The sequence below is a fragment of the Nannobrachium achirus genome, assembly GCF_963921795.1.
Source record: "Nannobrachium achirus genome assembly, chromosome: 2".
NCBI classification, from domain to species: Eukaryota; Metazoa; Chordata; class Actinopteri; order Myctophiformes; family Myctophidae; genus Nannobrachium; species Nannobrachium achirus.
The window spans coordinates 34,264,547-34,408,361 of NC_137811.1; the positions used below are offsets into that span (position 1 = coordinate 34,264,547).

The window sequence follows — 143,815 nt, forward strand, 5'->3', positions numbered from 1 at the left end:
GGGGAGAGGGCAAACAACATGAAAGAAAATCCTCTCTCGCTCCAAAGTCAAACCCGTGCAACACATTAGCATGGTCTATCAAATAGTTACGGCCAGACGCCCCAAACTATAACACTAGCAGATCAGGAATGGAGACCAAACAAGCGAAAGTGAAAGAGGTCCTGCGAGAAGGAGGCAGGGGATGGAAGGAGATATGCAGGAGAGATGGAAGGCTCGGGGAGAAGACTGGAGGAAGCCAGGCCTACAGAATAGCAGGAGACTTGAGACTCTGCCTCCCTCATACTCTCTATGAATTATTAATGCCAACGCAGAACAAATGAATTCAGTGCACAAGGAGGGGTAGATGAATTGCACAGTGTGAATCCCCCCAGATAACAGGACGAGACTCTGAGTTGCCAGATTTAGAACGAGCTACACAACAGTGAGCAACATGCACACATGAATCTGAGGATAAAAGCACAGGTTGTGCTTCATCAAGGTGCATTGTGGTGTTTTTTGTGTGTTTTTGTTTGAATACGATACGATACAAACCCAGCTAAAGACTTATGAACTCACAAAAACATCCAAGGTGTTCTAAATATGAATTATCTATTGTAAATGTACAGTGTTGGAGCTAGACAGAACTAGGCACTGCTCTCACTAAATCACTGGTATTCCGTTATTTTTCTTTTTAAAGAGACAAGACGCTGTCATCGGTCTCCATTTAATCCCACATTTTTAAAGTTGAAGCAAGCAGTCAACCGCGAGCAGTCAACCGCTGGGTAACTTGTTCTATCACAGGCTGTGTTAGTTTCATAATTCATATTGCAGCGATAATGTTCTGCAGCCCAGCATCATGTGCCACGTCTCGAGCACTTCTTGCTCACAGCAAGCGCTCGAGCTTCAGTCAGTAACTTTAAACATCACTTTATTCTGCGTCTGCGAATAGCTGCCAGAAATTGCACACATATCCTGGCAGAGGGGCTGACGCGACGTGAATGATGAGTTAGGGAGCGTTTCTGCGGTCGGCGATCGATGCCACCCCTTGATGACACTCATTTTGCATGAAAACGTATGGTGCCATCTTTCACCATGCCAACGAGCACCGTCAGGGCTCCTGTCAGCCCTGGCCTGCCTGTGGCAGACTCTACATCAGGGGTCTTCAACAGGGGGTCCGGGACCCCTAGGGGGGTCCTCAGAGTTACTACAGGGGGTCCTCTAAATCTTTTGTGTGACAAGAACTTTATTTTTTCTACACTAACCAACTTTATTTTTTCTTTACTAACCACTTGAACCCTAGTATCCCTATTCTGTGTGGAACATTAGCCAAGAATGATCGGGGACGGGATCTGGCCAGTGTGTACGGGCCTTTAGGGTACGTTCACATCAACATTCCTGATTCTGCTAATGCATTTCAATAGGAATGCACTCTCATAGGTAGTTTGGTGTGACTTTAACCTTACAAGTAAAAGTCTGGAATTCAAAATTTACTTTAGTAAAAGTATGGGTCGCATCGCAATGCATTGTGAGCTTGTAGAACGGCGAGCTTGTAGATGAGCTTGTAGATCGGCAAATGGCCAAAATGTATAGGGCTGAAGTGGGTAATGTAAGTTTTGTAATAATAATCAAAATCTACAAAGTAACTAGTAACTAAAGTTTAAAAATAATTGTATTGGAGTAAAAGTATAATATTTGCCTATGAGATGTAGTGGAGTAGAGGTAAAAGTACTGAAAACTGGAAATACTCCAGTAAAGTAAAAAAGAAAAATCTAAATTGTACTAAAGTAAATGTATTTAAAGAGGTGGTGCCATAGTTTTGTACTTTTCCTGTTTTTCATGTGTGTAGGAGGTTGAAAGTACATCATTGGACCCCTGGTGTGGTTTTTATGAGCAATTATGTATTCTCTTGGTATTTGTTTGTTTTCTCTTGGAGGCTGCCACCTTGTGGTCAAAAGTGTCAGTTAAAAAACACAGATACATTTACATCACAGAATCAACTCCTCCCCTAATTACCATTCACCCAACACTGTGGGGTGTGGCTAACTTCAGCTGGGTCACCACCCACCATGACATCCATGCATACTTAATGAACTTGGGGTGTGGCCACATAAAAACCCAATTTTAACTCTTTCTGTATACTTTTTTGGAAAGAATCTTCCTCCTAGTATAATCATAATACCTGATAATCATGTTTTAAAGGGGGGGAAAATCATGGCACCACCTCTTTAAGTTACTTCACACCACCGCATGGCTAGTTCATCCTGGTCTCCCCCCCCCTTCCACCCACACCCACACACACCGCCCTCTTAAGATTTATGCCTAACTTATCTTCCTTCGTAAGACAGTGTCCCGCTCCGAAGGTAGCAGATCTACAAAGCTCGCAATCCGTCACCATGCACATAAATAAGGCTAAATCCCTCCGCTACTGCTTGCTTTCCCGCTGCTGGTGGCTGAACTCCCTTTGGAAACACACAAGTCTAAACAAACGATGCATTACCATAAATGGGACACGGTGGCAATATTAATCGTATTGTTAAAAACAGTTCCACAGAACCCCTCTCCAACCAGCTACTGTATGCTGTGAACACGACTAACGCTGACAAAAATGTAATGAATTATGGTCTCCAGTGCTATCTCAATTATGCTTAGCAAGCTATCCACTTCACAGCACTTTGTAACTTTGTAAGGAAACAACTATTAATTAGCCTATATAATTATCACTATTAAAATATTGATATAATGAGCTCGCTATTTACCATTTCACCATTTACAAACCTACTGACACAGTTTAAGATCTATTTGTTTTTATCTTTCCCATGATAATAACGTGGGATTTGGCCATGAAACAGCTAAAGGATGAGATTTGACCACCCACCCACCTCATATAACAAGCAAGAGAAAGGAGACAGTGCCAGAGAGGGAGAGAAAGAGAGAGAGAGAGCAAGAGAGACAGAGAGAGAGAGAGAGAGAGAGAGAAGCAAGTCATTAAAAAGCCCCTGTTATTATTCTTCAGCCCCCTTCCCACTGATAGTCGTTTGCAGGCACACACACGCAATTGCACTTGCACGCACGCATGCACACACGTACTGTAGACACACACACGCACACACTCACGCACGCACGCACGCGCACGCACGCACGCACGCACGCACGCACGCACGCACGCACGCACGCACGCACGCACACACAATCCCTGAATAAAGTAATAAAGAGATGGAGTAATGCAATGAGTGATACAGTTGTGTCACCCCCCCTGTGAAGTCTGACAATATGATGGTGTTGGCCTTTGTATGTCTGCACTGCTATTACGACCGAAACATGCTTTCAGGGAGTGCCTCATATCATCTGCCACTGATTCATTTAACATTTCATCTTTTCATTCCTGTTCTTTTTACTCGCTCTGCAAATGTCTTGCCATCTGATTCAATTACGACAAGCGGATGAGGGCGCTCCGACTGCAGGAATCATGGGGTCAAATGGAAATAACTTTTTTTTTCTTTCTTTGTGAAATTACCACCCTATCGGATCTCGTATGCTGTTAGGACTCCATTTGGTCCAATGTACAAAATAGATTGGCATGTAAAAGAAATGTTCGTGGTGCATGCAAGGAAGGGTATAATTGCATTTAACCTTCTTACTCGTGATGGACAATGATGCTGACAGAGTTAAAAGACCGCAACAGTGCAGTGGACCTGTGAAAGAGGTTGTTCAATAGTTTTTCTTTCAAATGCAGATGTGCACAGATTGAAATTGGTTTAATGTTAAGCACTTAAGGTTAGGATCGAGCACCCTGACGGCTAGCCTGGTAAAAGCACATACCACATAAGGCTTTAAGGGTGATTAGACCTCGACATATAACTAGAAATGTGTACCAAAACCATTGTTTTCTTATGGTACAATATAAATATAATACAGGAAATAAAATTAAAAGAATTATATTGGAAATATTAGAATCTTCTCCTTATGCACAAGATCAGTATCGGCCAGTCATGAGGAAAAACATCAGTGATCTGGATTGGACACAAACAACCTGATCAGAGCACCCATGAGTGTGCCGTGTGTTTGTTTTGTTTTTTTGAATATATTTTTGGGGCTTTTTCTGCCTTTATTGATAGCTGTACAGTAGGCTGACAGGAAACGGGGAGAGAGATGGGGCAAAGGTCGCAGCAAAGGTGGTCAGGATCGGGACTCGAACCTGCAACGCTGCAAGAGCTGGATTACCAGCCCAGGTGTCTGGACCACTACCCTGTGGCCCAGGCCGTAGCATTTTTTAAACGCACATAAAAGTTGAAATATTCTCAGAGCAAGGCACGGAGTCTCACTGACACTATATTTGAAAGTAAAAAGGATGTACTGTAAACACAGCTCATTGAGAAAAGGATTTAAAGCATTAAGCTCTCCCTGCGTAGTATGAGTTGCTTTTGTATTAACGTATGCAGTGAAGAAATTACAACACATGTCTACACTCCATAGGTCCAAGTCACCTTTATAGAGTCTTTTCACTGTTCTACAGTAAAGGTTGTGTCTAAAGATGTGCACACCAATACCAGTCAGTCACTGTACATACTGTAGCTACATAGAGGATGTAAAGTACTCCTAGTCAGCATATAGTGGAGTCACCTCCTGTGAAGCCAATGTGCCTCTGAGGCCCCCAAGCAAGCTGTGTTTAAAGATCCCGCACGCACGCACGCACGCACGCACGCACGCACGCACGCACGCACGCACGCACGCACGCACACACACACACACACACACACACACACACACACACACACACACACACACACACACACTGGTCTCATTTATTCCTCCCTCCTGCTGTTTGATTGTGCTGTGCTTGGCTCTTCAACTAATGGTCACTGCAGAATTAATTGCGATCATCCATCTCATTTACCTGCCGAAAATAGCAGGGGATGTTACTACCAGTGACTGCACCTTCCCAAAAACACACACAAAAGCAGACACACACAAAAGCAGACACATACCTTTTGTCTCCGCCAGGCCAAATACACAAGTAAGCTTCTATAGAATTACTGTCTGTTTTTCACACACACGCACGCACGCACGCACGCACGCACGCACGCACGCACGCACGCACGCTCGCACGCACGCACGCACGCACGCACGCACGCACGCACGCACGCACACACGCACACACACACACACACACACACACACACACACACACACACACACACACACACACATACACAGGTTTGCAATTGCTACTTTGTGGGGACATTACACATAGTCTACTATCTTTGTGGGGACATTCCATTCATTTTAACCCTAACCCTAAACCCTAACCCTAACCCTAACCCTTAACCTAACCCCTAAAGACCTTGTGGGGACGTATTAATTTGTCCCCACACGTTTTTTTCCTTGCATTGTACTATCTTTGTGGGGACATGAGGTCCCCACAAAGATAGCTTTGCAAGCCCACACACACACACACACACACACACACACACACACACACACACACACACACTTTTTGTCTCCACCAGGCCAAATACACAAGTAAGCTTCTATAGAATTACTATGTCTGTTTTTCATTTGCCAGCATAAGTTGTTCCTTACAGCAAAGCAGCTTTTGGGACCACAAGAGCCTGAATTGCTGGATGTAATAATCTGCAGATGCTTTCCATACGATACATACACACAAACGGTGTTCTGTCTTCTTACACACTTTGAACATTCACTCATAGAACTGAAGCAAAACAGACTTCATATTTCCTTAAACTATCTACATCAAAGCAGTTTGAATCAATAGAAATGTCTGCATATAGATTTCTCGTCCTCAGACGAGCTTCCATCGGAGTCTCTTTAGGCAGGTTTATATAACATAATTCATACACAGAGGAAAGGTCCTTTACATAAAATAGATACAAAGAAAAGAGAATAGCAAAAAAAAAAGAAGCATAAAACATATTGCAAAGCCAAAAGCATAGACTTAGGCAGGTTTATATAACACAATTCATACACGGAGGAAAGGTGTTTTACATAAAATAGATACAAAGAAAAGAGAATAGCTAAAAAAAAGTGTAAAACATATTGCAAAGCCAAAAGCATAATAAAAACAAAATGAAAACAATGAAATCCAAAAAAGGATGAAAGAATTTCGGCAGATCTCATCAGAACAAAAAAGCATCAAGTTTCATAATGGTTTAGATAGGGCTGTCACGATATGACATTTTACATGACGATTAATTGTCACTCAAATAATTGGCGATTAACGATTTAATTGTGTTTTTGTCATTGACAATTACATTTCTGTTTGGCTTTTAGGCTTTGAAGTTGCACATGGCAGATATGACACAAAACCTAAATACACGAAAAAATTACTGACATATTTGACAACTTACTACTTAAAAAATAACATTGATAGTGGAAATAGCCCATCTCCAAGCTCACAACGAGTCGCGATGCGACACGTTGTGAGCTTGTAGATCTGCTATTTCCACTATTTCTGAAATTTTTCAACATTCACGATTATGACGATTATGACAAAATAATTGCGATAATGTCAAATAATCACGATTAGACGATTATGTAATAATTGTGACAGCCCTAGGTTTAGATTTGCTATACCACACCCTTGCAGTCTCATGGCAGTGCAACTTCTCAGCACTCTTCTCAGCAGAAAACTGACCAGGCTAAAGCTGTTGTGACTTGCTAGCAACCAAACAAAATAACTTCAAACTGTTGCTAAGCCACAAGCCTCTGTTGAGCCTGATACTCTTGAGAACTTGGACAGCATCCATTGTCAAGTCAAGGGTGAATGCTTGGAAAATATGTAAGCCATAATAGGCCATGGTACTGTATATTGTCATTGTATCACACCTTAGGTGTGATATAAATAAAATATATACCATATACCAAAAATTACAATAATTATTTCTGCAAGAAAGTAGTCATCATATGCACAAACAAACAATTATGTTTAGAATGTATTCAGCCTGTTGTCCGTTGTGGTTTCTGATACTGACATAAAAATATTGCAAAATCATTCATTCATCATCATTAAAGTATTTTAGTATTTCCACTAGTTTGATGCTGACTGAAACAACACTTTTTCCTGATACCAGTCATCAAAGCTTTTGCCGGCCCAGGGGATACATTTCTCTATCCACTCACCATAGTTAACTGGAAGTTCATCTTAAATTAGCAGTTACTGCACTGCGTTTACACATGCACTGAGTGGCGCATTTCTTTCGCAAGTACTGTGAACATGTGGAGTCCAAAACACATTGAGTCCAAACCAGGGTTGCGGCCAACTTATTTTCTCTTCAATTGTTTCAGCATCGCTTAACTTTGAGGTGGAAAGGCTTTTTTCCACATTCAGTCCATAAAATAATTACGGTATGTAGAGCAAAAAGCTCTATCATTATTGCATAAGCTGAAGTTTCAATTTCCATGTTTTTTATTTCACAAAATTCTTTGAGTGAACTGAAAATGAATTGATGCGGCCGCTATAAACGGTACCAAACGGCAACAGCATCATCCCTTGGGATTGACATTCAGAATCAGAGCTCCGGGTCAGAAGAGGAGACACCATTAAAACAGAATTGTCTGTGTCATTTCCATTTCTATAAGTGAGCACAGAAGAGGCCGGAAAAACGTCATTATGAGAGAGCTGATTGATGTCCACCCTCAGTTCTAGTGGGGTTCAGCTTCAGTCTGGGTCAGCAGCCACTGAGAACCACTCTAATGGCAGAAATAATTAGCTCAGACTGATGGTGCTTTCAAGGTGGGTAACACACAAAAACTTAAAGAAAAAGAAAGCTGATCAAACATTTGAGAGGTATTTCACCCAGTGGCTCAAGCACAGCTGCATGAGTACAGGGGAGAGGAATGCAGACACCAGATACACCTACATTATAACTCTGTTTAAGGAGAACTCAAGGAGACTGAAAATGCCAATGCTTGTATTGCTGACTGTTATAATTTGGTTGACTGTTTTGATTGATTGATTGATTGATTGATTGATTGATTGATTGGTTGGTTGATTGATTGTTTGATCGAGTGATTGCAGCAGTTGCGTGATCTTCCTGATGATGGCTGATCATTCTGCCAAGGCTGCGAGAATCTTTCGCCCTTGAGGACTATAAACTCAGATGCTATTCTCTGTTCTATATTGTTCTACTGTAAATGGCTATTATGTTTGTATTGTATTCTACAGCACACAACGCCTCGCACCGTGAGGCTTTGTGTGATCAGCTATTTTCACTAGTTTTGTGCGACAGTCTTGTATGATGAAGCATAGCTTTACTTTATGACGTACACATTTGAAACTTGGAGATACAAGGTTTCTGCCCGAAAGTGACAATAAGTTCATGAAAACCATGAGTGCTTTACTGAACACTGACATTCCCATTACCCTGGCCTGTACATTGCAGTACAGTAGCATCGGTGTGACTGTCTGTGACAGCATGTAACCACCAGCTCTCAAAACTTGAGAAGTGAAACATCACATCTGATGATTTGAGACATGGGTTTGGCCAGAAACTGAATGCTTGTCACCTCTGAAACCGAATGCTAAGTTTCAGCGTGAATGTGGTCGAATGATGAGTTTCAGCGTGAATGTGGTCTCCATGCTCGACGTGGGGATTTTTGAGCAGTCATTCTCAAAAGTGACAGCTTAAGACTTTTAAGATGTGCCAGTGCACATACCCTTCAGTCATTTTGACTAAAAAAGAAAAGTCCATTCTGTGTCCATTGTCTCCAAGTATGGGTGAGCGGGCAAGAGAAGTTCAGTTGCTTGTCACTTACACTTATCATCCAATTAATGATCTGGCATAGAGTCTGGTCTCATGCACACACAAACAGTCATTAGTAGGCCATCACGTTAGCTTATTTGTTTTCTTTTTCTTTGTCTTTGTCTGTGTGGGTGGATAGGAGAAATTTGCAATTAACAAGCTGGCCAATCATACGAACTTGATGGAAACTTGGAGAAATCTATATAGGCTTCTAATGAACATTGAGCGCCACCGCTGCCATTTGATTAGAGACTTAATTGTGATCATAATGAACAAATACACCCTGCTCTGGCTAAAATGCCCTTGTAAGCATTCAGCTAATGAATGGCTATTTGCCCACTGATGCTGACGATGGAGAAAATCACTATGGAGTCACTCAGGTGAACTACGATTATCCACGTTCCTGTTAAGACCCGTGGAGCTTCCACATGAACGGTGTGACCAAGATTATGATACGGTAATAAAAAAAACATACAAAGCTAAGTCTACACGGTGAGAATCCAGCCGCCCGTGACTCATATATAGGCGGCTACATTAACGATTATGTCGCTTTGCAGTCGGCCTCAATTGTAGGTCAACGGCTGGAGAGAGTGTTATTCAACCATGGTGAAAAGTGGGCTGGAACTGTGTCACAACACGATGACAACAATGGTGGCTGGCCAATCTGCGACAACGTTAGCCGCCTGCCAGCTCAGACTGGCTGGCCAGCAATGCGAGGGAGCAAGAGAGGAGAGCTGGCAGAGTTGTGGCGATAAACATGCCCGAGGCTGCACACCGCCAAGCACCAGAGAGGCATAGAGAGAGAGAGAGAGAGAGAGAGAGAGAGAGAGAGAGAGAGAGAGTAACAGAAGTAAAGAGAAAGAGGGAAAACGGAGAGATGATGAAGAGATAAACTGGCCAAGTTGTCCCCCCCCCATGCCCCCGGCCCACTCTAATGTCTTTCCATTGCCCTGTTCACAGAGGCAGCAGAATACATGCGTGTTGTTTCTGACCAATTAGCCACGCATAAAAGCAAGGCGCTGGAGACTGGCTTGGGGCTTCCAAAGGGTTGCAGGCTGCAGACCCTCTCTCTCTTTCTCTCAGTCTGTTTCTTTATTTCTCTCTCTCTCTCTCTCTCTCTCTCTCTCTCTCTCTCTCTCTCTCTCTCTCTCTCTGTATCTTTCTTTCTTCCTCTCTCGCTCTGTCTCTTCATTTCTTACTGGCATCTGCCACTACACAAAGCTGAGGGAAAAGGGAGGATGAATAGGGAGGGAGGAGGTTCTTTTCTTCTGCTTCTTTTTGGAGCTGTGTGGAGCTCCCTATACGTGGCCGTGTGTGTGGGTCTGTCTGTCTGTCTGTCTGTTTGTCTGTTTGTCTGTTTGTCTGTCTGTCTGTCTCCGGGTATGTAGCCTGCAGTAACCTTTTCTGGCCACACATGTTAAGGGAGGGGCGCTGTTGCACACACACACACACACACACACACACACACACACACACACACACACACACACACACACACACACACACACAGCTCCACTTCGAACAGAGGTTCGATTTTTTTTCTTCCCTTGGCACCTAACATTGATTGTCAACACATTCTCCAGCAAACAAGGCCATCGCCATCCTGGCTTCTTTTGTCTTCTCTATTGCTCTATTTCTCCCTCTGTGGCACATACACACACACGAACACACACACACACACACACACACACACACACACACACACACACACACACACACACACACACACACACACACACACACACACTCAACCGTACACACAAACGCTCTGAATTGGGAAACGGACTGGGCACAGAGAGCGGACGCAGTGTGGCATGACAGTGGAATGGGCACTAGAAGTCCAAGCAAATCCAGTGAGGCAAAATCATTCCCATTCACACAATCATTCACATCTCTCACTCTTTTTTAGTGTGGCTCTCGCAGGAGTCTAGCCGTCTATAATGGAATTCATTACCTATTTTTTTGATTTATGAAAGTAATACTGTGAGTTTCAAGAAAAAACTGAAATTGTATTTGTTCACACAAGAAGTGATGTAATAAAAAAAAGAAGAAGAAAAAAAAAGCTATATATCCCTTTTTACATCAAATGTATTAGACGGGTTATGTGTTTTATGTCACAGTTTTTTTTTTGTTTCAGTGAAATTGAGAACAGGAGCTCTCGTCGTGCGGCGCGGGGCGGAACAAGCGGTCGCTTTGATCCACAACAACGACAATGTAGCGTCGGCAGGAATGATAGCGCCTCACCCCACGGAGGTTAGGTAGGTTTATTGTTAGGGTTAGGCATAGTTTTACTGAGGTTAAGGTTAGGGTTAGGGTTAGAGTTAGGCATAGTAAGCTAATGGCTAAACACAGCTGAGCTAGGCTAGTAGATAAACAACGAAAGAGGTGTGGCAAACGAGTGACGTCAGCGACTACACAAGTGAATGGCTGTTGTCGCCATCTCATGGTGAATACGCAGAATTACAGGTGCGCTGATAAGAGACTATCAAGGTGAATTGATCCAGGTGGTGTTAAGCCCGTATCATAGTCGGGTCCGCGGTGGAAGGCTTTACACCGCGGTGTAGTCTTTTCGAGTCTTTTTGAGTCATGAAACTACAACGTTACATCATTCCTCGCGGTGGAGAGCTTTCCACCGTGAGTCCCAACACAACTCTCTGTTTTTACTATCAGACAGCCAGGCTCTACACCCCGTTCACTGATTGGTCGACCTGAACCGGTCTTCTTCTTCTTTTTTTACATAATGTTTAATAGTACTTTTTGAAATATTCAGCTTTATAATGGAAGTCAAGGGGCTTTGATCAGGCTGAAACATTGTCCAAATTAGGAGTAATAATTAATAGATATGTCATCGTTCCTGAGATCCACATGATTACATTCTCCATCTCATTCTCACTCTGCCTTTACATTGCTGTATAGCAATAATAATGTCAGTGAAGCCAGTGAAAGTGTAAAGATAATATATTGGTGTGGATGTGCGCTCATTAGCCTTTCATGCATATGTACCTGACAGTGATGGGCATGCCTGAGGACAATTGGAGCGAGCTAAGCTACATACATGCATGCAGATGCAGCGGAGGAAAAATCGAGTATGTACGCGAGGGAAGAGGTGTGATGGTGGTGGACAAATTGTAGGTAATAAGTAGTGATGGGACGATATGAAAATTTCCTATCACGATTATTGTGACAAAAGAAATCACAATTTACGATATTATCGCAATAATCAAAATCCATTATCCTGGGGCGGAACATTTGCCAAAAAATAGCAGATCTGCAAGCTCACAACGCGTCGCAACGCGACGCCAGTGAGCTTGTAGATTGGCTTTTTTTTGTGATAGAGAGTGAAAAAGAGACTGTATCAAGTATGTATATTATAAGTATGTTTTACCAATAAGTGGTACCGGATATAGCTCGGCAAATAAAAGGTGAATTGATCGCAGTGCATGACGGAGGACAATATCACGATAAATTAAAACTCCACAATACGATTATTGTGAGTGTTTTTTATCACGATAAACGATAATATCGCGTATCGTCCCATCCCTAGTAATAAGGGACCGTGGGGATCTTTGGCACTCCTCACACAACCAAAGGACTGACCAAAACGGGAGGGAAATAGTGCAACGTCAGTTAGTCAACCAGATTCAGAAGCCAGGATTAAGAGGTAGACATGTCCTCATTAAGTCAACTCAACACCGCCCTTTTAGACCAGCGCTATTCAACCTGCGGCCCCTGCGGCATGTCTATGCGGTAGGGATGGGACGATAAGCAATACTATCGTTTATCGGGATAAAAAACACTCACGATAATCGTATTGTGGAGATTTCATTTATCGTGATATCGTCCTCCGTCATGCACTGGGATCAATTCACCTTTTATTTGCCATGTTGCATATCACTTAAACGCTCTAGAATAGGTAAAAGGTACTTAAAATATACGTACAGTACTTACTACAGTCTTTTTTTCACTCTCAATCAAATGCCTTTGCCAAAAAATAGCCGATCTACAAGCTCACAACACGCCGCGTTGTGAGCTTGTAGATCGGCTATTCTTTGGCAAATGTTCTGCCCCAAGATAATGGATTTTGATTATCGCAATAATATCGTAAATCACGATTTCTTTTGTCACAATAACCGTGATATGACATTTTTATATCGTCCCATCCCTACTATGCGGCCCATCATAGTCATAACAATAAAAATGTATTTTGTCTGCTTTCAGTGTGGACAGTTGATGATTTGAGGCATTTTGTTCAAAAACTGAGCAATCCTGCAAACTTTGGAAGCCAATATTAGCCAATCAGGATGGAATATGAAATATCAGATGGATCAGACTTGATCACATGACTATAGAGATACTGTGTACTGATTTGTGTTATTTTTGGAGAAAATCTGAAGGAGTAATATCCAAAAATGTGTTTTACATAAGTCGGCCCAAAGGTGGCGCTATAAAAGGCTGATGTGAAAAATGCAGGGCAAAGGTTTATCCTTAGCCTCTAGGGAGTGCGCTTACAAAGTTTGAATCTAATCGGTGGAGTTACAGGTAAAACCACAAATCGGCTTGTTATAGCGCCACCATGAGGCTGATTTCAAAAATTTGAAGTGGCATTTCTTCCTCGACCTAGTGGGAACGTGTGTGCGCAATTTCATGATAATTGGACTTTGCGTTTGGGATTTGAGGCATTTTGTTCAAAACGGCTCAATCCTACAAACTTTGGAAGCCAATCTTAGCGAATCAGGATGGAATATGCAAAATCGGACAGATCCGTGTCGATCACATGACTGTCGAGATACTGCCTACTGATTTGTAGGATTTTTGGACAAAATCTGTAAGCGTAGTGCACAGAAATGTGTTTTGCGAACATCGGCCACTAGGTGGCGCTAGAAAAGGCCCATTTGAAAAATTTAGGGCAGAGGTTCTAGATTGGCATCCAGGGAATGTGTGTGCTCACTTTGGCAGCGACCGGGCCAATGGCGACTGAGATTAGGTGAACACAAACTGCGAGGACGCACGGACGGACGCACGGACGGACGGACGCACGGACACACGGACGGACGAAGGGGAAAACATACTCTCCCCCATGCCTTCGGCTGGTGGAGACAATAAACATCAGACCTTGGGAAAGGCCACAGACTCCCACCAGAGGTGCAGCACCCCTCTGCATTCTAAAGATACATGCTTTAGAGTGAATAGTGTCTGTTGTGGTGCATTCTGGTTCTCGACAGCAGCATCTGGGTTTACAAGCGAGTCTTGCAACACCTGGCACATACGGTTCACACAAAGAAACCAAGGCATGTATACAAAACAAATGAACTGGCATTGCCTCATGAAAGGAGTCCTCAAATTAGCAAAATTGGGAGCAGAGTAGACCAATTATGACCTTTTCTTCATATAATTGGTCCCCACTAATGCTTAATGTATGATGGTAGCATTTCTGCCTACTCACTCCTCCACCGACATCATCGGTTTCAACGGTGTCCTCCAATGACATCATCAGTGGTAATTTCAATCACGATTTCAAACTTAATTCTTTGACACAAGTACAATGGCTTCTGTTGGTCAGTGTGTTTACTTTCCAGGAACCAAAAAAAAAGTAGTTTCCAATCTTGGAATCCCCACGATGGATAGTTTCTGAACTGTCCACAGGCCCACAGCACACCTCTGAGACATCAAGTGTCAGAAATGGTAGCATCTTATAATGAGTTTTAGGGAGGACAAGTTACTGGAAGATAAAGTGCTTCTTTAAAACTCAGGTCGCACTTGACCTTTGGCATAACAAAGAATAATACATTACACCAAAATAAATTCGATTTTTATTCATTCTAGTTTGACAAATGTGGGCTTCAAAAATCATAAATATTGATGTAATTTGCATGTAGCCTAGGCCTCTGTTGTCAGTAAAAGGAACCTACCAAATAAGACTCATAAGGGTTATGAAACTGTTTTATATCACAGCCCCATTATGATGGGGTCAAGTCAGCAAGATAAAACGTAACACCTATCTTACACAATAACTGTGTACAGTTAGTTTTCATAATACTCTAGGAGAACAAAATTAACCTCTCCAGTCAAATGCTGGTAAACTGGATGAGCCTGGAAAGTTTCTTTATCCTCGAAGACATTTTGGCAAATAACCAGCTCACTGTCATGGTGCTTTTCACAATCAAAAACAAAACAAGGAAGTAAAGTAAAGAAGAAACGCACACATTTGGATTGTCAAATTGTGAAAATGGCTACATTTGTATTCAAACCCATCAGACAGCTGCCGGTGGATGGACTTTTTTTGATATCATTTCCTGCCCTACATAATTCTTCCTGGTACATCCATCACTCTAAACACACACAAACACAGCTGCCTTCACCCAAAACATTGTTCTTTAAAAAAAAGAGAAATCTGGTTGTTGTGAACTAGAGAAAGCACTGAAACTGTCTCCCTTCCTCCCCCTCTCTGTTCCTCTTTCTCTCTTTCTGCCTGGATTCAGTTTCACTAGTGAAGGGTTGATGACACCTCAGTAGCTTCTCTAGGAAGAAAGCTGATACTCCGGGCTTTTCAGCCCTCCGTTCATTCAAGATGTAATATAATCCTCCACTTTCAGGAAGGAAGCGACGCTCTCGGCCCCCGCCCCTGACACACATGCACGCCGACACAACAGTGCACGCAAAGTACACGCCCTGGTGAATATGTATGCAAGAACCTTAAGGCGAAAATGTCCTACATAATCTTTGCAAATCTCTCCATGGCATGTACGCCGACACGCACAACCCCTGACACCCGTACACACACAAACGCGTGCACATACCTCTTGAAAAGCATGCCTCAACAGAGACCTGCCCTGGAGCTACTGCCTGCCCCTTGCAGAGAGGTAACTCTCTGAGGAAGAAAAGTGCCATGGATGCAAAAAGATATGTAAGCTAACATCTCCCAATATGTATTTATTTTTTAATCCTTCCTTCCTTCCTTTTCACCCGATCATCCACTTCCTCCGCAGCTTTCCTGTGAGAACCAACTTCTGACAATGTATGCTGCAACTTAATCATCTTCTACTAACAAATGGGGGTGGGGTGGATACCTTTCCTTTATGTCATTCCTTTATACAGGGTGTAGGGCTGTCACAATTATTACATAATCGTCTAATCGCAATTATTTTACATAATCGCGATTATTTTTCATAATCGTCATAATCGTTTCCATGTTGAAAAATAAATAAATAGAGGAAATAGCAGATCTACAAGCATCGCGACGCGTTGTGAGCTTGTAGATCGGCTATTTCCACTATGAATGTTCTTTTTTAAGTATAAAGTTGTCAAATATGTCAGTAATTTCTTTGTATATTTAGGTCATGTGTCATATCTACCATGTGCAACTTCAAAGACTAAAAGCCAAACAGAAAATAACTTATTAATTAACTAAAACACAATTAAATCATTAATCACAATTATTTGAGTGACAAATAATCGTTGTAAAATGTAATGTAAAAGTTGTGACAGCCCTAGGATGTACCTTACATAAACATTCAAGGGGAAGGTGTAATATTTGTAACAATATTTGTATTGTAACAAATATTGAAATTCTAGTTATTGCAATTTAAGAATAACACTTTCAAATATTTTGGGCATGTCATTACTGGCAGAATTATGTGTATGTTTTGAATTGTCAAACATTTTCAAAGATCTTTTAATTATTCTTTTTTTATTAACTCATACCTCGCGATCCCCGTAGAGACCGTAGATTTCCCGCTGTACCGCGCTGCCATGCCCGTAGAGCCCGCAAAGTTTAATTAGCTTTAATCATTATGAAAGGATTAAAAGTATTAGCGCAGATTTTCGCTGATTCTGGCTCTTTAGGCCCGCCCCCCTAACTGTATCCGGTCATTTCCGGTCTGGACCGGATCCAGCTTTCCGTATCCAGTCTGAGCCTGGGCCATAGTCCCGCCTCCATTGGTTTACTGTGTAACAGAAGTGGAAGCTACTGGGCGATGGAACGCTCGTTTTTCAATCGGATTGTTGCGTTTGGAAACTTTGATCCAGTCTCTACACGCCTGGATTATGATCCCTGCACATATCGTGCGTTTTGTGCGCGAACGTGTCCACGTGTTACCATAGCGCACAGTTGGCTTTTTTCAATGCTTTTTCATGTAAACACTGGCTGATAAGCAGAGATACAGCGTGGCAACGGATATGTCTTTTTCAATGGGGTTTTTTGTATTCGAAAGCTTGTCACAGAGTCTACACGTCTACTAGATGAGTCGCGCACAGATTGTGCACGATGCGTGTGCGTGCCCACGTTAAAAGGTAAGGACAATTTGGCAGCTGCTTACTACAGCTATGTTTAAAATGGCAGAGAAAAAGTTAATAGAGTTAGCATTATTAGGTTGTAGCACAACAAGTTATAAGATAAACAAGTCTTAAAGTGGTTCAACTTATTCGGCTTTTTGCAATGTAAACACTGCTCACATAACACCAGTGAAGCTAGGCCGGAGATGTCAAATTAGACCAAAGATAATGTGTCAGAAAAATGCTGCTCATTATTAGACATCCAGTTCCTGTGGTCCTGCAGCTGAGCCGGGCCTGCATACAGTCAGAAGAGGAGCTGTACTGACATGTTTATGATATCAACCTCGTCTGCCAATGACTTGTGCAATAAATCAATATCCAGCCCGCTCTCCCCGATGCACACGCAGGCCAGGCCAAAGACAACGATGGGCTCACATTCCAAACACCAGACACTGACATTTACACTGCATCCATCCACGGAGGAATAGGAGAGATAGAGAGCATGGGGGGGGGGGGGGGGGGGGGGGGGGGGGGGGGCGGTCAAATGATCCACCGCTGTGAGAGAACAGTTTATATAAAGTTAAGTCCTTTTTTTGGATTTCTGTCTTGTTTTTATTGCTTTTTTCCCTCATTCAGCAGCCCAGGCAGCCATTTTCTGGCTTTGTCTGGGTAAGGTTCTCTTTGGCACAACTGGCTGGTAGCAGAAGGCAGCTGGGGTGAATGAGGTGTGCGGAGAGGTCACGCTGCTCACAGTTGGCAGGAGCCTCACATCGGCTTAGCAAGTACATTTTATTCATCCAGGCACCCAGCTCCCTTGTCATCACTAGGGGATTTCAGTGGTTAGATATCAGTGAATGCGTGTGTATGCACACGTAATGCGTATGTGTAATCGTGGTTTTATGTGTGTGTGTGTGTGTGTGTGTGTGTGTGTGTGTGTGTGTGAGTCTAAAATGCTGAAACGAAGGTTACGAAACTTTAGTTGACAATTTCCCCTTCTTTTCTCCTTGCATTACCAAATCATGTAATTAATTTTGACCTCAATGTTTTCTGTGGCATCCGCCAACAGATACACTGTGTCAGCGGAAAATTTCACATGGTACTCTCAGTTTCAGTGTTTTTTTTTGGTTAACACTTTAGGGAGTGGGGCATTACACCAAAACTGATGTTTTGACCATTTTCTGCAGCCTAGTTTTATTAAACTTTGAGAATTAACAGGTTCGTAGTCATTTGATATACAGTAACATCATAGGTACAGACAGTACAGGTATGTTGACTGTCCACAATGTTCTCTTCTTTCTTTTTTGCTGTAATTAAAATTTCACAAAGCCGTTAAGTTATTCAGAAATGTAACAAAACAAGTGTAACTTTTTGTCTTCCTGGAGAGCTTTGTAGACCCTGTTAGTTGTGTGGCAAGTGGAGAACACATTCTATTTGGTTCCATTTGTACTAGCTTCTGAGTTAATTTAACAGGGACTTTACTGTGTATATTAAGTAGGAATATACTGATGCTTTTTAGTCTGCACAAAGCTGTGGCCGTTGTTTGGAATGGGGCTGATAACGGCACTGGCGACACTTCTAACTGAAATTGCCAAACTCGGCATTCAAGTCCCAACACATGCTCATCTAGATAAATCTATACTCATGCGCACATGCACACACACAGACACACGTCTGTGTGTGTGTTTGTTTGTTTGTGTGTGTGCATGCCTCTGTGTGCGCGCGCGCGCGCGTGTGTGCACACGCACACGCCCGCCCGGCGCCCGCATACACTCACACAGTATGCACACTCACACAAGGGAGCCCTGAGGACATTGGCCTTATCGCAGTGTTGGAGAGGAGACAGTGGCTCGGAGAGGCTGGAGTGTTCGTCCTCTGCAGTCAGCTCTATCTTCTTCCTGTGTTACAGTCAACTCATGCAAACATTGCTGTGTCCTGCTGCGGAGCACACAATGTGCATTCCTATTGCTAGGAGAAGGCCATCATTTTTTCCTGCGTCGACACACTTCTAAAAAGCCGCACAAAGAACGAGCCGAAAGCAAATCTTAAAGCTTTTAAGGAGTCTTTTTATGTGCAGCCCTCTTTTGATGTGTGTGATGCGATTCAGGCAGACAGAGAAGGCAGATAAAGGAGCCTCACTTCTACCGATCTGTCTCAAGCCCTTGCATCGGTGCAGAGAGAGCACCCTTCAATCTCTGCCGCTCTGTTTGCTCTGACAATTATGTTTGTTCAGACGAGGGTGCTTCCATACTCAGCAGCAACGGTAGTTGACTATTTCCTTCAGGCTGCTAACCTTACCCGAATTCAAGGAACATCAACAACATTTTAAGAAAATTAAGCAGACATATGAAATGTACTGGTGACTGTAGTGTGGACAGTTGTGTTCATTACGATGAATGTCCTCTCTACTCTCTTAGTGACTTCTTATCTTGGATGGGGTTTATTAATACTTTTTGTTTAAAAGGCACTCAGACCAGGATGCCAGCCTGTTTGTTGCATGAGGCCAGTGGTTAAATGGGCAAGCCACAAAAGAGGCCCTGTTTGTCCCCAATTCCAGGTCTCCTATGCTGCACAGCAGAATCTGTAGGTGCAGAAATGTATGTGTGTGTCGATTTTTACACTTCCAGAGCTAAATTAACACTCTGGATTTTTTGGTGGGGCACCAAGGAGGCAGCAATACATAACCATACAGGCGACTCAATGAGCCATGACATCATAGGGGTACAGAGGGGGGAGCGGCAGTGGGCACTTGAAAATCACCCTCAGCTCCATCCTGCTGAGGACTTTTGAAGGAGAACAAAACACCTGCTAGTGGGGAGCAAGTGGAACACGCAGTGCTTTGGTGGCTTTGGCTGTTTGCTGTTTGGAGCAAGGTAAATAGCTGTATTCAAACATTTACCTAAAACCCTCCCCCCTTCCCGCTAGTTGGTGCACACACATATGAGAGTGCCAGGCATCTGATTTCTGGTTAAAATTCAAGAAACGGAATGTGCGTTGCATTACCTGTCCCGTGTATGGACGTGTGGCTCAGTGTGCTGTGTGCTGTGTGGACATGTTTGTTTTGTGGGGAAGAGTCTCAATTATCACCCGCTCCATCTTCTTACGATGGAAGAAGCTGTCTTTAGTTTCAAGGTTCAAGGTTGTACTTTAATGTTAGGTCTTTTGTACAGGTACATAAGAGTAAAACTTATGTTTGTTCGGCTTCCTTCAGAAAATGCAGTGGTATACAAAACATTATTTTTGCCCTGGACTGTTCTTGTCTTTGACAGTTTGTTCATGTGCCTGATTTTTGGTGGAAATAAGCTTTTTTGCAGTCTGTTGCTAGTAGCTTTGAGACTGCGTAGTCGTTTTCCATGCGGCAACATCTTGAACAGACTGTGGTTGGGATGGTGTAGATCTTTGATGATTCCCTGGGCTTTTTTGACACAGTGTTCGTAGTTTGTAACCTGGATTGTTTCTCTGTCCACTACGACACCAGGCAAGATCTGGCACCGCCAATTATATATTATTATTAAGTAACATTCAAATTCTGTTTCAACCTCATACAGACATACACTATTATACAATTTGAGTTCTGACAACAGCCTATGATGACTATGACGGACTAACAGTTTAGGGCATAATGTTGTTCTATCTGTATTTCTTTGTTGATGCTGCTATATGTTTTAAGTGACCGCACTAAAAAAATGTAATTGTATGGTCATACAGTGACAATCTTATCTTCTCATATACATATAATTATATATACTGTATGTTTGTGTGCGTGTGTGCGTGATGACAATCACAGGCTTTGTGTTGGCAGGATGAATGTGAACCTCCAGGAATAGAGCTTCTGGAACATGGCCAGCAAGCAGCGAAACAGTGGAAAGTAGTCCAACAATAGGAAACGTTGAGAACACACGCTGAGCTACAGACACGTGGACACTGGAGCATGCAGTGTAACTAAGTACAATGTGCCTTTTACTGGAGTGCTTTTAGTGACGGCCCTCAATGAGGGGGGGGCACAATTAAGATGTGAGGAGAAATAAAGCGGGAAAGAGCGGAAAATAACTATTTCCTCTCATGCGTAGACAACTGTGACCCCCAGAGGCATCTAAACTCTGCCGAGCTCAGCTAAAGAGAAAAGGGAAAGCAATGTCATGTTGACATTCACTTGAAAGAGCATCAAAGAAGAAGAAGCTATGAGTCAGAGAACCGGCTCATAGAGAGAGCCCAGTAGCCTCCGTATAGGGGTGGATAACACACTGCTCTGTCCTTTACCAGGGTTATGGCGTTGCACAGTGACCTCCAGATATGAGAGGTGCGCGCAAACGAGAATTGAGAGGGTGCTGGCAGGGTGGAAGTGACAATGACAACAAGCATTATGCATGTCACATGAAAAGGGCTCAAACATACCATCCGCATACTGCTGGTCAGCTCCCCTACCCCACCAGCCTCCGTTGCCTTGAGTGGGTACAGATGTGTAATACACGCACACTCATGCGCACACGCACACGCACAGACACTCTAGCACTGTGGAGCTGTTGCTGAACCCCACAGGGTTCAACACAGGCTGGCACAAGCGACTCATGGCTTTGGTGTCACTGACTGCACATATTCAAAATCACTTGCAGGCGACCGTGTGTGGTAGTTCTATAGTGCATACTGCAAACACTGTATTATCATATGGCGTTTCAGTGTTTTATTGCAGATTAAGATGCAATAAAACTTGATTTGAAAAGGCAATCGGCATGCTATAAACTGGGAAACCCAAATGATGACAGAGATGCCATTATCTACAAATGGCAGCCTTAGGGAAAACAACAATAATTTGTATCACTGGTCCAGATTAGAGTAACTGCAGCGTGCTACTCATGAGACTGCATAAGTTATACTTACTATGTGTTGACACAGTGGAATGCATAACCTTTACTGTATGTGTTTGCAATGTTGACAGTGGAAACAAGGACACCCCATTTCAACAAAGCACCCTTCGACCCCAGATGTTTTGTAATAATAATAGGCTATAAGGTTCTCAAAGCCCCCTCTAACGGGTCCATTTGGTTCCATTTGTACACTCAGTCTCAGAGTTAAATTAACATGGATTTTGCAATATAAATTGTGGTCCCATAGAAAGAAATGCCATTAAATGGCGGTCCGTAGCCTATGTCAAACTGGGGGTCCCTGAAATTAAAATGTTTGGTAATATCACTACTAGAACCGTATAAATCTTCTCTTATGGGGGTCCCTGGCGTATATCTTTTCAAATGGGGGTCCGCGGGCTGTTAAGTGTCAATTTAGGGGTCCTTGGCTTGACATGAAAAAGTTTGAGAAGCAGTGTAATAAGTGATGTATATTTCTCCAGTCACACAGGTCAGCCTTCTTACCTCCTTGACTTTTTCCCGGCGCTCCAGGGTCTTGGGGTCGCTGGGCTTGTCGCTCTCCCTCCCCAGCGGCGGCTTGGTCAGACACTTTCTGAACTGCTTGTAATTTAAGGTATCCGCGGTGTCGCCGCGGTCCGAGGAGGAGGATGTCTCTCTCTGGAAGGCGGCAGCCTCCGTCTTGGACCTCGCCAGGTCCTCCGGCGCTGCTTTCCCTCCGCCAGCGGCGGCGGCGGCGGCGGCTGCGAGCCTCGCCTCCGTCGCCTCGTGAGTGACGGCCGGTCTGCGGCTCAGCGTTTTGAGCCTGGTGCTGGTCTCTCCCTTCGCCGAGGAGGAGGAGGTCATGCCCCTCATGTGGTCCTGCTGGTCCTTGGGCTTTTTCAGATGCTCCTTGCTGGCGTTGTTCTCGGACCCGGAGCGAGCCGTGACCGACGGCTGGGTGTCCGTCTTGGACAGGAACATTCGCTTTAACCGGACGGAGTCGGGCAAGAAGAACAGGGCCCCGAAACACAGCGTCACCAAGCCCGAGAGAAACAGGAGGAACACGAACTTCTGGGAGAGGCGCAGACCCATGGCCGATGCCGACACACCGGGCAACTTTCGGAAAACCATTGGAACTTTATTTTTCCTTGGGACGTCACCTTGAAAACGGTCGTAACGCGCGACTATGCTGTGCTGTGACAGTCTCCACTGTACTGAGTAGCTTCCCCTATGTGTCTGGTTGCATGTGTAAAAAGTTGATCTGCGGGGTTTTAAAACACACCCCTATGACACTTTAGGCAGAGGAACCTAAACAGGAACCCAGAGAACTCTCTTTTTTTTTTTTTTTTTTATCTCGCTATCGATTGGATCTGCATAAGCAAAGGTTAGGTCAGCCTGCATCTAGAATTTAACAAGCTTTTTTGTGTGTGTATGTAGACTATCTATCTACCCCCTCCGGAATGTTTAAGTAGGCTACATGTCGCAATTATTGGCATCATCAGCTGATTAATTGATGATATCCTATATCTGAGCCTGAATTGTGAAACAGCCTCACACGGAATTTAGTAACAGATGCCACACTGAGCTGGCGCTTTGCTGGAGCAGCTATAAATAAAGACAACCCAGGATGACTGACAGGATTAATACCAGGAATGCAGTCTGAATTACAAGTGCACTTTCAGTAAAAGATAACCGAACAACAGGCAATTGGGCCTAAAATAACAAAGTTATCTCCATATGCATGATGCCACGGCGTGCAAACCGCCAGTAACACACAGCCGTGCGGTGTCATTCATCATGTGTGGAAGAGATCATCTTTTCGTTTTGCTCATCCGTCCGTTCATACAGACACACGTTGCTAGAATCGCATGGAAGACCCAAGGAAACCGCGTCGATCGCACGCCTTCGCACACGGGGTTGTATCCTGTACAGTTTGTGGACGAAAGCGTGCGTGTATCATGTCGCCAGCATCCGTTATTATAGGGCTATATTATGCTCTTCAACGCCTTCCTCCGTTGGCGTCAATGAATGCACACAACAACGCCGAACAGCGAATAATACTGTCGATAGGGGGTTCTGTCCCACGCGAAGTTATTCTAGCCTCCGCCGATCCTTGGAATAAAGAATAATATCCGCCGAACGGCTGCAGAAATCCAAGAAAACACAGTGTTTACCCGCCGTGGCGTCCGTCTGCCGTGCCCTCCTCTCTCTTGCTGTTCCGTGGATGCCCGCTGGCTCAGCAGCAAGCCGAGAAGAGAGGGGAGAAATCTACCATCATATCGTAGGATGGATGAAACAACGCTGGTTGCCGACTGGAGCCTATTGCTACAGTCGAGTGGGTTGGTCGGATTCTTGATAGATATTCACATCAGCTTATCAAAACACGTTTTAATTTTAAACCACATGTGATCGCATCATGAACATAAGGGAAAGTCTGACTCTGGATAGCGTTTTTTTTTTTTTTTTTATTAATGCCATACACGGTGGGTGGTCGTTTTCTAGGTCTGATGATACCAAACTAGGATTGCAAATTAATGAAGTTATTATAGGGTGGCATGAGTGGGTTATGTTATTAACTATCTCATGGGGATTTTCACTAGACAATATCTTTTCCCCCCTTTTCTCCCCCAGTGATTAGATTTTTTAAATTGTTCATTACTAAACAAATACATAATATAAATATACTTCTCAATCTCAACAATAAGATTTTGTTAGAATGTAGCATGTCATTCCATAGTAGCCTAATGAAAGGGCTCAGTGTCCTCTAACACCACTTGGCACATGTCACACTCAATAAAGCCCAGGCTTGTTAGCACCCAAACAAAATGCATGCTGTAATTACCCTGTAATAGCAGGTTGGTTGCATGACATTTCATCTTAATTATAGCTTGTCTATAATATGCAACCATATATACATCCTTTCCTAATGTTTGGGAGACTTTGAACTTGCCCTTCATTTTTAAGCCACAACAAAAAAAAGTGCAGGTGCTCCAGCAAAAGTTTAGAAAGTTAAGTGTTTAGCCTACATAAGCAAAGTGGAGGATGAATAGACGTGCTGTCGTCTGGAGATTAAATAAGATAGATGATTCCATGTGGGGGCCATTACTGAAGAGCGCAGCACAGCACTATCGGACTAACTCTCCTAATCTTAATGAATTTAAGGCACAGATGAGAAAGGATTGTTCTGATGACAATACCTGACAATCCCCCCCACCCCAATATTCATCCCACCTTTCAATACAGTAATGTGTAACTTGGAAAAATGTTGCACAGGGGTGTGCAGGAGGACATCAAGGACATTAGCATTCTTGTCAAAAAGCCATGTCAGTGAAGCCTAATCAGAATCAATATGTTGTATTCAATACAGAACATCAATATCATTGACATTATAGATAATGCCTTGGATGACTCATAAACTGTTGATGAACATCACCTAAATCTGTCTGTCTGTCTGATTATTTGCCACAGGAGGAGGCATCCATGAGAAATGAGAGGCGTATACTACACCACAACATCAGACTCCTCCAGATGTGATTTCTTTAGACAGTTTGCTTCTCCAGAAAGCGAGGAATAAGCTGTCATTGGAACCATGACCAACATTACATGTGAGACATAGACATTCTCATGGTACTTTGTCATCTAAAATGGTGTCAGGTTCACGCGGAGGGATGTGCTGTCTTCTAGGTAATTCATGTCACATTTGACCCCACAGTTGTTACCGCCAAGCTGTCTCCCTTGGTGGCCGTAATTGATTCAGACTGGTTCTCTGTAATTTACACACAGGCAAAGACAGAAGACAGAACTGTTGAATTAGTCCTTTTTTCTCAGCAGAGCAGCATGCCTCTTTTCCTCTGGGGAGCTGATAAAACTGCAATGGGTTTGAGGGCTTTGTCACTGACAAAGCAGTGCATTTTTTGTTATAAAGTTGTGCTTTGTCAAGGGCTTTGTCGAGTTTAGCTGTGAACAGATTTATTTTGCCTGCATTATCCTGTGGATCCCTGCAAAACATAACTGTGCACAGTTCATGGAGATGGACTTCCTTTGAATGTGAACACTGAAGATTTCAACATGAACTGTATGCTATGGGTTATTCATACAGGTACATGCATTTCACATTTTTGCAAAAGTAAAGAGCGAGTAGCTCGACTACTAAAAACAAATTTAATAGACTCGTCAAGTCACCGTGTCTCAAAAGGCCAGGTTATGCATGAGTCGAGTCATTGAGCTTGCATGAAGCTGTGCTGGCCGGTGACAACCTAGTTCATCACGAGGATAGATGTGTAAGGCAATACACTCTCACCATTACCAACAGTCTAGGGTGAAATCAAAGCAGAGCAATTTTTCATTTGAAATAAATGGTTTGTGCGGCTAAATGGGTCCCTCAATGACTGGGTGGATTTTGTGCCTTGCATTTTCTCTCCTCTCTTGTTGAAAGCATTATTCTCTAGAGTGCAGTATTGTAGGCTACATGATTTCACTATACCAAAAGATCACATGTATCAGTTTGTTAAGCATTGCAGAAAGTATAACCTCATCTGAATAATATTGAACACACTGGTATAGGCCTAATGTGTTCTAGACAAGTACATGTTTCAATGTTACCGGGATCTATGCATTCGGTGCATGTTGTTTGCTTGTGGTTGAAAAGACGAGGAATGAATCCCTCAGAGGGGCTTCATTATTGGAATGACTCATTGTTTATCTGCCGACTAGAATCACCATTTACATAAACAACACACAACTGGGAATTGTGTGCCCTCCATTTTCAATTCGCTGAGGGCAGTGATCAGTTCCCCTTATGTTAGAGGCATGTGATGTATTGGCTGTCATTTACCAGTACACAGGATCTGATGAGTGCCTGACTGAATATTAGAGGAGAATGAGGGGTTGAATACATCGTTGGACAGCTCCCACAGCATCAAATTAGGCCTGCAGCACCTCTGAAGGTACTGCAACCAGGGGCGTCACAATAAAGGGGGGGGGGGGGGGGGGGGTTACTAGGGCCCAAGGTAAAGGGGCCTTAATTATTTTAGCTATTGAAAAATAGCAGATATACAAGCTCACAGCGCGGCACCGAGTGCCGCCCTGCAAGCTTGTAGATCTGCTATTTTTGAAAAGTCGTGAAAATGTGTGCAAATCTTTGAAAATGTGTATTTTTTAAGGGAACTTTTGTAACTAAAATTGATTCTAGGGGGTCCCTGGAACTAAATATTTTGAGATGGGGGTCCGTGGCCAAATACATATCATTTTGGGGGTCCTTCGCATGAAAAAGTTTGAGCACCACACTGAGATAGAAACAGGTTTTTCAAAAAACAAATGTTCACAGATTTTCAAAAATAGCAGATCTACAAGCTCACTGTGAGCTTGTATATCTGCTATTTTTCAATAGTTAAAGCACAAAATAATGCATAATAATGTGTTCCCAGTCTAAATGGGTTAAACCCCCTCCTCCCCCTATGAAGAACATTCACAGGGGGCCCACATTGAATCCTTGTACCCAGGACCCAGAATTTGGTGTGACACCCCTGGCTCCCACAACATCAAATTAGGCCTGCAGCACCTCTGAAGGTACTGCAACACAACATTCTCTGTAGCTGTGCTGCATCTATTGTGTAGATAAGGACATCTAATAGATCATTCTGGCTAAAGGGAAAAATCGGACTCAACACGGCCCATTTTCCAGTGCGAGCTCTCAACACACACAACGCATTGTTAGGTGTCCTCCTCAGTAGAGTGACAGGATTCACATTGAATACCGGAGAAGTTCTCCTTGAAGGTTGACAAAGTACTGCTGATCTATTATATGTTGAACAGTAATGTAATGACTTGGATAACGGTGCAAATATGAGAGACATGTCCCGGCATAGTACCTTGTCCTTTAAAACATATTATGCAAAGGGTCACAGACTCTAATATGTCCCACGATCCATAAGCACTTCTGGTCTTGTACTCAAAAATTCATTTCTGTGCTGATCGTGCTAATGTTTTATTCATCAGACTCGATGCCAATGAAAAAGTCCATCTCTGTGTATCTGCTCTTTCCAATACATCAAACAGAAGGCAGTGACGTATTGGCCCATGCCAGCGTGTCTGGATTAATAATGCCACCGCTTCTGCTATTTGTTTCTTGAAGCGCCCGACTGCACGGAGCCCTGACATTGGAAATAATTGCTAGGGAGCTTGCTCGATGCCTTCAGCTCATCCTTAGCCATCAATATTAACAGTATACAGTATGCCGTGTTTGAGGGCCATGGATCAGTGAAGCAGTACTGACCATGGGGCATGGTGGCAGGCAGACTACACAGATGTGTCAGTGAAGCAGTAGGCCACGGGTCATGGTGGGAGAGTACACAGATATGTCAGTGAAGCAGCAGTACTGGCCATGGTTCATGGTGAGAGAGTACATAGATGTGTCAGAGGACACATAAGGGGACACTGTGCCATGTCCCAGAGGGACGCTAAGAATTCTGGGGCCCCCATGACATAATTTGACACTGCCCTCCACACCGCTAACATCCTCTTGGCACAATACAACTCTGCATTCTGTGAAGCCCTGGGCCAGTTTTTCACCTTACTGGCAGTGCCACTGGGTAGCTCAGTTAGAACCACATGTGGCTTGCAATAGGGTGAAATCCCAAAGGTATTTGATACTGCCACATGTGTATTAATGAGGTCTTTTCTGTACTGATTTCTTCTGAGATTTAGAGCAGAAAGTAATTCTGTTAGATGTCCGAATGATGCGCCTCATCGGTGGCGGAAGAAATTCTGTGAATAATTACTGATGTGAAAATAGCAATAACACAATGTAGAAGTACTCTGGTACAAGTCAAAGGCCTGTATTCAAAATCTTAAAATTAAAATTACAAAATGATTGCCATCAAAATCTACTTAAAGTACCAAATGTAAAAGTACTAAAAGAAGAATAGCCTGTTTCACAATATTATTGGATTTTAACTAATGCATAATTTGTTCATCATTTCAATGTTGCAGCCAGTAAAGTTGGACAGATTTTAATTACGTTATGTGCGGCTGGGTAGCTTAACCTATAATTATACATCTGTACAGTAACTTAAGTCACTGTCAAATAATAATAGTTTTGTAAAATGTACAATAATTGCCTCTGACATGTAGTGAAGTATAATTTTAACTATAAACTATCAACATTTTTAAAACTCAAGGAAGAACCTCAAAATGTTACTTACAGTACTTGAGTAAATGTGCTTGATTACTTTCCACCATTGCGCGTCATGTCCTCAACATGGAGTGTATTTATCTAAGATAAATAGGCCTACACTCTAAAATGATCAGTGATCATTGATCTTCACATCAAAGATATGTTTGGCTTTTCCATTTAGACATTTAGGTTTGTTTTCATACTGAATACAATTCTAAATCAAAACAGTCCTTGATGGCTAACAAAATAATTTTCCACACATTATTACCCCTCAGTGAATTCAATGCCCAGGGTGCTCCCATTCCATTACCAAACATTCACTTGAGAGAAACATTGAAACAACATAGTTTGTATTGCCTAAACACAATAAGCCATACTGTACATTACAGCAGGTCTATGGACCATATAAATGGATGTCAAATGTCAAAGCAAAACTGACACAATACTGTAAGCTCCATCCCTCTCAACACAAATGCTACAGTAGTAGTCATGCCAGTTTTCAACATAAGTCATTTGACAGTACTCCAATAGTACAACTATTGGAAGGATTCTGTGTTGGCAATACTTGTTCAATATTTATGGCAGTACAGTGCCATCATCTGGTAATTACGGCATATAGCATCAAAAATAAGTTGTAGTTACTGGGTGAGAACACAGTTTTAGTGTATTTCATTTATGATTCTAAAAGCTATTCTACTATAATAATGTCTGAATTGAAAGACTGTTCCATCAGCAAATTATTGTAGTTTACTATTTGAGAGAGGCAGCTGCATCATTCAAAAACAAAGAGAACCATTTAATATAAAGGATAAGAAGTGATCAGGAGAAAATTAACAGAAGAGTATGAATGCAAATAGAGAGATATTTTAATGTGTGTACTGTGTATATTACACAGGTCATGGACGAGCAAAAATGACTATTGACTATTCAAAGCTGCACTGACTTTCCTCTTCTACCCCGGATTTGAACATGGCCTCCTGTGCAAGTGCTGAAACAAGATCGTGTCAAAGGTCATTTCTCACCTAGACACAGGATCCAAATGGCCAAGAGCAGGGAGACAAAATACAACCACCCCAACTGTATATAAGTTATCTTGTATTAACATACGCTACCATACAGATTGGACAAAATGACATTTTATTAATTAATTAAATAAATAAATACAAAGTGCCACTTTAAGCTGCTCGGTTGATTGGAAATGTACAAAGAGTACATTAACCCAAGCCAAGACAGGCCAGTGCAGTTTGGACATATACTGTAGGCATAAATTACGCCTACAACACTGGGACTGGCCATTAAATATTTGGCATGGGAACTGCAGTTTCTTAAAGAGGTTACTTATAAACAGGCCACCCCAATGTAGAATCAATTAGCTAAGATCCCGTTTAATATTTTATGGATATGAAATCATTGAGGTAGTTTATAGTTTTAAAGGTTTTTATTCCCTCACATTGGGAGGCTCAGAACACAAGAGTAACATTAGATGTTTCCTTTTTTTGTACTCAGAAACAGGGGTGTCGCACCAAATTCTGGGCCCTGGGTACAAGGATTCACTGTGTTATTTTGTGCTTTAACTATTGAAAAATAGCAGCGAGCTTGTAGATCTGCTATTTTTGAAAAATCGTGAACATCTGTGCTTTGAAGGTTTTTTGAAAAAAAACTGTTTCTATGTCAGTGGTGCTCAAACTTTTTCATGTGAAGGACCCCAATAATGATATGTATTTGGCCACGGACCTCCATCTCAAAATATTTAGTTCCAGGGGCAGGGACCCCCCAGAAGCAGAATTTGAGTTACAAATGTTCGCTTAAAAAATACATATATTCAAAGATTTGCACACATTTTCACAATTTTTCAAAAATAGAAGATCTACAAGCTCACATATATCTGCTAGCTAAGGCCCCTCCACCTTGAACCTAGTAACTCAGTCCCCCCCCCCCCCCCCCCTTGTGACACCCCTGCTCAGAAAGTTCTGCTTGGTGTTAAAGGGGAAAACCACTAAACAATTTCCGGCTCGTCAGCATTTATGCATGAATAACTTCATCCCACCCAGAGCAAGAAAGTGGAAAATTAAAACTGTAATCTGCAATGTCACACCGATACAGCCCGGAGCTGGTAGTGTTTCCACAGTGAACAGGAGACTGAGTTGCATAGGCAATAGGCCTTTGTCAACGGTACTTTTATACTCAAATGTGGTTCACAATTGTCACAGCCTTACCAAATCAATAAACAGAATCTGCGGAAATGCAGGATGGTGTTTGGCCGTGTGCGCACGTGTCAGTTTTCTGCACGGTTCCAGTTTCCGCTACCACAGATAGAGGCATAGAGCACACATCCACTTTTCCAGCACACATGGTCAGTGTGGAGAGTGGGCCAGAAATATTTGGTATTTATTATAAGGGAGCTGTGGGATTTAACCATAAAAGACTTTAGTTCTTTGTAAAGATGGTGATCTAGGAGTCCAAATGGTGCATATTTTCCTCAACCATTCTTCTAATGGCAGAATGTTGGGAGGATTATACCATAGAATATTCTGATTATACCTTAGCAGACTGCTATGGTATAATCTGAATATAAGCTGATCCCAGAGGATCTGTTTTCAAGGTACCAACTGCAATGGTTTTATTCTATTTATATCCTAGTGAAACATGCCCCCTCATGGTCAGACAATGTATTACAAAGTAAAGGAACTTTAGTTTTTGTAACCAAACATAGTATGGAAGAACTATTTTGTCCCCTAAATAAAAAGGCCCAAATTCTTGAGTTTTTTTCCCGTCGCAATTGCGACAACTGTCTATTTCCCATTAAAAAAAGGACAACTCTGAAGCTCAATTCAGGCCTTTTAGACAGCCATGACCTCATCAAAGAATGCATCATGTCAAAGCATTGACAGGTTAATAGTCATAGCACCATTACAGGTCTAATGTGTCATTTTGCAAAAGGATTTAGAAAAATATGGGCACACAAGAAACAGTGAGACATAAGACACAATAATGGTATAAAGTAAAACTTTAATTCAGTACAGGGATGGAATGCTGTAAGCTAGAGGCAATAATTATCAACAAGACAGTGCACACTTGTGATTCTGATTTGTATTGTCATAGATTTATAATACTATATCTTTATTTATATACCATACTATCTTTATTTATATATCCCTTTTCACTTTTATATAAAATAAAAAATCTTTCATTATTGCAAATTCATCAAATTGCAAATAATTGACAGATCACACCAACACTAATAAAAAGAAAACGGCAAAAAAAAGAAAAGAAATGGAGAGAAGAGCGAGATTCCAAACATGATTTGATAGAATTCAGGTTTTCATCTCTCATGACAAGGACTACCATGAGGCCCATCATGCTGTATAAGCACCCTTGTGATGTGTCACCAGTTGACCGACTGCCTCTCTGATGTTAAAGCCCCATTATACTTAGTGGCATGCAGGTGTCTTGCACTGAAAATAGCTAGTCTAAAAGCTCACAACGCAACCATTTTATTAGCCTATAGATCTGCTATTTCGGTGCACAACACTGACACGCCACCAAGTATAAAATCAGGCCATAGTATTTCTGATATAAAGGTCCCGCTTTGTTAAAGTGCTTGGTGTGGAGTACAAGGGAAGTAGTGCTAGGCAAACCCGACAACAATGATGTAAACATGGGCATAGAAAGGAAACAGCCTTTAGGGACGTTTTTATTCCCATGTTGGTGATAATTGAGGCTTAATCAAGCGTCTGCCATACTATCTATCTGAATACTACCTTTAGGTCTGTACAGTGCTCGTCTAAGATACATCCACGATGTGACCTTACATGCATGTCCAAGGTGGTGGCATTTTACAGTATGCCGAGTTTAATAGGTTATTATGTTCAGCTGATGCTTTATACAGATAGAAAACAAAATTAACTTATTGAACAAGAATTTTGAGGAAAGCTCAAAACAAGCCCACAGGCCATTATGTCTATAAATATTTTACATTTTATAATTAAATAAGGATATATTTTAAGGTATAAATTTAGGCTGTGTTTATATTATGAAGCAAGATACTTAAAGCGGCATATTGAAGTTTGAAGGCTTGGTTCCAAATGCCACTGGAGTGTTGTTAGAGTGAGGTAAACATGAGAAAAAAAAAGAAAAAAAAAAGTAAAGCATCTGAACCTTTGTAAAGCACATGGAGCAATGTAAAGCACAGTAACAATTTAAAGCATGTGAATAGGGCTGTCACAATTATTACATAATCGTCTAATCGTGATTATTTGACATTATCGTGATTATTTTGTCATAATCGTCATAATCGTGAATGTTGAAAAATGTCAGAAATAGTGGAAATAACAGATCTACAAGCTCGATGCGACGCGTTGTGAGCTTGTAGATCGGCTATTTCCACTCTCAATGTTATTTTTTAAGTAGTAAGTTGTCAAATATGTCAGTAATTTATTTGTGTGTTTAAGTTATGTATCATATCTACCATAATGCAACTTCAAAGCCTAAAAGCCAAACAGAAATGTAATTATCAACGTCAAAAACACAATTAAATCGTTAATCGCCAATTATTTGAGTGACAATTAATCGTCATGTAAAATGTCATATCGTGACAGCCCTACATGTGAAATTAAAACAATAAGGCTGCATACAAATCACTTTTGTGTACAGTATTTCACAACCCCCCCCCCCCCCCTGCATTGTGTATTATAAAGCACATGTAGCAGTGTAAAACATGAATAGCACATACGAGAAGCCTGTCCCATCACAACTGTCTTATTCCATAGATACTTGAAACAGTTCAGTACTCCTGAAGAAACATTCAGTAAGGAAAGCAAGCATTCATTTAAAAGTGAAAAATCTGCAAACAAGACATGTCACTTGAATGTAAACCCCTTTATCCCCACAGAGTTGGACTTTATACTCCAAGCAAATGATTAACAAAAGCAAAAACTATGTGCATGTGATCCTGTCACATCTCAATACAGTATCTTTTTGAATATAGTAATTATGGCTTTAGAATAAAGGTATCTGCTACAAACATTACCACAAAATTGTGGGGGATGTTTGCCCAAAAAATAATGCATTCTCTATGATTCTAACAACAAAGCGATGCTTGGCTAGGCGAGAGACAGCTTTGAATTATTTGGAAGTGATAAGGGATGTGATTTGCACACACACACACACACACACACACACACACACACACACACACACACACACACACACACACACACACACACACACACACACACACACACACACACACACACACACACACACACACACACACACACACACACACACACACACACACACACACACACACACACACACACACACACAGTTTTTACGGCTTTTTCGTGTTTCTGCAAATCTCTCACATGATATACCCATTGTTAGTTATCTCAGTCAGTGGGGTGCTTGCATTTGAAGGTTCTGGCCTGGGTTAGATCCAGGGCACTGCTGCTGCCAACTCAGCATATGACGCATAGCACAGCTTGGGTAACTAAGACGTGTCATGTGTGATAAGTACTAGGAGCTGACAGCAGGTGTGGCATTCCACCCCATCAATCCATATCCATGCTCTAAAGCCTTGTAAGGGGGATAGATGGCCTCCCCTCATTGCTCAGCTGATACCATAATAAGCCACTCCCAATCCACTTACTTACAAACCCACACTGGCTCGATCCAGCACAGTGTGATATGAGTTACATGATATTATTGTTATGCATGGAATGTTTGTAGAGCGTGCATGCCATCTGATCAAGCAGTTTGATACTGTGCACTTTGTGAATAATATTTCTCTGTTCTCTCCGTGAAACAGTCGAAAAATAAATATAAATCTCCAAGCAGGACAGCATTGACGCATCACTGCACTTAAAAGTGGGCAACATTAACCTCCATTACATGGACACCCCTCTGGAAAGGTGACAGCATAGAATTCACAGGTGTGCCACAACAGTTGTCACTGCAACATTCAGCAAGCTATTAGTGGTTTATATTCCATTTTGCAGCCTTGTAAGTTGTATGAATGAACATCAGTATCCTTTAAACAATAATAGATTGGATTTGGGGATGGGCTAAGGGCACGTCAGTGGGACTGTAGCCTCGAGCTTTAAGAAAACCACTGTCAGCCACATTCTAGTTGACATTTTGTATAACCCAGATGCCCCCACACGCACCCAACATGCAGTCTGACATTTCTGAGACTCAAATTGAATTTAGTCTAGCCAATGAGACGCTTTATCTGTTTGACCTTCCCATCTGTCAACCTACAACTGTCCTTTAATTTCAGATACATGGAAACGGGACTGTGACACAAAACTCATTTGGCAAGAGAAGAGACAAGCTCAAGCTTTGGATACACAGGCCAATTGTTGCCATGGTGTCTGCCTACAATGATTATTCAACACGACTTGAAAGAAATACATTCTTAGCATTTCTGACAGAACGGTGCGTACACTGCACGACTGAATACTGTACATACATAACGACAAGACTACTGCAGCTTGACTCTCTACACGTCTCGTCTCAAATCCCGCAGACACATAACGAAGGAAATCCGGTTTTACTCGGCTGTAAACCAAAGCAAGCATAACAGAGAACAAGGACGCTGTCACCAGTTGCCGCCAACTTTTAAACAGCATACTTGTGCAGCCAAAGCTAAAGAATTATGAACATTATTATCTTACAACTAGAGATACTGTTCTTGAAACAGTGTTCCTATTCGAACAGATCGTCATCTTCAGCGAACTGCTGAGGAAAGGATCTTCTATACCGGGGTACCAGTTCAAGAAGAGTATCAAGGTATCATACCTTGGTCTAGAGGAGCATGTGGATGATGATCCCTGTAAGTGACTATATTCTACAGCGTGCTAACTGTCATGTGAAGCTCAACCAATACTTCAGCTAACACCACTCCCAGATTTTCCACACCTCAATTGCGCCTCATTGGCTAAGGGCCCTGCCTTTGTACTGTCTGCGACGGAACTCATTAGGCGGAACTCTATAAATAATGATAACATAGTGTGCTCGCCTTTCAGGCAAGCCCACAATAAATGCTTCATAGAGAATAGGAGTTCAGCAAAATGAAGACAAAGCAATACTCATCTTAAAGCGTTTAAGCAGTGATAGGCCCAGAGTGAACTATACTGTAGGGATAACAGGGTTGCCTCTAATTCAACATATTGGCTGTTGCCACAGTGGTTCACCGATTGTCTCTACTGAAACCCCGTTTTCTGATTCAATCCAGACCCCACACACACACACACACACACACACACACACACACACACACACACACACACACACACACACACACACACACACACACACACACACACACACACACACACACACACACACACACACACACACACACACACACACACACACACACACACACACACACACACACACACACACACACAGAGCGAGAGAGTATTAAACAAATACAAATGATCTTCACATTACCATCTCTACTATAACAATAAATGTTACAGTATGTGATCCCAAACAGATGGCAAAGTGGAAGAATTGTGAAAAGAAAACAGTTGTGCAACTGTAATGGGAGCACTCTGGATGTGAGGCGATACCTCCAGACAAGGAGAGAGGAGACAAGGGTCATTCTATTGACAGAGTATAATTAAGCTTTTAACACCAGCATAACAGCTAGAGAAGTGGAACAGCATGCCTCACTCAATCCTCCTCGGGAGATAATGTTTCAAAACCCACGTTTCCACTCCATATCACGTTCAGTCAGAAACCTGAACGTGGTCTGTTTTGAACACAGAGGTACTGTGCTGCACTGTCATACTGTTAATGAATAGAATTCAACTCATGTTCACACGCGGGTGAGAGGAATACATGAGGGTTTATGATCAAATACACTGTGGCTGCGCTGCACTTCACAAGTCACAACCATGAACAAAAAATGTTTTAAATACAAAATGGTGCAGTTAAGCGTTCCCTTGAGATGTTCAAATGGACAATTAGCAGTTAACAGAATGGATAACTGAACATAATAATCACGGTAAATATGAACTGCCATGATATTCAATTTAACCATGAGCCTGCATGAGTATAAAGATGATGTGTTTTACATAGACTATCATACACATACATACACCATACACTGTAAAGAATTACTCTGCATTTCAGTAAAACTCAAGGCTACATTTTTGTGGCCGCAAATAACAATGTTTGAGTCATGCTCTGGGGTGTGCAACAGCTGTACCAAGAAATCATAATGCCCATGTTAATGCTTAATTTATACTCCCGTCATATGAAAAAACAGCACATCTACAAGCTCACAACACGCACAAATTGAGCTTAAGATCCTGACTTCATTGGATATTTGTATTCATAGGATTTGTATTTGTGTTGCATTTTGAGAAGATTACACATCATCAATCAACGTTTTTAAAATAATATATATATCTTTTGTATTCCATTATACACATTTTACACTTCTACACTGCATAGAATAACATGGTTGCTAATGTCATGCCTATAGTCTTGGCTTTGAAAAAGTGTGGTATGGATGGATTCCTATACAAAGTTAACTGCCCCTCGCTCACGCTAAAAATCACAGTTGAGTACAACGCTGTCGCTCCTCATGAGGACCAGAATGAAGAGCCTAGATGATGGGAATAGTGTTAATATACCCAATGTGTAAATTATTCTGTTCTATAGATAATATTACTTCATGTCAATGTGCAAAATGGCTTATGATCGTTAAAAAGAGAAAGCATCCTGAATCAACAAAATCTGTCATGTCTACTAACTGACTGTTTCTCAACCTTCATTTCAAGTATCCACAGTTTGATATGCATTAGGCCACCAACCCCCATCTGAAAACATTTTAATCTCTGGGACCACAATCTACACTGTACCACAATATACACTGTACTTCTCAATGTTAATTTAAATCAACCAAGACCCTCTGAGAGTTACAGACCCTTAATGGGTCTGAAAGAGTTACAGACACATTAAGGGTATGTAACTATCAATCACTTAGCTGGGAAACGCCCTGGGACAGTGAGAACCACTGTAGTAGAGGGAGTGGCTTTGCATATGAATATGGTCAAACGTTACAGGAAAAAGGGATACATCTGCTGAAATGATCCAGGGACGATTGCTCCAACTCTACTTGAGTGTTATCTTAAAGGGATCTCTTAATCAAGGGTAGACCTATAAAACACCGACTCGCAAGACAATAAACTCTGGTGCGATTTCAGCGATTGACATCAAAACATCTGTGTTGTATCACTTTTCTGGCTTCTTTAACGTACAGACATTTCAGTTTTGCACTATATGAACAAGTCCTACCCTTTCTCTCTTCTGCTGAACATTGCTCACGGAAAGCTGTCTAAATGGAACAATGTGGAACTTGAAGTCCAGGCTCCACACATGCCGTTGCCAAAGAGGGCAACGGTTGATCTCCATCAGTGAAGAAGAGTGATATTTTGCAGTGTCTAAAAAAATACTACATCCAGCTTTCCCTACAACCCACTGACACTGGACACCTCCCAGACATATATACAGTGACCCTGAAACTAAAAAAGGTGCACTTAAAGAGATTTCCATTCAACAAAAGATAAGGCAAACATATATGTATGTGTGTGTGTGTGTGTGTGTGTGTGTGTGTGTGTGTGTGTGTGTGTGTGTGTGTGTGTGTGTGTGTGTGTGTGTGTGTGTGTGTGTAAGCTACAGTCTGTAATATCGAATGTCCAGCAGTTTAAAGTGGTGCAAAAACATTATAAAATAGATTGCGCCAATAAAATATCAACTTAAAAGGCATATTGAAGAAACAATTATAAAGGGGGTACGACTGGAAGTAAGAATGTTGGAATTAACCCATTAAAACCAGGAAAGCATCTGAGTATTCTTTTATTTTAGCCTTGGCTATTCCAAAATGGCAGATATACAAGCTCACAGCGAGCTTGTGCATCTGCTATTTTAGAGTGTGATAGTGTGATAACTACTGATTTGGAAGGCATGTGTACAATCGGCCTCAGGTCTTAATAGGTTAACGTCCTCTATTGAGAAACTCTAAGGCCTAGTATACATGGTGTGCAGAATGGCGCTTGAAACACAGATATCTGATTGTAAAAATAATAAACATTGTTTATAATAGAGTAAACAGCAAATCAATAAACATGAAAAGAATTGTCTGACAAGGAAACAGTTCAAACCTTTGGTAATGCATAGATCTAGTCCACCCGTGTGTCTAAGATAACTATCCCCACACCCAACATCTCCCAGATAGCAGCGGCTGCTTTTCCTATCATGTTTTAAAAAAATAAACGGCAATGACATTAAGAAAACCAATGGCTGTTTTTTGTCGCCACCGCCCATACTCCCCCCCCCCCTCCTTTCTTTTTCAAGCAATCTCCTTTTGATTTTTAGTTTTTGGTTCACTGAACATAAATGTTTTATGCTCATTTAACAGTTTTGGCTTGTTTGGTTTCTGGACCAAACAGATTATTTTGAGTAGAGCAGTAAAGTAGTCCTCTCTCTTCTACTGCCATGTCGTAAAGGGAATGGTATGCATCATAACACCCACTTTGTCCGGCCTAGTTGGGAGGCAGGGACGAAAAGGTGGCTCATTTTGACCTCAGGCTATAGTATCTGAGAGAAGCCTGAAAAATCGCCAACCACTTTCAACCCCTTTACAAGCTAACTAGGTTATTAAATAGAACAGCACCTTCCCAGTGATGGCTGCAAACGTGCTCAGCAGAGTTGTGAAAACAGCCACGGGACAAGGATATAGGAGCATTTGGGCCCGTGGCTGGTGGTATGAACCCGATTCCGATATTAGGGCAGGAAGGGCTCGTCCTCATCCTCGTCCGCGCTGGGACCCGGGTCACTCAGACACCTCGTGAGCTTCTGCTGGTCCTTGCCTCCATTCTCCTTCTCACCCTCCTTGTCGGCGTGTCGCCCCTCAGAGGGGGGTTTCATCGTCAAGCCGCCTCGGTCCTCGTTCTTCTGCTGATGAAGGTGGCCGCCCCGGCGGAACTCGTCCATGAGGTTGACCGAGTCTGGAGATTGGGGGGACGCCAGGTCCACGTGGATGGTGGGCACACTGTCCGACAATGGCTTCATGCTGTAGGCCTGGGGGTCTGGGAGAACATTCCAAAGGTGGTACACGGTAAGCACAAATGGATTCAATGGCTGATTAACAGTCATTCCATATCAACAAACACACCCAGGTCAGTAGGACAAATGTTATTCACAAACATTCACATTCCACCACAGTTGTTAATGTAATAATATCACATCCCAAAAGCAAGCTACAAAAAAGGGTCAAGATGGTCCACGTCACAACAGCAAGAATGCAGGGTAAGCCACTGATTTTGGATGGAAGGCATGCTTACGCAGTTTGCGCCACTTCTGGTTCAGAATGATCAAAAAACACAAACAGAAATGTTGAATCCATATCTAGAATCCTTTCATCAAATGAAAATGGCAAACTCGGTTTATGCCTTTGCTAACTTCACCCTGTCAATCATGAAATCAAATGATGCATAATAATACATTCAGAAATGTAAACGAGCAACCAAAAGTATGCATGCATGTTAGGATCTTCACAGTAGCAGTATTTTGGGTCACCACAACTGAATGAACATGGCTTCTCTACACTCACTAGTACATACCTGGACAGATTACCTCCTCTTTCTGCATCTGATCAGGTTTGAAATCGATATCTAAAATGAAACCACACACTGGTTTACATGCCAGCTGGCACATGCAAACATATTTCCAACATGGGGGAAATATCAAGTGTGGAATATATTGTCTACAACAGTAGCAGTAGCAGTGCAACCCGCACACAGTGATCATTGACTAGCATTAGCAGAGGTCTGTTGAAGACCATACAGTATGCATTGCATGTGGAACCGGTGGAACCTGGTGGAAAGTTGCTGCTTCATAGAGTAACAAAGTTTGACGTCATTTACACATCCTACCTGGTTCACGTTTTCTTTTTCCCCAGACTTTTTTTTCATATTGCATCATATACTGTGTTCCAAACATTAACAAATGATCTCAGCGGTTTAAATATGGATATGAAGAATCAACTGATGGAGAGGAAACGCTAATGTTACTGTCGCCGAATTAGTTACATTTTCACCAGAAACAGACCATTATGACTGACTTTCTTTCAATCTTTTTATTTTTCCATTTTTCATAAACATGACTCACATGATTCACATACAACAATCAACAATTGACTTTCACATTTGGACCGTACAGTGATATTCTAGCATCATTAATGAATGGTAGGCTTGGTATTGGTATTTTACTTCCTTGTGGTACAAGGACTAGCCATGTTGATTCTGGGTTTTGTTCCACCCATTCTGAAAGGTTGTTTACTACTATTGCCCAATGATAATACTGAAACTTTGCTAAGCCTCCCTTTTCCACTGGTAGTTGAAGTTTTTCCAGTTTCATTTTAGGTCGTCGTTTTTTCCAAATAAATGTAGTAATGGTTCTATGTAAATCTTTGAATAAAGTACTGGGAATAACACTAGGTATCATTTGCATGGGGTATAGCATTTTGGGAGTATATTCATCTTAATGACAGATATACGTCCCAAGAAAGATATTGGAAGCTCCATCCACCTGGTTAGATCTAATGTAATCTGTTTTATAATGGGAGTCAAATTCATCTTTACTAAATCCTCTAGATGATAAGAGTAAACTGGGGCGATACAAAACCATTCGTCATGACCATTGCTTGTGTGGAAGTATACAGTAATTTCAACCAACCCATAGAAAAACGCTCCATAACCTTAAACATGTATTTCCATTCAATTCGATCATATGCTTTTTCGGCATCTAAGGAAAATCACTGCCGCGTCCATTTGTTTATGTTTTGCGTACTGAATGACCCCCAATAATCGTCTTATATTAGTATAGGAGTGACAACCTTGTACAAACCCTCTTTGGCTGGTCCCAATGATGGTTGGTAATATAGGGTTTAATCTTTTCGTTATGAGTTTGGCCAATATTTTATTATCTACACTTTGTAAACTAATTGGTCTATAAGAGGAGGGCTCCTCGAGGTTTTTGCCTTCCTTTGGTATTAAAGTGTTGACTTCGGTAAGCTTTGATTTAGTAATGAATATTCATACATTCTTAGTTAAGAGTGGAGTTAAAATGTCTTTAAAGGACAACTTTGTTTTTTTACAACAAGGCTTCATATTTTGGATTGTAATTAGGGAAAAGAAAAGGTGAGTGTTAAAATGTTTTCATTTGCTTCGTTCTATCATTTTATCGTGTTTACCATGCTAAAATGTGGTGCATGCGTATGCGTTCGCATGGGGGCTAACCCTACAAGTGGCTAAATATGTCTTTCTAGACACAATAATCCAGAAGTTTCTTTATTGCTATTTACAGTAACACTTCTAGCCCCCATAAGTCACATCCAACCATGAAAGGTTGCGTTGTATCTTGGGAATGGGCTTATTCTGTGTAAAATGACATATTTAGCCACTTGTATGCATGCCCCCAACCACTGAAATAAGAATCTCTTAAACAATAGAAAGAAGTAAATTAAATCATTTTAACAGTCATCTTTTATATTCTTTAATTACAATCTAAAATATGAACCCTTGATTGAACCCTTGATGAACCCTGATTTATTCCCATGTTCATATCATTGTCTTTTGTTCAAGTACTATCCTTTTCTTTTTCTTACTGCAAAATGAGATAATTAATCCTCTTAAATACACCTTGGTAGTTTCCCAGAGTATAGAGGGATCAACTGAACCATTATCATTTATTTCCCAAAAAAAATGGGTAGCTCTGTCCTAATGTATTCCCCAAATTCTGGGTCAGACAGGATGGCTTTGTTACATTGCCATCTATAGGTGTGTTTTGGGCTTTGCAAATACAGTTTGAGTGAAATTGAGGCATGGTCAGATATATGGATTGATCCAATACTGCATTTTGTTACTGCTGCTGCTAAGGTGCGTGGTATTAAGAAATAGTCTAATCTGCTATAACCGTGATGGGATTTGAATAGAATGTGAAATCTTTTACTAGTGGGTTTTTCATTCGCCATTCCATTCCATCCCATTTCGTCCATTATTTTATTAATTGTTTTTGCACTCTTGGTTAGGCTTCGACCTTGTGGGCACCCTGTCCAGGTTATAATTTAAGATATTGTTCCAATCTCCAGCAAGAATGGTATTTAGGGATGGAAAGGGACTTACTAATTCAGCCATTTTGCTAAAAAAAGGTTGGTGGTGATTATTATTATTAACAAACTGAATGTTTTAGGGTCAAATAAATTAGAGTGTGTGAAGAAACTACAGCATTGTAAAGCACACTAACCCCGCTGCACCCACCCAGTAGTGCTGTTGCACAGCCTCCACGACCACCACTCAGTTCACACGGGTGTGATTTTTTTCTTTTTAATTGTGTGGTTGACCCCTTTAATGTTCCAACTGTAAATGTTTAATTCGTTAGATCTTGACATCATTTGTTTTGGATGTATATTTTAAATAGAGACTTGCTCTATTCAGGTCTCGCCATTCAAGTTTAGTCCTAGCTTTAGTTGGCATGAGCTTAGAAAGAAGATGATATAATAGACAACATAATCTCCACAGAACACACAAATAACATAAAACACTTAACATATTCCCTCTCCCTCCCTTAATGCTCCAATTTATGGAGTTTCCAGAGGCTCTCCCATTCACCTCCCTGGTACACTCCAAGGGAAACGTATCCTACTCCTACATTCATGGGGCTCATGTCAGTTTTAGTTTATTCTTAATGACTTAAATTGTATTATTATACCAACTAAATGAATATCAATCCCCTTAACCATATTTCGGGGATCAGTACAAATACATATACCATTTTTATTATTTAAAACATTTTTTTCCCCCCTTTTTTTAAAGAAAGTGTGTTAGTGTTGAACTACTACATACTGACCTTCCTCTTAAAAAAAAATAATCTTTTTTTCATAATTCCCTATCTCCATCCCATATGAGGGTAACTCAGTAACGTATTTCACCTCTTTCCCATTACTTGTCTATACTATTCAGAATCCCTCACAGAGACTTGAGTGTAACTCCAATTCATGGGGTGCATTTGTAGTCCTAAACGGCCATGTTGAGGACCACAGGTTTTTCAATTTGTCTGATTGCCATAGAACTAACTAATGTTCTACGCCAATCAGAACACCTGTGTTGGTCCTCAACATGGCTGGTGCAGCATTTCAATATCAACACATAGATCATAACGTCCCCTCCGGCTCCCCCTCCCAGTCCACTCCCTGTTATCTAACCAATCGTCTCGATCATAACATCCCCTCCGGCTCCCCCTCCCAGTCCACTCCCTGTCATCTAACCAATCCTCTCGATCATAACGTCCCCTCCGGCTCCCCTTCCTAGTCAACTCCCTGTTATCTAACCAATCCTCTGGACTAATTACTAATAACCAAAAACACAAAGGAAAAAAAGGGTAACGGAAGGGGAGGAAAGAAAAGGGAAGAGAAAAAGGAAAAGGAGAAAGAGAAGAGAGAGAGATAGAGACAAAATAAATAAAACAAAGATAATAGGCAGTGATACCATTTTCCAAAAAATAAAAAAATAAAAAAAAATGAAAAAAATGGGGTAAATTACTTAAATATTAGCCTATTTGTCCATTATACTGTGTTCTGATATTCAGACTTATTGGTATCCACGCAGGCGTGGACACGCATGTCCACTTGGTCTGGCGAAATGGATACGTTTGTACAATAACCTAGATCTAACTGTGTATATGGTTTTAGCGTGTTCATACTGCTTACTATCTGCGTACCCCCGCCTCATCTGACGAAGCGCATATTGTGTGTGTGTGTGTGTGTGTGTGTGTGTGTGTGTGTGTGTGTGTGTGTATGTGTGTGCGTGTAGTGCGCGTATGTGCGTGCGCATGTGTCCGTTGATCGCGCATACTCGTCTGTTCTGACGGGCCTCACGAGCACACCAAATATGACTGACTGACTATCATAAACGATACAGAGCCATCTCCCCGACAATATCACAGAGAGTTTGTTTATTTTTGGACCTCAATGCTTATATGAGACGATTTTAAGATGACTCAATGTTATTCTCCATAAAGAAATTACTTCCGTGAACAGGGGGATGAGCGAGTGACGTCATGACTTTGTTATTCTATTGGTGATTCATCCGATTGCCTCACAGTAAAATGGTGGTGGTTGTGTCACTGTTTGTAAGTGACTGTGGTTAAAATGACTGCACCTACCCGAGGCCAGTCTGGCTCTGGTGATGGTAGGGGAGTCTGGTGAAGAAGCAGGCACTGTCAGGTAGTTATTCATCTCGGTTATCTGTTCGGAACACACAGACACACATTGGAGCCTTGGTGAGACATGAGGCATAAGGGTGAGGAACAAAATGTATTACTAGACTTTGGTAGCGAGCTTATTTCAAGGACATTCTGTGTGACAAAGTACTTTCAACTAATGTAGGAGATACAAAAATGAATTCAGTAATTTAGTTATTTACCAGAGTTAAATATTCAAGCATAATTTAAATTCAAATGTGATGTGTTGGTGGATTGGACCCCACAGTTCGTGGAACACATCAGAATACAACAACCTTTGGCTTGTTCCATATATCCAGAGTCCATCTAACATATAATTTTCGGAATGTCTGTCTGTCTGAGTGTCTGTCTGTCTGTCTGAAACCGCGTTTCTCATCAGTGGCTGGAGCAATTGATCTGAAATCGCATCACCATAAGCATATGAACACACCTGACATAACTGTGAAGCCCGTTTGTCACTTTCGCAAATCGTATGCTGTATATTTGCATTTTTATGGTGTATCTATATATATTTAGCCTACAGTACCTTTTGTGACCACACATGTTAAGGGAGGGGCGCTGTTGTTCAGGCCATGCACAATCACACACAAACCCACACACACACACACACACACACACACACACACACACACACACACACACGGGGGGAGTGTGTGTGTGTGTGTGTGTGTGTGTGTGTGTGCAGGCAGGCGGGCGGGTGTGTGTGCAGGCGGGTGGGCGGGGGGGGGGGGAACAGTATCTCTGTAGCCATTAAAGGAAACGGGTTTCTTACATTGATGCTCCTACATCATGCAAGCACCAGTTAAAGTTACTTTCCATCCCTCATATACTGTGTGCACAGTGCACATCCCATAACCCACACACTGCACATCATTTTGGAGCTCATATCTTTGAACGGGTAAGGGCTAGTTCTCATTAATTAAGTAATTGCAGACATGAGGGATATCGTAGTGCAACTCTACTGTACAAATAAATCAGACTCCAACTGTGCAATGCAAATGAATTAAAAGGACGACCAAGACTAAGGCCTCCAATTGGAAAATAAATCACACTTTTGGCAAAAAAAAAAACTTTTGGCTAAAAATGACTTTTTTCTATCGATTACTCACCCCATGGATATATATGTCACAGTTAGTTTGAGATTCGGTTAGATTGAGAACAGGAGCGCTCGTTTTTGTGCACAAGGTGGAGCAGGCGCCGCCTCCTTCGGGGAACTAGGAATAATTTGACTGAGGTTAGGATTAGGGTTAGGTTTAGGCATAGTTTTACTGAGGTTAGGGTTAGGATTAGGTTTAGGCATAGTTTTACTGAGGTTAGGTTTGGGGTTGGGGTTAGGGTTAGGGTTAGGGTCAGGGTCAGGGTTAGGGTTAGGTTTAGGCATAGTAGCATTCACCAGCATGGGACTAATGCAGTCAAATGCTCTACCACTGGGACATGAGCTTCTTCCACATCCAGGTGAACAAAAACAAGCGCTCCTACCCCAATCTAACTGAGTTACCCAAACTAACTGTAACATATGTAATTGAACTCAAGTCTCCATGGGGTGAGTAATCGATAGAAAAAAGGGGGTGAACTACTCCTTTAACCGATTGATGAAAAGACACTTACAGTATGTACTGTGGTTGATATTCTGTGGTGTACTTTTTAACCACTTGAAACCTATATAAAGTTTTGTACTTTTATGTCAAATATCGATTTTGTGGATCATTTTTTGGACAATGTTTAAAGGGGAAGACCACCCATTTTCAATATTGAACTATGTCATTAATATACCTTAGAGGAGTAGTGTGGAAATAGAAAAAAAGTTCCCCCTCTTCTGTGTTGTCTAGAACTGGAGGATTGATTTTGGGGTTTGTATTGTAAAGTACAATGTGTGATGTCATCAAGTTGTACTTTAGAATACAAACCCCAAAATTAATCCTCCAGTTCTAGGCAACACAGAAGAGGGGGAACCTTTTTTCTATTTCCACACAACTCCTCTAAGGTATATTAATGACATAGTTCAATATTGAAAATGGGTGGTCTTCCCCTTTAACTTGCCTATTATGACATGCCCAGCACGGGGTCGCTAAAGATCATAAGGTTAACTCACCTTCTTCTCCAGCTCGATCATCTTTTGCTTCTTGATAAATATGTCGCTCAGACCGTCTTCAAAGGGATCAACCAGAGTGTGTCTGTTGTACGAGCGGAGCTGGAAGAGGAGACACCGACATAAACTTACACTATCATAAAACAAAGTGGTGATGAGAACTTAAAATCTAACAAGGCTTCGGCTGCGTGTCTTGCTTCAAGTAGGACCTGTGGAAATGTCAGTGATGAAGAGATGTCGATAAGGTGAGACCTGGGCTTATAGGACCTACTGTATAGTGACAGAAGTGTCTAACCGGAAGTACAGGAAGAGCAGGGTGACCGGAAGACCCGATAGGCTGGTCAACATGTACAGTAGACTTACTCCCTGTACTTCAGGTTAGACAGCATGCATGTAATTCCAAAGTCCTACATACAGTACATGTGCAAGCTTTTACAACTAATAAATTACTTTCTAAATCAAAGACAAGGCCGAGCAGCCTATAGCATATCATGCTGTTCGAGGTGGCAAGCATAGAGAAACGAAGCCATGTCGTCATTTGTGCGTAATGACGCCCTCTAGGGGGTTCATGCTGGTATTGTTTTGTATTCAAATCGCCATTGGGAAATTTGCGATTGCCGCATATAAGGACTGTGTTAAAAAAATAAACACACCGTGTGCGCGTTTCTGTCAGCGGGGGGGTTCTGCATAGTTTATGATATTCATTCATATCTGATATAGCCTGTTGTCAGAGAAAATGTAATCAACGCTGTCCTAAATGTTGGAAACTACAGAGAGACACTCGTGTCTGGGACAGACTGTCGCTGAGAGCATGTCCGCGCACATGGTGTGTTTATATTTTTAACACAGTTCTTATATGCGGTGATCGCAAATTCCTCAATGGCGATTTGAATACAAAACAATACCAGCATGAACCCCGTAGAGGGCGACATTTCACGCCATTTCACGGAAGTGACATCACACTTCGCTGCTGAATTGGCGGACAGATTAGGTTATCACATAAACCAAAACAAGCACTCCCTCTCTCTGCATCAATCACAGCAATGGGGTTGTGCATTGTGTGGTATAAGGCCTAACAAAAAAATTCTTGGGTTTCCGGTTGGCGACCGACCCTATTAAATACGTGCGACCCAGATGATTTTATTGGCATTTGGAGTGAAAATAAAAATAATAATAAAATTAAGTCAAAATCCGACCGAGTCGATCAAAAACGTCTTACAAAAAATATATTTGGTGCGACCACATTCGCGAAGTTTAATCAAAGTTTTCTTTCGACTAAAATATCATGTGCGCAAATGTTTTGTTTTACTATTCATGCGTCATTGCGTCAGCTCCGTCTCTCTCTCTCTCCCCCCTCAGTCCATCCCTCCTCCCCAGTCCCTACACACACACACACGCAAACACGTGCGTGCTCTGTGCCTCCGTCGAAAACAGCTAATCTACAAGATCACATCATTCGCGCAAAACCTAAATGTGAATACGCTTGCAGGATCAATCCTCTCTCCAAAGAGTGTCTGTCGCGACGGGGATAGCTTCGCTGTTTCTACATGTCATCTTTTTTACACCCAACTCTAACCTTAACCTCCATGGGGTGAGTCGGTAAAACCCTCCGGACGAAATGATAGTCTTTCGAAAGAGCAAGATTTTACCATCGCGACGTACCGTGGCCGCCTCTCTTTTCAGCGAACCACGCAGAAAAGCTAGCCGCGAACCGCACACGGTAGTCGGCATCGGTGCGAGGCGAGCCAAGAGCCGCTCTGACGCGCAACGTTGTTTTCAGATCATTCACGTTGCGACACAAGCATAAAGCATTCGAAGAGAATCACAGTTTGTAAAAAGAAAACACCAGAGCAATAAACACTTAAACTGTCTAGAAACAAATATCTTTGCTCCACTTTCATTCATCCACTAAAACTACATTCTCCCTTCCACTTCAGTCAAGTGAGTCAACCTGTGGGTCGAGACCCCCCCAGAGGTCCATCCACTAAAACTACATTCTCCCTTCCACTTCAGTCAAGTGAGTCAACCTGTGGGTCGAGACCCCCCCCCCCCAGAGGTCCCCAAATGATTTTGGGGGGGTCCCTAGATGACAACGAAGTAATAATTTAAGGACTTTTTAAATAAATTTAAAGACAAGAAAAAAAGACCATTGCTGCATCAAAAGTAATCAAACTATACTATAAAAAAAAAATACTATAGCCAAATTGTAAAATAATACAAGAAAGATGCAAATGTTGGAAAATAGCTGATCTACAAGCTCACAACTCTCAAAAACATATAATTGGGGACCCATAATTTTTTTCTGGGACCTATTTGAATGACCACCTGTGGGTCCCCCATTATATTGAAAACCTAGCAACATCACTGCAAGTAGAAGGTAACAAATACGTTAAAATGAACGTTAATTCAAATGTTACGATTTTGCGATTATGAGGGCAAGTGGCCATGACCTGAGGGCAAGTAGAACATGACCTGTACTTGCCCGACGGGCAAGTGCCTCTGAGACCTTAGTGTCAACCCCTGAGAGAGACAAGTCGGCTTCTCAAGAAATTGGTAACTCAGGAAAACAGAATATATTAAAAAAGAAGCATATCGATCAGTGCCATAGGGAAAAAAAGAAGAAAAAAAAAAAAAAAAAACTACCTACCCATCCTTCCCATGAGGAAATAAAATAAAATTCCTTGCTACCCATCATGCCCACAAAAAAATAAAAATAAAAAATAAAATAAAATAAATTCCCTACCTACTCAGCCCTAAAATGACAGCCAACCGGAAACCCAAGATTTTTTTTTTTAGGCCTAATGGAATACTTTTGGCTTCTGATTCAGAATAGCATACTGTACAGTACAAGGTTACACCATTTTAGCAGTAGTTAATTTCTAGTCTTTTAGTTTTATCTCATGAGATGGAGATTAAACTGGGAACGAGGCTAGGTGGGACCATTTCTGTTTTACGATCTAATTCTCTCCAAGTAGAATGTACTACTATAACAATTTTCAAATCAGTAACCAATAGTAGTGGTTAATAAGCAAAGGTACTGCATTTTACTGTAGGTCAATATCATATATAAGTGAGTGTTACCACATTTTAAATCATGTAATCTTCTGGATGAACCTTGAGTGACAATGTAACGCTTGTATCAAGGTGTACATGTCGATGCAGTATTAGCTAGTCCCCCCAGGCGATCACGGAATTTATCGCGGAATTCGCGACCACCCGCGGATTTCTCGGTCATTCGCGGACTTTTCTGACGTCCACGGAATAACAGTCGCGAGTGGCGGCAGAGCGGCGGGAGTAGTAATGTAACCAACTGGACGCATAAGGATTTTACAGTCTAGTACAGTGGTCCTTGAAGGGATTCCAGGTGGTCCCCAGCTAAATGATGGAGAGTTGGTAACCAAAAGGACCCTTATAGATCTTTAACTCTTGAGTGTAAAATGTTACACTCTCAAGGGTTAAATAATTGTTAAACACCTGCATTACTCAATTTACAAGACCTCAATTAGAGAATGTAGAAGAATTGCTATTTTGATCAACGTTTGCCTGTTATCTCTCCTCCTAACACATCAATACAGCATGGAATTATGGACAAAAATCTTTATCCAATAACAACAAAATATTGGAAATTTGGGGTCTGAGAGGCTAAATCTCATCAAATGGTGGACCGTGGCTCAAATGCTGAATAAATAATGGGCCGTGATATGAAAATGGTTGAAAACCCCCGGGCTAGTACAGTGGTTCTCAACCAGTGGGGACCTCCAGGGGGGTCCCCAAATTATTTTGGTGGTCCCCAGATGATTAACTTAATGTGCAACATTGTTTTCTCACTCAACAGTAAACAAACCAACATAAAGTTTATGTGTATAGAGGGTATCTGCACATTTCTAAAGTGACAATTTAAGGACTTTTTAATCCCTCTAAATGACAAATTAAACATTGGCCAAATTGACAAATATTAGAGGCATAAATTGAGAAAATAGACGATCTACATGCTCACAACGCCTCACAATAGAACCGTGTTATACAAAATGATATGCCTCAACTCTTAGTGCTTGTCAGGGTGGGGGGTCCCCAGTTAAAACATGATTATTTTGGAGGTCGCGGCCTGAAAAGGTTGAGAACCACTGGTCTAGTAGTATCTGTTGAGATGGACAGTGGTTGCAGTGTCTCATTGTACCCTCAGGCGTGTCCTCTGAAGGTTGCTCCTCAGGATCTTCCGGATCTCCTCCTCTCTGCCTTTAGACAGCTGAGGCAGAGCCCTGTCATCCAGGGGCACCGGAGGGGGAAGTTTCTTAGGCTGGATGTTTCTGGGAGATAAAAAAAAAAAGAAGAAGAAGAAAAGGAAAGAAAACATTTTTTATTAAGACATTTCCAATGTTAGGTGTAAAACTACATTTGAGGGATAATCATGCGCACCTTCCAAACCTCAGTAAGGCAGGTGTTGGATGAAAAACAAAAAAAAAACAAAAAAAAACATATGGCCACAAAATAAAACTCCCTTTATTTGTGACATTTCGTCCTAGGGCTTCTCCTTTATTTGTGACATTTCGTCCTAGGGCTTCTTCAGATTTGGCAGATTTGCTTAAGGAATACCATAAAGTGAGACAGTATTCCAGTGTGCAAATATGTGTTGTCGTTTTGTTTTGTTTTTTATCCTGAATGTGTGATTGGTTGATTGAATACTTTTGCAAACAGTTTGCAAAGACAAGTACAGGGAAGTACAGTACAATACACGGTCTGCTAAAGAGAGTTTTCCATTGGGGTCCTATGTAATCAATTCATCGTAAACTAAACTAACTGGTTATACTACAGGTGATCATCTCGACACAGTTGCACAATACGCCATTGAAGACCATTGTCCCCATCCATCAGTGGTAGGCATCTATAATTTTGATTTTGTGAGGGGACATGTGGTTTTTCATTGCATGTTAGAATTGCCCACGGCTCCATTCCAGCTACAGCACTTAACACAGACACAATACTGTTTATCTCTGTCTACCGAAAAAGAAACAAACTGTTAACCGAACATGTATGAGTAATTCCTTAAAATAGTCTATTTTTCCCCTGTACTGAGATTGAGGCCGTAGACTGCAGAACATCTGCACCGTAAGAAGAAACATCAACAACGGGCCCACTCCAATCAACAAAGTTTCCATTATGGAAATGTGGAAACTGGTTCATGCCGGGTGATTGTCGTTTAGACCAGTGGTTCCCAAACATTTCAGGTCGAGACCCAAAAGATAGATTAGACATTTGCCCGGGACCCAAACTAGTGAAAACAGCAGAACTACAAGCTCACAACGGCTCGCTTCACGCCGCGTTGAGATCGGCTATTTTCACTACTTCTTAATTATTATTATATTGTATTCATGGAATTTCTTGTTTGTTTGAAAATGTATAAATGTCTTCTATTTTTCTATTTCTATAAATAATAATATAAATGATATATTTCAAAAGACTTTCCATCTTTTGAAATGGAAAATGGGATTTTTACTTGAGTCGTGACCTATAAAAATTGGTCCGTGACCGACAAATGGGTCCCGACCCACTGTTTGGGAAACCATGGTTTAGATGTTTACCATTCATTCTAAGACAGAAAAATCCAATACAAAATTCCCAAAAGACATCAAGAGACGAACTGCCACATCTTGGTAGAAGGACTGAGACATACAGTACTCAGTTCCACGTTTGCTTTGAACTGAAATTGAATTGAGAGACTCACTGCATGGAGACAGTGGAAGGAATGGCGTGGTGGGGCATCTTGACCCCCCCTCCGCTCTCCACTAACTCGATAGCCTGCTTCATCTCCATCTTGTGGTAGAACGCGATGAGCTGGGGCTCCTTGGATCGCTCGCCTGCAATCAGGCATTTCTTTATGTACTTCTTGTTGAAGCGGTTCAATCTAAACAAAGAGGAGATCAAAGAATGAGAGGTGGGCACGTGTATAGAGGGTGGGAGAGAACAGTGGAGAGAGAGCACGAATCAGCAAATTATAACATGAATACAATAAATTGAAAGGAGATTTAGTCAAAAAGTGTAATTCTGTATGACTGTTCAAATCCCATACTTGTCCTTCCAGTGGTGGTGGCCATAATGTCCACATATGTCCTCAATTCCAGTCAGCAAGTGGTCCAGGAACTGAAAAAACAAGAACAAGAAGAAAAAGCAACTTTGAATGGAGACCACAGAAGAGAAAAAAAAATACAAAAAATAAATAAATTATTGATTTGATTCTTACATCCTTGATCTCTATGTTGACTTCTGTAAAAGACATAAAGCGTGGGAGAGCAAGTGCTCTGTCACTGCTCTCATATATCTGAGAACTTGGCCGAGTCCAAAACAATGGTCTGTTTGGTCCCACGGCCTGCAACATGTCTGACAAGCCAACACCAAGTGCAGAATGCGTCCGAGGCCAAAACGGACACACTTGTCATTTGGTGTTTTTAATAGCAGCCACAGAGCTGTCGCAAAAGTGAACATTTACAAGAGAAAAACACCACGCGTCTGGCAGTTCGAGCACATCAAATAGCATCCATCACACGTGGCTGTGTGCCCAGCAGGCGAGCCGGGGAAATGGGAACTGTACCAGCAGATCTTCTGTTCAGTCTGCAGTCAGCTCTACAGTATGTCATTCTCTTGTTCTGATTACAGCCACCGCTGACGGCTTGACAAGCCATGTTGCTATGGGAACGGGCCATTAAGCAGAACCGCCAAATTTATTTTCTATTTGCAGAACGTGACTGTATGAACAGTGGCCAGGGGGCGGGAGCCTCTGACTGTTCATGGGGAGTTCTGCATTGATTTAGAATAAATCTAGGTTATCTCAGTCGATACAAGGCTTCTTCATCCTGCATGCCATACAATTGCATGTCTCCAGACTAGTCAGTGCCCTCAGTTCTGTGGTGCAAGATGTTTCTGTACATTTCATCATCACTTCATGCCAACCAGCTTTGCGGAACAAAACAGACCCTGATTTGAATTTGAGAGAAGGTAATAAGAGAAGTAGAGTTAATCTAAGCAAAACCATCCCAGTGAATAATGTACATCAGAGCTTGTTGAAACAATATATGGCGCTAGGTAAACTGCCACTAAGAATAATTTCATAGCCCCTCTGGTGGAGGACAGGACAATAACATTTAGCTGCAGTTGTTCATTTTCATTTCAAGAACCACCAAATTGATATGCATTTGGATCCAGACAAGCATCGACATTTTGTGTAGGAAAGACTTTTCAAATAACTTCAAAAAAGTTGACCTACAAGCTCACAGTGCGTTGCATGGAGAGACGCCGTGAGCTTGTACATCTGCTATTTTAACCCCAGTATAAAATAGGATTAAAGGGGACCCCTTGGAACTCCCACCAAAACAGTGGTCTGACATGTTTAGCCCAATGACTTCAGACTTCATAAAACCATTAGAAAATCTGGTTTGGGCTGCCAGTTTGAGCAAAGCCTATGACTCACTGTATACTGGACTTGATTACTGCTGTGTACTCCATTTTCAAAACCTATGTGGTAGTTTGGTTTTCGAGGAAGCCGTTGGATTCCATTTACTTAAATACCGTATGAAAATTAACTTGCTTGAGTTACCTAAATTCAAATGTCCATCAATTATTAAATTGTGCCATGATGTTGAGCAAACGTGAACTGAATTATTCAGGTAAGATTGCTTTAAGTTTTAATGTCTGTAGAGGAGGAAGAAAAAAAGAACATGTGCAAAATCTAAAAATAAAGCCTTTTCATATACATCGTAAAATGTACGATACATGTACAGTATATGGCAGAAGCGGTGGATAGACAATGACATGTACTTACTGACAGTGGGCTGGCCCTTTAAGCTAGTCTGAATGGCCCTCGCCCAGCTCCGGTGAGACTAATCACTGGTCTTTTCCAGTGGATGAGAAGCCATTAGAGAGTCTGCCGTTTTAGCCCAGAGGACTGGTGGTGACTCACTACTAAGCCCCAGAGAGTGCACTGTATGTGCATGACAGTGTGCCCTTATCTCCCCTATATTAATAGCTATAAGAGCCACTCAGGCTTTGCCGTCGATGGCAATCACTCAAGGGCGTGTGTAAGTACCAGAGGAAACCCGCTCGTGTCTGTGTATGTGTGTGTGTCCATTTCTTTAATAACGTATATCATTAGTTTGCAAATGATCAACCCAGATCATGTTAGGAAGGGCTCATAAACCAACAAAGAGAAGATTCTCATTAAGATGTTCCATCAGATGAATCATTGACTTGACATTCATTGTGCCAGCAGTGCCTTTGGAGCAGGGTAATCCTCCCGCTGCCAACACCACACATAGCCAGCAGGGGGAAGCAACACTCAAAATATGAGATTCAAGGAAGAGATCCTATATTTTGCATGGATGTTCATTCATGTGCTCTGTTCCCTATCAAATAAACAAATAAGTAAAAGAAAATGTTCAGTTTTGTACTGACAACAGTATATTTATAACTCAACAAAATGAGTGTGATTGTGTTCTCTTATCCTATTCATATATATTAATACATCATAATTGCCCTTTTAGAACTAAAACAAACATTTTATTTATTCTAGAAATAATCTTTCACAAAAAGAAAAAGAAAAAATAAAGTCACAAGCTGATTATGTAATTTGTCCATGTGTGGTCCAGCGCTATGGAATGTATGGAATGCATGTGCTAATAAAGGGTTTTGATGCTCATATTAACCTTAAGAAGTATTAAAACTCTCTCCCAGCCATTTACAATAGGCTTGTGCGCCTATACTGCCAGGAATTTTATTAATTTCCAAGTTAGCTTTAATCTAACCCAACAGGGATCATATTGTTGTAAAATGTAGTACTAGTACTATCCACTAGAGTGTGCCCAACGATAATCTCCTAGAGTCTGGACTAGCGAGTGGACAGCAGTAGACCCATAATGGCGGCGCCCATTGGCGGCCATTATGTCTCCCGGTCCGCCGAACGGGAGCTATAAAACACGATCCGAACGTCGTGCGCACGCCATTTACACTCGTTTTTGCTCTTGAGTGACCAATCTGTCAGTCCAGCCATTTTTTTCCGAATGAGAATCGGTCTAAAAATGGTAAAGTTTGATAAGAAAAACGTCAACATTCAATGCTGTAAAAAGGCCCATTCTATGTTATGGCCGAACGACTTCCGGGTTACGTCATCGATGATGTCACTTCCTTCGAATATGTAACTTTAGACTAAAATTAAGCTAGAAAGGTCATTTATAGCTCAAAAAATGTCAAAAAAATACCAAAATGATCAGAAAATGATCCCCAAGGCGACGTTTGGCGATCTGGCTGCCTCACCCTCCTCAAAATGGCGATGGAAGGCGATTTGGCTGTGAACTAGTTAAGAGTGCTAACCCGTTCCTACATCTGGCTTTGTGTGTAGGTCCCCATGTCCGTATGAGCAAGTTCTGTGCTCATACGGACATGGGGACCTACACACAAATGTTTGGAGATAACTAACGTCACAGACAGAACAGCCCATACAAGGAGATATGCACGTGTGTCGTGTTTGATACCATGCGAAGTGAGCAGTGCTCACTTCACACTGGTGCAATTTTTAGTTAGCACATGCATGCATTCCATACATTCCATAGTGCTGGACCACACATTGACATATGACATCATCAACTTGGGTCGGGAGAGGTCCTTATTGAGTGAAAGTTATAGTTATATAGGGCAATTTTTATAATGTATTAAGACACTGAAACTGAACTAGTACAAATACATTGAATCCCACAGCTCAGTTGTGGGTGTGGCCATTCAGCCATCATGACCATGTGTACCAACAAAGCCAACTTGCACAGGTGCCGTTGCAGTGTGATTTGCACATGTTCTATTGTATGCATGCTGGCCGTGGGAAAAACAAAAGGAATGACAGGATGTGAGGGTGGGATACTGGGATATTAGGGGGTCAACAAGGCCAAAGAGTGATGTCTCAGTATTTGCAACGTGCTTGACAATTTACTGCTGGCTATGTGGAACTTTTCCCAGAAAGTGGGTCAACATTATTTACAGTGGCACTTTAATCATAATTATGCTTGTTTTTTTTTTTTTTACAAAAACATCAGTCCAAAACATCCAAATGTGAATTAAAATACATATTATGTACTGTATATCGCATTACAAAAGTTGAATAGAATAGAGGAGTTCATTTTCTGATGAGAACAACAATGCAAATGCTTTTGACAGGAGCCACCACAGGCTGGAGTGGCTCATATCAGAGGGAGCCAGCTGCCAGTTCCTCACTGGCAGGTGGAGCCACTAGGGTACAACTACAGGGGCACGTGGGAAGAATGAATTGGCAAAACTACTAATTTGGCAGAAAAAGGGGTGAAAATGATTGTCTACTTTAAATTAAACACAAGGGGTAAAGAATAACCTCACAATTTAATTTGAGGTCCTGCTCATCCCGCTTTGTGCATTCCGCTCGTATGCTTAATTAATATTTGGGTGTGCGCCAGTGTTGCGTGCCAGAAACAGCAGATGAACAAGAGTTCGGTATACACTGGGTGAATATGTGAGTGGTGTTACCTGGGTGTGAATCTCCTCGTTGATGGTACGTTTGGCCTCCTGCTTCTTCTTCACTGCCAGCAGTTCCACCAGGGGTTTGATGGTCATACCCTGGAAGAGGAAGAGGAAAACAGATGGAGAATTCTTTTCACAGTGTATTTTAGCCCAAATGTCTGACTGTATCTATGATGACACGGACGTAAAAGAAATCATGCAAAAAGGAATATATTCCTCACTTTTATCATATTTTTCATACTAACTGTAGGTGCAACTTTTTAGTATGCACACCAACATTACAGTTGTGTGGTCCGCATCATGTAAATAGCTTCAGTATAATAAATCTGGGAGGGAGATAACATGAGGGGGACAGGAGATAAAGCTCTGATATGGATCCTTGGGCAACGGCCAGGGTAGTACTACATCTGTTAGTTCCAGTTCAACCTGAGCATCCATATTCTATGTCCTGTCAATACTAGGCAAACATTCTGCAAAAATACCAGATCTATAAGCTCACGAGTTATGATTTGGTAAAAAAAAGAAAAAAGTGTTTTTCATTTCAAATTCATTGTGTTAGTTAGTTATAATTTATTAAGGCATATAAGACTTGTCTATTAGACTGGCCATGCACAAATACATTGAAACAGGTGCGGTTGCAGTGTGATTTGCACATGTTCCATGTCACATTGTGACATGTAGTGAGCTTGTAGTTCGGCTATTTTTGTGTGTTGTGTACAGTATGTTCCCACCAGAATAGCTGGGGTTCAAGTAGTAAAAGTTAAGATTATAAAGTTATTTTCAATCTGTTGTGATGGAAAAAGTAATAAAGACAACAAAGTAAAAAAGAAAATCACCGTTACACCACTGGGGGTGACCTGAGCCAAAAAGGTTTGAGAACCATGAATTGAATAACAAGGAGTTCCAGCGTAAAAAAGACTGTAAAAGGACTTATTTGGGATGTTCCTTTTAGGCAGGGTGTTTAACTGTAGTTGTACTGTACTACACTACACTTTTTTTATTGCATTGACTATACTTGTACTGTTCTCTATTTTTGGCTAATAAAATGTTCAATTAATCAGAACCACTGCTGTAGGTTTTTAAGTGGTTATTGCATTAGCAATAATCAAAACGAAGAACCACAAGAGGAACTGACTGATTGCATGGGTTTCCAAACAGTGACTCACAACAGGATGCAGCTACGCTCTCCAAGTCCATGCAAGAGCATTTGGTTTGGATTCACATAAACAGAGTGAGGCAACATCTTGTAGAGTTTCACTATTCCATGGCCAATGGAAAAGAAAAAAAAACACTTGAAAAGTCTGAATCATGGCTCATAATGTAAAACAAAAGCCAACAGAAGATTCATTACAGAGCCCAGTGATGTATTATGCAGAGGGGGAGGGGGAATATAATCATCATCAAGCTTTCTAAGGTTTTAGATAAGTCAAAACATGTAGTGGTCACGCTGCCAGCAGCTCACAAATACCTGTGAGGAGGTACAGGGCACAAAGATTTACTGTCACAGACTGGAATTGAGCCTGAAGTAGCTGTTAAATGCTGAAGTATGGAAGTGTCCACCAAGAATAAAAGTACTTTGAGCCTCAGTCAAGCGATAGGTCCCAAATTCCCAATTGTCCATATTGACAAACTGTTTAACCTCTGGGGCTTCTGTTGTGGGGCACTGATCTAGATCACAACACTATTAAAACGTCAAAACATCCCTCTCTCTCGCACGCACGCACGCACGCACGCACACATTATATTGATAAGTAAAACCATTTGCAATGAAAAATTAAAACCTCCCTCAATTTGCTGGGTAGCCTCACTGTGCTGGCTGGGTACATTCATTGTGTGCATGTTCAGAATCCACATGAAACTTGTTTGTGTATTCACTCTGAGTTCAGACCAACGTCATGCCTGTTGCTGGCACTGGTAGATGACATATTGATGATTGCATCAATGCCAGCCTGCTCTGCTTATAGCAAGTGTTTGAATTTGTGCCAACATTTTAGAGAGATTATTCTGTGTGTGTGTGTGTGTGTGTGTGTGTGTGTGTGTGTGTGTGTGTGTGTGTGTGTGTGTGTGTGTGTGTGTGTGTGTGTGTGTGTGTGTGTGTGTGTGTGTGCATGTTCTGTATGCCATGGCTTGGGAGATTAATTCTGGCCATCTGGTTACTCATAAGAGCCTAAATGGTGATGATGATGACACATTGAAATAATACCCTGCTACGTGTCATGTCCAGCATGGTTCTTCCAACAGGGGGTCCAGGACCCCTAAAGAGTCCTCAGAGTTACTACAGGAGGGCTGTCAAATGTATGCGTGATAGGAATATTTTGTTTAAGAAAAACAACCTCTGTAAATGCACATTAATATGAATCCAACATACTATTAGCATAAGATAATGTGTGAACAAACAAACAAAACATTTAATTAATAATGAATTAACCCTACACGGATAATATAGCTATGAAGCCACTTGGAGACAATCCATAAGCACAAGAAAACCTGTGGAATACTTCGGACTTCGGAGCTCGTCTCAAATCAGACATCGATGAGACAATCAGCTAAATACGGTGAGCTGGCTTTGAAACCCTCTTATCAAGCTTCATGGAAGGATTAGCAATGAAGCAAAACGAAAACCACTTTACTTTAAACCTGTTCCAAACTCCCATCTTGACACACAATCCCTCACCGCAATCACAGCCATGACACAGCCATGACACACACACAATATTATCATTTCAAGATTTAACTGCCACAAGTTGACCAGTAGAGTACACATTTTTCCAAACATTTATCTACATTTGTCTGCTGGTTGATCTTAATGCTGCACACCACCAACAATCAAGTAGCACATGCAGATACACACTAGGACCTGCAGTAACAGTAGAGGTCTACTTCCTAGGCTATGTGTCAAGAGGCTGTCAGTGCAGTGTTTCTATGAATAAAACATGTCTCTTGCCAGCCTTTAGAGGAGAAAGCACACCTCTTACGGACGTTATTTTAGCCGCAGCAATTCCATGATGCACGACTAGATGTGGAGACCCCTCGACCCATTTATGAAATGGGAAAATCGTAGAGTGAATCACTGTCTGCGTGTGTGTGGGTGTGTGTGCGTGCGTATGTGGCACTGTATGCATGTTTTAGTAGGGGTTGGGGATGCCTTTACTTGCTTCTTGAACATTGCTGTGTTCTTAAGGATCTAAAATGAATGGGAAAAGGCTAATTGGACCTGTTTTTCTTATAGTGTAATCCTCTGAATTTTCAGTGAGCAACACACAAGTAGGGAGAGGAGGATACAGGAATTTATAAGAAAATAGTGTGTGTTGAGAGCGTGTATTAATTTCGTAAAGATATATATATATATATATATATATATATATATATATTTCTGCCTGTAACGATAGTGTATATTGGAGACTGACAGGAAGCAGGGAGAGGGAAACGGGGAGTGATAAGTAGCAAAGGTTGTCGGGATGGGGAGTCGAACTCGCGATATCAGGCTGCATTAGAGCCTATACTGTATGTGCTCTGAGCATAGACTGCAATCATTGTTTTAATGGTACCCAAAGAATGCTATTGGCTGCCAACGGTCACATGCAACCGCAAGGATACATGGGATATTGTCTTGAGCTTTCCGAAAATAAACCACATGAAGAAGAATCATCTTAAGCCTATGATCACAAGCCCCTGCTACAGGATACCCTGCTACTGTATAACATCAAATATAACATAAATTGGACCATATTTTCACAAAATGCAAATCATGGTGATTGAAACAAGGCTTTAAACTAGCGTCAGGAACCATAAAGTATTTATGACAATGTTTAAGGTAAGAAAATCAAATGTAAACAGGGGAAATGAATGGAATCCTATGGAGAATATGTTGCTTCTGGTGCCAGAACAGCGCAACTAGCGGCCAATCATAGGAACTTTCAGTTTCGGGACAACTACACCCCTGGCTCTAAGGGACCCGAGGGATATACATTTTACTCTGAGAGGGTAATGTAGTTAAATTTGTACTGTCAAGAGTTTCAACTGGATAAATGAAACACTGAGGATTTTAGTGTGTGTGTGCGCGCGCGCGCGTGCGTGCGTGCGTGCGTGCGTGCGTGCGTGTGTGTGTGTTCTATCAATTTGTGTATTCAATTGCATCCTTCCCTTTCTTGGTTTGTCGTAGCAACACGGCCGGCCGCCTGGTTCAAAACACACAAAGAAATTTACTGACCACTAAAAACAGCCTCGCACATTTTGAGGTCCACACATGGGAATAGCATCAAAGTGACCCTATACTTCCAAACAACAAAATAAAATGCTTCCTGAAAACGTGTTAAAAGCTATTTCATGCGCAGTTCTCGCCAGGCCCGGCGGTAACAACACATACCACATAGTTAAACTGAACAGTTTGATGTTCAGAACGAATATGGACCATGGACCATATTCATGTTGCTGGAGTGCCGGCGAATTTGAATTACAGAAGCGCTTTAAATAAACATTCTTGTTGGACCCACTCAAGGCTAATATACAATGACAGCACACGGTAAAATCCTGGGTGTTAAGTTGACTTTCAGCACTTTCAAATGGTACATTTGTATACTCTGAGAGTTACAAGGATAAAGATGCACTCAGGATTCAACTGTGTACACACACAGAGATGCACAGCTGGTAGTGTAAGACTAATTCCATCAACAACATGGGATCAGAATACAGAATTCCTTTTGACTTGAATCTAAAGCAATGGTGTATTCATGGTCATGGCTATAATAGCCATGACATTACATTATAAACACACTTAGTATTAAGCATATCATAGTCATAGACTATACTACAGTGAACAACACTATAATGGAGGGATCTTCCAGTCTGAAAATGGAATCATGGATAGCATTAACAAAAAACCAAACATTACAATAGTGTCCGTGGCATGGCAAGACTCCCATGATCAGAGCAGTACCTGTACAAAGACGGTGAAGAAGATAACGGTGATGATAGCAGTGAGGAACATCTTTCTGTTAGGGAAGAGGACCGGGTCCAGCAAGAATCCCAGTGAGAAGGCGATGGCCCCTCGCAGCCCACCGTAGGCTATGATAAACTGGTCCTTGGTGGTCAGCTTGACGATGCGGAACTTGTTGATTATGAAGGTGAGACCCACGACGCCTGGCAAAGACACAACACAGAGAGGGTTATGCATCAGTGTGTGAACAGTATGTTTGTGTTATGGTATAGGAATGTGTGTCGCTGACTTGTAGTGTTTTGGTGCGTGATTTTATTGGAATATGAATGTGTGTGCCTGACTTGTGGTGTGTGTAATTACTAATTAGAGTTCAGAGTGATCTTAGTGTTTAAGAAGACACCATAAATGCAAATCAGGACTATCAGGTTTTCAGTCTGATATTATATGATGTTGTATAATAGCTGTTGCTGCCAGCATAAAATTCAAGACACCGGTGCTGATCTACAACCAGAAGTCAATCAAGGACATGGCATGCCCTACTTACAGTATATGACCCACCCTCACTTAGATCAGCTAACACAGGACGTCTGTCACTCCCTTCCCTAAAACAACCTGGCCCTTCTGGCTCCCAAGCGGGTGGAATAATAATAACAAGTGTCTGTTTAATATCTAAATGAATGAATAGCACATTTTTGGTAACACATCTCATGCAGTTTATGATTATAATCTATTTCAAGCAGAACAGCAGAAAGACAGGAAAGCAAGGGGCAGAAGAGGGATGACCTGTAATAGGTGCCCGAACTAGCAACACACCAGTTGACACTGTAAACATTACAACACGCCTCCAGCCAAGGCTCCATGTGGGCCCCATCTTCTTTTTTACTATACTTACTGCCCCTAGGGGAAATCCTAACCAGACACAACAATCATTTCAATGCTTTGCTGACGACATCCAAATCTACCTGCCCCTCTAGTGACAAAACAACAACCTTGGTATCACTTTTGATGCAGCCTTCAAATTGGCAAACGGTTTAGATCTGTTTTCAAAACCATTTTTTTCCCCCTAAGACTTTTAGCCAAGATAAAACCCCATCTCTCTCTTGAGAGGGTTATCCACGCATTCATTTAATCCAGATTAGACAACTGTAACTTTATGTCGGCATCAATAAATCGCTGCTTAGGCGCTTGCAGCTGGTCATGTTAAGTCATTTACTTCCTCACCCGATAATCCAGAGAAAAGGTCTATGTTTCCGATAAACCCGAGAATTTAATATGCTTTAATCGCTATAATCGCAAGTATAATCGCTGTTTATCGTCAAGTGGTCTCTAATCACCCGCGAAAAAGTGCTTCCGGTCTGATTACCAGAGCACAGCTACCGTTAGCTATCATGTAAACACTGCTAGATGGAGCTCAGCGATGGAAGCGTCTTTTCAATGGAATTTTTTTTCTTTGAAAGCTGTGATCTGGTGTACACAGTATACACACGCCTGGTGCATGATCCGACCGTGCACAGATTGTGAACGATGTGCACGCACGCGCCCATGTTAAAAGGTAAGGACAACGTGGCAGTCAACCCCAAAAGTCGATGTTTTTAATAGCAGTAAATTAGTTAAATGCGCTATATAAATAAAGTCTGAGTTGAGTGTAATAATATACACAGGTATAATAATAAGCTAACGAGTCTCACAGAGCATGAGAACTCAGTCAGGCATATGATGAACATGGCACTTCTCAAGTTTAACTTTTTATTCCGTCTCCGTTTAACTTCCCAGACAAATCTAGTTTGAGAAGTTCTCAGCATGATGACTCATGACAGAGCATCGGTGCACTGCGGCACTTCCTCTTACACACTGTGACGGTCATGTGAGGAAATGTGATGGCCACATCGGTCCCTGTCACATTTCAACTCCCTTCTGGGAACAAAAAATATTATTACTAATAATATAGGCAAGGTCAGCACTCAAAATTTACAATTTATTTCCACACTGACATTTGAGGCAAGATGGCCTTCCTCAGCGTGCCGTGCACTGGCAGTTTTCCAAATAATAGACCCAGGTGGCTCATGGGAAATGATGGATTTCCACACAGGTCTATCCTTACAGGGGGAGTCACGTTCACATAGTGTAGGTTACCACAGCATCACATTATTATGATGTAAGGTAGAGCACCTGCCTTTGGACTGCAAGGTACTGGGGTTCGATCCTGGGCACCAACAACTATGATTAGAACAGCTTGGGTATCTACAGTAAGTTGTGTGGCAAGTACTAAGAGCCAATGGTAGGTGTTTCGCTCGACCTCAGCAATCCACCTCCTAGGAGTTGCACTGACACCCTCGTTCTCGAGAAATAAGAAAGTAGCAAATGAAATTATGAAAGCTCCTCATTCAAACCATTTGGAATGAATGGAATCAAAGGAGTGTAGTGTATATGTTACAGTATGTTTGGGTAACTCAGGACGTTCATTGTAAGAGCGCTTGTTTTGACGTTCACCACACACTAATCACCACCAGATGGCGACGACAGCCCATAGACAGCCATTCACTAGTGCAGGCGCTGACGTCACTCGTTTGCGACTCTCTTTCTTTATTTACTAGCCTAGCTGGGCGGTGTTTAGCCATTAGCTTAGCCATTAGCTTAGCCATTAGCTTACTATGAGCGTTTATCGTGGGCTTGCCCAGGCCTTACGGCCTGGGCATAAATATAACGATTGCATTCACCACGGCTTCGTAACTCGCGCGGCGCTCCGCCGGCCGCGCGGCCCTGGCCCGCTCTTCGCGGCCACTCGCGCCTGCGGCGCTCGGGGGCGAAGAGCAGGACCAAGGTCCGCTGGCCTTCGCGCCGCTTGCAATGTCGTGGACAATCGAGCGGCTCCGCCTGGAGCACGTTGTTGTGGGCGACCGCTTGTTCCGCCCCGTGCGGCACCACAAGTGCTCCGTTTCTCGACCGTCCTGTTTCTCTAACAAACCGTGACATATACAATACAATATGACTCCTTCTGGAGGATTCTGTCTCTGTTACCAGCTGTAACATAGTTCACTCTCTGGTTTTGAGTATTAAAACGCCAAGCGGCCGATGATTTCTCATCATGATTACAAATGGAGCACTTATGCTCACAGATTCCCCCCACCTCTTTATTAGACTTTTATATTTTTACATGAAACCATTCCACTACCCCCCAACCCCCACCCTCAGGCCTCCAGCCATTGTTCCCCGTTGGGATGAACCGGTTGTGCTGTAGGAGGATATATATATCTACGTATAATTACCCATGACCCACTTGGGTCTATTCTTTGGAAAATTGCCAAAGTACACATTGAGGAAAATGTACAGTATGAGGCAATAAGGTTTCTGCACATGAGGATACAGAGTGTGACACAGTGATTTGGTGAGACACTGAAGCCTGTGGGTGATGCGCTGCGCCAGCCAGTGGATTGTTCTGGAAATGCTCAATACTCGCTGCGCAAAACCATGGGAAGATGGTGATTATGTCATATATGTTTGCAAATTAAAAAACAACCACTAGAATCTTAGCATCCCTATTTTGGCCTATTCCATAATGCCAGAAGATCCTAGACATAACAAAAGCCTGCAGCAAAGCATGGTCAGTCATGGTCAAGATGATTAACTTTTTGGTGAAAAAGGTTACAATGAAGGTCAACACCAAAATCGAGAATGGATGAGCAGAGATTCTAAACCGAAAGCTGAAAGGAATGTTCAGTCAGCTGTCCCAAAAAAGACAATTAACTTTTGTGTCAAACAGTGAAAAGTCAAATTGACATAATCAGTCACAGTGATGTAGAATAACACTTGTGGGTGGTTGGTGCAAACAACTATCCTAAATCAATGTCATTTAGAGCAACAGGAACACTTTTTCTTTCTGAGTAGCCAATTATTTTGTACCCACTCCCAATTTAGTCATTTATGCCATTAAAACTCCCTACACATCTCTGTGTTGCCACTGCTATTGTTCCCTACTGGATCACCTGCCAGTGAAGAGCCCTCACCAGGACAACACAGCTCCTCTGTCCTACTCCTCATGGCGTTCAACATCCTCTGCTGACAGGCGCTGTCCCAGTAGGAGTACATACTGATACAGCCACAAAGATCACCCTCCCTTGCCAGCTTCCCTCCCCTGCCAATTGTTTTCGCATAGACAGGAACAGGAACACTTTTTATCAGTTTGGTATTTGCCTCCTTTGTAGCTCTATGGAACTCTTTAGCACAAACACGCTTTATCAAAAGCAAAAGTTCTCTTTGATTACATCTATCAGCCCTACAGTTCCAGATTTCCAAACTCACGCTACTACCAGTTCCTCTCATACTGCATAGACATTGCATCTATATTAAACCCCCTCTGCCTAACCTCAGGCTGCTCCAGCAAGATAAAAGCCAATGGAAGAGAAATACAGCCGTAGAGCCCACCTATGATCCGAGCCACCAGACAAAGCAGCACGGTGACCGTGACAAAGGTCCAGTTCCAGCTGTGCGGCCCGTCCACCGTGGCCACGCCCAGGAAGATGAAGATGAGCGTCTCGCTCACGCTGCTCCACATCTTCAGGAAGTACTTAATGGTGGTGTGGGACTTGTGGGAGATGTTGGCTTCCACGTAGGGCCGCATTGTTGCTCCGCATGCTATTAGCCTGTGAGGGTAGGAACCATACATAGTTCAGTTATTGGACCGATACACTTGTATCCTTAATTTTGTTACAACAACATGTTACACAGGAGTATGCCTTACTTCAAAATCTAGTTTTTGATCGTTGATCATATTATGTGAGAATGATAATTGGTTAGTGAGTCCAACAAGCTCCAAGGGAGCAGGGGCCACCCAAATAAATTGGTTGTCCTGCTTTTCCGTGACCACAAACAAGTACACGTGCCCAAGTTGTGCAACAGTGATGTCAGGGGCTAGCACATAATGAGGGCTCCGATTACTCGGCTTCAGTTCCACCTTGAAACATGGACACAGTCAATACTGAGAGACAGATTCTCCGTTCCTCGTCTAGTGATCACTTCCCCATTGTAACACTTCTCCAACCTTTCTTTAGACCACAGGAAGGGAGGCATCAATTTAGTGGTGTGTGCCACCTTCCTTTGACCCGGCCAAGGCCATGGAAGATGGCCCAAAAGGTTACATACTGTATGCCACCTGCAGCCCAGTCCCCCCTTATGACTGGCGTTTAGTACATTAGGCACAGTTTATAAAAAGCAGACATTGATAAATTGTGTTGCGCCGTCTCTCTCGTTCATCAACAACAGGCATGCAAGGTGGCAATCCACCATCGGTTGTTTACGATGAGAGGCGTGACAGGTCCAGGAGTCTTTGAACAGACCCTCGCCGCAGCTGTGCTCCCGTCGGCTCTGACACACCGGCATGATCTACAACCCAAGACCGTAAAAAGGATGCGATGAATAAAGGCGGAGAAGATATGTATTGAACGAGTGTCGGTTGCCTGGAGACAGTGCCTTGGGGCATGACAGGGGGCCATAAATTGGGGGTCATGTTCGCCCCATGCTGCTGAGTCATTCATCAGGCAGCCAGTTAGATTCAATGCTACATTACTGCCCTGGGAGGAATGGCTGAAGTAGAGCCAAGGCTGTGGCCGTCTAATCAGTGACAGGGGAAGCACATGGCAGGAACACACAAAAGAAATAGAATAGCCATGACATTTCAGTGGTAATGTGTGGTAGGCACAGGAGGTAGTAGCAGATATTTAGAAATGGCAGTTCTTTATAGCTTCATGGTTTGCGAAAGACATTGCCATGGAGTCAAGGACTCTTTTGGCCCCCGACACTGAACTGTTCTTTCTCGTGATATTGTCATTTTGTATGCCTTTATAGATAGGACAGTAGACTCACTAGACTGACAGGAAATGGGGAGAGAGATGGTATATGGGGAGTGACACACAGCAAAGGTTGTCAGGATCGCGACTTGAACCCGCAACATGCTGTCAGGCATCAGAGCCTATGTGGTATGCGCCTGGTAGGCCAGCGGGCACCCCTTTTTCGTGATATTGTAAGGTGAGAATTCAACAAAGGGCATATGGTGGTGTTATAGAAAAACACCATTTGATGGGTCAGGGTTAATTTTTGAAAATGCATCCAATTAATTATGCATCACTGTTATGGTTTCAATTTTTATGTTGCTGGCTACAGGTAATTCACTGCTATTATTGTAGAGACTTCCAAAGGTCAGAGTGGGCCATGTATCGTGTATATTGTTGACATCACCACAGTCTCATTTGACTTGGCTCCAGCCTCATCATGAGTACATCAAGCGTAACTATGGAATAGATGGGGAAAGGCTATTAGTCAACATGGAAAGCACCAAGGAGAAGTGAAAGTCGGTGAGAGACACATAGTCGATCCACACGTCCGTAACCTCCACTCCTCATCCTCCTCTTATTCCCATACTTACGCCATGATCCCAGAGAGGTGGAACATCTCGGCTGACAGGTAGGCCATGTAGCTGTACACGAAGACGAAGAGGGGCTCGATGACGCGGGTGTGCGAGGTGAAGCGCGAGGTGAAGGCAGCCAGGATGCCGTAGATGGCGCCAACCAGCACGCCGCCAATCGCCACCACCAGGAAGCAGATGACTCCCAGGACGCAGTCGAGCACCGTCACTGTGCCGACGCCAGCAAACTCCTCAAACAGGTGGTACAGCACCTGTAGGGAGGTGAGGAGCAGTATGTGTTTTAATTGCAAAATTGTCTTAAAGCGCCACATTTTGCACAGATGTAGCCCAGGGCATGCTCTAATGATTTAGCTAGGGCGCCTGAGTTTGCAACCTTCGGGGTCGTCACTGCGGCCAAATCAAGTTGGGCTCCCATCGACTTTCTATACAGGAGGAAAATACCCAGAAAAACATTTTTTTTCTGGGTATTTAAGTATTTAAGAGGTCTAACTAGGGGTTTGTCATGATGCTGAATCCATTGCAAGCATTTGTTTTGCACAAAAAACATTCCTTGGGTTACAAATGGCCCCAGAAAATGCCCACAAAACTGTGATTAGTGATGAAAAGTGATGAGTCATCACTTTTCATCACTAAACCATCGTTTTCTGGGGCCATTTGTAGACCATGGAATGTTTTTTTGCACATCCTGCTTGATCGGCAGGACGAAGACTCGGATACTTTTTCCATCATGGTGCAACATTAAGCAATACCACTCTTCTGTCAGAGTTCATACACTATGTCTCCCCTATGCCCTCGCTGTAACCCCAGATGGCTTGTGGTTGAGGGCTTATCTAACGGTCACTCGCTTCACGGGGCTGTGCGGAACATTTTACAGAGAAGACAGACAGTACATACAGGAAGTTACAGGAGGTGCAAGGCCCCACATATCACGTACTATTTCGTTGCCTGTTCATGCACAAAGTTGACAGTGTAGCTGCATGCAATACTCTGATACACTCAGTTCCAACAGTCAGGGCCGTAGCGCGCCTAATCGGCGCTCTAGGCGAGCTCTCTGGAATGCGCCCCCCCCACTCCGTTTATCTGTTTATCTGCGTCCATTTTATGCCCATATATGAGATCTCTGTCGCTTTTTGTTTGTTTCTTCTTTAAGCAGAATACACAGCCTGCTTAAATCTGCATCATTCAAGTCATCCTCCCAGTCCCACGCTTTGTCGCTTGTCTTATGTTTGTTTTTGTCTCTTTTATTTTCTTTTTTGGAGCGGACCCCATGAATGCCCCATCCTTTAATGCAAACCCCAATATACCTGTTGTCATAGGACCCGTTTTGACCATCTGTTAGCCTTTGTCCCCACCCTTTAATGCAAACCCCAATATACCTGTTGTCATAGGACCCGTTTTGACCATCTGTTTGCCTTTGTCCCCTTATGCATACATACACATTCACAGAGATTTTGTGTTGACTCATGTGGCGTACGTGATGTCAGAGCCTTTTATGAAGTGATGTCACAATGACTCAGCGCTTGCGCCGATTTCCTCCGGAACAGCCTGATGTCAACAATCAGCTCCGCATAAGGAGATTCCGAACGTTTCGCGCCGGTTTCGGAAAACCGCGAGTCGGGTCGGGTCGAGGCCCGGCACTGCACTCCGCGCCGCGGCGGGGAACGCGCGTGCCGAATCTGAAGCCGGTGGGACGAACGGTTCTCGAGATACGCGGATTACAAACAAACAAACAGACAGACAGAGATTTGTCGCATTTATAGATAGACTAGAAGCTGGGCCGCCCTTCGGGCGGCCCAGCGTCTAGTCGGCGACCTGGCCAACTCGGAACAATGTAAATAGGGAATGAATGCCCCGCCCTTTAATGCAAACCCCATTATACCTGTTTTCATAGGACCTGTTTTGACCATCTGTCTGCCTGTGTCCATTTATGCCCATATATGGAGATCTCTGTATCTGTCTGTCTGTGTCCCTTTTATGCCCGTATATGGAGAACTTTGTGATTCTGCGTCCATTGTATGCCCATATATGCCATATATGGAGATATCTGTTTATCTGCGTCCATTTTATGCCCATATATGAGATCTCTGTCGCTTTTTCAAACAGATGGTCAAAACGGGTCCTATGACAATAGGTATAATGGGGTTTGCATTAAAGGGGGAACCGGCACTGTGTCTGCAACACAGTCGGAGGCACAGACAGATACAGAGATCTCCATAATGGGAATAAAGGGACACAGACAAACAGATGGAGGAGGAGACAAACTTAATGCAAACCCCATTATACCTGTTGTCATAGGACCCGTTTTGACCATCTGTTTGCCTGTGTCCATTTATGCCATATATGGAGATATCTGTATCTGTCTGTCTGCGTCCACTTTATGCCCATATATGGAGATCTTTGACCATCTGTTTGCCTGTGTCCATTTATGCCCATTTATGGAGATATCTGTATCTGTCTGTCTGCATCCATTTTATGCCCATATATGGAGATCTATGCAGACACAGTGTCAGTTCCGGAAAATCCTGATGTCAGACATCAGAATCCGAACCTTTCGTGCTGGTTACAGAAAATCGTGTATCGGGTCGGGTCGAGGCCGAGCACTGCACTACCTTGCTGCGGTGGGGAACGCGCGTGCCGAATTTGAAATAGGGAATGAATGCCCCACCCTTTAATGCAAACCCCATGAATGCCCCACCCTTTAATGCAAACCCCAATATACCTGTTGTCATAGGACCCGTTTTGACCATCTGTTTGTCTTTGTCCACTTATGCCCATATATGAAGATCTCTGGACACACAGTACCGGTTGTGGAAAACTCTGATGTCAGACATCAGCTCCGCATACGGGCATTCATTTTATTCCCATATATGGAGAACGCGCGTGCCGGTGGGACGAACGGTTCTCGAGATACGCGGATTACATACATACATACACACTCACAGAGATTTTTTGTTGACTCATGTGGCGTACGTGATGTCAGAGCCTTTTATGAGGTGATGTCACAAATCTCACAATGAGTCAGCGCTTGCACCGATTTCAGTTCTCAGTCTTATGCCCATATACGGAGATATCTGTCGGGTCGAGGCAAGATGCCCATATATGGAGTTCTCAGTATACGGAGATATCTGTCGGGTCTAGGGTCTGTGTCCCTTTTATGCCTATATACGGAGATATCTGTCTATGTATGCCCATATACTGTATGGAGATCTCTGTATCTGCCCATATGCCCATATATGGAGTTCTCAGTCTTATGCCCATATACGGAGATATCTGTCGGGTCGAGGCAAGGCCCGGCACTGCAGTGATGTCACAATGAGTCAGCGCTTGCGCCCGGCACTGCAGTGATGTCACAATGACCGATTTTGCGCCGATTTCCTCCGGAACAGCCTCGCATAAGGAGATTCCGAACGTTTCGCGCCGGTTAGGGAAAACCGCGCGTCGGGACAGGTCGAGGCCCGGCACTGCACTCCGTGCCGCGGCGGGGAGCGCGCGTGCCGAATCTGAAGCCGGTGGGACGAACGGTTCTCGAGATACACGGATTACAAACACACACGCAGAGACTTCTCGCATTTATAGATAGATGATTACATTGGGAGAAAAGAGGGGGGGGTAACAAAAATAATGTAATCATGTGGAACTACAAACAAAAACAACAAATCAACGAGCAAGACCACACTGACTGAATATCTAACCATGTGAAGAAAGGATAGACAGGAGAATGTTTCACATAATAATGTGTTGAGTCTTCCAGTAACACCTGTTACTAGTCAGATCTTCCCATTAACAGTTTTACACGGTACAGTGATCACAACGCAGACGGGATCACATTACTTTACACACACTGATGCCCTTCCCACTCTTTCTGATTGGCTTTCCCTGGTTGTTTGTGTGTTGGTTACAGCAGGTCAATGGCAGAGCTGGGCCCTGAGGGCTAGACTTTATGGCCTCACAACTCTATTCCTCCCTCTCTACACAGTAGCTTCCTCTGTGCTAATTTTCCCATTTGTACATGGACTGCGTTTATGCAGTGCCTTCAAAGCACTATAATGCATTTCACCTTCACCCATTCCTTCACCCATTGGCGGCAGAGGAAACCATGCAAGGCACCAACCTGCTCAACGGTAGCAGGTCAGTAGTCATGTTTCCATGAACGTATTCAAATTAGGGAAGCGAATTATCAGAAATGCGCATTAAGACAAAGCAAATTTTGCCTGTTTCCATTAAACTGATGAAATGCGATTCTTGGGAGATCCTGCCAGGGTCCGTCTGACCGACCTGCTGTAAATACTTCCCGCGGGCTTGTACACAGTGCACAGAGCTGGGATGGGGCTGATTTTTTCAGACCGAATCCGAGACGTGAGCACTGCTGTGACTCGCTACACTCTCATCCTGCAGCGTCGCGGATGCGAGCTGCTGTGAGCTGCTGTGAGCTTGTAGATCGGCCACTTTTCTTTTGGCACGCGTGATGACGAAGGGTCACCCCGTGTGTAACAACCGGTTTGTTTTGTGAGCCAACGCTGAATGGACGTTAATTAAGTGGCGGGGGAAGGTGTTATAGGGGGACGATATGAACCAGAACGTCATAATTTATTCACATTTATTGTCTGACCCGTTTCCATTCACAATGCGCTGCGCATATAGTTTATTCGATAAAGCCTCAAAATCCACCTCCTCCAAGCGGATAAAAGTTTTTGCGGATAATGAAAGTTTATTCGAATTTTGAAGTGTTTCCATAAAAAGATTTATTCGCACAACTCTTAACGCGCATTAAGAGGCTTTATGGAAACGCAGCTACTGTCTTGCTGGAGGACAATAAGCAGCGAGGAGGACGCAGGGATTAAACCGGCCAATCTACCTCCTCTCTACCACTGCCAACTCTAATTGTGAACCAATGGACCCATTTTTAAAAGGGTGCTGGGCTGGCCAGGTTATATGCTGGTTTGTGCAAAATACAGTAGGATGTACCTGTTGGCTTAGGATCCATTTGAGTCAATCTTTAAACTCTCAGAATGTAATTAACTGTGTGTACCCAGTATTGATCGGACGGTTCTCTTGACGTAGGGAGTTGAAGTCATACTGTGTAACTTATTTTTCATATAATCTTTCACTAGTATAATTTTCACAATAACCATTCCACATAAATGTGTTTTTGACAACTTCTCTAAACACTATACGACAATAAATTCCAGGAAATGTACTGGAAATTATATATTTTACAGTTAATAATTATAGGCAAACAGAGCTAAAAGAGCTAAAGTAACTAAAACAGATTAAACCATGGTTACACAGTATGAATCAGGAATCAGGAATACAGTATGTCTTCAGGTATCTCCTACCTACTATACGAGTACAGTCTTCCTGGGGAGCCGATCGCCGATAGGCTCCGATCAGAGGTTACGTTAGTCCGGTAATTGCCGTTTTGACCGATATTGTATGACAAAGACCGAAAAATATCTATCTCTCCAGACATCCAGACTGGTTGACAATGACACGGCAGTTCATTAATATCACCGCAAATCTCCCTCTCGAGCACTTTTCCTCCTTTTACTCCCCAAATCTCTCTACGGTACTATTGAATAAAGGCAATTCCTCTCTCTTAGGAAGAGGCACTGCTGGGGAATCATAAATTATCGCAATAGTAGTGGATTTAGAATAGAGCCCTGGGGCACCCCGGTCAACTGAGTGTGTAGGTTTAAGTCAGGGGTCTTCAACAGGGGGTCCGGGAGCCCTAGGGGGTCCTCAGAGTTGCTACAGGGGGGCCACCAAATCCTGGTGTGATAGAACCTTTTTTTTCTCCTTTTTTATATTAACCACTTGAACCCTAGCCTCCATATTCTGAGAACTTTAGCCAAAAATAGCAGATCTACAAGCTCACAACGCCTCGCGCTCGCCTTGTGAGCTTGTAGATCGGCTATTTTCGGCAAAGAAGTTTGGTGTAGAGGAGAAAAAGTACAGAGTGAAAGGTCAAGTTTATTAAGTATTGACGGTTCAAGTGGTTAAATATCTGAAAACTCAAATTGACATGAATCCAAAATACACTGATGATTGTGCTGTCAAACTTAGTCTCTTGACTAAGGGGTCCTTGGCCTGAAAACGTTGAAGAATCCTGGTTTAAGTGATTAGTGTGTTCTTACTGTAGCTCTGAATAAGATTAGTAGAGCGGGGCCACTGAAAGTTCTGAACAAGTAAGGTGCAATGATAGCCACACTGGAGCCAAGACTAAATGTGGCGGTACTCTCAATGATCATCATTAGACAGGCATTCATAACCATCCATAACCACTTTGCAAACTGTTATTTTTTCTGGAGCTTTTAACAACTGCTTTAGTGTAAACCAAACCAATTATAACCCAAATTTTGACATGATTGCTGCTATTCAATATCTGAGTTGGTCTGTGCAAATTGTCACCATGGAAAGTGGGCAAACGCCATCTTACAGTATGTAAGGGTTTAGGATATAAAAGAAAACAGTTGGAGCCATCACTTACGAAACTATTTTAGGACTGCAATCTGGAAGGGTTTATTTAGCATTAAAAAGAAAACAGTTGGAGACATCACTTAAAGCAAAATTATTTTAGGACTGCAATCTGCAAGGGTTTAGATTAAAAAGAAAACTGTTGGAGCCATCACTTAAAACTAAATTATTTTAGGACTGCAATCTGGATAAATATGACTGTGATCCTGTAGTTTGTGATGCCCAAGCCTTGCTTGCTTGTTGGCAAGTATGTATGCCTCTACTACAAAATGTGCTTGTGACTGCAATAGGTGAACTTCAGTTGTTAAGAATGATGCAATGACAGTTGTTAAAGGCCCACTTCACCTCTGGGACAACCCTATCTTATTTTATTGTTGTTTGGGACACGATCAACACAATCCTGAGTTATCTTTTGTGTTCAATCTGTGTTTTTAGATATTTTGGTATTTCAGCATGTACTAGTGATGCATTTTGCATCATCAGTGATGCGTTTTGCATCATATGATGCAAAATGCATCACCAGTACATGCTGAAATACTAAAATATCTAAAAAGAAATAACTCAGGATTGTGTTGATCGTGTCCCAAACAACAATAAAATAAGATAGGGTTGTCCCAGAGGTGAAGTGGCCCTTTAAGTATAATGCAGAGTATCACAGTTTTAAAAGTCTTCTAATGTGAACCCCCAAGCTGAATTTTATTGAAATTATAATAACGTATCATGATTGTGTTTGGAAGGAGTAGTGGTGGCAGGAAATCACACATCCAGCATTATAGGTCCATTTAGTTACATTTGTGCACTCTCAGAGTTGCATTAAAGGAGAATTCCAGACTAATCTGATGTCATCATATCTCAGAAGGAGTGGCTTGGGCTGTCACAAATTTAATTGGGGGGAATTGTGTTTTTTTTTGTTTTGGCATTGAACATTGGAACATAATTATGAACACAAATGTCATTTCTGTTGGCCTTTTAGGCTTCTTAATCAGAAATTGCACAGGGCGGATATGACAAATAATTTACAACAAAAATTGACAACAACGCGTGACAAAGTGATGCGTTGTAAGCTTGTAGATCTGCTATTTCTGCTTTTTTTTATTTGAAAATGTGTGAACAGTTTAACATGGAAACGATGGGGTCCAACCTATGTTCCCCAGGTTCTATGTTCCCCAGGTTCTATGTTCCCCACCTCACAGCATTAGTTTAGTGAGGTTAGGGTTAGGGTTAGGGTTAGGGGTAGGTTTAGGTGGTAAGAAAGTGGGGAACATAGAACCTGGGGAACATAGAACCTGGGGAACATAGGTACGGTCCCGAAACGATTATGCAAAAGGTTAATCGCAATTATCTGAAATAAAGACAATTATACCCTGCAGCTCCGGGTTACAATGCCCCCCCCCCCCCCAAAAAAGGGGGTAGATAAGTGTCGTTCACATTGACATAATACCGTCCACAGTGCTTGTGTCCCGAATGAGCCGCCAAAAAAAAAATATATATATATATAAATAAGCAATCTAGCATTGTACCCGTCCGTGCGTGGGAGACAAGAGATTATAAAAAATAAAAAAAAATAGTAGCACTTCTCTACCACTCGTTCTGAGATATGACAGAGGCAACAAAGAGGCTTGTCCGGAATTCTTACTGAGGTTTTTACTGTGCCATTTTGCCCTGTTAGGCCGTTATACCACACCAGCTTACACGGGGAAAAAAATGCAGAAAGAAATCAGTCTGGCTAATATTGTTGATGACGCCACGCAGCGCCTCTACTATTCAGATTCTGCAACTTCATGGCATAATTAAACCAAGTTCTCAACAAACAAGCCTTCAAAGATTAGTATCCAGGGTCTCGCTTTTGTCCTACAATGCTCTGGACATGTTTAGCGGCTGTGTCCTGCTGTCTAGTTGGTCTAAGCAACCGGAGCGACGGTGGAGCTGTTGACTGTTCGCATGAGTGACTTCTCCCCACAACACAACATGTGTGTGCGCGCGTATGTGTGTGTTAGCACGCGAGTGTGCGTGTGTGGTCGTGACAGAAAATAGCTATGCTACAAGCTCACAACTTGTCGCGAACGAGTCTATTTTGTGTGCGGTCCCGTATGACGGACGAAGTATACTACGCAGTCACTCGCTCTGTTTTCAGAGTGTCTGTAGAAAGACCACGTGACCTACAGTCTCATAATGTAAATTTTCGGGCGGTGTCATCACATCGTTAAGAGACACAAATAAAGGAGTGGTCGCAGAAGAAGGGTGAGTAGGAATGTGAGGGTAGGATTTAGAAAAGAAAAAGTCAGATGTAGCCAATGGAAAGACACAAACAATATGGTCACTCCTGTTCAAATGAGTGTTGTGTTTCCTGTGTTAACAAGCCGTAATGACAATACTGCCCACAGTTGGCCAGTCATCCAAGAATTCCATAAGGTAATTGTACTTCAAAATAGGAAAAAGAAAAAAGAAACAAATTAACATTCAATGGTTATTTTAAAATAGACTGGTGAACAAGCAGGCCATTTGTCAGTATCAAACATCACAGATTTACACACATGTTACACTAGTACAGACAAGTAAGCATGGGCTAGCTTACCTAGTCAATATTGACACTGCACATTGCACATCATTTTAAAAGCTTGGTTTGTTATAAATGAATGATTTCTTTACAAGCGTATTAAATGAGATAGGTTGATGAATGACACTTAACAGACAACAACTGTGGAGTTTTTGTAGAGGGAAGGGGTGGGAGTTACATTGTCATTAACATGCCATGAGATGGCACAACAAAACCCTCTAGAGTCTAGATACCTCATGTTCTGGTATGAATAAATAGTACACAACACTGGTTACAGTACCGTCACCTTTTTCCTAAAAGCACCCAAAGAATGCAATGACGCCACACATTTCGACCTTTGGCAACTCAGTGTTGCAATGCTAAAGCTACCGATATAATTTCTTCCGATCAATCTACTCACCACGGTGACGGCGTCGTTGAGCAGCGACTCGCCAAACACCAGGATGTGCAGCAGCTCGTTGATGTGGATCTCCTCGAAGACGGCCAGCACGGCCACGGGGTCCACGGCCGAGATGATGGAGCCGAAAAGCAGGCACGGCAGCAGCTCCAGCCGGTTCAGGTCGGACGGGTTGCCTGGCTGGATCTGGCCCACGGCATACAGCAGGCCCCCGATGAAGAAGGTGTTCCACAGCGTGCCCACCACGGCAAACACCAGGATGGTGCCCAGGTTCTCCATGAAGGGCCGGATGGGCAGGAAGTAGCCGGCGTCCAGGATGATGGGCGGCAGCAGGCAGAGGAAGAACAGGTTGGAGTCCAGCACGGGGGGCACCTTCTCGCCTGCCATCTTGATGAGCCCCCCGACCAGCAGCCCCACCACGATCAGCAGGCAGCTCTCGGGCACGATGCCAGACAGCCGAGGGATGAGGTGGAACCCTGGGGAGGAGAGGTACGAGAAAGAAAGGTGAGTCTGGGGAGTATGAAAGAAGGGTGACAACAGATGGGCGCACGGTCACAATGGAATGACAGGAGATACGGAATGGAGAGGGGAACATAAGAGGGGTGATGAGAGATGAGAGACAGACAGAAGATGGGAGATGCATAAAGAAAGAGATTTGAAAAATAAAAGTTATACGAGTATATAGCACAACACAAGTGACATGTGCGTACCTGCTAGTGTACTGTATGTGTGTGTGAGACAGGGAGAGAGTGAGAGAGAAGAGAGAATGCCTGCGTCTCAAAGAATATAATCAGCATTCCCCTGCATTGTTTTTGCTTGTATGAGGCATGTCACAATCGCTACAAGCCACCTGAAACCCATTACAGATAAGACCATTATGAGAACAATCAACCATGACAACGGCTCACTAGGGAAGAGTGTGCACTACACACACACATTAAATGTACATTCCCGGTTTCACGGTGAGCAGTTACTTTCACGGTGCCATGCTACTACATGATGAATCCCAACAATGCCAATCAAAGTGAGTGGAAAAACAGGCCACTGCTACAAGCACTATACGATTTCCGAAGGCATTGGATAGTCAATATAATTTTCAAGATGTGACTGTGATACCGGGTACAGTGAGTGAAGTTTGCAGGAAATGCAGTGTAATGTTTGTTTTTTTTAATCTTCCTCCAGGCTGATAGAACACGTGGCGGTGCACGCTTGATCTTCATTCATTCTGCTACACTGACAGACTGGAGCACGACTGCTTGTAGCAGATAAAGCACTTTGGGGGGGGATACACACTGAACGCTGGGACAACTCTGGGCATGTCAGAGGACATGACATCACTTAGTGAACTTGCACACTGTGTCAAAGAGGCTGAAGCATCAAGGGTGTGCTGTATAGTTGCTGATGTGCTACACGTCCAGTAGCAGATCATAAAAGGAGAGAATAGAATCATGCAAATCCTTTGGTGGTAGACACACACTGCTCATGTGACCCTGCCCAACAGGTCATGGCAAACTTAACATGCGAGTAAACTCACACATAGGAAATGGTTCCTATAAACCTTAAGCAGATATAGTGCTGCTAAAATGATTTGCACTTCATTCTGTTTACTTTCTAAACCAATTTCTGAGGGGTTGGAACTGAAATGAGGTGCTGCAATAAGCCACCACCGCTTGCGACAGCTTGATCTAATCCCCCATTGTCATTTCAAAACATAGCAGGAGACGGCATATTTAGTAATAGGATTCCACAAAAGGAAGAAAAAGTTCTTCTCATTCTAAAAGGGCCACTGTAGAATTTGGAAACCTAGTATGGAATACTGTGAAGGCTGACACATGACACCATATGCAACAAAGGCTGTAAAGAATCTTTCTGAAGTTATGCCATGAAAGACAACTGCAGCTTGCTATAAAGGGCAAATACAAGGAAGAGAGGATGAAGACTTCAAAACTGGCAGCGCTGCGTGCGTGCCCCTGGAGTGAGAATTCCTCACCTAGCTATATTTACAGTAGTACTGCAGCATGGGGATCATGTCACCTTGCACCTGGCACAGTGCCACAAAGACAATAGTGCAGCATCACGACTCATAACACTTGTGTGAGACATACAGAGAAGTTAGAGCCAGCACAAAATAAACGTAGCGCAGTTGCTTGCACACTAGCGCTCATTCAATAATCACTGGACAGCAGTACACAGTACACACGCTCTTCAAATCAAGCCTGGATGATGCGCCGATAGAGACACCATCTGGCCTGGTTGGCACAGGTTGTGCTGCATTCTGTTTAGGCCGGGTGAGAAGATTTATCCAGGTAAACAGCACAGGTCTGCTCCCCCTTCACCCAAGCTGACTGAGTGCATGCTGGACCTTCTGGTCAGGGTTTCTGTTAGCCGTTAAATAAATGAAGAATAAACCACGCTTTAGCTGGCTGGAAGGGTGCAAGCAATGAAACCAACATAAAGATGGAGCATTGATCATAAAATCATAATATCGCAGTGCTACAATGAAGGGCACAGCAAGCCAAGCCGCCATTTTAACAGTTACTGTATAGGCTTGGCTACATTGCTGACGCAGCTCAAAAGTTGTACATGTGACAAAATGACAGCGTTCATCAATTCATTGCAAATGATGAGCGAGTTGCTACAATCACATGCCTCCGACTTTGGAACTGACTTGGATATCATTTATCTACAAGCACACAGCACGGTGACACAGAGAGCGTTCTGGAAAGTGACGGCAATTGGAAGAACACAGGCAAGGGACTATCCTGGCATCATGTAACAGTGAACATGAAAGTAGCCTGTAAGAAAGCTTATTACCGTATGTACGTTACTAGCCTACCTAAATAATCAGCCGTTCATACAACCTCTTTCAACCTTTAGTTGAACGAGGCAGATCAGCATAAGCTGCCCTGAAACATTAACTGAGACAGTTTGTTTATTCTCTGTAATACTACACATCCTGTGTTAGTGCAGCTTGCAGATATATCACTCGTCTGTCCCAACTACTTAATTTTCTTTTTGGCAAGCGACCCCCTGCATGACCAAATAGTCTAAATGATGCTTTTAAAAAGTATGGACAGACGAAAGAACAGCGCAGAGTGCAGTGCATATGTTCTGGGGCTGGGGGGAAAAAACGTGCTACGCTGCTCAGCTGTAGCAATGGTTGGGTGGTGCACAATCACATAAACACGCACAATGTCTATTAAATTATGTCGGGTTAATTTAACACTTGGCCGGAATAATTAAATGTTGCTGGTCACTTTGGCCGGCCAGGAAATTGCCTAGCAGAAACCCTGCTTCTGGTTATCACAGATCCATATGATTAGCGAAATACACTGTTTGCTCCTGTATGTAATGACCAGGCTCCAAAAGATAGGCTAGCCTATCACCAATTCACCATGGGTAGCAGGCTAATGAAAAACAGTTGAATTGATCATTTCCAAAATCCCAATACAAAGGTTAAAATTGCCTCATAGGCTCATACCATAGTGCTTATTTAGAAATCTGCTTTCAATGTTGAAAGCAGATTGGGGATGGTTAATTAATTGACTAGGACTTTGGGGATAATCAAGCTCCCAGAGTCCTCAACACTAAATATGCTCCCAGACTACACTTATATTTACACTACACTTTGGCTCACATTTAAAACATTTCCCCCAATAATGTCTAAACCTGGCATCAATCTCTCCCCCTCGCAGACGAATGGGATGGTTGAACTCAGACCAACAACTGTACAACACTTGTAAGTTGTTCTGATAACTAAATGTCAAAATTGTACAAAGTAGAACAGGCTGTAAAGTTATAGCTACATAGGACCACGACGGAACACACGTCCCCAGGACTATTTTGTTATCCTTTTAGCTCAAATGTCTGGACTGTACCTTGTGCTGTTTACATTTCGTCTAATAAAGTACCGGTATTCAATCAATATATATATATATCAGCTTAAGTACTTTGTGACGATACAGTACAATGCATCAACTACTGTAGAGTAGATCTTAGTTGATTCTCTTGCTCTCCCTCTCTCTCTTTCATAGTTGAACTTTTAGCACCAGCCTTCCAAATTTTCTGGACGAATACAAGACATCTGAGTGAGGAGGCTCCCATTTGGGTAGTCTCAGAGGACAACACTCACTAGTCTGTCTCAGCAGTCAGCACAAGTTCTTTTGTAGGCGAACAAGCACATCAGTGTAATTCAGAATGCAGCCACATACAGCTGTAATTTCAAAGCCCTAGCTGAGTTAGCTCTGAGACAAGTGAATAAGTAATTCAAGGAACCAGAATTGGCTGGGCAGCACATTAAAGGGCTTTGCACACAGCCCGTTTTTTCGGTTTTCCGCACTGCAGATCCAAAAAGGAGTCAATGAGTTTTTACCACATGTGAAAAGACGCACAAATTGAACTGGGTTCGATCACGAAAAAAAAACCACTGCCGCAGCCACTTGCCGCACGGCAAATTCGGAGCAGGTCAGGTAGGTTTTTGTGGGCAAGCAATGCCAATCGGGATGGAATATAAAAATTGGACAGATCTAGCCTCGCATAGCCAGACAATAACAAACAAGGGCATTTTCTTAGACATTTTCTTAGTCTATATTTGTAGACATAATGTGTACCGATTTGCGTGATGTTTAAAGTGACTAAAGTCTGTAGGAATAATTGTTTATCAAAAGTCTGCCTCCTGGTGGCGCTATAACAGGACAATGTGAAAAGGGTGCATGCAAAAAGTTTCAGGTCCAACCAGGCCTAGAATTTTATAATTTTAGGGGCAAGGCCACTTGGCCTTCGGGTTGTCACTTTTCTTAGGGCACAAAGGCCAAATGCCAGGGCAGGAAGGCCATCAAATAAAACAAGATTTTAGTCCATTGAAATAATTATTACATTTAAGGGTTACATTTAAATATGTAGAATATCTGCTGTGAAATAAATACGTGGGTATTTACAAAGATTATGCTCAGCCCTGCACAAATCAAAGATACTGGATTGGTTTAAACATGGGGACTGCACAAAAGCCACTGGTGTCTACGTGACAAGAAAGAAACTGGTGTCTATATATTGACGAGACAGAGGAGAAATTGGTACAGTCAGCTGGGGCATTAAGGCCACTGTGGCCTCAGGTCATGCCATTTTTTGGAGGAGCACAAGGCCAAACTGAGGGGCAACGGCGGCCATGGCCTTCATGGCCTCCATGAAATTCCTGCCCTGGGTCCAACAGACGCTGCAATTACGATTTGAGGCATTTTGCTCCAAATAACAGACAATTATTCATCCCTCCCCTTCACAACAGTGGCACTCCTTATGTTGTGTGCACTTCCGAGGAATTCCCTGCACTCAGGAGCTTGTTCAACCAGTTATTAGCGTTATTAGCTGGAAAAAGGCAGCACACAAACAGTGCCAATGATACACCAACTTCCTCGTTATTTAATACAAAGCAACAATGCTAGGTTGGCTGCTAACAGTAAAACAAATCAGTCCTCAAGGGAACGTCTGCTCCACATTTCCATAGTACAATGTCACGACATGGGGAACCATAATGTCACTGATTCAAAGACTAACACCCTTGGGGTGCATTTTCAATTTATTAGCACAGACGTCTTGCTACTAGCAGGAAGAATGATGATTAAATGTCACACACACACACACACACACACACACACACACACACACACACACACACACACACACACACACACACACACACACACACACACACACACACACACACACACACACACACACACACACACACACACACACACACACACACACACACACACACAGGTTGTCTTGCCACAGGGCACCTTGGCAGTGGATGTTGATGCAGAGGGCTGCGTGTCTCATCAATCACAACACACACACTTAAAGCTTTCCAACCAGGATTTGAATAAGCAGCCTGAAAGTCAGATATCAACTGAAAACCAAAACTGAATATAGTAAATTCATGGATGTGTGGGATATTATTAGTCCCCTATCAGATAGGGTACTGGGAGCCTTAACACTATGCAGATTGTCTTAGACTGTTTCTGTGTGAATGATTGAAGCTGTCAACAACATATTGGCCTCTAGTTTGAGTCAAGTGGTACACTCTGATTATAACTACCCACTACCCAGCAGTGTTTTCTCCGAGTTGCAGACTCCAATTTTGTTTCCGCTTCATCAGCACCTAGATTCCCAAACTTGAAAGCTAAAAGCGCAGCCATAGATGTAGCATTCCTGAATATTGGTTAAAATATGCAAGTTTGAAAAATATTCTGTCCCTCCCCTTTATTTTGTATTTGCACAGTGCATATATATATTATGCACAACCTATTAGTCCATTACCCCCAGTTGTACTGGTTTCACTACTGTAAAGCTCATTGATTCAGATATTAAGATGCCAAAGTCACTGCTCTGTTGCGTTGGTGGCAGTCTAGTTATTACTTTGTGTCTTTCTCCAGAGGCAATCAGTCAGATATTCCTTATTAATGTTCCATTTTGTTCCATCTGCAAAGGGTTATAAATTGATAATCATCTGACTGGAGTTTTATCTAAGCATTGGAAAAAGCAATTTCCTGTTAAATCAGTTCAAATTTACCATTTCTAAATTGTTAAAATGACAAGAGTACTTGGACAAAAACACTGTAAAGGAATTAATTTATGGAACAAGATGGTATATGCTGTATACGTATATAGAGTCAAATAACATCATGGCCTGCATGATTCTTGCTAAAATGTGAAAATCAAGATTTTTTACTCTAGGAATTGATTGTCTTACATCATAATTCTAATTTCTTCTTTTAAAAACATGTTTTTAGTTTTTACCTTTAATGAGGTGTGTGTGTGGTCTGGTGGCTGAGGTTTTGTGATGTAGTGTTTTTGTTCTTTATTGCTAAATCATAGGATGTTATGGTGATGTTTGAGGTTGGTTGTAGAGTGTTAGAGTGTCTTTTTTTAGTATAATAAACACATAATCACTCACCATGAGGATTATTTGTGTGACCATGTTTTTAGCTTGAAAACGTTCTGTCATACACTCCCTGTTCTAGCATATGCTGTCCGAGTAGGCGAATGGTAATCTGTGTTTATGCCTCCATCAACACATGCTGTGCCGGGTTAGTAACAGCAGTGTGACTTAATGGAATCGTTTAATTAGAAATGAGAACACATCGTGCATCCCTAATAGGCCTCATGCGAAGTCGCAGGAATCATAATGTTTCATTGGTGAAACCATACAAAAAAGAAACCACACACGCACACACACACACACACTCTAGTCCTGTGCCCGGGGGTGTGCACAGGATTGAATGTCCCGGGGAGTCTCAGAAGAACCCTGGCCAAGATATGACTTCCGCTTGGTTCCAAGATTTCTAGCGGAAGTGCTGCGTTTAATGGAAGTTGCGGGGAATAAGTTTGCAGGGACACCGCACTGTGAAAAGAATACAACTTCCGCGAATATTCAGCCCCACCTCCTTGAACGGTCTCTGCCTCATATCTTGACCAGGCTTTTCTCTTCGCAGAAAAGTAAGCCTGGCTACGCGAGGCTATCTCAGAAGTAATGTTGGAGAACCCAGAACGGTGCACCTTGGGCAGAATAGTCACCATTGACGTCCAGTTGTGCAATACCCGTATCCGTCTGTCTGTCTGTCTGTGTCCCTTTCATGCCCATGCATTATATGGAGATCTCTTATCTCTGTCTGTCTGGCTCTCTTTTATGCCCATATATGGTGTTCCGTCTCCAGGCCAGTCTGTGATGTCATCTCCAAATGGGCACTGTAGTGATGTCAGTCATCTCCAATTTTGGTCACTTGTTTCATCATGTCAGAGAGACATTATTTGGATATTGTTTCAGCATGTGGCTGTTACCATGGTGGCGACACTGTTTAATATCAGTGATGTCAGCATGCAGACTGTTTCACCCATTTATGCCCATATATGGTCAGTCATTGATGTCAGTCAGTGATGACGGGCATTGTTTCAGCATGCAGCTGTCACCATGGCGGGGACACTGTTTCAGTGACACACACACACACACACACACACACACACACACACACACACACACACACCCACACACACACACACCCACACACACACACACACACACACACACACACACACACACACACACACACACACACACACACCTCAAGAGTGGTTCACAAAAACGATGTGGGCGTAAGGCTGAAGCCATATCGAGCGCTACCCCCCCACCCCCCTCTCCCTCCCGTCGCAAAAAAGGGCATTTCGGCGTGGTGTCAAGAATGCCGTTTAGTGAGAATTCAACTGGCTCTGCAGCCCTAAAGGTTTTCAACTACAACCCAACTTTCACCTTCACAGAGCAACCTTTTAGATGACATACTGTACAGTATATAAATACAGACTTTATACAGGACTGCAGGATATAACATACAAACCCTGTTGGCTGTAAAAATGCCTAGGCATAAAGGATGGGGCAGAGAAAAGGGCAGACAGGTCACTCATAATTAGGTGGATTTAAGTGATTGCCACTGCTGAGTCAAGCTGCCACAGCCTGAATACTGGATCTTGTAGTAGAATGTAAAACAACCCAGTATCCTTCATCGATGACAAAGAGGGACAATGAGGCCTGTGAGTGTGAGGCCAGGCTGACCAGGAAGAGAATGACTCATCATTGCTGTGGGTTGGGACAAGGAACCCTTTCAGTGTCTTAACAGGTACTTCGGAGGAACGCTCAGTGTAGGACTCTCTCCAGACCCCCAAGGACTGAACACAAAAAGATCCATGGTGAACTGAACAAGTATTGAAGGGGTCTGAAAAGCAATTTAAACACAAGAAGAACCTTTCTCTCTGCTCAGGTCCAAAGGGATGTCCTCGGTTTTGCACCGTTCCCTCAAGAGAATGACCTGCCTTGTCTTGCGCTACAGTTAGCGCCCATGGTCAATGGAGGCGTTGTGATAAGGCCTGAAGCACCCAACGTGCACTAAGTGGTGACAGCTCACACATTCTCAAATCTCTCCAGCATGACTCCGACTAAGTCCACACCAGTCTTTGCCCACTAGAAAACATTATCAGGGGTGATAAGATGGTAAAAAGTGAAATCGGCAGGGCTGAAAGAATAACTCATGGCTGGTTGTCACGTGACAGTTGTCAAGACACATTCGGAAAGATTAGTGACGAGTACACTTCAGCTCGCAAGGTATTCTTCAGCCATACAGAAACCACTTGAAGTCTCCATTTTGGTTTCTCTGGATTTCAGTGTTTGCCGTTTACAATTGTATTCCATCCATTGAATGGTTGACAAATGACAAACTTCACAAGCAGCAACTCAGTTCAAGCAGGTTATTCTAAGTTGCTTGTAATCAAGTATGTGCACTTTGTTCTTACTCCACTCCCTCCACTCCCTACTGAGAACCTTTATTGACTAAGGTCATTGAAGACAATTGACATACTGTATTATAACAGCCTGTTGCCCTATAATTCACCCCCCGCCCCCTGTCAGCAGTCTGACTCTCGCTGCACGTTATCATCTTCAAAGCCTGGAACTGTGCCTCGTTGCCAGGTGATCACATTTTCAAAGCTGACAACGAAAGGATGAATAGCACATAAATGATTAGGGGAGAAAACAATTTTACCTCCTCTTTGTCGAGGCGGAGGATGGACAACAAAGGGGCCGTCCTCCCCTTTGTGTCGTTTCCAAAGGCATCATCATTTTTCAGCAATGTTTAACACCCACCAAACATCCTGATGTTCAAAGAAGTGTTTTTTCTTTTCATCTGACAAGAATCACCAGCCCTTTGTATTCAGACTGATGCAGACCTTCCTCCAGTCATAGTGCCATGTAAAAGATGCCCCTAACTTGCATTTGTGAGTCACTGTCCTATTTTTGGATGCAGGTCATTGTGTTCTGCGTCTTTCATACATAAGACCTTTTGCAGTTTAAATGATTAAGAGCCAACTACTTTATTTTAGTGTTAGATCTGCAGTTAAATCTACATAGAGAGAGTGCATTGGTACACACTACACAGACGATTTCTTCACATATTTACATTACTACTGGCCAAGTCAAGTTTAGTTGGTAAAACCAACAGGCCTCATTGTTCCATTTTAAAATGTCAATGTATGAATCACACTGTAGCAAACCATTGGAGTAAAATATTGCATAGCAACATTTGTAAAAAGTAATGTATTATGTATGTTTAATTTATAGATAATATCTGATAGTAAGATCTGTTGTGTTACTCTTTCGGTTAGATTTTATTTTTGTTAAACATGTGCTAGAGTAGAGAAATGTGTGGACAATCATTTAATCAGGGACATTTAGTTCTTAAAAGTTTCAAAAATAAAATGTTATCAGGAGACAAACAGTCCTGCTCAAGGTCTCTTCTTGGATAAAGAGGGAAACAGTGTATTATTTAAGGCATATGAAACACTTACATTGGGGGGTAGATTTTAGCCTATATGTAGCAATATGGGACCTATATTGTGAATATTCTACAAATGTAATTTGCCATGCCAGATGTTATTGCTGGCGGGACAATTCTGGCCCAAGCACTGAACTGCTACCTACAGTACCATTAGAGGGACAAAAAAAAGTGACACAATGACTCCCTTCTGGATCCCAAACTGTGGAAATGAACTATCCTTGTATGAGTTGTGATAGGGAGCCCAATTCAGACCCGTAGAAAGAGAGTTATGACACTTACGTCGACTCCCACTGTAAGCGTGGAAAGCGGGCGTGAAGTCACTATTTAGCCTACTGGATACTGGATACCTGGTTTCATTCTTAACAGACCTCTGACTGCTCGTCCATTGCCATAATAACTGAGGCATCTTTCACCCGCTGCCGCTGGTAAATAGACTAAATCACTTCTTTTTTCCATTTTAACGCATTAGCACATTTAGCGGACCTCTCTACAAGTTAGTCAACATTATTATTTCATGTAATCTGCTTTACTTAATGTGTATCGTTGTAACTGTATGTAACAGCTTATTCCAGCATCAATGCATTCATCAGATGATGATCTATGGGTTATTTTCTAACTAAAGCAGATTACATGAAATAATAATGTTGCCTAACTTGTACAGAGGTCCGCTAAATGCGCTAATGTGTTCAAATTGAAAAAATATGTGATTTAGTCTATTTATCAGCGGCAGCGGGTGAAAAATGCCTCGGTTATAATTGTGGTGGACGAGCAGTCAGAGGTTTGTTAAAAGTGAAACCAGGCTCCCGCGACGCCACTTCCAGTCTGCGGCGATATCAAAGCATGATGCTAATCTCCTGTCTAAAATACCCAATTTAAACAAGCCAAAAGCTTTCTTGTGGTTTTTATCTTTTCAGTTGACTTTGTACCTGTGTGTGAAGTGTACTGTCCTGTACCTTTTCCTAAATCTTCAATCAATCAAACCCATTGCAGTTAGAACTACAGACTCACTCCCAATCTTCCGGTTTAATCATTCTGAAGACTCACCTCTTCAGACCCCACCTTAGCCCACAGCACTTGTAGTATAGAGGAGGATACAGGATTACTGTATGTTTTTACTGAGGGTACCTATCCTAGGGGAAAAGGGACACAGGAGAAGCTGCAAACTCCACACAGAAAGGCCCTTTTGCCAACCCCACGTAGGGAATGATGACACAGAGGAGAGAACACGCCCCCAGCGGGAATCAAACCCAGGACCTTCTAACTGGAACAGCACTACAGACTGCGCCACCATGCCCAGCACTAAAATGTAATTTACATATCATGTTATTGCGACGTCAGTTCGCAGTTACTATCAAAACCTCCACCGGCTGTCAGTCCGTCTGTCTGTCATGTCACACTTTTGCCCCTACTCTTATCTCTGCCATCGTTGGCCCTATTGATGCCAAACTTTGCACACACACACTCCTTGGCTGGCAAATCACAACCTCCGCCCCTGATTTTTCACATGGCCCTCTTCTAGCGCCACCATCAGGCCGATTTTTGCAAAACACATTTTTGGACACTGCTCCTACAGATTTTGGCCTAAAATCACACGAAGCGGTACACAGTATCTCTAAAGTCATGTCATCAACATGGATCTGTCCCATTTCCCATATTCCCTCCTGATTGGCTACGATTGCCATTAGGGAGTTTTACTGGTTACCTACCTTTTTTTTTACATTCCCTTGGTTTTGATTCACATCCATCACTTAGCTGTTAATCAGGCAAGGAGGCCCAATCGTTATTCACTGTAGGAGGGCCTTATCACAGACAGACAATCTAATCTTGTGATCTTGTGTAGAGTTTGAGAGAGGTCTGGGTTGTGGGTACACTGACAGACCTGTGCTTGTGTGCAGTGCACTGCACTGCACAAGATGCCAACAAAGAAAAATAAACCCCACTTTACTCAAACATTACCGGTGTCTCATCTCTTTTATTATCATCTTGGGGAAACCGCCACATTTGTGGCAACATATGGGTATTGCTTCTGGCTCTGTGCTGTGTAAGGGCAAGGCCACTCATGTGATTAAAATTTGAGGATGATCAGATTTTTTTTCCCAGAAATAATCCCCTCCCACAAATCAGTACGGAATATAAAACTAACTGGTATGATATGACATTAATCGCAGACTCCAGAGATAACCTAGTTAGTCATGGGTGGTTTAAAAGTTCTAGGTCAAAACGTAAGGTAGGCTGGTATAACACCAGCATGAGGCTGATTAGAAAGATTTTGGCTTACTGACGACGTGCACAAACGTTTGATGCAGATTGGTCCAGCGGTTTGCGAGATTAGCTCCTCAAACACGGGCACTGGCAGACACACAGACAGACTGAGGCGAAAACATAATCTCCGTCTCTGGCCTGATGGAGACAATTAATAAAAAGAATAAAACATTGTAGACACACTACTGTATATCTGTCTCATTAGCTGTGCGATGGGTGTGGCGTCTTAAAGATATACTGTACTCCCACACAGTCATTAGAGATTGGGACATCACGGCCAGTGTGACTGAGGTAGGGTGAGCCACCTACCTTTGGACTCTATTGTTGAGTCACTATTAGGATATGTGCTCTAGCTACCACTGTATCTGGGTTTGTTTGATTAGCCAGGAGCCAGGAGACGTTTTTCTTTCTCTTCTCTTGCCCCAATTCATTTATTTATATTTCTGAATAGAGCTTTTTAATGCACATATTCATTACAAAGCTTGTTTTCTTTTTCCTTCAGTAATAAATACATTAAGTTTCGAGAATGTTGCTTTCACAATAAATGGTATGAAACATATGATTATTCTGTTCTGGAAGACATGATATTGATGTACAGTAGAGACCCATTGCATTTCTTTATTTTGTGGGATTTTGAAGAGGAGTTGATGTTAGAGATATAACTGTTATATAGAGTTAAATGTTTCATATGTATTAGACAGGTTTAGAGTTTGTGTTGTGTATTGTACTGTTACTGTATGTTGCGGTGCTGAGTATGAATGTTGTTTAGACTCACTCCAGTAGAGTGCTCTAATAAATAAATATGAACATAAACGTATAGTTTCCTATCCTATTACTAGTAGAGTAGCTGCTCTAATAAATAAATATGAACATAAACTTATATTGTTTCCTGTTACTATTAGTTTTATGCCTCATGCTGCTGATACTAATTATGTTTCCCTGCATGGTCTTGGTCACCATCAATCTCAACCCAAGTCATGCATGTTTAAAGTAGATAAAGTCTTTAAGTGAACCACTTAAAACAATCACTACAGTACATAAACAATAGTACAAGACTCACACGGATAAAGGGGTAGTACACCTTTCACAATGATATGGCGTAACACTGTAGAAATACATTATGTGCTTGAATAATTCTGACTAGTAACACATTATTTGATCTGTTCTTTTTATTCAGCAGGCTACGGCCTCAAGGCTTAAAACAACACCACTGATATACAGTAACTGCACAAAACAATACTAAACATGCCACTAAACATAAGCTAAAGATTCAAAACATCAGGGCTGCAGAAAAGTAAAGGACACAGTCATCAGCTTCTGGAAAAGCAAATCTCATTATCCTCCCATTTCTATTCAGTGGAGGAAAAAGGTGGGACTGCTCAATGCAGTCTTACACCAATAAAATAAAATACATTTTTGAACTTGAACTTTGAATTTTTTTTTGCACCTCTACATGGTAGGGTGAAGCGATCTTCCACTGTGATAATTTGTTATGCTAATTAAGTGTTTTGTACATTTGCTCAGTATGTGGTGTGTGTGAACGCCTTTCATGAGAAATACATATTTACAATGGCATTGATGTTTGTGGTCCTTAGACTTCCATTGTACATGAAACCATGTGGCAGTGCATGAATACACTCCTTTTATTTCAAGAACTGGAGTGGAAGTAAAAAAAAAAAACAATGACTCTTGCCAATTCCGTTTTTCTAAAATCTCACTCAATAATGGTTCGGTCTCCTACCTGAACCATTAATGCCTGCCATGTTCACCATGACAAATATTGACCACACTGATAACAGTAGCCTGCCGCCCGACGCTGCAAATTCCTGTGTCAATTTAACTGTGAGACTAAAAATTAATGAACCCTAATCCTTACACATTCATTTCTCCACTCAGGTGTTAAATTAACACTCAATGCTACAACAACAAAAAACTCATGGCCAGTGCACTCTTAAAGGTTTATTTTCCCATGTTAGCTTTGTCAATGTGAAACTTAAGTGACACAGTAAACGCATTGCAGAGTTTTATAGCCACCTATAACCAGGGAAACATCAACTCATGTGCCCCACCTTACATCCCACATACCAATGCAATACATTATCAGGTTTGATGCTGATAGCAGTCTCAAGGCCAATCTTGAACTTGACCCCTGCTGAATGTTTGATAAGGCTATAAACTATCACTGGCATTCTCACCCACCACAATCATCCTTGGCAACAAATTGCGTTTGGAAACAGTGTAGTCTTGTGTGTAGTGTAGTGCGGCAAGCCTCTGTGATCATGCCTAGCTTAATTATTCACATAGTACTATAAATGCAGAATGGGGTCATTTGGATAATTGCTTGTTAACATAAAGCCTTTGATAATGTTTAACTGACATTTATTTTAAATGTGCAGAAATTACTAAAACAAATTATAACTTTGTTTTAACTGTGTGGGCGTCTGGCGAAGCCTAGAACATTTTGGCTGAGTAGTAAGATTACGAGGACTGTACTACGAGAGGGAATCTAATTTCTGTGCACCAATGATCTGCATCACAATTAGAGAAGCTGTAATTAGGGAACTGGTAATATATAGGAACACACTATTAAGATATTGTTAGTGTGATTGTATCCCAGGGCAACAGACTCATGGATTGAAGATTGAAGAGCTTTCCCGCTGGGGAATATTGATTCACGAGTTGCGTTTATGATTGGTCTTGGAGACAGGGGCGTCACAAGGAGGGGAAAAGTGGGACTGAGTTACTAGGGCCCAAAGTGGATTTTATACTTAAGCTATTGAAAAATAGCAGATATACAAGCTGACAGCGCGGCACCGAGTGCCGTGCTGCGAACGTGCAGATCTGCTATTTTTGAAAAGTCATGCAAATGTGTGCAAATCTTTGAATATATTATGTATTTTTTAAGCAAACATTTCTAACTAAAGTTTTGCTTCTGGAGGGTCCCTGGAACTAAATATTTTGAGATGGGGGTCCGTGGCCAAATACATATAATTTTGGGGTCCTTCACATGAAAAGGTTTGAGCACCACTGATATAGAAAGTTAGAAACATAGGTTTTTCAAAAAGAAAAACTATTCAAAGACTTGCACAAATTGTCATGATTTTTCTAAAATAGCAGATCTAAAAGCTCGCAGCGTGGCACGGTGTGAGCTTGTATATCTGCTATTTTTCAATAGTTAAAGTACCCAGGCCAGGGCCCGGGAATTAGGTGTGACACCCCTGGTTGCGTTTATGATTGGTCTTGGAGAGAAGGACCAGGCAGCGAGTACAGGCTGTACACAGACTAATGTGCATCATTGTGCCTGCGGGCTGGTGAGGTGTTCGGTCCAAGAGGATAAATCACATACTGGGCCATTACAGAGAAGTGTAGTGCAGCGCCAGTTAATTACCTACAGAACATTTTCAGCGGCCCAGACAGAAACTGAAGGTCACGATAATCTGCTGCTCCGGACACTCTTTCCCTTTTTATCGTTCATTCACATCTCATTGAAATCCAACGCAGCTTCTTAGACTCTGTATCGTCACCCATCATTCTCATAGCTCTCTTTTTCACACTGTGTCCTTCATATGCCTCTCTCCTGTGAACCCCCCGCATCCAAGATACAGTTAAGCGTCCCACTGGGCTGCAAAATGAGCCAAATCCTCCCTAGCATGGGGACAGGCTGGAGCGCTGCCGCTCAGTCAGGCTCCTGTCGCAGGGAACTGACAAACTGTTGGCCTGGTACCCAAACAAAAGACAGCAGGGGACACACACTGCAGGGCACTGTAGAAAGCATGTTGTATTGGGCAAGAGCAAAGCATTAAGAAACATGGTGAGAAAGAATACAGGGAGGGACTGGAGGCTAAGCAGGATATTGTAGAATAATATTTAGAGTTGGAAGAGTAAAGGACTGAAGAGACTGGGAGAGGAGGACAGTGAAATAACAAGAGAAATCTTGTCTGTCTGTCTGTCTGTCTGTCTGTCTGTCTGTCTGTCTGTCTGTCTGTCTGTCAAGGTTGGGGGATGTTTTCTAAGTCAAGCAAAAACCAACTCATTGGCTAATGATCACCGTATCACAGATTGAACAATTGTGTAGTACTATTAGTTTTGGTAAATGGCTCACAAAATGAGTCAGTCAGTCAATCATTCCACTCTGTTGAAGTAAAACTGTCTGTGACTGAATGTGGAGTGCATCAAACTCGTTTTTCTGCTATACCACTGCTATACCATCAAACTCGTTTTTCTGCTATACCACCAAAATGTGGAAAGCCTTACCGAAGGCCATAAAGGAGTGTGGATCACTAGCATCCTTTAAAATTGCCCTGAAAAACCACTTACAGGCAGCAGCCGTTCGCAACTGGTAAAAAAATGAACCTAGCCCAACCCTACCCTCCCCTGCCCCTTCTTTGTATATGTTACAGTATGTTCAAGAAACCAGTAAAAGTTGTCAAGGAGCACTCGTTTTGACGTTCACCACACACTAATCACCACCAGATGGCGACGTCAGCCACTGCTCTGCCATTCACCAGAGTGTATATAAGAGAGTTACGTCACGCTTTGAACTCGCCGCAGACCGGAAGTGTTTACTCTTTATTTACTAGCCTAGCCTAGCCTAGCCTAGCCATTAGCTCCATTGTAGTCACTTGGACAGGGCGTTTAACGTGCGCTTGCCCAGGCCTTACGGCCTGGGCATAAATATAACGATTGCATTCACCACGGCTTCGTAACTCGCGCGGCCGGCTCTTCGCCCCCGAGCGCCGCACCAAGGTCCGCTGGCCTTCGCGCCGCTTGGGGCTTCGTGGACCCAGGGGGGCCTCGTAACTCGTTTGGGCTTCGTGGATACAGGGGGGCTTCGGTAGCCGCTCGCAGTGTCGTGGACAATAGAGCGGCGCACCGCCTGGAGTACGTTGTTGTGGCGACCGCTTGCTCCGCCCCGTGCCGCACCACGAGTGCTCCGCGTCTCGAATGTGCTGTTTCTCTAATATACTATGACATATATACTGTTTGTTGCAACCGTAGGTCGCATTTACTACCAAAACCTCCACAGGCTGTCTGTCAGTCAGTCCGTCAGTCAGTCAGTCAGTCACACTTTTGCCCTGCTCATATCTCCGCAACCGTTGCCCCCATCCATGCCAAATTTTGCACACACACTCCTTGACTGCCAAACTACAACCTCCAAGGACCCCCGGAGCCCCAGGGACCCCCAGGTCCCTGGGAGACCCCCAGATGTAAAAATGACCAAATGTGCTCACACGTCACACGTCACACTTTTTCCCTGCTTATATCTCCGCACCCGTTGACCCGATCCATGCCAGATTTTACACACACACTCCTTGCCTGCCAAACTACAACCTCCAAGGACCCCCGGAGCCCCAGGGACCCCCATTTTTCACATCTGACCAAATGTGCAAAAATGACCAAATGACCACCCCAACGGGGCTGCTCACGGGGAATTCCCGGGGACCACCGACTCCTGCTGCTCCAGAACGGATGCAAAAGTGGTGGCGCCCCCAGTGGAGGACCCCCTGCCACTGCAGCGCACATAAAATGCCGTAACTCGGGCTAGGAGCGTCCGGGAGAGCCGGGGCCGGTACCTATTCGTCCGCCAAGGCAACGCGGAGACCCCACCCCTCATTTCTCACATGGCCCTATTCTAGCGCCACCTTCAGGCCGATTTTTAAAACACATTTTTGGACACTGCTCCTACAGTTTTTGCCCTAAAATCACGAATATGACTACACAGCATGTCTACACTCATGTCATCAACATGGATCAGGAAGATTTGGGAAAAACACATTTTTGCCCTATTTGTGGAGATAAGCCACCTACGGTCGCTTATCTCCCGATTAGGGAGTCTTACTGGTTTAGACTTACTGTTTTCTTTTTTGTTTTTCTTTACATATCTACTGCATAGTACTGTGTTCTATTTGTCTGTCATTCAATGTTATATGAGATACTTCAATGGTTTCCAGTGGAAATAAGCTTAGTCTTTTCATGGATCTCCTTTTAGTAGACCTTGTACCAGTGAACTGTACCGTCATGAAACTGTACCTTTTCCTATGCAAACTTCTAATAAAGTCTTCAATCAATCAATGTCTTGTCTTCCATGTTTCCAGTTTCAGACTTCCAAACAGGCTCATTCATTACAAAGTGTGTAATCATGGTGTAATCATGTGAATGCTTTGAGTAAAACTCAATAGACTACTCCTCGTTGTCAATAACCTTCTGCTAGCCTGCAGCTGTGCATTGTGTGCGGCATCAATTGTGCCTAGTCATGCGAAACTACAAGGAGTAAGCACAACTCAAATTGATCTCATTACAAAACAGCAGACAGATCTGATGACTTAACCAGTCTACAGGAAGAAAACGTTGGATGACCTGTACACAGTGCATGACTCTACTGATGATCTTAGTTATTAGTCTATCTTATCTGCACAGAGTAAAGCACTATAACACAACATGAACTAATCTTTCCACTGAACACTGTAAGCCTAAGCCATCATCTCTGTGAGTCTGACTCAGTAACATATCAATAATATAGGCTTAGTGTGCATCATGTTAATGGACTGTAGTTCAGAGGATACCCTGATGAGACATACCTTTATTTAGTTTGATGTAGGGACACATCATGTGGTGCATTTAGGTGTAACTTAACTGAAGATGATGAAGATGTTGACAGCACATAGAGACTGCATCACCTGTACTGATACTACCTGTACTAATACAGACTCTATGAGTTAGTTCATTTTGACAGGGCCTAGAGACTACATCACCACAGTACTGAGTTAGTAGAGAGACTACAGTTAATGTTGACAGCACCTACTACAGCTGAGACTAGAAAGTATAAATGCTATTGAGTTATCGCATGTTTTGACAGCAACTATACAGACGGACTACATCACCTCACTGACTGTACTACTGAGTTAGTAATTTCATGTGGTGGCTTCACCTGTAGACAAGAAGACTAAACTAGCATTTCCTGATGTCTGGTGGCCGTCACCGCAGGGCTTGTGCAACAATACTCACCTAATTTCATTAGGGAGGCCAGCAGTACCCATAACGAGATCTCGAACGGCGTCTGTATGTGGTGGTAATCGATTGAGAGGACGGGGAAGGACTTTTTGGTGACGTTGTGATGTCCTCGTCCGTGTTCTTCGTCCATTAGGCCGTGGCCATCGAAGGGGGGCTTCTGGTGGGTGGTGTGGTCCGGAGAGCTGGCAGCCCCGAGGGGCAGGACCGTGCCCTGCAGGAACAAAAGCACCAGCAGCACGAGCAGCCCCCGTTCAGGTAAAGTGTGGAGGAAACCCCGACAAACTCTCTTCGAAGAAGGCATGGTGACGACGTTTGACGTGCAAGTCGCCTGCTGCTCGCTCGGTATAACGTATGCTGGCAAACAGTCAAGCAGCCCGGTCCAAGGAAGTTTGACTGTAAACTTACTTGTGTAATGTAAGTTAATAACTAACTAGGTTAACCTGTATGAGGTTATTCTGAAACCGAAACAAATAATATCCATTTGTTTATTGTTCGTCACCGCGGCCAGGTGAACGTTTCGTTACTTTATCGCACAAGAAGCAGGGCCGTTTCTCTCTGGGAGGAAAAAGCAGGAAACGAATCCTCACAACGCAGCGAGCACGGTGCTTTATCCAGCTCAGCAGCACTATGTAAAACAAAAGCCCTATAAACAAAGCCCTATAAATAAAACTTAATTCCTCGAAAAGTTGACAAGAGGAAGAAAGTTGACAAGAGGAAGGATCTTGTCATTGATTGAGTGAATGCCCTCCTTGTCCGTGAAAAGGTGTCATTGTGGTGGAAGCTGCTGGCGAGCAGAAGGACAACACTGGCATCTCCTCCTCGGCTCCTCTCCTCTCCCCTCCTCCCGACTGCCCTGCTGCTGGAAAAGTCGTCCACGATACGAGTCCTGCAGCCAGACGGGGCTCATCACACGTTGACCTTGAGATATGGACTGAAAGAAGCGGTCGCGTTGCATTTTTTAAGAAGTGTCCCATTCATTCAACTTTGAGTTGTCATGTCCCTCCGCGAATGCCGCATTTTCATCATTTCCCGTCCCCTGTCACAGACAACGCCGTATGTATGTTGTTGGCTGAGCACTGACCTGCTCAGCACTCAGAGCTGTAGTGTAGCCTAGGCTATTCATTCACACACCAACAGCTTGACTGAGTGGCGTGCTCCCTCCCGCATGCAGCAGTGATGTACATCAGCTAAATACACACTGCTGCCTGACACAACCTTCATATAAAGCACGCCCTTTCACGGATGATATGTAAATGTGAGGAGGAGAGGGATGGAGGACTGAGAAGGAATGGGTGGGGGCGGGTGGCCTCACTATAGTGACACCTATTGGAGAGGAGGCTGACGGTGATCTATGGTGGAACTTGAACTTGGAAGAAGTAGCCTACTTTTTCTTTTCTTTTTTTTTTTTTTACTTATGTAAAAGTAACAATAGCCTAGTGTAAAAAAAGACTTTGTTCCACTAGTAAAAGCCCTGCCGTCATTAACCACATAAGCCAGTGGTTTTCAACACTTTGTTTTCATATCAAGGTCCATTAGGCTATTTATTCAGCATTTGAGCCACGGTCCACTGTTTGATGAGATTCAGCCTCTCAGAACCAAAATGTTGTCTTTGGATAGATAATATCAAAAATATCTGATCTACAAGATCACAACAAGTCACAACGCATCGTTGTGAGCTTTTAGATCTGCCATTTTCAAAATTATTGATTATTTCTGATCACGTGCAAGCACTGACATTTTTACAATTGAGCTAATAGATCCTGCCTGCTTGCTCAGGGGATAAGTTGAATCTTGACCATCAGGTAAAAATTCATGTCATATCTTGTCAGGAACCAAGATTAATGCCACACTTGGAACCCCATTCTAAAATTGCTACTGATGTTTGCTCAATGCTCAGCAGTTTCTTCTTGGATGGATCATGTTGTTCCTGGAGTGTGGCAGGCTGGCAGCCATGGCCATGACCTAGAAAATGATGTCAAACCTGCAACTCAGATAGAATTCAAGAAAATTATAGTTGTAACCGGAAGAATGGGCAGTGGTGGGCAGAGGTTTTATAGTGATTTTATAAATGGGGGAGGGGGAATTCATAATCATTTTAATTACATTTAAGGTCTAATCTTTTTTTTTTTTTTTTTACAATTGCTACAAAACATGTGGATAGCCAATCATTTAGGGCCTTGCCTTGCCTCAATCCTCCTCGCTCCGAACGGAGCATATAGGGCTTCTACGATTTGCTTCCAGGCGACATGATCTCGGCTTTTCCTCTTGGCTTCTCCCCAGGTGATGTTTGCCTGGCGTTGCCAGCCTCTATCACACACTTCGTTTTGGGAAGAGAGTCTGGGATTTCAGGAAGAGTTTTCATTTCTGGGGTTTGCCCCAAACCACTTGCCCCAAGCCTACAGAAACTACGTGCCCCAAGCATACAACCCTGATTGGCCAACCCTTGAAGCTGGTTGAGGAAATAGAATCTCAATGGATCGGTTCCAGACCGTACTACAACACCATACTGCCAGGGGGTGTTGTTGTGTTCGGTCTGGTTTATTAACTAGGCAAAGGTGATGTTGATCTTCTGCAGTTTGTTATTGGTGGTTCTTCGCCATGAGTTTTTGGGCCTTTCTGCCTCTCGCACCATGGGGGTTCCAGTCAAGAGCCCAGATTCAGATTCAGATTCAGATTCAGATTACTTTATTAACCATTGTGTAATACACATAGGAATTTGCTTTGGCATACTACATTTTTGACACGTAGTCACCACAGCAGCCATGGGTGCGGCGCTATCTTGGAGAACCTGCGCAACAATTCAGGGCGGTCAAGCGACCGCCTTCGTTGAGAGCAAGTTCAGTTCCATTGTGGTGTTTGACTCCGGCTTCCTCAGTGTGTGTCCAATCCACTTCCATTTTCTTTAGTCAGGGACCCACAAGCCCAAAAGCTCAAGGAATAGGGTTGAACCTGTGATGTCTTGCCGTTCTTTTTATTTCAGTTTTATCTATTAGTTTGGTCATTAATGTCCACAGAATGAGAGGTCTGCTCTGCCGGAAACATCACAAAAAGAAGTTATGGCCATTTGTATATTCACTGTCCCGTGGACCTTAATGACCAAACTAATAGATAAAACTGAAATAAAAAGTACGGCAAGACATCACAGGTCATCTCACATTCTGGGTGAGTGGGTCCTTTTTTCAAAAGGGGCCACATTAAAAAAATATTAAAACACCTAAGGGCCGACTATATCTCCTGACAAAATGTACACATACATATGCATCGCAATTAAAAATGTATTTAACTATCATCATCAATATTTAATATCAGTGGTCTTTTGGTTGTGTGCTCTGAACAACACACAAATAAGAAATAACTCAGCTGACTCTGATGAAGATGCTCTAGCGTCGAAACTTTAGTCTTTTCTCTTTATGCTGGCACCTGAATAAAAGGTCAAAACTGTCTGAGCTGCTCCAGTGTCTCTCTCCTCTGCAAGAAATAATTCACATTACCAAATGTAACCAGACGTGTAAGGTAAACATACAACAAAATAGCCTTTCTTTGATCCAAAACAACAAACCAAAGACTACACTAAATAATAAATACACCAATCTGCACCAAGTGAAATTACAATTCTAGTCTCCCTGACCGACAGAAAAACTGGAGAAAAGATTAATCAAAATAAAGGGCAGCACAGCCCTACCAGAAGCTTCCCATGTCTATAGAGCATCGCAGCGGAAGTGGATTCCTGGGGTCACTTAATATTCCCCATTCATTTTCGCCATAGACTTTTACAAAAATATTTATAACAATTATGTTAAGCCTCGAACCAAGCCATCCAGGATGGAGGTGAATCATGACCATATAACCTTTGATCCTATGTGAAAACATATTTTAATATTACATTATTTGATATACTACATTTAATAACTACCCTTTGTTTAGCGATTTTCAAAATGTTCTTTTCATAGAAAAAAAGGTTATATGGTCATGATTCACCTCCATCCTGGATGGCTTGGTTCGAGGCTTAACATAATTGTTATAAATATTTTTGTAAAAGTCTATGGCGAAAATGAATGGGGAATATTAAGTGACCCCAGGAATCCACTTCCGCTGCGATGCTCTATACTTAAGCACACAGCATTGAAAAAAGGTGTCACGCACTGTCACGCACATGGGCTTTATATTTATGACATCAGGGATCTCCATATATGGGCATAAAAGGGACAAGGACGGAATTAATTTGCAACATCATTGTGATGTCTGAACAGGTCAGGTATTTCCTTCTGCTGAGCTGGGATGAGGTGATGTCAGAGCAGGTCAGCCATAGTGTGATGTCATTGTGATGTCAGAAGAATGACATACTCAGAAGAGTGACAAGCTCAGAAGAGTGACTCAGAAGAGTGACAGGCTCAGAAGAGTGACAGACAGGATCTGGAGGCTTTAGCTAGCGACCTACGGTCACAATAAATGAATACATATATTCATATTTTATTATGTTAATCTCAGTCTGAAAGGTAACTAAAGGAAGGTATCATTTGACTTCCAGTGAATTAGAAGCGTAAAGTAGAAGAAATAATTATTTTAGTGAAGTACAAGTACCTTACTTGAGTAAAGGTACTTAAAGGGATATTTCACTTTAAAAAAAACTGTTGGACATTTTATCGTCTAATCAGGCTTTTATGAACACCCTGGAGAGTTTTTAAGTTGCTTGATTCAGTATTTAGATATTTGATGTAAATGTCCTCCTAATACGTGAGCTGGCCACGTTTTTTCGAAAACCTTTTTACTTTTATTCTTAATAATTCTTTGGGAAAATGGAAAAAAATTAAATACAATAAAGCTTTATTAAAAATAAATGTTATTCCTATTGAATAATGAGTTTTTGGGCCTTCCTCTGCTTCTCGCACCATGGGGGTTCCAGTCAAGAGCCCACCTTGTGGTGTTTGACTCCGGCTTCCTCAGTGTGTGTCCAATCCACTTCCATTTTCTTCTTTTTATGGTCGTTTCTAGTTCTTCCTGTTCTGTCCTTCTCCACATCTCCTTGTTGGTAATTTTCATCAATCATTTAGGGCAGGGGTGTCCAAACCTTTTTCAAAATGGGCCACATTAAAAAAATATTAAAACACCTAAGGGCCGACTACATATCTCCTGACAAAATGTACTTTTGGTCAGACCATAACAAAGTCACATACATATGCATCGCAATTAAAAATGTATTTAACTATCATCATCAATATTTAATATCAATGGTCTTTTGGTTGTGTGCTCTGAACAACAACTTTTTTCATTTATTTGTAATAATTCTTTGGGAAAATGGAAAAAATTCAATACAATACAACTTTATTAAAAATAAATGAAAAAAGTTATCGAAAAAAACACGGCCAGCTCACGTATTAGGAGTCACCAGAAAAAAGAAAAGGTGTTTTTGATGAATCCATCATGGTTAAATGATAGGAGGATGGCCTGGTAACATTTACATCAAATATCTAAATACTGAATCAAGCAACTTAAAAACTGTCCAGAGTATTCATAAAAGCAAAGTATAGTGAAATATCCCTTTAATTACTTTCCACTCACTGCAACTTTGAGGATATGAAATACTGTTGTCCTCTTAGACTAGACAGCAGCAAACACAAATAGCCTAACCGTTAGTATATTTCTAATAATCATTTTACTGTGGTGGTTTGAAATTATAGTAGCAGGAAATACTGTTGTTGAGGACCTATTTCCAACCAAATAGCTGTAATTGCCTATATGGCACTCAACAATTAGGCGTAGACCAGTTAAACAGGAATGATAGACCTGTGGTAGGGTGCTGCAGACACATAGACTGATTATAGTTTGGTCTCCAAACAGCTAATAAGGACCAGAAGAGAGCAATGAGGACACTATGTTTCCATGGAATAACAAAGGCATAATTTATTGAATTAAGTTGTTGACAGTATGCTGCTCTAGAGGACAGAGGATAGAGGACAGAGTGCATTAATAAGTTATGTTGAATCTTAATAACCCTGTCCTGTGTGTGCACACAGACCACACACAATCACACTGGCATGGGTCCCAGCTCGCCAGCGCTCTATCCACTATGTTATAGGATCTCTCTCTCTCTCTCTCTCTCTCTCTCTCTCTCTCTCTCTCTCTCTCTCTCTCTCTCTGTCTCTCTGTCTCTCTCGCCCACTGATTGAAATTCATATTCGATTAAGGTGCAGTGGATATATTGCTGACAGGAGGGCTGTTTGGAATCAATCCATTTATGAAAATTACATTATCTCTGTCACATGCCTTGCTGGTTCTTTTATGCAACACAGTGCACCATCCTATAGTTTAGCCCTAGGGTCCAATTTGTAGTTTGGGAAGCTGACTAAGTTCAGCCCAGGTTCAGCTTTGTAAAACACTAGAAGGTCGGCCGGCTACGCCGGCCTCCCCTCTAGGTCGCCGCGTTGCATCTATAGGAGTAGATATTCGTCGAAAACAAACCCCTGAGGTACAGGGTGGCTTTGATCAGATTCCATTGCAATTGGGCAGTTTATGTTGCTGTTACAATTAAACAGCACAACATGCACCAACAACCAGTTGTGAGTCAGGCACCAAAAGGCCTTGGGTTAGGGTTAGGGTTTGATGCGTAGACTGTATGTGGACTGGAATCCTGCTTTATTTTCCCTTGCTGCTTTCTTTAGCCACTGCTTGCAGCTATATTTGATTGTTGCACATTTGTCTGTGTTTGTTGGTATGTAAAAGGCACACATACTAATGTCGACATTGTAGAAGCTAACAACACTGCCGTGGAGTTCTATATCTGTGTTTATCAATCTATGTATGTATCTATCTACTATATTATAATATATGCTATATACTACCAGTAAGACGGCCTAAGGGCAAGCTAAGGATTATTATCATTAATTAAGCTATTTATTTATTTATGTATTTATTGGTGGTACATTTATTATGGAGAGAAGTGACTGTTATGCCTCTGCTCTTTCTGTGTGTGTAATGGCCAAATATGTTTTTTTTTTTGAGAAAAAAAGGTTTTTGAGAAAAAAAAAGTTTTTTGAGAAAAAAAAAGTTTTTTGAGAAAAAAAATTCTTTTGAGAAAAAAAAAATTTTTGAGAAAAAAAAATTAAGAAAAAAAAATTTTTTGAGAAAAAGAAATTGAGAAAAAAAAAATTTTTGAGAAAAAAAAAATTGGAAAAAAAAAGGTTTTGAAAAAAATAAAAAATAAAACGTATTGGTGATGCGATGGCATCCGGTCCCATAGCTGGGAATACGAGCCAATCACCGGTCACCATGGCAACGGGGGGCCAATGATAGAGTTATGGGCGGTATTATTCCCTACGTTCTCCTCCCTACTCCCTACGTTCTCCTCCCTACCGTTGAGTTGTGGGATGCGGCTTTTGCTCAATTCGGGCCGCTCACATCTAGAGTCCACGCCCGCTTCTTTACTAAAAAACTATTTAAAAAAAAAAAAAAAAGTTTATTGAAAAAAAAAACTTAAAAAAAAAAAAAAAAAAAGTAAAAAAATAAAAATTTAAAATTTAAAAAATAAATAAAAATAAAATAAAACATTTTTTTTGGGGGGGGAACTATTGTGGCGGAACTATTGTGGCGCAGCGCACGTTTCCGGTCGGACATATTTGACCGCCGGACGCACTTCCGGTTAAGAACTCCGTGTGCCACGTGATCAGTCCTAGCCAAGTGGTGTATACGGATGTTACTGCGATTGAGGTGAAAGAGAAAAGTGGAAAGTTGTGAGCTAACTATTAGCTATTTTTGTGTGTGTGTGTGTGTGTGTGTGTGTGTGTGTGTGTGTGTGTGTGTGTGTGTGTGTGTGTGTGTGTGTGTGTTCTGGCTACGCCCCCCTCGGTTGAAATTGGATCCGCCGGTCCCATAGCTGGGAATACGAGCCAATGGACGGCGGTCACCATGGCAACGGGGGGCCAATGATAGAGTTATGGGCGGTATTCCCTACGTCCCAACTCCCTACCGTTGAGTTGAAGTTGAATTGAAGTGGATGCAAAGTGGGCGTGAATGGGCTTGGAAGTGGGATGCGGCTTTTGCTCAATTGTATATATAAGAAGATGTGGGAGCAGTCACATTCAGCGCTATATACATACTGTAAATGCATAGCCGTACATCTCTCTTAATCCGCTCTGTTGTGGCAAGCTCTGGGTGCCAGAGTTTTGCTGCAAGAACGCAGATTACTACAACATGATTCCAAATGCCATCAAATACTTTGAGAAAATAATAGGAGACACAGTTCTGTGGTTGGTGGATATGATGCAAATTACTCCGGAGGACCGAGTTAAACACATGTCTGGTATCTTGTTTATTCTGAGACTTTCTTATGGCAAATCCACCATGCCTTTCAAGGGCACATGAACCCAGTGGCCCATGTGGGTCAATGTTCCATCAAACATTTTGATCAAAGATAAATCAGGCCAAAAATAAATCCTAAAGAAAGGACTGTAGCATTCTTGGCAGGAAGTTAAGTGTGTTTCTTTTTTTTAGACATAGCTGTTCCTATCAATTTTCTCTAGAGTCACGCAAACAGCATTTTCATTGGACCCAAGACGGAACAACGAAGCAGATTTTTGTTGCGTGTGTGGTGGAGGATAGAAACGATTGTTTTTTTTAATTTTTTCTTGGATTTATTTTTTGCCATTTTATGCTTCATTTCAGAAATAGCAAGGGCAAGCGAGACTGGATGGGTTCGGATTCAAACCCGGTTCCTCAAAAAGAATATTGTCTGTGCTCTCTGAGCCACCAGGCACTGGTTGATGATTGCTTTTCATATTAAAACTGGACACTGGTACCATTTCAGGTCATAAAAATGCCCATGGGATAGAGCAGTGGTTCTCAACCTGTGGGTCAGGACCACCAGGGGGGTCCCCAAAAATAGATCATTAACTTAAAGCAATATTCAGTGATTGTTTTTCATTCAAATAAAAATCAAGTCGGCACATTTCCCAATAGGTTACCTAATTAGAATGTGCGGTGACCATATAAGGACTTCCACCATGTGCAACATTGTTTTCTCACTCAACAGAAAACAAACCAAAATAAAGTTTAAGTCTATAGAGGTTATCTGCGCATTTCTAAAGTGACAATTTAAGGACTTTTTAATACCTAAAATGACAAATTAAGCATTGGCCAAATTGTCAAATATTAGAGGCAGAAATTGTGAAAATAGCCGATCTACATGCTCACAACACAACGCTCACAATAGAACCATGTTATACAAAATGTCATTACTCAACTCTTAGTGCCGTCAGGGTGAGGGGGTCCCCAGTTAAAATACGATTAATTTGGGGGTCTGAAAAGGTTGAGAACCACTGGGATAGAGCACTGTCTCCTCCACCAGTTCTTTCCCATAGGGTATGTGACAACTTTGAAGTTGCTGTTTTTCCGTCATTCTGCCCATGGCCCACTCATTGTTTCCACAAACCACAAACTGTGGAACATAACAAGTCAATTATTGTCAAGTAGCACTTTAACCTGCAGAGGAAAAGCTTTAAATCCCACAGATTCAGTTTGAAATAAAAAAGGGAAGAATTGGCAAATTGTGTGGTTCAACATGTTTTGCTGCATATGTTTATTATGAGTTTCAATTGGAAGAGGTGACTCAGTACCAAAGCCCCCCCCCCCCCCCCCCCCCCCCCCCCACACACACACACACACACACACACACACATGCACAAACACAAACCAACAAATAAAATGTTAAACAGGTCAACCACCTCAAACGCAAAGCTGGCTTTATTTATCTTGTCATACTTTATACTTGGCCTGATGGAAGTGCATACTAAGTTCCATCTAATAAGAGCTGCATGTGCTGCTCTGTCTATGTTACCACCATCCCTGGCAGTCCTGATCGTACAGGACTTGCGCTTTAGAGGCTGTCTGCTGTGCTGACGGCTTCCTGGCCATGCTGCGTCACTCTGGCTCTTCATTAGTGGCTAGCCACAGGATCCCACAGCGCCTGTCCTTTCTCAGGCTAGTAATGATGACCCACCAGGGCCCTAGTGACAAGACAGGGTAAAAAACAAATGATGTCAAGACTGCCACCTCGCCACCGCCTTCTGACATGAGCTCTGCTGGTGCTGATGTCCTCTGACAGGATGTCTGCCGGACCGGGACAGAAGCAAAAATATTTTGCCCATTCTAATTGTAGTCTACCACCGCACAGTGATGGTTATTTGTGGTCAATTCTGACATAGATGAGGTCTGAAACATTTTGGAAAAGGTCTAGTTCTTGAAACCTCTCTCTATCTTATACTAATTTGAACCAGATTTATCATTTATTGCAAACACATGGAAATACACTTATGCATGGTACTGATGGCTCCACTCTTCTTTGTTTTAAGATTTGTTTTTGGGCTTTTATGCCTTTATTGGATAGAACAGTAGACTGACAGGAAATGGGGGGAGAGACGGGGACTCGGGGAGTGACATACAGCAAAGGTCGTCCAGATCGGGAATCGAACCAGCAACACCGTCAGGCAACAATGCCTATGTGGTATGCGCCTGGACCAGTAGGCCAGCAGCTCCACTCTTAAGCTCCCTGCCAAGCAGCATGCTACGCAGTAGGGAGCACAATGCAGAAAACCCACCGTGGGTGTACAAAGCAACGCAATGAAATCCGGCTTAACCTTTGCGTCACCGAGTCTTGAGTGGTGGAGATAAAGCTTTGCCAGCGGTGTGTGGCATATGGCGATATATGGTGTGGCAGGGCTCAGTAGTAGCATAATTATTTAAATGAACCAACTTGTGCGAGTAGGCTGTGATTTATGTGTGACTGTCTGACTGACTAGAATTGCTGGAAACAGGCTTTCAGCTGATTACAGCAGTGGCGCATGCCTTGCATGTCCTGCATGATTTCATGCTTTCATTTGTTGCAAAACCTTACACTCATACAGTAAAACACAAAATGCTGTAGATCCCTGCATTTTTAAAATGTGTTCACTCTAAGAGCTAAATTAACAGTGTTTTACTGTACACCTGTACATTGAACCATTTTAATGCCACTGCTCTGACTCATGCCAAATAACATCATGGGTAATAAGCATACATCAGTTCTTGGAGAGAGCTGGGTATATCATTTGCATAATCTTAGGTTATAGCAAAGACGTACTTCAATAATTATGGCCATATGTAGTCATGGCTGGCCAAGGGCCCACATGCTGACCCATGTAACAAGACGTGCGTAATTAATTGACAGCTTTTACTCTGTAGGGCGTAGAGAGTATCATCATTGTTGGGCCGAAAACTTGTTTCTCCATATTTCATCGTCTTTTCATAAATGAATGCCCTGTTTTATACTTGGTTGAATAACAGTGTCATGCAACAGCAGCAGAAGAACGGTTTGGGAGGGACATACAGGGTTTTCATTATTATAACAGCTACTATGCTTTCTGGAGCCTGTTCTAGTTGACAGTGAAATCTGCTGCAGCCACTTCCCTGCTAAGGGAGTGTGAATTGACATGTAACACAGCATGGAGAAATGTCACGTATAGTTGGGTGCCCTTTTCCCACAGGAGTGAGGGGTAGTCCATTCCAGTAGAGTTTTGAGTGAAATCCCTTATAAATCTGCAATGGAGCCAATGTTACGTGCGTGTGTGTGTGTGTGTTATTATGTATTAATTCATGCGTTCGTAATCTGACAGGGATGTGATGTGACATATAGAGCTCAGCTCTCAGCCCTTGAGGTGTATGTATGGTTTCAGGGGGTGTAGGCCTTAGCCACCCACTATACCATATCTCAATAGCTCATTATTTTTCCTATCACAGCCAGGCATATCAGTTACAGTTCTATTTGGCTAAAGCTGCCAAGACCTATCTCAGTACAGCGCAAACCAGTGTTGCAAAAAGAAATGCTGAGCCATGTTAAACAACTGAGAATAAGACGACATTTACATTTAAACCTCCAGAGTGTGAGCATGTTAGTTTAGCGTCACGAGATTTGGGATTCATTTGTTTACAAAACAACAGTGAAGGTCAGCACCCACCACCTCTCCACTGTGTAATCTGACAATTTGTCTGTCTGTCTGTCTGTCTGTCTGTCTGTCTGTCTGTCTGTCTGTCTGTCTGTCTGTCTGTCTGTCTGTCTGTCCCTTTCTGTTTTTCTACTCCTAGTACCGCCAAACAAAAGCTGACTCATGATCCAGCACCACCTCCAAAACTCAACCAGATGTCAGTGCTTTGAGATGAAGAGTTTCTGTGTGTGCTTCCCTTTGCCTGAAGGTGGAGCCCTCATCCCAGGCACATCACTGTTATACAGCAGGAGGGTAATATCTCTCTCTCTCTCTCTCTCTCTCTCTCTCTCTCTCTCTCTCTCTCTCTCTCTCTCTCTCTCTCTCTCTGTGTCCATTCCACTTTCAAGTTACTTTCATCTGACTTTCAGTTGAGCAACTAAATGCCGTATCATTGGAATTCATTCGAGAATCATCCAAAGCATATACTGTAGGCCTATTATAGCCAAACTCATGTATCATGAGAAGTAGGCCTACAAAACCTCCCTGGTTGATAGTGAGCTCCCCCCTGTGTGAGATAGTAAATACTTACAACACACAACATCTCAACTGTGTGCAAACCACTTTCAGATGTAAGCCATGTGGTCTTACCAAAAATGAAAATCATGTGATGTTTTCTCTCTCTGTTTCTCTCTCTCCACGCACGCAGGCACGCACGCGCGCACGCATGCACGCACGCACGCACACACACACACACACACACACACACACACACACACACACACACACACACACCAAGGGCGTCACAAGGGGGGGAAAGTGGGACTGAGTTATAGGGTCCGAGGTGGAGGGGCCTTATACTTTAACTATTGAAAAATAGCAGATCTACAAGCTCACACTGCGAGGCTGCGAGCTTGTAGATCTGCTATTTTTGAAAAGTCGTGAAAATGTGTGCAAATCTGAATATATAGGCTATGTATTTTTGAAGCGAACGTTTTGTAACTCAAATCTTGCTTCTGGGGGGGTCCCTGGAACTAAATATGTTGAGATGGGGGTCCGTGGACAAATACATATCATTTTGGGGGTCCTTCACATGAAAAGGTTTGAGCACGCACGCACACACACACACACACACACACACACGCACGCACGCACGCACACACACACACACACACACACACACACACACACACGCACACACACACACACACACACACACACACACACACACACACACACACACACACACACACTGTTTTGATAAAAGAGTCCTTCTGTAGGCCTAAGTTAAGCCTGACTTTGCTCCGCTGCTGTCAGCACAGGGTTTCCAAGGTGTTCCTCTCTTTGTCTTCCAGGCAGAACTCTGATCTCCAGGGCGAGCCATAACTCTTACCTCATTACCATGAAAGGTGCGCTTTCTCAGCAATTTTGCCCAGGTCACATCTGGCAACACCCGAAATAGACGGGGGTTGGGGGTGGGTGGTGGGCGGGGGGTTGGCAAGAAGAACACTTTGAACTTCAAAGCAGGCAGTTTAGGATTGCTGGGAGGCATCCCACTGTATATATACATACACACACACACACGTGTAACATTATGTCCAGTGCAGATTTATCAGGGATTTCTCACAAAACTCTAAAACTGTATAGCAACCCCCCCACACCCCCTCAGGCTGGATTTAACTTGGGTTAGGGTTTGCGGTAAGTTGTCATTTAATTAGTAAAAATGGACACACATGTTCCATGCTCATAATACCCTAATCGGAAGGATATAGGCTATACTGTGAAGAGGATTTGACTGTGTATGTGGTATTCCACATAGGCAGCGTCACAGGGAAGTTTTAGGGATGATCCACCAGGGGGCCTTATCTGTTACCTGCTGATGTCACCCTGTGTTATTCTGTGAAAGGAACATCTGCTGGAGTTATGACTTCATCTTCAAGGGGGTGGGGGGTGGGGGTGTTACTGGCTGGGCCAGCCAAGGCCACCTCTGATATGAGCTGTAGCTATATCAGAAACTAAACAGCACCTTAACTGTTTAGACGAAATACTAAGCCCTGATATGCGGAAGACTCACTTTAACATGCTCCCTCCTCTCCACTACTGTTCAGACACTCGTACAAATACCACTATCTCTGTCTAGCCTACCTCTCTACTGTACACTCCACCTGTCCACACACACACACACACACACACACACACACACACACACACACACACACACACACACACACACACACACACACACACACACACACACACACACACACACACACACACTACATGTGATGTGTGTGTACACTTCACCCACCATGCACGTGCAGGCACATTGAATTACGCCACTCAAAAAAGTTATTGCCGTTCAACCTTTATCTGACTCAGCCTTTACTTCCACAAATCATGTTCTCCGTCTGGTGCAATCAGAGAGGAGGTGCTCCGAGTGTCTGACGTGTGCTGTGACATGGCCCCTGTATGACTCACCACCAGTTCTTCATGTATAATTTACCACTGTATAAAAAGTCTGCTTTCATGTTTTATTAAATGCCATAACCTTTTGTTTTCACAGTGCTGTCCCCACAACGGTGACTATGCTAAATGTTACGCCTATGTAGTGTAGTGAAACCACGAAAAGGCGCTCTCCACGGCAAAGCTGCATTGTCTTAATTAAAATAAATTAAAAAACATAACAATACATTTGGCCTATGTGTTCAGCTGTTTTAACTACACCATCAAATCTGGAGTGATTTAGTGACACTGTTTACTGTGTACAGCATGTGGCTTCACAGTGGGGGGTTGGCTTTATTCTTTTGGAAAATGTATTAAAGACAAATAAGTGTGGCCAAATCCATTCAGTCCATACAAGCCAAAATCTTGTTAGAATACTCCATGTCAGATGTCAGACAGCTGAAATCAGCAGGCAGGGTATAGGTCATATTTTTCTCTTGTGCAAACTGGGTCCTGGGTCATTGTGACATGATGATGCCAAGTGTTCCTAAACAACGCTGCCCATAGACTATCATTTACTTTGCTAAATATGTCACCACGCTTTGTCACTGTCTCTTTAATCAACCCACGACAAGTCTCCATTTAGCCACTGCCACCGTCGGGGTGATGAGTCGATTCCAGAGTGTGCCTCTCTGTCTCTGTGCTCCCAAGTGGAACCACATGAGAGAAAGACAGAGAAATAACCACAACATGTTTCTTTTAAGCAACCCACCTCCCGTTCCCCCATCTTCAACAGAAGAATACAAAAATATATATAGCTTGACACAATGTACGGGCCAGGGAGGGCACTATTTCTGGCAGGCATCCCTGCCAGAGGGCTGTGAGAGCTGTTAGAACATGTCTTCCACGGAGTTTACACACTCACTATACGAGCAAAGACTTTGTTTTTACAAGAGTCAGTCCGAGAGAATAGAAAACAATGTAACTCTATCTGTGAGCGTACAGTACAGCACGGAAAGAGCCAGGAAGAGTGGGCTATGTGGGTCAGGCCATATCCTTCCCAACTGTCACTGCATACTGTATCTCTCTCTACCATACATCTGAGTAAGACTTCCTGGGTAGTGTGGAAATAAGCAAGGAACAGCCTATAAAAGCATTCATGTGGATATGAAGCATGCCGTATATTCAAAGACTGGACATAGTGGACATGGAATTGGGGACTGGAAGAGTGTGGTGTAGGCATATATCAGTGATACAGAGGGTCATTCTGGATCATAATGTACGTTATACTTTTCCCCATCTATTGCTCTGATTCCTTCTATATACCCAAATTCTGTAGGCACGGGCCAGGCCTGCCTTTGCCCCAGCGTACAAGTTAACAAGTATGGTCTAATTCAAGCTGTAAGCCCTGTATTCAAATAAGTATTTTGATGTAATATCTCAAGCTAAAATGTTATGAGCCTATAAAGCAAATCACCAATTCAACTCCAAAAAATGTGTCACCTGATGGCATCCTAAATTCAAGTCTCGGGGGAGTTAACTTATGGGGAGTTGTATCAATTTGTCAATTAGTTTCTATTTCCTCTTCTGTTTTAGCCAACTCCTAAAAAATAAAACACCCAAAAGTCCTTTTATCTTGTATTTATGATTGTGTTCACTATTGTCATATATCCTTTTAACTACACAGTGAAATACACAGTGAAATAGTCCAAGTAACGCCATGTTATACCATACTGTAATGTAAGTAGGTCAGTATACTACTGATATAGATAATGTGTACATCTGCTCAATAGATAGAAATATGTGTTGATGTATACGGTTGTGTGTGTGTGTGTGTGTGTGTGTGTGTGTGTGTGTGTGTGTGTGTGTGTGTGTGTGTGTGTGTGTGTGTGTGTGTGTGTGTGTGTGTGTGTGTGTGTGTGTGTGTGCGGTCACCTGCATTTGTGTGTGCGCACACGTGCACCTGCAGGTGCGTGTGCATGTGTTGCAATTTTTTGCCAGTGCATGTATGTCTGTTCATTTTCTATGTGCTTGCAAAGCAGTGCCCCCAACCACACACACACACACACACACACACACACACACACACACACACACACACACACACACACACACACACACACACACACACACACACACACACACAGACAGACAGACAGACAGACAGACAGACAGACAGACAGACAGACAGACAGACAGACAGACAGACAGAGAAAAGGTCGGGAGTGTAGAAGAGGGAGGCAAAGATTGTGTGTGTGTGTGTGTGTGTGTGTGTGTGTGTGTGTGTGTGTGTGTGTGTGTGTGTGTGTGTGTGTGTGTGTGTGTGTGTGTGTGTGTGTGTGTGTGTGTGTGTGTGTGTGTGTGTGTGGTTTGTGACTCAGCATGGACGGTGATGAGAAGGGACAGATTCCCGGTCCAGGGGCACAAAGCAGCATCGGGCCGATCAAGGCAACATCTGAATATTGCATTAGAACCGTGGAGCCATCATGAAAACCCCCCCAACTCTCCCTGAACTCCCACTGCCATCATCACCCAAGGCTCTGCAGCCGCTCTCTCTAGCCAAGCAGCAGATCCTCATGCTCAGACAGTATGAAGCTTTTAACCACATGAACCATAGCATCCCTAGTCTGGGGTGAACCAGAGGGATCCGTTGTTGCAACGTGTTGTCAGCTTGTACATCTTCTATTTATTTTCGGCCACCAAGATTTGGTGTTGAGCGAAAAGGACCATTATAGTGCGCCGCGGGACCCTGGTCAATGAAGTGTAGGATTTAAGTGGTTAAGAGTCTCACAGCCCTGGAGACCGATGGGGGTGTCTCGGCCATCGGGAATGTAATTACTGAGCGTTGCTTTTTCCTATAACAGCTGTAGAGCAGAGAGATTTTGGAGTATAGGGTTTTATTGTATGAAAACATGGCTTGACATAATATCGTCACTGTCCGGCAGAAACCTTGTATCTCCAAGTTTCAAACGTGTACATTTTCTTTTGGTAAATTAAAGCCCTACTTCATCATACAAAAGTAGTGAAAATAGCAGATTAGAGGTGGTGTGTGCTATTTTAAATCATTTTTGAAATGATAAATACAAAATGAACGGTTTTGGACAAGCAAGGTTTCCACCTGACAACATCAAATACTTTTCCTCATCATGTCCTCATCACCCGATTGGCTCTGATTCCTTCTATTTCTAATCATAATCTGTAGGCACGGGCCAGGCCTGCCTTTGCCCCAGAGTATTATTCCAAACTATGAAATCCCAGAGTTTCCCATGGCTATAGCTGTGAGCCTCAGTTTGCTGACGTGTGTGTGTCTAGTGTAAACGCGAAAACATGATTATGTAGGTGCTGCTGCTACTGTGAGGGGAGCGAAACTGAGCTCCTGTTTTATTCAGCTTGTGTAAGGAGCGGCTGACCACAGGGACCCATTCTGGATCAGACCCAAAACCACAAGACCCAGTGTATACATACTGTGTGAAGTAAGGGAGAGTGGAAGAGCAAGGAATTAAAAGCTGCAGTCCTGGGACCTGCGTATTCAAATCTAAAAGACATTAGCCACTTAACATCAAATATTTAGTTGACCGGAGTCCCCCAGGGCTCTATAATAGGCCCCCTCCTGTTTTCGCTCAACGCTAAAAAAATATCTTTGTTGAAAGCGATCTACATGCTCACAACACTTGAGCTTGTAGATCGGCTATTCTCGCCAAACGTTCGCCCTTAGGAGTAAAGCAGTTTGGAAATCCTGAGGGGTAATGGAAATTACACCCAGAAATATCAATAACAGCATCTTGAACTTTTGGGAAAAAGGGGGTTCCATATACCTGTGAAGTCAATGCTTCATAACCCCTCAGGGGTTTGTATTCCACTGTTATCTACAGGAAAAGAGAGGTTACAGTGCAAACATGTGGCGTTCTAGGGCATTCGTCACCTCTGAAAAGGTAAAATAGAGGCTGAGCACGCTGAAGGCACATGTGACATTTCCTGCTGAATAACAGCCTAACCTGATCTAACTGGACACAAAAGGTCGTGAGTCACAGGCACATTTTCACCAAATGAGATTTACCGTAAACCACGATAGGCTTTGTAAAAGAGAGCTAAAGCTCACAGATGATAAGCTATTTGAAACACGACTAGAGTACGCTCAGTGCACATCTGACATGAACAGTCACCGTCAACTAACAATGCCTACTGGAAAGCCAGACATGCGGTGGTTCCTAAACCACAGGAGCAATACAATAGACAAGTGGTGTTCTGTAATCGGTTCCACCCACTAATGGATTCCAGTTGAAGACATCATCAACTATAATGGAGGTCTGTCACAGTTGATCTTGTGGACTGTAAAAGTTATGGCAACATAACACTTAGTGGATGATTATATGCAGTGGCCTTACGTTACTTTACCAGTAGTGCATGTTTATTTGTGTGTGGATAATCGTTTGTTATCCATACACACACACACATACACACAATAAAACAGCCGCTAAACAAAATCCTTAAGTTGGTTTGTGTTATAGTCACCATTCTTAAAATAGCCCATTGAGATAAACATAAAATCTTGAGTGTTCATTTAAGAGTGTTAACACAAACCGTCGCAGGTCTAAACAAAATCAAAAGGACATCTAAGGTGAGACTATCCAGATTAATTCATTCTCTGCATCACAAGAAACACTTCCTCTACTGTGATTGGATGAGCACATTATCTGCACGGAACCGTAGCCCACAACGTGATGTACCCACGAGACCTTGTGTCTGAATAAGCCATTGTCTCGAGTCTGGACCCCACAATAACAACACCAAGGAAGATGTGAGAAACAAACAACAATTGTTCTGTTTTTGGGAGAGGAGAGAGAGCGAGGGGGCGATTGTGAGGTTCCTCCACATCAGCAATCGTATAGGATGGGAGGAGAGGAACAAAGCCTTGTGTCATGATGCTTGTTTTGGGACACAACTCGTAAAACATTCTCTAATATCTGAGAGGAGAAGAATGGTGCTGTGTGATGTGGTGTGTGTGTGTGTGTGTGTGTGTGTGTGTGTGTGTGTGTGTGTGTGTGTGTGTGTGTGTGTGTGTGTGTGTGTGTGTGTGTGTGTGTGTGTGCGTGCGTGCGTGTGCGTGTGCATGTGTGCGTTTTCGTTTGTGTGGCTGCAAACAAGGTGGATTTAGAAAGATTTGACAAGTTTTTTGAGAGAATGTTTGAAAGGAATGCATGCGTGCGTGCGTGTGTGCGTGCGTGCGTGCATGCGTGGTGCATGTGTGCCTGCATGTTTGAAGTCTATAGATTAAAGCAAGCAATACGTAGCCTGCTCGTATGGCATTATTTATTCCCAGGGAACTAGGGAACTAATTTAGGGTCAGGTCCTTTGGCTACCAACGGAATGCATTATCCTTGTTATGTACGTGCATTCAAGTGCAAAGCAGTAAGTAGACATCTAGTAGAGTTTAAAATATCCTCACTGTCGGGCAGAAACCAGCTATCTCCACTTTTTAGTTTATTTTATAAATCAGTGCTATTGAACACGTCTGTGTGTGGGTTTTACAAATATTTAACCAATAAAAAGTATTAAAAAGCGCTTCTGACCAAACCTCCTCACTTCATTGGATCTTCAAAAATTGTCCGTCAAACCACCTAACTCCAACTTAGTTTTTTCCACCATTGATTAGAATGACAAAGTCAGAATAAAAAATCTCCACATTAATGGTCAAATACCTTCTAACTCCACTTGAGCTGTATTTGGCTAAAGCTATTATAACATAAGGACACATTCAAGTGTCTGACAATGTATTAGGTCATCGTATCAACTTTGATGAGGCAGTATTGTGTTGTTCGAAAAGCATGTTTTGTTTTGTTTTGTTTTTTCCTGAAAAGTTAATATTTTAGACATGCTGGTTTCTGCCCGACAACAGAGATGTGAAAAAGGATATTATAAAGACATACAGTAGCCTATAGTACTGAACAATAGCAATCAAGATTAAACTCTGAAGCGTACTGGTGCCCTCACTGCTGGGGTTACTCTGTCAGAGGGCACAGAAAGTAATGAGAACCTGACACTATCTCACCCACCACTGGACTGGAAATAATTGATGATCTCCAACTCCAAGTGAAAATGGGAGAGATCCTACATACTGTAGAAGTGAGCTCGGTTTCTTATTAATGACATCGACTGTAATTTCAGCCTCTGATTTGGTATTAACTTTAGATACCACAATTGACCCTGAAATATCCAATGCAGTTCAGCACTGATGTGACACAGTATCTCCACTTTGACATGAATGTGGGGACATCATATTGACTTTTGATCTATTAGTAATGTTAGATCTTAAATTCACGCACGTCGCACGCACACACACACACACACACACACACACACACACACACACACACACACACACACACACACACACACACACACACACATACATAGGGCCTACACACACACGCACACGCACACGCGCACGCACGCACGCACGCACGCACGCACGCACGCACACAGTCTTAGCACACATACAGAGCAAATGTTTATCTCGTGCACCAGACTTGCTTGCTTTGCCTTGTCTAGAAACAGACAAACATTTCCCCTTGACTCACCTACAAGTCTGCACTCAAGTCTATGTTTGCTTCTACTGCGTCTCTGCGTCTGGCTGGCTCCTCTCCTCCTCTCCGGGAGCACAACTCAGCCCTGCCAGTTGCCAGTGGTGGGCAGTAACAAAGTACATAGTATATTTTTTGAGTGTCTGAGTATAACATTTCTGCAGCAATGCATTGATATTGAAAATAAAGGGTACTTTTGAATACTTCAAGAATTTTTAAAAGCATTTGCTTTTGAAAAAACTAAAAAATTAAATAAAAGACAATTGTATATGTAGCTGACTCAAGCTGAGATATATTTGCCCATGAGAGTATCTCTACTTTGACTCAAGGACTGGGGTTGAGTGCTTTATCCACCACTGCCAGTTGCTGACAGCGGAGCAGTTGGAGGAGTCTAGATCAGCTGAGGGCAAGTTGCACAGATGTCAAATCCAACCAGACAACCATGTGCACACATTATTAACCAAGTGCAAAGATGAAGCCAAGAGTGAAGATCAGTAGAACTTGAAGTCCATTATTAATCACATGCTGTACAAGCCTGAATATCCCTGCAGTATGCCTGAATCATCAGTATTGGAGCACTGTGAGAAAATGTACCTGTTCAGAATTGAATGAACACTTTTTTTGTACTCTGTATGAAACTATGAATTATGTTACTAACTTGTTATGGTCACCAATCCACTAGCTAGAACCTCACTTGGACAAGGGGGGGTGATTAAGAAAGAGAGGATGGGATAAAGTGTATGGGAAACAGAGAATAAAGAGAACGTAATGGAGAGCAAGCGAGACCTGCACCAGACAAAGAGAAAAAAATCGAACCTCTGTTCGAAGTGGAGCTGTGTGTGTGTGTGTGTGTGTGTGTGTGTGTGTGTGTGTGTGTGTGTGTGTGTGTGTGTGTGTGTGTGTGTGTGTGTGTGTGTGTATTGCAGTTGATGCTCAGGGCAGGCTAGACTCAACAGCACCTCTCTGGTCACCCAGGGTTACTACATACAGGCTACATACAGACCCACAGACCCACCCACATACCCACATACCCACATACCCACCCACATACCTACACACACGGCCACGTATAGGGAGCTTGTGTTCCACACAGCTCCAAAAAGGAGGCAGGCAGAAAAGAGCGCGAGCCTGCACAGCCGGTGTCTAGCCCTGCCGGAAATAGGTCAATCTACAAGCTTGCGACACATCGTGAACTCGTACAGATCAGCTATTTTGGCCGCCAGTGTACGGCAAATAGGCTTCAGACGGCTTGATCGCTTGATCTCATCAGAGGGAATGCTCATTCTTCTGATATCCTGTTCACATGGGCCCTCAAGAACCTGTCATACAGAACAGATAATCATTCATTCATTCATTCATTTTAATCAATCGACAAGGTCGGGGGTCATTTCTGTCATCAAGTTTAGAAGACTTCTTGGTCCAATTGCATATTACAGACAGGTGCTCTTCATGGCGGTTTTGATTTTGAAGGAGGGTAAGGACTCTCACTGTTTGATAGCTGAATTCAACCCCATGTTTGTGCTGAATCTGGGTGGAACGAGATCAGTGGAGCTCCCTCTGGTGTTGTGCATGTGTTTCTCTCATGTTATTGAAGTAGTTTGAGGCATGGGCATCCCTGATCCCTTGAGTATCTTGAAGACGGATCAGGCCCACTGCAAGTTGCTGCGTACTCTATCCTCTACCCTGAGCCATCCCACCCTAGCATAATGTTGCAAACCATGATCCCACCGTAGCAAAGCTCTAGTAGTAACCTGATCAGTTTGTTTTGAGAGGTCTGAACTTTTGCTTTTAATGCCTTTGTGGTGCATGGATAGTCAAAATGACGTTGATTGAGTGCTCCAGCTAGTGTCCTCAGTGCATTCCTACTGACCAACGAGGATATCCTGCCTAAAAATCTTGTTTCTTTATTGATTCTTTTTGTTGCAATTTTTTCCACTGGAAATATTGTTCTCTAAAATACAACCCAGGTAGGTAAATTCTTCTTTCCTTGTGATAACATTGTCATCCACTTTGACTGTCTATCAGTCAGTCAGTCAGTCAGTCAGTCAGTCAGTCAGTCAGTCACACACACACACACACACACACACACACACACACACACACACACACACACACACACACACACACACACACACACACACACACACACACACACACACACACACACACACACACACACACGTGCACACTTCAAAACATCTTCTAAAGCCTTGGGGATCAGGGAGAGGAAGGAGTGGGCCAACAACAACAATACAACTGCCATGTGAAGTTGAACCTTGCATTTCCCTCTCTTCTTCCCTCCTTCAGCTCTTATCTCTTTGTGCGTCTCTCTCTCTCACTCTCTCTCTCTCTCTCTCTCTCTCTCTCTCTCTCTCTCTCTCTCTCTCTCTCTACCCCCTCCCCTCTCTTTCTCTCTTGCTCCATGGCCTGCTGACACAGCTGCAGGTTAGGCTCCAATTCTGATAGATTTCATCTTTATTTATGTGTGTGTGTATGTGTGTGTGTGTGTGTGTGTGTGTGTGTGTGTGTGTGTGTGTGTGCGCGTGCGTGCGTGCGTGCGTGCGTGCGTGCGTGCGTGCGTGCGTGCGTGCGTTAGTTAATTAAGGAGATGAGAGTGGAAAGCTGTGGTTTGGTACAGGGAGTGGAAATCATTATCTATCTTCTAGATAGTGAAAAGGCATGCAGTCTCTTAGTCGTTCATTGTCACTCAATGAAAACCTCTGTTGACAAGGTCAACGCATCATTCATATCAACCCTAACCCTAATCCAGATATATCATGGGACATCACCTAACTAGAAATGTAACCGTAAGCTTAGCCTTAAAGGACAACTTTAGTTTTTGAGCGGTGGTCACAACGCTCCTATACGTGGCCGTGTGTGTGGGTCTGTCTGTCTGTTTGTCTGTTTGTCTGTCTGTCTGTCTGTCTGTCTGTCTCCGGGTATGTAGCCTGCAGTAACCTTTTCTGACCACACATGTTAAGGGAGGGGCGCTGTTGTTCAGGATAGGCCAGGCATAGGCCAGGCACACTCACACACAAACACACACAGGGGGCACACACACACACACACACACACACACACACACACACACAGGGGGCACACACACACACACACACACACACACACACACACACACACACACACACACACACACACACACACACACACACACACACACACCACCGCTCAGTTCACACGAGTGTGATTTTTATTTACAACAAGGGTTTATATTTTAGATAGTAATTAAAGAATATAAAAGATAAGTGTTAAAATGATTTAATTTACTTCTTTCTATTGTTTTAGAGATTCTTATTTCAGTGGTTGGGGGCATGCGTACAAGTGGCTAAATATGTCATTTTACACAGAATAAGCCCATTCCCAAGATACAATGCAACCTTTCATGGTTGGATGTGACTTATGAGGGCTAGAAGTGTTACTGTAAATAGCAATAAAGAAACTGCTGGCTTATTGTGTCTAAAAAGACATATTTAGCCACTTGTACGCATGCCCCCATGCGTACGCATGCCCCACATTTTAGCACAGTAAACGCGATAAAACAATAGAACGAAGCAAATGAAAACATTTTAACACTCACTTTTTCTTTTCTCTAATTACAATCTAAAATATGAACCCTTGTTGTAAAAAAACTAAGTTGTCCTTTAAACCCTCTTTGCTTTAATCAGGCCTGAGTTCTACACCAAAACTCTTATCCAAAGATATCTCACAAGCTATAATGTGCCTCAATGTGACGCGTTGTGAGCTTGTAGATCTGCTATTTTTGGCAAATATTCCAACTAGAATATGGATACTAGCTGGGGTTCAAACGGATAACTTTCCTTAGAGTTTCCCATCACCATCCCCATTACTCGTTTCCTTCAGATGCAAAATTATTCACATGCTTTGGTCACTGAAGTGTTTTCAGACTGTGTAGTAGGGCCATTTGTATGTTTTTGTTGCTATTGTGAGATCAGATTTAGTGATTTAACTGAAAGCATGATTCATGTAGGCTAACTGGAAATAAGGAAGTGAGAAGCACATGAAGGAATTGTTGCAGATATTGTACTTGTTAGGATAAATTATGATACATAATTATGTTATTGGTGTATGAGTCTCATATGACCATATAAAGGCATAATATGAACTGAACGTACAGTATATAAGAGACCACATTTTGGTCGCATACTGTAGGTTCAGGCAAACTGATTAAAGGTCATAGTAACTTTGGTTGCCCCGACTGTAATCATGTTTTGATATACTGTGATACTATGATATAAGTCACGAGTGGAAAATTACCAACACTACGTGTCACTTTCTTCCTGTTATTTCCTTGTTATGATATAGGAACGAATCAATGAGTTCCTACTACTTCCTTGTTATGATATAGGAACAAATGAATAAGTTCCACGACTTCTTACTGTCATAACTGTACTCTTTATATACATGTTAAACTTCCATTTTGGGAGAGAGAGAATCCTCTGACCTGACCGCTATGGTTGGAGAGAGATTTAGAAAGCTACCCCTATGGTACGCTCACTGTTTGTCTCCTCTGTCTGACTCCTCTCAAATACAACAATCTATGGACTGTCCTTTGGCTCGTGTCTCTTATTTTGGTTATGGATTTTATCCATAATCCATATTTATTTAACATTAATAACTTACATTTCAAATGGTCCTAATCGAGCCGGGATACTGTTTGCAACATTGGCCGACTGAGGGACGGATAAGTGTTCAGGGCTGTTAGCCATTTAAGGTTCACTTTCTCTCCCCCGGTGGAACAATGTTGCAACACGTATCTGGAACCAGCCAGGAAATCCTACATTTCTGTATTTTCAGACAAAGGATTTTATTTAGACAACAGTGTTATCTGAGTTTTGGATTAATGTGGAACCGCGTAGACATCCAGGAGCAGCACCGGACCGTGACGAAAGGCTGGATTTTCCACCGATGCACCACCGCCCGGCTGCACCTCCTGGATCTCTGCGCATCGGCAAATTCCTAAGTGATTAAGATAAGTACATATTTACTAAATCCCTGTAACGTGTCGTGTCTTTGAATTTTGAATTAACGATGTTAATGTTATGATAATTGATATGATTTGTGAATGATGTTCTCCCTCCGTTGGAGGAGTCCGATAGCTCCTAATAACGTTTTGGTTTGACACGCGTCGTAAATTAACCCTTATCTATAGATACTGAATGGTCGTAACTCGTAAATCTCTTTGTTTCTTCTTACAAAGTTTAAGGGTGTGTGTACAAACTCCCTATTCTATTTTTATCTATTTCTCATGGTTTGGTCTCCCTCTCTCGTCGTGATGAGGAGACAATACTGATTTCCATACTTTAACTTTTTCCGGTACAGTCATTTTTGTCCACAAGTTGTTGTTCAACTTGTTCTTTTGTCAGTTTGTTTGGACCCTATGAATGGTCATTATATGTTGGGCTTATAACCTAGGGCGTGTGCTTATAGTCAGCCTGATTAAAACCGTGCTCATAGTCAGTTTGTGGTTATAGCTTGTTATGACTGGACCATATGAAATGGTCAGTATTTGTCAGTTATCTGTTTATGTACCGATAATACTGTGTTTATTTAGGTCTCTCACTTTCATGGCTTGGCCCAGCCATTGGAAATTGAGAAACAAATATTTTATCTTTGACTATGTTACTGACCAGTTCTGTTTTCTGTAATATTAAGTACTTTTAAGACGTTTTAAAATGTCTCTGAGAAATTAAAGTTAAGATTTAAGACTAAGAATAACTAACTCAAATTATTGATGCCTAAATTAATTTAAACTGTTGTAACTTTAAGACTTTAGAGCCATCCATAGGACTATGGGTCGTTTACAGTATCGATAATTCCTGTTTACTCTTATCTGTCCCTCACTCCCTTGCTGCAGTCGCGATGCAGGCAGGGGAGTCAGGAACTAGCCTAAATTAATATAATATGTTGTAACGTTAAGTTTTAAAAACCTCCAGAGGCTTCTGGCTGTGTATTATACTATAATTTCATTTATGTGATGAATGGATTCTGTGAGAATGAATTTACCGTACTGTATGTGTGTGCGAGCAGAAGATTTGCGTGTGGGTGCTGCTTCAGTAAACCCCCCCCTCTCTGACTCCCATCTCTGTGAGCATGAGTGCGTGTGCGTGCGTGCGTGCACTTGTGTGTGTGTTCCAATACTGTATGTGTGAGTGCGAGCATGCGCCTGTGTGTGCGTAAATGTCGCTTTAACCCCTTATCTGTTCCACTCCCTCTCCATCACTCTTGTGTGAGTGTGTGCGTGAGCGTGCATGTGACTATGATTCATGCCTTTTGAGGTGTGTGCGTATGTGTGCCTGTCTGAGAAACCACCTGGATCTGTCAAGGTCAGATGGTCTGTGTGTGAGAGAATTGTTTTGGGAACATGTCTTGTTTAGACTTTCCTTTCTCCTATTTTTCGTAAACGTTCTGATTGTTTACTGTCTATGGTATTTTGTTTAATTGCCCTGTTCTCTTACTGTTAAGAACTTCATTACCCAGAAATCTCTGTTTTGGAACGTCACGTCCCTGGTTACCATAACAACCAAATTAGACTCCATTGTTGAGAAGGACACAAGGTCGCTTCTCGCCCCTGAGGCGTATTACTTATCACTGACTCCCCTGTGCCCAAGCTGCTACTGTACTGTACTGTAGTGTATGATTTAAAGCTCATTTCATTGATTTAAATAATTTAAATTATTTTATTTAACTTTTACAACTTGTTGTAAAAAAGGGGGGAGTCTATAGTCTAAGGTTTAATATATTTTAATTTTGATTTGATTTTAATTTATTTAATTTGGTTTTTCATCGATTTAAGATTTATTTGAAACTTAATTTGAAATATTTCTGTTTCATGGGCTGACGCTGACGGAGAGAGGAGGAAGGCAGTGTGGGGAAGGAGGAGAATCGGGTCAACTGAGAACCACCTGACTGAGATGGGGTGCAGACGAACCACGACCTGAGGCCCGGCCAGACCAGGGCACGAGCCAATCAACCGCAGCGGCACGATGTAAAAATCGTGCCTTGTCGGTGAGAATTCTGTTGCACTGTTGTTGATGCCATGTGTAGTACAAACACTATCATGATGAACTAAATTGTTTTGAAAACAGTAAACTGGCCAAGTCCTTCGTCCCCCCTAGGAATCACCTGAGAGACCCAGAAGAACGACCCCACATCAACTGCATCCTGCGTCCTCCTCCCTCACGTCTCTACAATGCCCCAACGTCAACGTCAACATCACCACGTCATCATCATCACCCTCATCATCATCATCGTCATCATCGTCATCCGATCAATGGTCATCCGATCAACTCATATTTTCTTTTTTCATTTTTCATTCTTTATTCTTTATTTTTATCTGTTTATTCAATTTTAATTCTGTCTTCATTCATCTGTAAGAAACGATGAATGAAGGTGTCAAGTTTCTTTAACTTTAAGGATTTATTACAGTCCTTTTCGAAATTTGAATTTATAAATATTATTAAAATCTTCATAATATTATTATTATTATTACCCTGATAAAATGTTTAATATGGAGGTCATATGAACCTCATACAAATATGAAAAGGATAGATTGTTAGGATAAATTATGATACATAATTATGTTATTGGTGTATGAGTCTCATATGACCATATAAAGGCATAATATGAACTGAACGTACAGTATATAAGAGACCACATTTTGGTCGCATACTGTAGGTTCAGGCAAACTGATTAAAGGTCATAGTAACTTTGGTTGCCCCGACTGTAATCATGTTTTGATATACTGTGATACTATGATATAAGTCACGAGTGGAAAATTACCAACACTACGTGTCACTTTCTTCCTGTTATTTCCTTGTTATGATATAGGAACGAATCAATGAGTTCCTACTACTTCCTTGTTATGATATAGGAACAAATGAATAAGTTCCACGACTTCTTACTGTCATAACTGTACTCTTTATATACATGTTAAACTTCCATTTTGGGAGAGAGAGAATCCTCTGACCTGACCGCTATGGTTGGAGAGAGATTTAGAAAGCTACCCCTATGGTACGCTCACTGTTTGTCTCCTCTGTCTGACTCCTCTCAAATACAACAATCTATGGACTGTCCTTTGGCTCGTGTCTCTTATTTTGGTTATGGATTTTATCCATAATCCATATTTATTTAACATTAATAACTTACATTTCAGTACTCATTACCCCTCTCATGAATTCCACATCCACATTGAGAAAAACACAGTGAAAATTGCCGATCTACAAGCTAACATTGTGGTGCGTATGAGCTTGTAGAGCTGCAAAATATATTAATTTAATTCTTTTGTATTTTGTAAAACATTTTAAGACATTTTGAAAATCTCTGAATGTTTTTGAAATTTGAAAAAATTCACCTAATGCCATGCCCAAAATACTTTTTTGATGACATAGTGTGGATTAGGTCCTCAGGTACAGGTCAATAAATCCTGATTGATTGATGCAGACTTTAGGTTCTGCGCGCGCATGTGTTGTAGGTATGTGCATGTGTGTCGTGTCGTGTGTGTGTGTGTGTGTGTGTGTGTGTGTGTGTGTGTGTGTGTGTGTGTGTGTGTGTGTGTGTGTGTGTGTTTGTGTGTGTGGTTGGTTGCATACATGTGTGTTTACCTGTGTACTGTATAATATGGATATATAAATGAAGCATTGCATTAGCTCATGCAGGGCACGTAAGTCGCGTACACGCTCAGCTGTAATCAGCTGTCAGTCTGATGATTGCTTTCAATCAGACACGCTTTCCTACACACCAATCACACCTCATTCCCTCAACAAGACGGTCCCTTTAAATATGGCTTCCTCCAACAATAGACCTCTGTTTTTCAATTGTTACATTACGTTTCCTGATTTTGCTTAGCATGCTGCTTAGCAAAATGTAGTATGTATCTTAAAGAGCGGAGCCATTAACGTCAGGTTTAACTGTATTACATTTGTTGCAATAAATGGCTAAATCTACTTTGACTTGAGTGTTCCTGACTGAAACCAAGGAAATTAAAAACAAGGTAGGGACATATACGTCATTTTCGCTATCATGCAATTCCAGACGGCAGATTCGTCTCACCATGGGAGCCAGCCCTGCAGCCGGAAGTTTGGTGGCCTGCATTGGATTCCATGGAAGTCCGTGGAGAAGCTCATGAACAAACCACCAACAAACAATTATTCTGACTGTCTTAGACCTTTGTCAAATATTCACTTCTGGAAAATAAAACACATCATATAAAACTTTTTTTTCTGCTATGTTACTTTTCAATGTGCACACTGTGCAATTTCATAGAGGTATCGAAAGAGTACAAAGTACGTTCTGAACGTGCCAAGGATTTAGTGTTGCCATGTTCGCTTATTATAAGCGACTTTGGGCTTAATGTCTGTGAAGTTGCTTGTAAATATTGGTTGTTGCAGGTGGCGTCTGTGTGTGTGTGTGTGTGTGTGTGTGTGTGTGTGTGTGTGTGTGTGTGTGTGTGTGTGTGTGTGGGGGGGGGGGGGGGGGGGGGGTCCTCGACCCCCAGGGGGTCCGCGGAGGTACTGCAGGGGGTCCGCGAAATTATTGCTTGATTGATGAACAAATAAATATATTTCATTTACTCTTTCCCCCCCAAATGTCCATTTATCTTCAAATAATTATTTTAAAACATTTTCCACATTTATGTTAAAAATAAAACAAGCTTACTGCAATTGACATATTGTTGATTGTTGATAGGTATATGCCTATGTATTCATGTTTAAAATAAAAGTATGAATAATGTTACACATGAATAGCCTACAAATGTTGTAGCCTCTACGAGGTGGTATTAAGGGGATTGCTCCATCTCTGCATCATTTTGAAGGTCCCTGGCCTGATTGAAGACCCCTGTTATAAAGTGAACAAGTTGCTTATTTATTTATTTTTTATTGATTGAATATTGTACTAGAAGCCTGGAAAACGTACAGTTTTAGGCCTACTTGTAATCATTGGTACAAGGTCAACTAAAAGGAGATCTTAGTAAGCTTTTCGTCTTATTTTAAGCCAATATGTATCTCATAACATTGAAAGAGACCGATGGAGCACAGTAGGCTACTTTGCATAGGATATCATCAGTAACAAGGGAATGGGCTTTTTATTGTCAGTGGTTCTAAGTGGTTGTGGTGGTACCAACGTTTCTTTACTTGAGTAAAAGTATTATCAATGTTTCGATCAATTGACTACAAAGGACCCCATGGAAACAAGCCATACTTGTACTTTTTTGGAAACATAATTTTAGCAGATCTTGTACTGTACTGTAGGCCTACTGTACTGTAGCCTACTTCTCTGTACCTGTCTCTGCAAACTGTAAGTAATCAATCAATACAGCAATTTAGAAATAATCTCACAAGTTAAACTCAGGAATTAAAAAATGAATGGTATTAAAATATAATTAAAGTAAGCTACCAAGTAGAAAGTGCTCATTATGCAGAATGTCGCATTTGACAAGTTATCAAAATCTTAGCAGATCTATAGCTTGTTGATGGTTATTTTCAATACAGCAGTAAGTGCTCATAAAAGTCTAGTACCTGCCTGGCCCTAGTTGGTTATTTTGGTCTTGTTTTCCTAGGCCTGGTTGCTTATTTCTCAGAACCTGGCAACACTACCAGAAACAATACATGACGGAGGATGACGGTGTTTAGATGCCTCAATAAAATTATACAGTGTGCACATAAAAAAAAAAATTTGATTGGAAAACAACCTGTGATATGCATTTTTTTTATATTCCTGGACCGATTAACTGACAAAGGAGACAAACGTTCAGAATTAAATTATTCACAAGCATGGTCCAGCTGGCTGCCTTCCTTCTGCCATGAATTCCAATGCAGTTCACATAACTTCCGGTTCCAGTTTTGGCTCCCATGAGCGTCAATGGCGGATGCCCAGCCATTTTGGCGACTCTACCTTCTTTATAGTTATCTTGACTGAAACAAGGAGGCTGTGTATTTACGAGTGGTTGTGTGTGCAGGAATGAGTTTGCTTTTGGATGTGTATATTTGGGTGTGTGCATAACAAGTTTGTTTACATGTGTATATCGCGGGTATAGCAGACTGTGTATTTGTGTGTGGTTCTGAGTTTGTTTTTCTTGGTGTGCTCTGGTTTGTGTCACTCATTCATTGATAAGGGGCTGTCCCTTCCAGGGATACGAAACTGAGACGAAACCAGAGAAGGGCTCTCTAACCTGTTTATAGCATCCTCCTTGTTAACGCTAGCCCTCTAGAGAAAACACAGAAACCTCCTGCTGATAAAGAAAGAGTAGCAGGGTTAGGAATAACAAGCAGACAAATGGGCCTTAAGAAAATGTGGCAGTTTTCTCACCGTTGATATCAGAACAGTTAGTAGGTTGCGCTGATTGCTAAATGCCATTCTGTTAGTTGCAGATGAGCCGTGTTTACACAGGATCACAGACTGATGGCAATGTAGCCCAAGCTGATGGCAATAGCCTTTTTGTTTTTAAATATATACAGTATATCAACGCTTTGCACTGTAATATCCAGAGTATCTATTTAACTCAACACTACAAATTGTACAGCCTACTGATATCCCACTTCTACGTACTGAAGACGCCTGAGGTCCCACAGTCTCGGATGTTTGAGATTGGAAGCCACCATGGACCATCTGTACAACGTGGATGAAGGTTCCCAGTTAAGCTACTGGTCAAGCATAAGAGGAAGGTCGTGGGTTGGGACTGGTGGGGGACTGGACTCCGGAGATGTCCAGTCCAGACAGAGGTTTACCACTGCCCTCGAGGTCCCTTTATGACAACAACCCCACCATCACCACAGCCGCTGTGACGGTCACATAAAGGGTGTCAGTGTGTCAGACCATGGCGTCAAAAGCAGTTGTGTCCAGTTATTGGAGCCTCCTTCAGTTAATGACCGTGTGACATTGGCATGGGAGAACCCTGAGGTTATCCGTGACTGGAGCCAGACTGTGCGTCTGCCCCTGTCATATTGCTCGCCATATGGGTCAGTGTCCACCATACTCCCCCCAGGGTAGCCCTGGACCAGTCCTCAAACTGCTGATTTGGGGGGGTTCAGGAGTGCTAATAGATCAAAGGAGCAGTATAGGCCCGGCTAATCAAAATGTAAGTCACGGTAAGCCTCCAGGTTTCACTGTGGGCCCAGTAGAACACAATGTGATTTTGATTTAGGTTAGAGTCTGGGGGAATGTTGGCTCGTTCAAACACCACTGGGTTAAAAGCCACCGCTTTCATTGGCAGCCATGAAGCCAGAAGCAGGGTAACATTTCCGAAAACTGAAGAACCAACGGTTTGCAAGCACAGACAACTAAGAGAGGTTGGTGGAAAAAATAGCAAGTTCCTCAGGCCACACTTATGAACTGCATGAGCAAGTGAAGGGGAACCATTTCTCAGCATGGGGATATACTGTACATAGTTTATTTTCAATTGACTGTAAAAAACATTTTTCCCCCTGGCAGGTGGCAGCAAAATCATTAGAAACAAATAATCATTTTCCCTATGGAATTACATCATTTTAGGTTTTTTATATAGACTGTGTGAGTTTGATAAATGGATGTCATTTCAAATCAAGCCCTGTCAGATGGAAATATTCAACTTTAAAGTGAGCCACATCCTTTTCTTTGGCTTTGATCCATGTACCCTTATGTGGTTCTCTCGTTTTATGATCATTTGGATACTGGTCAAATTACGACTCAGGTCTTGGCACAAACTTAGGTTGTCTGGTTCCTGTCCCTGTCAAAGATTTATTAAAGTACAGAGAGTGCTACAGCATCTTGATATATTTGACCTTCAAGTAATTTACTGTGCTGCAACACTTGTTAAAAAAGCGTTTGCATACTCAGGGTCTTACCAAAAACCCTTGAGCCCCAATATGGAGCAAATTATATAATGAGCAAAAAAGATTACTGCAGGTGTGATAGTGTGATGGAAATGTTATTCCATGTGTATCTAGCACATTTTATATTTCACTGTTTGAAAATTCAACAGACATGTCATAGATAGAGTAATTTCCAAATTCCAAAATACTGTCTCAGTGGAACTGATTACGACCGAATGAAAAAGTGAGATGCATATCTCCACATCTGGTGTCCCTACACGTCATGTCCACTTAGCTTTGTGTTTAGGGACAACATAATCGATGATGAGCACCTGTGTAACAACATCCGACTCGCCCCACTTTTCAAAAAGCCCAGGCCAGCACACTGAGCGAGCCTGAACCCATGCGTGTCCCTGCAGGTCGAAACCCCTACACGGTTAAGAGGCCAACGTCTCCTGTTGAGGGACAACCACAAAGACAGGCCAGACCGCCGGGGTGTGAGGGAACAATAGGGCCTGTCACACGACCACTTACTGTTCTCAACACCTCTGTCACCGGACAGGTGGTGAGACCTCCGTCCACCGTCTGATGTCTTCCTCCTGCATTAGGAGGAACAAGGAACATCCTCTTCCAGTGGACTTCGGCTGAGGGATTGTTACAATAGGAACAAAACGCAACCATTAGCGCATTTCGTTGGCTTTCCTTTGGCAAGCCTTTGTTGACTTGTAAACTAAAGCGTGATTCCGGTGGGTCTGTAAAGCATCTGACTCTCCCGTGTGATCTCGTGATTGGTGCGGCTCAGTGGTTCCCAAACGGTGTACCGAGGCCTTGGGATTTTGTGAAAAGCAAGCACACATTATTATTGCAATATACAATAATAATGAATAATGATACTTTCAGTATTCTGAGCATATCATTATAATTTTTTCACATATTTTCAATAATAGGGAAATTAACTGATCTACAAGGTCACAATCCGTTGTGAGCTTGTAGGTGTGCTATTTTCGCTGTGAATACAGGTGTATCTTGAGATGCCTTGGCTGGGCATAACGTTTGAAAACCACTGGTGTAGCTCATTACCCAGCATAAAACAGCCATATACTGTATCATTGGTCAACCAACCAACCTCCTGAATACACATGGAAGTAATTGTGCCTGTTACCAAAAGAATACTATAGAAGTGGGAGTGGCTTGTATGCAATGTGGAACCCTCCCCAATATGACTAAAGTAACTGTTGTGGAGTAAAAGTACAATATTTGGATCTGGGATGTAGTGGAGTAAGAGTAGAAGTATTGGAAATTGGAAATACTCAAGTAAAGTACAGATACCTCAAAACTGTTCTTAAGTACAGTACATAAGTAAATGTACTTAATGTACTTAATTTACACCACTGGTTTCCCAGGCTGGGACAATTAGGGTGGATCTGGCCCCAGGTCTGTTGTGTGCCAGGCATTTGACGTGTTCCTTCTGAGTGGATGGCTGAATTCTTGGCAGCCTTTCCCTCCTGTGATCAAGAAGTCGTGTAACGTCTGCCTTGCTTCCAGCAAGCGACGGCTTTCTGTCCAGTTTTATCCTCCATTATGGGATGGCCCATATCCTCTGACTGCTGACAAGCACAGCTGGAGAGTCCATAAACATCAACCTGAAGAGATATGAAAATCATAGAGTGTGTCCAAGAGTATATTGTCGCTATCGGTGCAAACCTTATTATGTCCAAAACCATTAGTTTTCAGGAAAAGGAGAAAAGTATAGTGATTCAATGGATCCAAAGTATTTAGTTACAAGCTCTTGGGTGCCTTTTATTTTGTAGTGGTCCCGACCGTTTCCCTCGATTTCCTCCCATAGACTAAATCGGTTAATACTTTTAATTTGTTAAATATTTATAAAACCACATACACTACTTAACCACTTTCAACCTGTTGTCCCTATCATGGTTATTAGGGGACAAGTTTCATAAATGTTTTTCAAAAATACCTTCATGGATCTATGAAAAAACAAAAGAAAAAGGAAAAAACATAAAAAGATTTTCCAAAGGTGACGATATTCTTAAATCATGCAGGGGAGATAATAACGTTTGCACACATTTGTGTATTTAACAGGGAGAGTCTTCCACACTCACAGTTTTGTTATTAACAAGAGGCACAATAAAATGTGTGATCAAATATTTGCATTTGGAAGCCACTTCCTGGCTTCATTCTGCAGTGTAAAATATCAACACTCACGTTCATTTTTCCAGCACAATGAGATAAGCAGCCCAAAGGACGTCACCATAACTTGTATCCTTGTTGCGACAAAAACCCATGTTTTGACAATGCTCAAATATTATTGCAGGTGTCAGGATTGCCACAGAGATGCTCTCCAGCACATAGGCCTACAGCCCTAAAGATACTGACCTACATACAAAAATGTATCCTCAAGTTTCCCATGTTTGTTTTCATGGAAAGCCTAAACGTGTTGGTTTGGGCTGTTTATATGGAGCCCTATTAGCTGATTGACCTCTGAGCCAGGCTCAAGCACAATTCTCTTAAAGTGTCTGTCTGTGGTTTGTTCCATTCGTGTCTACCATATTGTCTCACTGGGACAAAAACACTAGAGGCTACACATCACTGAGCTAACTGGAAATACCCAGCCCTCTGGAGAATGTCTGTCTTTGAGGCGCCTCTTGTCTGTACTTACACAAATATTGTTTTTTAATATGAGTCAATATTGCACGCGCCGCATTCCTGGCTCTCTCATTGCACGCTTCGCATTCTTGTCACCTTGACCACCTTTCCTCCCAAACAATGGGGCAGAAGGGGTGAGCTGTCCGACATAACAGGTCAGTGGATGGCTCCGGTCCTCAACACATGGCTTTGCACCAGTGGTGTAAAGTAACTAACTAGATTTACTTAAGTTCTGTACTTAAGTAACATTTTTAGGTATTTGTACTTGAGTATTTCAAATTTCCAATAGTTTTACTTCTACTTCACTACATCTTGGATCCAAATATTGTACTTTTACTCCGCTACATTTATTTTAAAACTTTAGTTACTAGTTACTTTGCAGATATAAATTATACATTTATTAAACATACATAAACCACTTTAGACCTATTTTATACCTTGGCTATTTGAAAATAGACGATCTACAAGATCACAACGTGTCGCATCGCGGCACGTTGTGAGCTTGTAGATCTGCTATTTTTACACATTTTAGTACTTTTGGTACTTTCTTACTTTTACTCAAGTACATTTTGAATTCCAGACTTTTACTTGTAACAGAGCATGCATTTCTATATTGCAGCATTGATACTTTTACTTAAGTAAAATATGTGAGTACGTTTTCCACCACTGCAAACAGAGGCATAAATCAGAACCCCGGTATGTCATGGTTTAACCAATACAAGGCCTCCCTCCTCAGTCACCATCCATGTAAGCCCGCCAAACACTCCCTCATTTGGAGTAAACAACTGTAACTTATTTAAGGCTCAGGGAGCGTGTTCCTCTCTCTTTTCTCTCTCTCTCCCCTTCTTTCTTTTTTGACTGTGTATGAGTATTGTCATGTGTTTATAGGAATGACTATAAACACATTGAGGAATTTGTAGGCGTTCCCATCCTTCATATACTGTACATACCCTGGCTGGCAAAGGGGCATCCTCAATGACAAGCCTTATTGCATTTTGGCTATGTGCAATATGCAAGCCAATTAAGGCATCGTCAGTAAATCCCCCCCGGATACAAAGTCTTTAACACATGTAATCTGTGTCATGCACAACACATATACACAGTCAAATTGGATATGTTTATGTCCAATTAATTCTTGTTTCCTGAGCAAGATTGTGGGTGCTAAGCAAAACAATTCTGGGACATGGCAGACATCACCAGAGGTCAACTCTAAACAAAAGGCGTCGTAACTGAGAAGGGAGGGGGGGGGGGGGTTCAGGGTAAAGGTCAGGGTAGAGGGCAAGGTACAGCTTGGAAGTGTCTGGAAAGAACATGCTCGGGTCAACCTATAGGTCAGATCTCGAGAGGCTGAATTGTGGCATGAGAAGGGGACATAAGGCCTGTCCGTACTCTATCCGAAACCAAACTTTTCTTTGGAAAGGTCCGGTTCAACTACAAAATGACTTCACTCAGAACCCCTGAAAAGCATTACCCCGAATTAGAGTTCGGAAAGCTGCACGTCAAAAGGTTCGTTTTCGGAGAGAGTATGGACTGGCCTATAGAATCACTTCTTTATTCTTCTGGTGTATTGTGATTAGAGCCGCTGTCATACTCACAGCATCTCATCACTGTTGTTTCTTTTACTTCTGCTATCTATCTCAATAACACACAATTATTAATTATTAAGAATACTCAAGGGAGTGAACTCGCCTAATGAGGCTGCATGAAACAAAAGAGGAGTATAGAGGTAGTTTCTCCATTATCAGGAACTTGTACCATACCGTATGAAACAATGAATGGGATAATTGGGATATTACGTAAACTCATGTTCGTATTACAGGGCTTAAAGTTCAGATGCTTTGATTCCGCACAGAAGGATGCTGGGTGGAGAAAGATCAACAACTAGCCAGAACAACATATGTATACAGTACATTGAGTACAAGGAACGTCCAGAGCCACTATATCCTTGTACATACTACTGCAGTGGTTTCTTAGATTTGTTTGTTTATTATTGCGACTGAAGGTCGCAGTATACCATGAGAAATGTCGTTGATGCGACCAAAGGTCGCAGTATACCATGAGAAATGTCGTAGCTTGTCTGTGCTTGTCTGTCTGTCTGTCCGTCCGTCCGTCTTTCAGTACAGGAAGTGATGTCACGTGTCTTTCCGTAAAGGAAGTGATGTCACGTGACATCACCTCATCAAAGATCAAACTCTGGATATTCATACTGTCAGGTGATATCACAGTGACAGTCCATATATGTGTATCCCTGATGTCATTGAAATATATCATTGGCCAGATAGCAAAGGCATGGCCCATATCTGTGTGGCTGGTTCAGATAGGGATCTCCATGTATGGGCATACATATTATATATACTAGAAATAAAGCCCCCTGCGGGGGCTTAAGGGGAACACACGCTGGACGCGGAGGCGGCGCGGAACGCCTCGTCTGCCGTGCCGATACGCCACTGTTCTATTTGACCAGCGTTGCCGCGCGTTGAAAATGTTCTCCCATGCTTCTCCCCACCGGGGGAAATGGATGTGCTGTGTGGCAGCGCGTCGCATCCAGTTGGGGTTACCGCGCGGCACTTCACGTGCGTCGATACCGCGATGCGACGCTGCGCAGCTGCCTGCGTTCAGTGTGTGCTCCCCTTTATGTCCCTAGTGCCCAGTTGTCTAGGTGGCCACCTCTCCAAGTGCCCACATATCCCTATTGGCCAGTTAAAGGGAATGGCCTACAGCAAAACACGGCCCTGACTGCGTGGGGCCCCAGACAGCCACTGTCAGACTGTCCATGTTTGCATATTATCTCTTTGTCATTTAAATATTATAGTGACTGTGACAGTGGTGTTACAGTACTATGTCAAACCTACACACGGCTATCCTATGCACTCCATAGTAATCACATAAATACAGAGCTATTGGAATCAGGTGCGCCCAAATAATTAATTAATTTATGTCCCGATACTACATTCTTTGGTGCAGTATTGAACAGTATTGTAAAATGAACAGTATTGTAGGCCTATATTGTTTTAACATTAGGCTATACAAAATAGATATGTAGGCTATTAGCCTATATAGGTCTATATAAGATATATAATACACCTAAATAGCCTATAGAATCAACCTTGCCTGTCAACAGGCATAAAAAACTATTTTGCCATTTTTTAGGAATAAAATGTGATGTAAATAATAAATGTCAAATAAAGTGTTAGATTCACTTGACACCACTGTCACAGTCACTATAATATTTAAATGACAAAGAGAAAATATGCAAACATGGACAGTCTGACAGCAGAATTGAGGGTAGGCGAAATGGCTCAGACAGGTAGGTGAAAAGACTCTCCTCCAAGGCGAAAATGCCAGGCGAAAGGACCAAATGCGTGTAAGCGAATATGTTATAGGCGAAAGTGCTGGTGACCTTTTTTAGCACCAATATAATAGGAGTCAGGACAAATCAAATGGCGAAAGTAGGCACGTTCTGAGACATTGTCGACCCGTTGATTGTTGTTAATATTTGGGGTTTTTGATGGAAATTACATAAATGCCTCGCTGGTATCATGTTTTTTGTGTATTCCACTATTCCTCATCCTACCCCTGCTCTCCATTGCAGAAAGCAACATAACGAATGAAGCTTGCACGTTAGAGCAGCGTCCCTCCGTCAACACAATGTTACATGCGTAGGCTATTTAGTTACACCATAGCATTTGCACGATCGCGAATGTGTCACTGTGTGCGTTCGGCGTGTATGTTCTATTAACGCATTATTATGATACACGATCCAGTGGTTATGGAGTGAGGCAATGTTTTTTGTGAACATGGATCGGAGAGACAGAGAAACAGACAGGTTTTCACTGCAGCGCACGCACGCACGCACACGCACACACACACACACACACACACACACACACACACACACACACACACACACACACACACACACACACAGGACGGAGGACGGTGTATCTTTCTCTGTCTGTATCATTCCGATCCGAGGCATTAAAACGGTCCGGTCGCGCCCCCCGCCGCCGCCGAAAACCGAAAGAGAAAACGTGTTCCTAAAAGCTGTTTATGTGTTTGCAGCGTGTGTATCTTGTGCAATAACAATACTATCCGTGTTGTGTCCAAAAATGCCATACGATTCTCTGTCTGCTGCTGCTGCTACTGCGTGTTAGATATGGGACGTTCGCGAACGAATCAAGTCTTGTGAACGAAATGAACGATGGGATCCGGTTCGTAGTAGGGAGCCGTTCCTTTTGTAAATGAACAGTGGTGGAAAAAGTACTCAACTTCTTTACTTAAGTAAAAAAAATATCAATACTGCAATCCATGTGGAAATACTCTGCCACAAGTAGAAACTTGGAATGTTAAGTAAAAGTACAAAAGTATTGGTATCAAAATGTACTTTAAGAATGTCCTATTTCACAGGTTTTCCAATGAATAATCAAGTGCACTTCCGGACATCACCATGGCAGGACGTGTTTTTCGCTCACGCTCCGGAACCAAAACACCAAAGGCTTGGTTCATCCCACATTTTCTTCTATTTCTACTATGGATCACGGATTTATGCTATAAATCACCACAGATCCTAACACCAATGGAATACGAGAATCTTTTATGGGAAATGGACAAAACGGACGAAAAACACAGTGAGTTATATCTTCTTGCCAAAACGGTAGCTAAGCACCCGAGCTTTGGATCTCATGTTATTCAATCTTTGCTGGCTGCTAACCGGAACAAAAGAGACAAACCCCTGAATGGTTGTATGAGTCGATCTTTGATCTTCTTATTATTACTGCAATCAGGAGATTTAGATTTAATCCGGGTCCTGTAGCTACACGACAGATGACCCGAAGACTAGCTGCTCTCGCCACTGCAGCTGGCTTGACTACGGCGGATCCTTCTTTGTCAGTGACCAGCGAAGCTAACGATGCTAACTTAGCTAGCCCCTCACTGATGAAAACAGAGGGACTCACAACGGGCTACTCCAGCTGCCCTGACCAGCGGATCCCTGACGATTACTCGGCAGTCGCCTCCGCGGACTTACGGATCGTCGAAGGACCCCCTGGCTCACGGACCCCCGGAGAACCCTCGGTGATCGCCCCCGCATGACTAGCTCAGCACGAGACCAGCATCATCGACGCAAGTCACGCAACACCGGACCCCGGCGCCCCCCCCGACCCACTCGATCTGCAGACGCACCCGGCGGACCCCTGCATGGACCCGACGGACCCCCTCGTGGACCCAGCACCCCAGAACAGAGTCTACATTAACTCTGCTCCACGCTGGATGACCGAGAAGGCCCGAGAGCTTTTCTCAACCTGGGTTAAATCGGTTACCACAACCCCCCACCACCCCAACCCCCAACTTTACACGGAGACCCCTTTGTCCCTTTGTCCCCCTCTGAAGCCACCAGAGACTACAACCAACCCCCCCCTCCTCCCCCACCGACGCCGATGCAAACACCACTTCTATGGACCTTGCCATGGATTTTGCCAGCCGCTTTGTGAAAAGAGGAATTCACATTATGCACTTAAACATTAACAGTTTGTTTGCTAAATATGAACAAATCAAGCATATGGTTCTCGAAGGTAAGGTCCATTTTCTAACCTTCTCAGAGACTAAACTTGATGCCTCTATCACTGACTCTCAGATCGAAATTGACAACTACTCTGTAATCAGAAATGATAGAAACAGATTTGGTGGTGGTGTATGCATGTATGTTCATAACAGTATTAAGTATATCCCCCGCCCTGACCTACAACACAGCTCTTTAGAAACTGTATGGGTGGAAGTGATTCTTAAGAAAGCTATAAACATACTAATCGGTGCCATCTATAGACCGCCCGACCAAAATGATTTCTGTGAGTTACTGGAGGAGAGCCTTGCACAGGTGGACAATGTTGAAAAATACATTATTGGAGATTGGAACATAGACATGCTTCGTAAAGAAGCTCCTCTATTCAAAAAATTCAATAAGCTTTGTAATCAACAGGGTTTCACTCAGCTCATCACCAAGCCAACTAGGGTTACAGATAACTCTCAAACCACCATAGATCTCATTGTAACCACAGACAAATCTAAAGTCTCCGCGAGTGGGACTATTGAATGTGGTGGCCTAAGCGACCATGATATAATTTACTGCACCCGTAAAATACATAAGTTGAAGTTGAAGCTAGAAACCTCAAAACCTACTCTAGCGAAGCCTTTAATCACAAACTGGAGAAATCTGACTGGTCCCCAGTACTAGCTAGCACTCAGGTCGATGAAGCCTGGCTGGGCTTTAAATCCATTTTCAACACTACCCTAGACGAAGTGGCTCCTTTGCGTAGGGTCAGGGTTAAAGCCCGCTCACAGCCATGGTGGAATTCGGAAATCTGTGAATCAATGAAACTCAGAGACAAAAAATACTCTGAGAAACGCAAATATAATCACAAACTCAAAAAAGGCCCCAATAAACACCTTGAAGCCAAATTAGAAATAGTCAGTTTAGAGGCTAATAAACTGAGAAATCGGACAACCTCCTTAATCCTTTCTGCCAAAAAACACTACTTGGATGAGAAAGTTGAGGAAAACATCCACAAACCACGAGACCTATGGAAGCTATTTAAAACCCAGCTAGGCTGTGGTGCTAAACTTAGATCCATAGCCAGCAACATATCCATCCAAACTCCCATAACCCTCCTCACTGACAGTCTCGATGTAGCCAAAAATCTCTATTTCACCTCCATGGCCAAAAATCTGGTCAATAAACTGCCCGCTCCATCTGGGCTGTTTGGTGTTAGGCACATCTTGAAATTCTACAGGAACCTTGGGGTATGCAAAGACAATTTTAAACTTACCACGGTGACAACTGATGAAGTGTTTAAAAAACTTCGCACCCTACCTCAATTCAAGGCCGCTGGCCATGATAAAATCGCCCCCAAATTTCTCATAGACTCAGCTGCCACCATTGCCCCAATCATTACCCATATTATTAATCTATCTATCAAGCAGGGTTATGTCCCCCAGGACTTCAAATTAGCTAAGGTAACCCCCCTGCACAAAAAAGGCAGTAAACTTGACCCTGGCAACTACAGGCCAATCTCAATCCTTAGTTCCATCTCTAAGGTAATGGAAAAAATTGTCTATGAACAGGTGGCTAAATATCTTGAAGAGAATAAACTGATCTACGAGTTCCAGTCTGGCTTCAGAGAGTCCCATTCCACAGATACATGCCTCATCTATTTGAATGATTACATCAAACGTGAAATTCACGATGGCAAATATTGCGGCATGGTCATGCTGGACCTCCAGAAGGCATTTGACACCGTCGATCATTCTATTCTGATCGAAAAACTCAAAGCTATTGGTCTTGATAGCACAGCAGTGAGATGGATGCACTCTTACTTGGTACAGATGGTGGAGGTCAACGGAACCCTGTCCCCCCCCCTCCCAGTAAACTGTGGAGTACCTCAAGGGAGTATACTAGGACCACTGTTGTTCTTAATATACGTAAACGACATGTCATCTGCTTGTGACTGCAATCTGTTTCTGTTCGCGGATGACTCGGCTCTCCTAGTCTCCGGCAGAGACTTATTGCAGGTTGAAAAGGCCCTTAACTGTGAACTTAACAAGATCTGCACCTGGCTCAATGACAACAGACTCTCAATTCACCTAGGCAAAACTGAATGTATCCTCTTTGGATCTAGTCAGAAACTTAGCCTTGTTGAGAACTTCACAATTAAAGTAGGTGACACTGTGATAGAAAGAAAAAACTACATCTGCTACCTGGGTTGCATCCTGGAGGCTAACCTATCCAGTGAAAAAATGACCACCAAGGTAATCAATAAAGTCAACCAACGAATTCGCTTCTTGCAAAGGGTTGCCCCGCTGATCAATACTAAATCCCGAAAGACACTAGGAGGAGCTCTTATTGGGCCCCTCATTGATTACGGAGTCCTTGTCTGGTATCGCGACGCCCCAGCCGCCTTAAAGTTAAAGCTTCAAACAGCCCAAAACAAACTAATTAGGGTTGTGCTTGGTCTCCCTCCTCTGACCCACCTTACCGATCATCACCACGAAAGCGTGGGATGGCTCAAAGTAGCTGACAGAGTACAGCATCTTGCAATGGGCCTGGTGTACAAGATACACTACACCTCCAAGATTCCCATGTACCTGACAAACTACTTCTTAAAGGTCAAGGATGTTCACGACCACAACACCAGAGGCAGCTCCACTAATCATCATCAACGTAGATTTAACACTAAACAAGGCTCTAACTCAACAAGGCTCTAACTCGTTCTCCTGCTACACCATCAACATGTGGAACGCCCTTCCTCAAGCCCTAAAGGAGAGCAAATCCCTAGCCTCCTTCAAAATTGGTATGAAAAGTCACCTTCAGACAGCTGCTACCCGTGACTTGTAAATAGACTAAGCCCCCATGCCCCCCCCCCCCTTTTTTATTATTCTTTGTTCTGCCTTTGTATTTGATGTTATGCTTTTGAAACTGATATTATCCTAGATAAAGTACTATGTTCTATCCGTCTGTCTTTCAATGTTATATGAGATACTTAAAGTGTGGTTCCTGTGGAAATAAGCCTCGGCTTTCTAGGATCTCCTTTTAGTTGACCTTGTACCAGTGATTTGTACTGTCATGAAACTGTACTTTTTTCTATTGCAAACTTCTAATAAATTCTTCAATCAATCAATCAATAAAATGTAAAAAAAATGAATAAATAAATAAATTGTGAGCTTGTAGATCGGCTATTTTCAAATAGCAGGTATGTAGGCTACATATGTATGTCAGAAATACATTTATATAGGGTTGAAGTTATTTGTAATCATAATCAAAATGCCAAAATCTACATAGTAACTCAAATGAGCCAGTCTTTTGAACGGCTCTTTGAAAGGAACGGATCCGAGATCCGGCTCACTTCAGAGAGCCATAAATCCCATCTCTACTGTGTGCACTGCAGTCGCACATGCGAGTGGGAGGGGGGTCCTAGCG

The 143,815-nt window shown here is 42.5% G+C and overlaps 2 protein-coding genes across 4 annotated transcripts in view; both read right to left on the reverse strand.

The window, feature by feature from the left end:
* LOC308309049 (mannosyl-oligosaccharide 1,2-alpha-mannosidase IA) overlaps positions 1 to 23,232 on the reverse strand; it is a 295,341-nt gene extending 272,109 nt beyond the window's left edge. The window contains exon 1 of one of the 2 annotated variants that reach the window (XM_080754512.1): positions 22,373 to 23,232. In XM_080754512.1, the coding sequence (XP_080610638.1) occupies positions 22,373 to 22,978 (606 nt within the window). In that variant the 5' untranslated portion in view covers positions 22,979 to 23,232. The remainder of the gene's footprint in view (positions 1 to 22,372) is intronic. The other variant, XM_080754513.1, reaches the window with a different exon arrangement.
* Positions 23,233 to 39,428: 16,196 nt separating this feature from the next.
* Positions 39,429 to 99,511, reverse strand: slc9a1a (solute carrier family 9 member A1a). 2 transcript variants are annotated; one of them, XM_080750010.1, is made up of 13 exons: positions 98,383 to 99,511; positions 78,743 to 79,215; positions 69,312 to 69,562; positions 67,316 to 67,533; positions 62,894 to 63,096; positions 57,964 to 58,053; positions 53,498 to 53,568; positions 53,153 to 53,332; positions 51,608 to 51,737; positions 47,434 to 47,532; positions 45,264 to 45,345; positions 40,664 to 40,714; positions 39,429 to 40,129 (listed from the first exon to the last, which is right to left on the reverse strand). In XM_080750010.1, exons 1-13 carry the CDS (start codon positions 98,687 to 98,689, stop codon positions 39,825 to 39,827), a joined length of 2,460 nt encoding a protein of 819 aa, XP_080606136.1. In that variant the 5' UTR covers positions 98,690 to 99,511; the 3' UTR covers positions 39,429 to 39,824. The 2 variants fall into 2 exon arrangements, with proteins under 2 accessions (XP_080606136.1, XP_080606137.1); XM_080750011.1 differs by lacking the exon at positions 40,664 to 40,714.
* Positions 99,512 to 143,815: the final 44,304 nt, after the last annotated feature.

Excerpts from the sequence above, each read along its gene's own strand:
- slc9a1a (XM_080750010.1), bottom strand. The coding sequence starts at position 98,689 with ATGCCTTCTTCGAAGAGAGTTTGTCGGGGTTTCCTCCACACTTTACCT. Across the intron at positions 69,563-78,742 it reads TCAACGACGCCGTCACCGTG|GTGCTGTACCACCTGTTTGA; the intron begins GTGAGTAGATTG and ends ACCTCCCTACAG. Across the intron at positions 40,715-45,263 it reads CAGAGCCAGACTGGCCTCGG|ATATCGATTTCAAACCTGAT; the intron begins GTAGGTGCAGTC and ends GTTTCATTTTAG.